This window comes from Rhinolophus ferrumequinum, chromosome 17, assembly GCF_004115265.2.
Source record: "Rhinolophus ferrumequinum isolate MPI-CBG mRhiFer1 chromosome 17, mRhiFer1_v1.p, whole genome shotgun sequence".
NCBI classification, from domain to species: domain Eukaryota; kingdom Metazoa; phylum Chordata; class Mammalia; order Chiroptera; family Rhinolophidae; genus Rhinolophus; species Rhinolophus ferrumequinum.
Window position 1 is genome coordinate 43,804,576 of NC_046300.1, and position 118,710 is coordinate 43,923,285.

The 118,710-nt window shown below is 44.0% G+C and overlaps 5 protein-coding genes, 1 non-coding gene and 1 pseudogene across 8 annotated transcripts; 2 read left to right on the forward strand and 5 right to left on the reverse strand.

Moving 5' to 3' along the window:
- Positions 1 to 3,040: 3,040 nt before the first annotated feature.
- Positions 3,041 to 28,842, reverse strand: TATDN2 (TatD DNase domain containing 2). Of its 2 annotated transcripts, none has more exons than XM_033132486.1 (8): positions 28,423 to 28,842; positions 27,883 to 28,293; positions 16,234 to 16,728; positions 10,771 to 11,655; positions 6,327 to 6,454; positions 4,633 to 4,816; positions 4,037 to 4,212; positions 3,041 to 3,889 (listed from the first exon to the last, which is right to left on the reverse strand). In XM_033132486.1, exons 2-7 carry the CDS (start codon positions 28,285 to 28,287, stop codon positions 4,072 to 4,074), a joined length of 2,238 nt encoding a protein of 745 aa, XP_032988377.1. In that variant the 5' UTR covers positions 28,288 to 28,293; positions 28,423 to 28,842; the 3' UTR covers positions 3,041 to 3,889; positions 4,037 to 4,071. The 2 variants fall into 2 exon arrangements, 1 of the variants encoding a protein (XP_032988377.1); XR_004425459.1 differs by lacking the exon at positions 3,041 to 3,889 and adding an exon at positions 4,337 to 4,434 and having other exon boundaries at positions 4,072 to 4,212.
- LOC117036701 (translation initiation factor IF-2-like) lies at positions 28,580 to 29,242 on the forward strand. The gene is made up of 2 exons (XM_033131776.1): positions 28,580 to 28,786; positions 28,830 to 29,242. Exons 1-2 carry the CDS (start codon positions 28,615 to 28,617, stop codon positions 29,240 to 29,242), a joined length of 585 nt encoding a protein of 194 aa, XP_032987667.1. The 5' UTR covers positions 28,580 to 28,614.
- A 3,294-nt stretch (positions 29,243 to 32,536) lies between these two features.
- Positions 32,537 to 83,785, reverse strand: IRAK2 (interleukin 1 receptor associated kinase 2). 2 transcript variants are annotated; one of them, XM_033133233.1, is made up of 13 exons: positions 83,634 to 83,785; positions 74,255 to 74,437; positions 59,265 to 59,411; positions 52,612 to 52,700; positions 50,789 to 50,983; positions 50,641 to 50,705; positions 48,211 to 48,325; positions 46,585 to 46,694; positions 44,861 to 45,056; positions 42,031 to 42,093; positions 38,185 to 38,385; positions 34,642 to 34,915; positions 32,537 to 33,652 (listed from the first exon to the last, which is right to left on the reverse strand). In XM_033133233.1, exons 1-13 carry the CDS (start codon positions 83,725 to 83,727, stop codon positions 33,540 to 33,542), a joined length of 1,845 nt encoding a protein of 614 aa, XP_032989124.1. In that variant the 5' UTR covers positions 83,728 to 83,785; the 3' UTR covers positions 32,537 to 33,539. The 2 variants fall into 2 exon arrangements, with proteins under 2 accessions (XP_032989124.1, XP_032989125.1); XM_033133234.1 differs by lacking the exon at positions 59,265 to 59,411.
- On the forward strand, positions 67,719 to 67,825 carry LOC117037344 (U6 spliceosomal RNA). The gene has a single exon (XR_004425494.1). It is a non-coding gene; the product is annotated as a U6 spliceosomal RNA (small nuclear RNA).
- Positions 83,786 to 89,918: 6,133 nt separating the features above from the next.
- VHL (von Hippel-Lindau tumor suppressor) lies at positions 89,919 to 96,938 on the reverse strand. Its single transcript, XM_033133033.1, has 3 exons — positions 96,526 to 96,938; positions 94,005 to 94,127; positions 89,919 to 92,631 (listed from the first exon to the last, which is right to left on the reverse strand). The coding sequence occupies exons 1-3, from the start codon at positions 96,863 to 96,865 to the stop codon at positions 92,435 to 92,437; spliced, it is 660 nt and encodes a 219-aa protein (XP_032988924.1). The 5' UTR covers positions 96,866 to 96,938; the 3' UTR covers positions 89,919 to 92,434.
- LOC117037080 (40S ribosomal protein S23-like) lies at positions 94,139 to 95,567 on the reverse strand (annotated as a pseudogene).
- A 9,685-nt stretch (positions 96,939 to 106,623) lies between the features above and the next one.
- Positions 106,624 to 115,102, reverse strand: BRK1 (BRICK1 subunit of SCAR/WAVE actin nucleating complex). The gene is made up of 3 exons (XM_033132869.1): positions 114,939 to 115,102; positions 107,798 to 107,880; positions 106,624 to 107,530 (listed from the first exon to the last, which is right to left on the reverse strand). Exons 1-3 carry the CDS (start codon positions 115,054 to 115,056, stop codon positions 107,504 to 107,506), a joined length of 228 nt encoding a protein of 75 aa, XP_032988760.1. The 5' UTR covers positions 115,057 to 115,102; the 3' UTR covers positions 106,624 to 107,503.
- Positions 115,103 to 118,710: the final 3,608 nt, after the last annotated feature.

Genomic DNA, 118,710 nt, shown 5'->3' on the forward strand with positions numbered 1-118,710 from the left:
GCTGCCCAGGAAACCAGCTTCTGACCTGGGGGAGCAGCAGCCACGGGTGGGGCTCAGAGGTGGAGCGTGCCAGGCCCCGGCAGGAATGCTGGTCACCTGATGCTTCTTCCCCCCAACAAAGACAGACTGACTCCTCTCTCAAAGGACACAAGCATTCTCTCCCACTTGCCTAGGTCATTCATTCAAGCAACAGACGTTAAGCACCCACTCTGGACCAGGAATTCTCACCTGGGGCTGACGGCATGGTGTGGTGCAAAGCTATGGGCTTCAGACTCAGACACAAATTTGAATACCAGCTGCATGATCCAGACCAAAACACTGAATTTCTCCGGCTCCTCAAATGTAGAACACCTACCTCCCTGGGTAACTATGGAAACTGAACAGTTATCTCCCACGAGGATAGCTGGCACATAGTAGGCATTCGATTCTAACAGCCATCATTTAATGCATCCCTGCCATGCACCAGGCACTGCTCTAAATGTGTGTATGTAATTAATGTAATTTCAGTTAATTCTCACAACAAGCCACTTAAAGAGGACTGAAGTGCAGAGAAATGAAGTAAGCGCTCACCTAGCCAGTACCCTGTCCACTCACACCCGGAGCTGTGCTGCTCAAGTGCACGCTTTTCATAGTCCACTGCCTCCCAGTGTTACTTCCCTTGCCCGACTACTGTGCGTCCAAGGGATTCCTGGTTTGTTTTTTATCTCCCTTCATAATACACTGGGTCAACGTGGGGTAGGGTGAAGACAATTTCAACAATGGGCAGAAATAAAACTTAGCAAAGGAAATGAGACACACTTAAAATGCAGCATTTCAAACACGGCCCTGTGCCAGCCTCGTCCTCCACGCACCACTAAAGGATACCACTAACTTAAGGTTCTCTGAAAGGGGTGTACTGACCCCCAGGGTGAGCAAGGTACCCACTGGAGAAAAAAATTCTCCTCATGAAAAACTTTCATTTTGCGTTTTATGATACACCTAGCACATCAGTAAGTAGCACATGTATTTAACTCATCATACACTTGAAGACATGTGCTCAGAAATTCTCTCGTGACAATGTGCAAACAGTAGAATGGAGACTCACGCTCAGCTACCTTCCTTAATCTGAATGCACTTCCAAACATCACTGACAAATGAGCATTTCAGGGCTCACAGAGGCCGGCTGGCCACCAAGCAACAGTTCTGCTGCTGCTGCCATCTTTGTTTGACCGAGTTTGTTTAATGACTGGATATTTCAGTGGCCATTTGCCATTATTTTACAAAAACGAGTGACACAAAAATGAGAGTACTGATAGCAAATGACTGCCACATTGCCCAAACTTCATACAGGAAAAAAAAAATGTGAACACCAGAAAAGCCAAGAGCAGCAGATTTTCAGCCACAAACAGACCGTCACTAAATGGACACAGTCAACTGGGAAGGAACTGAGCCAAAGTGAAGAAAGGTACTAAAAATGCAGTCAATGAGTGTCTCAAAGATGAGGCACCAACAGATCTCAAAGTTGTTGGGCATTCTCGGGAACAGAGCCTTCCTTCTCACGGGTGACTTTTAGCTTGCACACTGTGTTCAAGAATCCCTTAGCATAAAATCAGAGGCCTGACTGCAAGCACTTGAACAGTTTCCTCCGAAGTTTACCCAGAGGCATTTGAGGAGTTCTAAGTACTCGATTTTCCCTCCTCCTACTGCACTGCTCTGGGAAAAAAAGAAAAGAAGGTATCTATGTACTTTTCAAAGGCTAAGAAGCAGCAGTACATCTGAGTTTCCAGGCTGTAAAATGAAATTTAATGCTCAAAGGCAGCAGACTATTTAAGCAGCAGAACTATGTCTTATTTCCAGGGTAATTTTGCAGAGAGGCACATGTATATTCAAGAATGTCTCCAGACCTTTGGGACTCCCAGGTTATGAAACCAGCCAACAACTCACCCATTGTTCTCACTCTGAGAACTCTAAACAAATGTGGAGAGCACAGGAGATGGCTGCGGGTCCATCCTTTATTTTCAGAAACTGATGGCCAGAGGTCGGGTAATACAGAGGCATTCCGGCAGCACAGCAAAAACAATCACGTCAGCCATCCAAAATCAAAAACATGGCTAAGCAGCCTTCATGCCCCTGGCACGGAAATGATAACCCTACAAGCTGGAGCTAAAAGTCTGTAGCACCTCATGCTTCACCTTGGCAGGGGGACTGCACAGGCTCGGAGACATCCATTTAGTCATCATTTTAACCCTCTTAACGCAGGGCTAGCTGGTGTCCTGCACAGGCAGTACTGACTTACAGAGCTTGTGGTGAAGGAGAGGGACATGCTGCAGTTCATTTGGGTGACAATAAAGCACTCAATACTTAGCAGTCCCCGAACTCTTCTAAGCAGAACGAGCCCCCAATTCCCCACATTGCCAAATTCGAGGCACAGACAATACATAGTTAACCCATGGAAGGTCGACAGTGAATCAAGGCCTACTTCCCAGGCCAGCAACTTGTGTACAGGGGCAAGAAATACCAGATATAAAACATGGTAAGTCCACTCACTCCCTTTTAACTTACAAGGTTCCAATGCACCTTCCAAAAACACTAGAGAAATTCAGCGTAAGTGATGGACTTTACATTTAAGCTACTAGCCTCCAAGAAACACACACGGGACTCAGGGTGACCTATTTCACTGCAGGAGACTGGGGTAAAGGATCCTTTTGGACAAAGTGCAGAGTCCTCACTTAATCCTTGAACATTATAACCTTCCAGGGCCTGTAATGAATATATCTTTACAAGGCACCAGCAGGAAGAAGAACACGGCTCAAAACTTGACATGACCTAGCTGCTCAAAAGTCAAAGGAGAGGCTTTCACTTCCAACATGGAGAAAGGACACAGAGGAGGCAAAGGCAAGGGAGACCCCCCACACACAAGAGGGTGCCTGAGAGACTTACAGACACCAGCCCTGCTTGTTCTGCATGGGCAATTGAACATGGCTGAGTGGCCCCAGCAGAGCCCTGGAGAATTACGGTGGTCTACCTCTCCACCTGGGTTCATAAGCGCTGAAACAGGAGTATTCCTGGTCCAGTGTTCCAGAAGGGGGCAAAAATGGAACAAAGGCAACTGGGACCCCAACAGCAAACTAGCAGGTAGCTTCTGCTGCAAACTGGACCCTTATCCGTTTAACACACCTGAGCTGCAGCCCTGGGGGGACAGGGGGTGAGTGGGAACACCTTCTTTGGGGTCCTCTTATTCCACAAAGCCTCTTCCTTGTGTCCCCCAATCTGTCCAGACCTGCATCAGCCAGGATTCTCCCTGGACAACGAGCGCCCCTCTGTATCAATGGCAGTGGAACCAGGTAGACCAGCAGCTGAGGTCCTTCCACCTGTGCCGATGCAGAGCTGACACAGCAACAGCAACAGCCACGTTCAACAGTTATCCAGGGAAGGAAGAGGGGTGACTCCACTGATTGCACGAAAATAAACCTCTGAGATGGGTCTCCAGCAAAGGTCCCCAACAGGAGATTTCCCAGTAGTTCATTCATTCTTAGAACTGAGACCAGGAACCAAGTTACACACTGGCATGTGCTTAGACGAGTAGGAGGGTGACTTTATTCACAGACTGCTCAAAAACACAGGCTGCAGAGGACAGGGACCTGGTCTGGCAAACGCTGCACCCTCCTACCAATCTTTTTCTACTTCCCTGACTGCCCTGGAGCATTGCAGCTGGGAGGCAAACCCTACCCCTCACCCCACCCCACCCACCCAGTAGCCAGAAGCAGAAGCCTTATGATGAGGTTTCAAGGAAAACATCCTGCCTCCGGTCCTGGTTTTCTCCATTCCAATGGGCTCTCCAAACACGTCCTCGTCCTCGGACCGGGCAGAGCTGAAACCCAGCCCATGTTCTGTCAGGCCACTGGTCATCCTGGAGGGCAGAGAAGAGAAAAGAAGGTTCCAAACCAAGTTCACTCAAGACAAATCAGGCTTAATGCTCATGCTGGTCATTAAGATAATGCAGCAAAAAGACATTTTTGTCCTGGTTTTTAAAAAACATACATGTGAATTTTATGACCTTTTATGCGAGACTCCTGACTGCAGTCTCTCTGCTTAAAGATTGTAGAGGCGACTGGTGTTCTCACGCAGAGCAGCCAAGGTGCGGGAGAGCGGTTGATCTTTGACCCTGGCAATCTCTCGAACTGTATGCAAGGCCAGGCCCGGGTGGGCATACTGGCAAAGGCTTCTGGGAACCTGGAAGACATCAAGCATTCAGAACATCGCTGTGCCTTCTGTACACAGTCATTACACAGAGTTCCCTCCCCGGCCCTTCCCCAGTAAGGACCTCTTTGGGGCTGCCCTGTAGAGACCCCTTTACCTGCAGGTGCAGGGAGAGTCCTAGTCATGGGGGGCTCTGGGTGAGCAGGGTCCCACGCTTCCTTGGACTACCCTCTACAGGGTAGGGCTTTGCACTGCCTGGAAGAGAGTGGTTACCCTTCAGCTTCTCAGCCCCCTAGACTTTTGGTTCTGCAGAACAACAAGGAGACATCTACACAGCCAAGGGTGGGACCTGGAAGTCACTGGAGCTCTGGCCCTGCAAACCTTGTAAGGGTGATCACCCACCACCCCACCCTCTCTCCTCAGGGCCTCAACTCAGCCTGCAGACACCCCTACCTGTCGAGGCAGGAAGTAGGGGGCGTCGGTTTCTACGATGATCCTCTCCAGCGGGATCTGTTTCAGAGCGTCCCGGGCCTCCCAGGCGGAGGAGTACGTCAGGACCGCCGTGAAGCCCACAGACATGTTGGGAAAGTGCTTCAGCAGGGGCTCGATGACCGGGTAGCTGCCAGTGAAGCAATGCCTGGAAGGAGAGGTCCAGGTCAGCGTCTCTCAGAATCCACACTGCAGCCGACCCCCACGCCCTCTAGACATATTACCCCTTTTAAATCATTTTCTGTGGATACGTTTCCAGGAATAAAATGACTGACTCCAAGGGGAGGACTCCACAGTAAACACAGACGAGAGCTGGCTCTCACACAGTAAGACCCACCCTGACTCTTGGTGAGTGAGGCTCACCCATCACCCCACTACACCGCAGAACACCACACAGCCACTTGAAATAATCACCACAAAGAATATACAGCAATAGTACAGGGTAAGTCATGAGCATGGTAAGGTATGCTCATAACACGGAACGAGAAGCAGAACTAAAAACTGTGCCCCCTCTAAGATTACAAGCACAGTAGATAACAATATGTCCATGTAGTCAAATGAATTCCAAGGGGAAAAAAAATATCGGGGAGGAGGACTACAGGTGAATTTTCTTCTCTTAATGGCTGCTCATGTCCTAGTACAATATATATATTGTTAACCAATCTGAAAATTCCGGGCTTCCTCCAGCCACACCTCGTTGGACCATCTTAGCCCTGTCTACCTACCATTCATCAGTGTTCCTTTCAAGTCAGCCCAAAAGGAAGCAATGAAAAACCAACTCACCCACCCAGAAGGGCCCAGTGACTGGGACTCTTCCGTGCTGTGTGCTACCACAGTCAGGCCACAGGCTTCACTCTCTGCCTGGTCACCCAAAAGACATGGCCTAGAGGCCTGACCCCCTTCTGCCACCTGTCAAGACCTGATTTGGGCTCTAGACTCCGTTTTTTCAGTTAACACATCTCACCCATCACCCTGTGCTGGAAGAGCCAGCCCAGGCCCCACCTGCTGACCGCTTCCTGGCCAGGCTTAGCTAATGGCCCCTCTGGCTCTCCCAGCACCTTCTGCCCACCTCAGCTCCACACTCTCCAAGTCAGCAGATAACTTATCTGTCTCCCACAATCCTCCAGATTGCCCCCAAGTCAATGCCCAGGACGGGCACACGGTTGGAGATCAGAGAGTTTACCAAACTGAACTTAAGAACCCCTAGATACCATTCAGATAAAACACAGCCTGGACTTGAATGAGCTTTCAAATTCAAAACAGGACAATTTCTTTTCAGGTGCTCTGGAATGTTCTCTGTGTGCTAAGTCACTGGACCCCACAGGAGCCTCTCCCAAGATCAATACTGCTCATTTCTGAGAACTGAGACTCCATTCTAGCCTGCCCCCTGGGCCAGGGGTCACGAAAGGCCCTCTTCTTGCTCAATGGTGATTTAGAGTATTAGTCAAACCACATGAAGTTGCCATTTTGTAAGTAAAAAATGGTCAAATATCAGAAATTTCATATGGTTCACCCTAATATTTAATCTTTAGAAAAAAATCTACATAAATATGTACTATTAGCTATGTTCTCCTACTGAGTTTTCGTTTTCCCAAATCACATCCTAGACAGAGGGAGGTGTTCATTTCATCTGCCCACTGAAGCTCCAGCCTCCTAACCTATGGATCTTGTAGTCTGAGGGCACAAATCTCTTCATGATGCTCAGCAGATCTTCGTCAGCTTCTCGGCAGTGGATCACCAAGGGCTTCTTTAGAGACACGGCCAGCTGCAGCTGTCTCTCAAATACCTGGGAGAAGACAAAGTGACACCACTGGTAGGTTAGGGCCACTTCAGAAGTCTGTTACCTCCAGAACAGCCAGTCCAATGGGCAGCCCCACGTCTCCAACTCTGTGTTTTTATACTATAATGTACAATAATAGCTAAGGCTTACTGGGTCTTACTACTGAGCCAGGTAGACCTCAAAGCACTTCAGGTGCATTATAACCTGTAGTCCTCACAAGCACCCTGAGATGGGTACTGCTCTTAGCCCATCATGCAGTTGAAGAAACTGAGGCTCCAAGTGAGGTCAAGTAACATGGCCCTGGGAAGCTGTAGGGCCACCATTGAATTCCGAGCCCAGGCAGCCCACACAGCAACCACTACACGATGTCCATTTAGCGTTAAAGGGCCAAGGCGGGGCTCAGGAGTATAAAGTACAAGTTCAAGGTCCTTCTCATTGTCTCCACCTCTACTCCCAAGAGGTAATCACCTTCCACACCTTTTCCTAGGCAGAGTTGTGTGTGTGCGCGTGCACAGGCACCAAAATAAATGTATACACATTTTAAGAAAGGAAAAAACTGTACTAAAATTGTAATAATATATACCAATTACAAAAGATGAATGAATACAAGTCATGTTGACTTCTGCAATTACAAGAGGTGCTCAAAGTAGTTACCATCAGCGTCCAGACACTTCTGATTAAGGCTAACTACTGCTAGAGCAACGTTGACCAAAGTGTCTACTTGTATACGTTTTTTTGGCACCCTTGCTATATGCACAATGCCTGGCTTTCAGAAGGTGCTCAAATATTTGTTGAAAGAATAAATACTCCATGTATTTTCTCCATTCAACCACAATCAGATATTCTTTTAGGTGAATACCTACAGATACACTATATTTTGTCTTTTTTGTTTTAACTCTAGCTATTTTTAAATCTTCATTAGTAAAATACATGTATTGTTAAGTATTTAAATGAAAAAAAGTAGGGCTAGAACTTAATCTTCCCCCTAACAAGTTCAGGTTTAGAACAAAGAACAAAAATGTTAATTCATTATAAATTACCTCATCTTCATGTTTCCATGAGTAGTTTTTTCAATTGTGGAATATAATTCACGTTTGCATTTTTAATATCGTATAATAAGATGCTTTTTGTAATTTGAGTCAGGTGATATTCACTTGAGAATGATATTTTCAAGTCTAACACTCTGCTACCTCTTCTCAAAATAGCAGCACTGAGCCAATACCAATTCTGATGTAACTCTTGCTTAATCTCTGTTTTCAACTACAGGAAAATGACCGTAAGAACCAAAATCATAGAATGCTTGGTAAGGGCTTTAAAGACGGACTAGATGCAATATCTACAGCTGGATGGATCCCTCCCCAACACATCTGCCCTCCTTGGACCCCTACAGAGGCAGGAAGTTGCAGGAGATTCTACTTCCAACATGCAATTCCTGCTTCTAAAAAAAATTATTCCTTAGGGTAAACTACTACAGCCATAGGGTTTAAACAGTGTATTTTTCAAAGTATATTTAATGAAACAAGAATATTTCCACAAGTAAAAAAATCCATTCAAAACAATTACTTTCTTTTTTTTAATTTCCTAATTTCTTTTTTAAAAAGCACACAAACACACACATTTCCGATTCTACGACAGATGTTTGTAAGACTTGCCACCAATTATCGCTTGTGATTCTCTAAGGGACAATAGCATTAAAAATACAATGTTTTGTAAAACACATCTGAATTTCAAAAACGTTAAATGGGAGAATTGTTAGCAGGCTGGAACTTCTGGCTGTGTTGGAGCTATCTAGAGCAACGAACCGGAGTGAATGAAGTGCAGATGAATTATTTACCCAGCATAATTACTCCCTTCTGCCTGCATGAACTCGGGTTCCCCACTGATCCATTATTTCCAGGGACTGCAGAGTTCATCAGTCTCTCCTGTGGGTGGCCCCAGGCAGCTCTTGCATACTCATTACCTCAGTAATTAACTCCGGTCAAACACAAGTACAGACAGAAGTGGCCTGGCTCAGCAGGAGCAGTCTATTCACCCTGGCTTTGGAACTCCAGAAACCAAGAGTTCTGATAATCACACTGGCTGATGTGTGCAACTCACACAAACGATCCAGGACCTAACTCGTAGGAATGAAATAGGAAGGTCCCTGGTTAAATCAATAAACACACAGACAAGGAAAAGTTAACAGTGGTTTGCTCTGGGTAGCAGGATAACTAGTAATATTTTTTCTCAATTCTTTTGCTTTTCTCTATTTTCCAAGCCTTCTGTAAAATATTAGGTAACAGAAATCAAGCTCTCTTATAACAAGCCAGAGCTGGCACTCTCTCACTTGGCAAAATATGGTCCTTCTTCTATAGGTTTTTCTTCTTCCTTTCTCAGATAAAATATTCAGCAGGACACATCAAGAATGTGCCAACCACTCCGCTTTTAGGCCAATGTGACTCAACGCAGACATCCAACTAGTGCAGCCGCCCAAACTGAGATTTACTTCAAGAACACGGCTTCCACTTCCTCCATCCAGCCTAGGAGCATCTAGTGCTCTAAGAAAAAGCTTACCTTCCTCTCCTCTACGTGCAGTTCTGCCCTCCCCATGCCAGCAGTTTATTTCCTCTGAATTGCATTTTCCAGTCTTGAATCCCATCTCACCAAGCCACGTGATACTGCAAGATTCTTTTTATCACCCTATATTACAAATGCAAGTCTGGTTGTGTGGTGGCATGCCCTGGGGACAGACCTCTATATACAGATCTGATACCACGATGATTTAATAAAGAGAAAAGTTACTGTGAAATACTTAGCATACTTCCTGGCACACAGCAGGCATTCAGTAAACATCATCTATACAACTAAACATAATACTCCTCTGTCTCCTTCCAGTCACCTTACTGCACACATTCTCAAACTGTTCCTCTTTCTATACCACACCTGCCCTGAGCCATAGAAACCAGTTGGGAAAGCAGAATATTAAGTATTTGTCTTTCTTAAAAATCTATCGTTTCCTATGTCTTCAGATTTAGCCTTTTTTCCATTCATTTCTGGCTAAGTTACCACCTCAAACCAGAAATTGTAAGCTTCCTAGTGTCACTAGTAATGAAAAGGAACTCTGGATAGGCAAGACGTTGTTTGAATGTACAGGACACACCTAATTCTGAATAGAAACACTACTTATACTAACAATTTAATTAAGTCAAAAACTGAAAACATTCGCACAAATAAAAGCTCACCCACCTGTCTAAATGTAGATCCTCAGGTCAAAATCACTCTGTTCTGAACTTAGTAACCTTAATAAGTCCCAGCAAACTCATCTGTAAGAAGATCCTTTGGAAATATCTGCACACCTGACGCTGTTTCTTATGGAAATTAAATGTGAAGCCTGGCATGCTTACTGGCTCTCACGGACAATTGTATTCAAATCAAAATCTCCACCTCCTAAAGGTCTATAAAGGTCTGGAGCCTTCTGCTTCAGGAGACCATCACACCATCCCTGAATTTTCTTTGATCAAAGGAAAACAAAGAAACCATTACTCTGGAAGAGTGTTTCTCTTAATTCACAGTTCACCACACGCGCCAGTATCAATGGACACAGCCTCTGTGCACTATGGAGGCTGGTGACCACACCAAAGGGACAGCTGGTGTGCCGAACTGCCCAGGCGGGAACCCACACACATGCTTGCTGAGGCCTGGAGCCTGTGGGGCGTGTAGACCCAGACCTAACTAACAGGTATCAGCAGGAACACAACAGCACACAACAAAGTCGCCTGGCAATGCAGACAGGGATGAAGTGGGAGGGTAGTTCTCCCTGGCCTGCTCTTTTCTAAATCAGAAACTTCCATTAAAACACTACAACTACTCTTACCCTGCCAAATCTCCATGCTCGAAAGACACTGGGAGGGAAAAATATTAAGATGGTAATAGTCGTTATCTCTGGTGGAATGAGAAATTATCTTCTTTACACCTTTTTGTATTGCCCAAATACACTGCAATGGGCTTACTTAACTTTAAAATCAGAATAAAAATATATTATTTAATTAAACAAACACAACATTTGTTGCTTCCCAAGAAGGAAGGAAAACAAATGGTTTGACACTTATATCGTTAGTCATAAGAAGTCACGAAGTACCCTATCCCGCCGCTCTCACATAATAAAGCTGAAAGAAATAGCTGGTGAAGAATTTGAGAAATAACATCATGGTCTGAATATGAGCAATTAAATTTTTCGGGATTCTAAATTCTTTAGTTCCCAAAATAGAGCAACCCTTATTGTTCGATTACAATAACTAAAAGAGGAATGAAAACCGTAAGCGAGCTAAAGAGAACCTCATTACCTTGTGCTGTTCTGGGACAGGCGTGGTGCACTTATAAGAGTAATCCAAACCCATTTCCCCAAATGCCACAGCCTTGGGGTGCCTTAAAGCTTGCAAAAGATTTCTTTCTTGACTCTCACTGTAGTAACGTGCAAAATGAGGGTGACAGCCAAAAGCCCCCCAAACCAGATCCTCTTTCAACAGCTCCTCCCACAGGCAATCTGTCAGTGTCCTGGGATCACAGAAGTCAGAGATGCAGCCCTGAAATTCCTTAGGGAAGGAGCTGCTATAAATTTTTCTGAATTTGCTAAAGGTCCCTTTGAAAGACAACTTAGAATAGAGCATGTCCAAGTGACAATGGGTATCAATGAAACCCTCCTCTAGACTTGGCTCCCGATGGCTCCTTGGCAGGGAGCTAGATGTGTGTCCTTCACAAGAACGGGGTGGTATTTCCTCCTGGAATGCTCTTTTCTCCTTGACCTCCTCTTCTTCGAAGCTTCTGGAGAAACGAAATGAACGAGAACTCTGGGATCTGCCTTCCTCGGTCGCCTCCAAGTCTCTGGAGGCGTTTTGGGAGCTCACTGTAGAACTGGGGGAATAATCACTCAGGAGGCCCCTGCTGCCCCTCCCAGCCTGCAATGTGTCGCTGCTGCTGCTGCCCATAGAGGGGTAGCTAGAAGGCTTGGGACTGCTGGTCCAATAGCTAGCATAGTCACACCAAGGACTACTATACAAGTGGGCCGGGTACATGACATAGTCCGTGGGGAAGGCAGAAGGCTCTGGAACTGCTGAGAGTTTCAGTGAGACAGGCTCCTCCTGAGAGAATCTGACTGAGGAGACGTCATCCACATCGGACCAGTCGCTTCCGGAAGAGGTGTGTTCTATCACCACCTCCCTTTCTTTAGGCTGCAGAAGAGAAACAACAAAGGGTGAGCCTTCCTGTGTGAAGACAGCCTCCCATACTCGCTGCGCTGTACAACATAAACTCCGGCTTGTTTTTTGGCCCTGGTGAAAGCTTTGCACTGGCTCATTAGCTCACTTTGTCACCTGGTTTCCTTATAATTTCTAGAAAGTGAGCCAAGTTACAGCTGTGAATAGTCAAATCATGTTCAGGGAATAAACTCATATACCATCCTTAAAGGGGATCCTATACCTGCATTCCTTTCTAAATGACCCTTCTTTGAGAAAAACTACTCTCTAGAACATACTATGTTATTAGGGATTTTGGAAAAAAGCAGTGCCAGGCATCTCATCTCTAATAACATGTCTCTAATACATTCAAAATGCAAAAACCGCACTGTTGTGGCAGCTTTAAGATGTGTCCTCAACTTCCCTGACACTACTTCCCACTGAAATGTGGGATGTGTGACCCCTCCCCTCGAACCTGGGCCAACCTAGTGACACGGTAACCAACAGAATGCAGCAGTGAGATACTACGCAACTTCCACGGCGAGGCCAGACAGCCTTGTTACTCCCCCCGCTTCTTTCAGCTCGCCCCTCGGGGGGAAGCCACCCCATATAGGAAGTCACCACCCAGACCACAAACTGGAGGCCACATGCAGGCGCCAGCATCAACCGCGCCACGTGTGCTGAGCACCCTGGATGTCTAACTCTGTTGAGCTTTCCGACTGTAGTCCTCCTGACATCTAAATGGAACCACGTGAGAGACCCCCTCAAGCAAGTCCTGCCCAATGTAGACATTCCTGAATTCTTGACTCAAAATTGAGAGCAAAATAAAATGGTTCCTTGACATCACCAGGTACCACGGTCACTAGAACAACTGTGCACGGCGTTAAATCAAACTAGCACTGCTGAATCATAAATTCCACAGCCACCAATTTTTATTTTCTTCAGAGGTCTCCCACACACCCAGAACGGTGCCTGGTATATAGTTCGTGCTCATAAATATTTGTTGAATGAATTTGTAGAATGCATGGTACAATAGTTCCTGAAATTAGCTTCACATCAGAACCAGTAGGTAGGCCTTTTAAAAACACAGCTTTTTAAGGCCCACCTGGCCCTAAGATATTGTGATTCAGTAAGTCCAGAGCGGAGCCAAGAAATCTGTATCTAATTCTCCATGTAATTTTGACCATGTCAAAGGCACATGGGAAAAGGTTTAATGACATGTGAGAGTGGGAAAAAAATGGGAGAGTGGGAGAAAAAGTGATTTCAAAAATGCATGTGTAACAAAAATTAAAAAAGGGGAAAAATGCACATGTAACTAGAAATACATACCATAAGTCCCTGAAAGACTTTATATAGTCAAGCTGGCCAAGAAAAGGTTTTTGGATTTTCTTTTTGGGAAAGCAGGAGATGACCTATATTCAAGCCTGCCTTAGGTTGAAGCCCATATGGCAAAAGTTAGTTACATTTATTGAGGGCACTATACACTCAGCACTGAGCAAAGTGTTTTCATGTGTTAATTCAGGGTTCAGTAAACTGTGGCCCACAAGCCAAATCCATCGCACTGCCTGTTGGTATAAATAAAGTTTTATCAGAACAGTCAGGCAATTCACTTAAATATGGTTGCTTTCACGCTGCTACAGCAGAATTGAATAGTTAACAACAGAGGCCATATTGCCCATAAAGCCTAAAATATTTATTACTTATCCTTTATAGACAAAGTTTGCTGAACCTCTACAAACTTTCACATATCTGTGATAACATTTAACCATGTCTTTTTACACAGAGGAAGAAACTGGGGCTCCAAGAAGTTAAATGACTTTCTCATGATCATAGTTCAGGTAGCAGAACCAGGATTTGAATCCTATCTATCTGATCCCAACACTCATGTGCTTACCTACCATGTCATGCTGCCTCCAAACATATACTTAATAGAGACAATCTAAATGTTCATTCTGTCAAATAGAAATTTGGGTATGAAATAAGTTAGGGAAGGTCATTCACACAATGCAATTCTAAGCAGCCAAACAAGATGATGACCTACATTACACAGGAAACAGTCTTTTTGTATTTAGTGGAAAGAATAAGTTACAAACCCTACTGTTTTTGGGCTTTCCAGTTAAACATAGCATATGTGGCTTTTGTCCTTCCTGACAAAAAACCCTTTGAAAAATAGAGGAAATGGACTTGAAAGTACATAAACCTACAAAGAGAAAGCATATACCATGTTTCCCTGAAAATAAGACCTCGCCGGACGATCAGCTCCAATGCGTCTTTTGGAGCAAAAATTAATATAAGAACCCAGTCTTACTTTGCTATAAGACCGGGTCTTATATAAAATTTTATATTAATTTTTGCTGCACAAAACGCATTAGGGCTGATCGTCCGGTTAGGTCTTATTTTCAGGGAAACACGGTAGAATAAACAGCAAAGCAAATTAAACAAAATTTAGATGCTAGAAAGCAGAGAAATGAACAGTTATTGGATAAGCGGATTATAGATGGCCAAAAACCTAAAACCCAGAAACAGGCTGACTCACACTACAGGATCCCAGAAAAGACTCAGGAATTGGAGGTACCAGACTTCTCAAAATGAAGGTGAAGGTGAAGATGACAATTGGAGAATGAGTTAGAAGTCTGTGAAGTTAGATCCCCAGCTCCCTGCTCCCATCCTATTACAGGTGGGTCTGCCCTTTGCCCACCCAGCAAAAGACTAAGGTTCCCAGTTGGAAAAGTTAAACCAAGGAGCCTGTAGAATAATCAAGGACAACAGATGCATAGACAAGTGGAGGGACCATCACATGCTGAACAGTGAGAACCAGGCATCTCCCTCAACCTGACTCCCAGAACACCAGCAGCCTGATGTGTGCCTCGTAGGCAGAAGAACGGAGGGTTTCTCCCAGGGGACACTGGGCAGCCTCTGAGGGTCAAGCTACAGATCCAATCGGGAGCCCAAAACATTACCCAAAGCCACCACTCTACACTGAAGCCAGCATCTGATAAGCCCATCCATGCACTCAGAACTTCCAATCAGCTTTTTAATGCTTCATCTTTAAATATGAACAGATAGCCAAGACATCTGAGGAAAGCCCTACCACAAAAGATAGAAACCAAAATATTTAGGGGAAAAAACAAAAAACCAGAATGAAACTCAGAGAAAAAGTAGAAAAAGTAGTGTAGAAAGCAGATGATAATTTCAAAATAAATGTATAATTAATATTCTCAGAGAAACAAGAGAAGGTATTATAACCTCAAAACAAGAGTTGAAAGAAAGGAATATTTAAAACCTAAACCAGAGTTCTTAGAAATTAAGAACGTCAAAAATGAAACAAAAAAGTATTACCATTATATACACTCACCTTAAATACTCATAAAGAAAGCAGAGAAGAAAAAACAAACAAAACAAAACAAAAAAAAACTAGAAAAAAAGGAATCCTAAGAAAATAATTAAGGGAGATACACTTCCAAGGAAAAAAATGGGACAAATTACTTACTTTGGCAATATTGAGAATAATTTTGTGGCACTAGCAGTTTGAGGATGAATTAGTGATAGGTACACAGAAAACTATCCAATTGGGAGCCCAAAGTACTGATGAACCCAAAGGAAAACAAACTTCTACAAGAAAGAAAATGAACATGGTGATAACAAATCTGAAATAGATTTAATCAAAAATTGTAAGACAACAACACAGGGAGCTGCAGGAAGGGGAGGGAATGAATAGATTTATGGGTGTGGGTGCCACTGAAATGGAGAAAACTAAATTTTCATCTTTCTGAGTAGTAAGTCCACAGATGTCTACAACTGAAAAATTAATAAGCAAAATTACTTAGAAATATGGAAGAAAAAGCTCAGAGATGAAAGGGACTGCTTCTGAGGAGCAACAGTACAAGATGAGCAGAAATGAGGCCAGAGGAATGCTTCCCCACCCCCAATTAGAAGCTATATTACAAATGACTACTTTCCCTCCAATATCATTCTCTCCTTCTATAGCAACAGAAGTTTGTCTGGGAGTAAGTCAGCTCAGATGGAAATCCATTTTCTAGACTCTCTCGCAGATCCTTCTCAATAGATCTAAGCAGATACCGTGTGGACAACTTCTGAGCCAAGCTCTTAAAAGAGGAGTATACGTTTCTCTCCTCCCCTTCCTACTGGCGGGACTGTCAATGCAATGTGCTCTAGAATCCTGTCCGAGTAACCAGCTCAGACCACAAGATGGAGACTGCATTGAGCAGTAGAGCAGCAGGAAAGAAGGCCCAGGGTCCCTGACACTGGGGCGCCATCCCCCTTAAGTCAAACGTCTATTTTCTTTAAGCCACTGTTATTTTGGCCTTTGTACAGCAGACAAAGCCATATCCTAACAAACATATAAATCCTCAAAAAAAAAAGGAGAGCACTGAATTGAAGTTTCTTAATAACTCTGAAAGGTATGTTGAAAGTGAATCATCAATTTTTTCCTGGAGTCCTGGTTAAGTAAAGTACTGCTTCTAATGAGTACCACTTAGGATCAAACTAGAAAGACCAAATAGTACATTTCATCAAGAGAACTAAAAACCCCGGGACTGGCGTGAGCACACTCACCTTGTGGCTTTCGGAATGCGAGTCAGAGTCATCCAAAAACTCCAGGGGTGGAGAGCACGTGTCAATGACTGTCCTTCGCTCCACAAGAGGCTCCGTGCTGGGTTTCTCTTGAGGGTCTATCACCACTCTCCGGTCACAGAAACTGCTCCTCTCCAGCACAGCCTTCTCCTCCTTTACTCTGATCTCTGGGGTTGACTCTTTCTCTTTTGGAGGCACAGACACAGTTCCACTCCTGGTTGGTACTTCTCCACGGCTGGGATGCTCTCCCGTGCTTGCTTTTGCCCTCGGGGCAGCCTCTCCCTTCCTTTTCGGCATTGACTTTCCCAGGATGCCCTGGAGAGCCTTCAGATAGATCATTGTGGACCCTTGGTCTCGAAGTCTATCTCTCTTCTTTTTCTGAATTTTGTTTGGATCCTCAATTGTATCACTCTGACCCTCAGCTTCAGCTGCAAACTCAGAGTTCATGGAATTACGAGAACTATCTTTGGAATCAACCTGGAAGAAAAACCAAAGATCATGAAAGGGTGATTTCATACATGAAGCACTTGGCAAATGAGAAATCAGTGGGGGCTCCGCCAATCAAAGGGAAAGTATAGTGGCTAAGACACAGATTTTCTCTGGGTGGTGATTTCCATACCACCCATGGAAAAGTGCCAGTGCACGAGACGAACTACTGCCATTTCTTAATATTCACCTTCTCATGCTCATGAGATATCCTCATACAGAAGTGGAAGGAAAGAGCTGAGAGAGCAACAGTCTACTACTAACACTAAACTGCAAGCTCCTTGAGGGCGAGGACCATCACGTCCTTCAGAACACACACAGGCAAAACAGAAGATCAACATTTCAGTACTGGAGGGGACCCTCGAAACCAGCAACCCAATCCCATAGCTAAGAGTCACAGAAACCCAAGCGCCCGTGAGGAGCAGACACCGATCTCCTCACTCCTGAGGGTAGTGTGCTTCCCCGAAACACTATCGTGTTTCCCCGAAAATAAGACTGGGTCTTGTATTAAGGTTTGCTCCAAAAGACGCTTTAGAGCTTATGTTCAGGGGATGTCATCCTGAAAAATCATGCTAGGGCTTATTTTCCAGTTAGGTCTTATTTTCGGGGAAACACGGTATGTACCCTGAGCCTTCCTGAAGTTCTCTGCAAACTCCTTCGCCCAAGTCAAAATCTTGGCGTTGGAAGATGCCCCATCTCTCAGAGACTGCACCAGAGTCAATCAAGAGATCCTAACTACCTCCTGACCCCAAATCTCAACACAAATACAGGTGAAGTCTCAGCCCCTTTCTTCTTTGCCCCTCTGTACTCACTCATTCCAGGACTCCATAGGGAAGAGGCTAGACTATTTGCTCGCAATGTTAATTTGCTGTGAAACTAAGATCCAGTCTACTTCCAGCGTGGTTTAAGAATACTCCATAAAGCTTCCCCCAGAACCATCCCAAAAGCAGTGAACTCCACACACCCCCAGCTGTGACCTGGATTGACCACTATCCCAAGGCATTCTACAGCCCCTACAACTAGCACTTATAATTCGTTTATATTAAATTCCTCTCAAATGTACATATAATTAGAGAAAGAAACTCCACACTAAGCTCGCTACTGAGGAAAAGTACAGTCTACTCCAAGAGATGTCCATCAATAAGGGAGTGGTTAAAGAAACACGATACAGCTTTTAAAAAGAATGAGGAAGCTCTGATGTCCACACAACACAGTAAGAGTGAAAAGTAGCTAACAAGCACAGTGTAATCTCACATTTGAAATGACAAAACTGCCTTACACATACACATTTGCAAACAAAGTCTGAAAAACAAACTGTTTCTAATGAATATTTTTGGGGATCAAGGGGAAAGGAAAAGAGGTTTAAGCTCTTATTTTATATGCTTCTTGTATTATTTGAATTTTTTTCCCCAAGAAGCACACAGTATCTTTGTTTAAATAGTAAATCATTAAGCCTTTTGGGATATATATAAATCTAGATAGCAGTATAGGCACAATATTTTTTTCCTAGAAGTACTCAAATTGTTGACAGCTATTAACTTTGGGGAGATGGACAGAAAAGGTAGCTTTTACTTTTATTTTTAATATCTCTGAATTTTCTAACATGTTAAACATGTTGTTTTAATTGTGTTTCCGGTCAAGATAGCAGAGTAGGTCAACCCTGTGCTCGCCTCCTCCCACAACCACATCAAAATTACAACTAAACTATAGAATAACCATCATTGAGAATCGCCTGAAGTCTCGTTGAACAGAAGTCCTATAACTAAGGATATACAGAAGCCACTTCCAGACTGGTAGGAGGGATGGAGATGCAGAACAGGCTAGCCCCACATCCACATGTGCCAATTAAAAATCAGGAGGGATATCTCGGCTGTGGAGGTCCCCCCTGGGGAGTGAGGAGTCCCAGCCCCACACCAGGCTCCACAGCCCAGGATTCCAGTGCCAGGGAGATAAGTCCCCATAACTTCTGACTGTGAAATCCAGAGGTGATTATGGCTGAGTAAGGCAGAGGGCTACTGGAATCCCAGGTGTTCTCTCAAAGGCACATGCACGAACATACTCTCTGATGGACTCACTCACTCTGGGCTCCAGCACTGGGGAAGCAACTCGACACGTACCAGGGACATACAGGGAGGAAATGAATTGTCCAGCTTCAGGGCAAGGCTGGAGAGGCACCTTTCTCTAAGACAGAAATGCTAGCAGAAGCCACTGTTCCTTTGTTGAGCCCACCCCAACCCAGCCTGCACTAGCAGGCAGGCACCAAATCTGAGTTTCCATCAACCTAACATCCTTTGCCCCTCCTTGATGATTCCCGAAGACCCCACCCCACCCAACTTGTAGGCCCACCCAAGCTGCTTCCAGTATCTTTTCCATACAAACAGCCTGTCTTGGCTCATGCCGTGGACTTTCCTAAAATCTATCAAAGGTTCACAAACCCCAAACAAGCAGCATCTGGCCGTAGCATGCCCCAGACCTCTTCCTGAGCAGCCCCAAGCTGAGCACTAGCAGCTGCCAGCCTCAGTTCACAGCTTAGCCTCTCCCAGGCACCTCCAAGCCCAGTACTCATGGCAACCATCTGCAGATCATTTTGTAGCTCATACCAAGTGACCCCGGGAAGGGCACAGGCAACAGCTGACCCTGACCTGCACCAGAGCCCCTCCCAAGAGGCCCCAGAACCAACATACCTGGTAGCCAGCTTCAGACCACATCACAGCACCACCCAACTACCTCCACAAATGACACACCCAAAGGGCAGACTAGGCAGGCACCAGAGCACTGCTAAAGTGAGTCCTACTCCATAGTGTCAGCTCCTGCACAACAGCTCCCCCACTATGGTCATTGCCAGTCCTCACAACCAATCAGTCCGAAGATCAATCCCTCCTATTGATATGTCAACAGCAATCAAGGTTCAACTACAACAGGAGGACACACACCACCCACACAAGGGACACACCTGGAGCATCCAGCTCAGGTGACCAGGGAGACTGTGCCACAGGGCCCCATGGGACACCTACTACATAAGGCCACTCTACCAAGACTGGGAGACATAGCCACTCTACCTAATACATAGAAACAAACACAGGGAGCTAGCCAAAATGACGAGACAAAGAAACATGTCCCAAATGGAAGAACAGAACAATGCTCCAGAAAAAGAACTAAACAAAACGAGCCAAGCAAATCTACCAGATGCAGAGTTCAAAACACTGGTCATGTGATTTCAGGGAGAACGTCAACAGAGATAGAAAACATAAAAATAGAAATAGAGGGGCAGCCGGTTAGCTCAACTGGTTAGAGCACGGTGCTCTTAACAACAAGGTTGCCGGTCCGATCCCCACATGGGCCAGTGTGAGCTGCACCCTCCACAACTAGACTGAAACAACTACTTGACTTGGAGCTGATAGGTCCTGGAAAAACACACTTAAAATAAATGAAAGTTTAAAAAAAAAAAAAGGAGATAGGAAACACAAAAAAGAACTGGTCAGGAATGAAGAATACAATAACTGAAATGAAGAATACCTTAGAGAGAATCAACAGATTAGATGAAACAGAGAATTGAATCAGTGGTTTGGAATATAAAGTGGCAGAAAACACCCAATCAGAACAGCCAAAAGAAGAAAGAATTAAAAAGAAAATGAGGATAGTTTCAGGGGCCTCTGGGACAATATCAAGCATTAACAACATTTACATCATAAAGGTGCCATAAGGAGAAGAGATAATTACAAAAAACTTCCCTAACCGGTGAAGAAAGTAGACATACAAGCACAGGCAGCACAGAGAGTCCCAAATAAGATGAACTCAAGAAGGCCCACACCAACACACACCATAATTAAAATGCCAAAGGTTAATGACAAAGAGCATCTTAAAAGCCGCAAGAGAAATGCAGTTAAGTTACCTACCAGGGAGCTCCCATTCAGACTGATTTCTCAACAGAAACTTTGCAGGCCAGAAGGGATTGGCAGGAAATATTCAAAGTAATGAAAAGCAAGGACCTACAACCAAGATTACTCCACCCAGAAAAGCTATCATTTAGAATCGAAGGACAGATAAAGAGCTTACCAGACAAGAAAAGCTAAAGTAGGTCATCAACACCAAGCCAGTATTACAAGAAATGTTACAGGGACTTCTTTAAGAAGAAGGAAAAAAGGTAAAAAATGGGAATACTAAAATGGCAATAACTACATATCAAAATTTGCATTAAATGTAAATGGAATAAATGTTCCAATCAAAAGACATAGGTTGGCTAAATGGATAAGAAAACTAAACCCTTACATATGCTGCCTACAAAAGACGCACTTCAGATCAAAAGACACACACAGCCTGAAAGGAATGGAAAAAGATATTTAATGAAAACAGAAATGAAAAACAAGGTGGGGTAGCAATATTTATACCAGACAAAATAAGACTTTAAAACAAAGGCTACATATAACAAGAAACAAAGAAGGACCTAGTAATTCCACTTCTGGGTATTTATCCAAAGAAATCCAGAGCACTAACTCGAAAAGACATGCATCCATATGTTCATTTACAATAGCCAAGATATGAAAGCAACCTAAGTGTCCATCAACAGATGAATGGATAAAGAAGTGGTACATATAAACAGTGGAATATTACTTAGCCATAAAGATGAATGAAATCTTGCCTTCTTCAATAACATGGATGGACCCAGAGGATACTATGCTAAGTGAAATAAGTCAGACAAAGGAAGACAAATACTGTATGATTTCACTTATATGTGGAATCTAAAAAGCAAAATAAATGAACAAACAAAACAAACAGATACAGAGAACATTCTGATGGCTGCCAAATGGGAGGGCGTTTGGGGTTATAGATTAAGAAGCACAAATTGGTAGTTACAAAACAGTCATGGGGGTGTAAAGTACAGCATAGGGAATATAGTCAATAATATGGTAATAACTATGTACGGTGTCAGATGGGTACTAGATTTACCGGAGTGCTCACTTTGTAAGCTACATAAACATCTAATCCCTATATTGTACACCTGAAACTAATATATTATATGTTAACTGTCAATGAAAAAGAAAACATTTTTTAAAAATGTCTATAGGGATTATCTGGGAAAGGAGGTTATGGGCCATTTTTTTTCTTTATATCTTTCCATATTTAAGAAAGTCTAATAATAAATATTAAAAATCAACTTGAAGTTTCCCTGGGCCTGCCCTCCAGGACACAGCCACAACCTCCCAGCCCACTTCTCGCTACCCACTTCTCACTGCCACCAACCACCTGCCATCCTCGGCCCATCACACCCTGACACACTGTCACAGGCACATCCTATTTCCCCCTGCTTGCAATACCCTTGCTTCACTCGTTTTATGCTTTAAGGCCCAACATCCCTTCCTTGACTTCCCCACCTCTGCCTGTGGGCCAAGCTGCCCCTAGCTTGCTCCCCCAAGCCAGGTGTAAAATAACCCGGGACGCTGTGGTCTACAGCAAACTGAGGAGCTCCTGTACCTCTGAATGGCAACAGCTCCTCAACTCAAGCCACCAGCAGCCACTTGGGAGGACACACACAGAGATATAGATTCTGGTTTTTCAAGTAAAACCAGATTTTACTCAAATTGAATACATTTTTCATCCGGTCAGCAAGTTTGTTGAGCACTTACTACGCGCAGCAGGCACTGTCCTGGATCTGGGGGTTTAGCATTCAATAAAACATACATAGATGCCTGCTTCCTGGAGTTTATATTCTAGTTGGTGAGGGAAGGGAAAACCCGAGGAAAAGCAGTATATATGTTAGAGACTGAAAAGTGCCAGGGAGAAAAATAAAACAGGAAAGGAAGTAGAAAATGGGGAAGGTGAGGAGGTTACTCAAGTCTTGAGTTCAAGATGGACATCTGGACTGGAGGCATATATTTTTAATGTGAACTTTGTAAAATTTTACATTAAATACTGTGAGGACCTAGCAGGCTACACTAAGCCTAAGGACCACCAGTTTGCAAACCTGGCAAAGAAGGCCAGGACTGTACCTGTGGGGGGAAAAGGTTAAGAATATAATAACATACCTTTTATATTTTCATATGGACTTACAATTTACAGAACTGCCATAGCTGTCGCCCCTCTTTACAGAAAGGGACACGGCCACATGTACTGTAAGTGGCAGAACCTGGATTCAAATTCAAGTTCTCCCTAACATCCTGAAACCAAGGGAGAATAGCAAAAATATGAAAATTGAGAAACAGTATCAAAGGCTGAGATGCTAAAAACCATGAGGAACTAAGGCGAATCCAGATCACCACAGAAGGGTTTCAACAGTGGACAGGAGGCTATAAAGGTACAGATTAGACAGAAAGTACAAGAGCGGAAACAAACTGCCTGGCTTCAAAAAGGAGAGATTTCATTTTTCCTGGCAGTACTACCTGGTGAACTGTGCATCTCTGGGGGCAGAAGGGAAAGATCAAGTGGTGATGCCATCCCAGGTCTCATCCCCGCCAGCCTGAACAACTTCAATCGTTCCTAACCAGTTCCCTGCCTACTCCCTCCCTACAGTGAGCCAGGAGTTCTAAAATCTGGCAACGTCACACCTCTGCTTAAAACCCTTCAACGGCTCTCCATTTGCCTACAGAATACATCCCAAACTCCTGAGCATGGCATCAGAAGCCATTCCCAGGCTGGCCCTCATCCTGCCCTCCCCGCAGCATCTCCTACCTTTCTCCACACACCAGGTGTCTGGGGAATGAAGGAAGCTGCTGGAGAAGAAGGGAAGGAGGACGCACGGGAACCAGTAGTGTCCAAAGCTCTTCAGACCAGCCATATTTCCTGACACTTTTTGGACACACATTGTTCCTGTTGCCTGAAATGTCCTTTCCTCCTTGTCCCCCAGAACACAAATGACACCTCTTCTGTGAGGAATTGCCCTATGGTGTGTCACTCATTCCTGACCCTTAGTACTTCAAATATCGCTATTACAAACGCCACACACTGCACTGTGATTGACTTTTCAGTCTGTCAACCGCTGCCTTATTTGTTGCACATCTAGCCTCTAAACAAGACTTCCAGCCAAGCACGAGGGGAAGAAGCAGGAAACGGGATCACACGTGGAAGCCCTAGCATTCGAGAGTGAAGATCCATCATGATTTCTTATGTGTGGGCTGTCACCCTGCAGAGAGCTCCTCAAGGAGAGGCTCTTGCCTTCCTCATGTCTCCATCCCTCAGTTGGACGCTGGGCCAGGAGAGAACAGGGCTCCAGAGGGCAGCCGTGGAAAGAGCCCTGCTTTGAAGTCAGATCGATCTAGAGGACATCACCGTTCTGCTGTGTACAAGCTGCACGGCCTTGGTCAAGTTACTTAACCTTTCTGAGTCTCATTTTCCCAGTGCCTATGCATAGTAGGTGCTCAAATATTTGTTAACCGATATGTATATATTTGTTAACTGATATGTAAAGGTAATACTACCTATTTCACAAGACTCTGAGGGTTATATAAGAGTCAATAGGTTAAACATTGAGAATCATATTTGATCAAGATCTATCACATCATAAATGTTAAAATTATCCCTTCCACTCTTCCTTCCCTATACCATATTGAATGTAAAAATTTACATGTCATAAGAACGAAATATAAGGTAGGTGAAGGTGCTCATAATAGACACATTTAACCTTCTCTAGAAACAAAGATCATCACCCACCATTAGAATTTGAGAAAACCTCTTATACAATTGTCCTAGAGGTGATAATGAACAAACGCTGTGAGGCTGGCCAGCAGAGATCGCTAGTGATTCCAAAATGCCCAGTCTAGCTGTGGTCTGAATGCATCCCCCCCACAACCAAATTCATATGTTGAAATCTGATCCCAAGGTGATGGCATTAGGCAGAGCCTTTGGGAAGTGATTAGGTCATGAAAGTGAAGCCATTATAAATGGGATTAGTGTTCTTATAAAGAGGCCCCAAGAGAGCTCCCCTGACCCCTTCTGCCATGTGAGGACAAATGAGAAGTCTACAACCCCGAAGGGGGTCCTCACCTGACCATTCAGGCACCCTGATCTCAGACTTCCAGCCTCCAGAACTGTGAGAAATAAACTTCTGTTGTTTATAAGCTACCCAGTCTGTGGTATTTTGTCGCAGCAGCCACAATGAGCTAAGACAAATATCTGTCCCCTGAATATTCTGACGTGGCACAGAGCCCTCTGTCCTGAGGCAATGGGAAGGTGGGAGGGGTGACCACACACAAAGCCAAGTATGTGTCCCTTAAAGGTCACAGAGCAAACACAGAACGGGTGGATGCGTGGGTAGAAGAGTGATGAGGGAACAGTGGAAGGACCTAGGGGAGAACATACCATTTTTGTGAGTGCCCCCCAGCTGTGCTTGCTTACAGGACTTGGGACTTACTAGCCAAAGAAGTTCACACATGACTGCAGAGAAAGGGGGGAAGAAGTATAGACTGAGGGGAAGATAAGAGGCACTTTCTAATTCATCAAGATGAGTCAAGTACTGTACACCTTGTTTTCAAACAAACACACGCCAGGGAGAACCCTTCGCAGTGCTACAGATGGACAATTAGGATTGCAAATATCAACATCCTCACATTCTAACTTCATTCAACATGCGATGAGTGATCTTTCAAAAATGCAAATCTGCCTTCCTTCTGTATAAACTCTAATGGCTTAGAATAAAATCCAAATTTCCTTGGCTAATAAAACCCTGCAGCAATTTGTCCTTTTCCTAGCTCTCCAGACTCCATTCTGGCCTCTTTGCTCCACCATAATACATCATGAGATAGTCTCATGACTTTTCCAACCATGTGTGCTCCTTAGACGCCATTTCATGGCTCCAAAACCGGACAGAGTGCTTGGGACACAAGAACCCTTAAGAGCTCACTGACCCAAAGCAAGGCATTGGTGAACCTGAAGACATCTGAGACAAGCCTGGACTACCACTGCCCTATGGCTAGCCATTAAATTGATTTTGGCAGAACAAGGCCCCTTAGAGCTACAGGAGAGAAAGGTGGGTCCCTGCTAGGATTAGACACACCTGGCTTAGAGGCCACGCCCTAAAACTGGAGTTCCCGGTCTGCAAGACAGACAACCTGAGCCAGGAATGCAGCACACCTGAAAGACTAAGCAAGATTAATTTTCTACCCCTCCTACCATATTTCCCAGAAAATAAGACCTAGCCACACAGGTCAGCTCTAATGTCTCTTTTGATACAAGACCCGGTCTTACTTTATTATAATATAAAACCGGGTATGATATGATATGATATGGTATGACACCGGGTTTTATATTAACTTTTGCTCCAAAAAAAACCTTAGAGCTGACTGTCTGGCTAGTTCTTATTTTGGGGGAAACCTGGTAATACCAGGCTTCACTCTACCTGTAATTGTCATTGAAGTTAAATTTAATAAATTGGTATTTGTGGGGACAGAGCCAGGAGTGCAATTTCCATGCTCTCGCCCTCACGTGGAAAGGTGCTCACTTGGGTAGTAAATGGCCATCAACTGTGATTAGATGGCCATCAGCGGTAGCTAGTTGGCCATCAGCTGTAACCAGTGAGCCATTGGCTACTAATACAACTGCCGTGGCTACGCTGGCAGAAAATGGGGGCTAGCAAGAAGATGGCGGCTGAGCTAGCAAAAGCGATCGCAGAGAGAAGCAGACTATAGTGGTACGAGTCCCCCATCTATGGCTCCGTAGGTGTTCCTTTCTGGCCTAGCCATATCCTGCGTTCTTACGTGGGGAGTGGGACCAGAGACCCCGCCTGACACCCTGCATGACAATATTATTTTATGCTGTATCCAAATCCACTAACTTATATCAAGGATTAATGACAAGATTAAACGGCATGAGCAAAGTCCCATATTCACCTGATTTACATATGAGTAATATTCAGTATTCTTATGCCAAAGACAGCTTTTAAATTCACCATTACAAAAAATCCAGGTGCCCATCCATACAAGAGTTCTTCAAGGGCCGCACTGAAAACACCTGGGGCACTTCATCCAAGAGTTCCCTAGGTAACATCAACAGCCGAAAACAGCCTCATTTCTCAATTCCACATAGGAAACCACTGAGCAAAGACTTAAAGACAAACCCACTTTCCTTGGGACCTTGTTTTTATTACTTTTGTAAAATAACTTTTCTCCAGGGACAGCCCATCTTCCCCCAAATAAAGACTTTTTCTCCATTCCTCTACATGCAAACTCCTCCTCACCTTTTAAAGCCCAGAGCTCCAAAACCTACAATGCAAACTCTAAGAGGGCAGTGATCTTTGTTTTGTTGCTGAAGAATCCCAAGCAACTAAAACACAGTCTGGCACAAATTAGGCCCTCGATAAACATTTGTTCAAAACTTGATTGAAGGAGTGGATGAAGTTTCAACAGTATGGCCGGTGACATTAGCTAGTGGTCGCTCTACTCTAACAGGAAAACAGCAGACTACAAGAGACTGAATTGTATTTGCTCCTATTTACAAGACTCACGTTCAACACACACCCACACACACCTGGGAAAATTTTATTACTTTTTAAAAAAGAGGTTAATATAAAATGACTGAGTGAAGGAAACGTACCTCCTGTGAGGTACAAATACTTAGAAACCCTCCTGTGTGTTCCCAATGATGAAACAAAACGCTTTAACCTACAAAACAAGCCCCCGGCCCCACCAACCAGAACTCCAGTATGCTGGAAACCCTAACTTTGGTGATAAACCACACCCAGAACCAAATTTTATTCCCTGGTTCTGGGATTCAGAGTGGTTCAAAGTATAAGAACACAATTCCTTCAATTTACAACTAAAATACATCTGTGTCTCTTGAGCATGCAATCCCCTTCCTACTGCAGTGATTCTCCAACCTGGATGCACATTACAACTACCTGAGGAGCATTTAAACATGTGGAAGCCCAGACTACCTACACCCGAGCGCAATTAACTCAAGGTGGGAGGCACCCACAAGTATTTTAAAGCTTTCCAAGTAGTTCCCACGTGCAGCCAGGTTTGAAAACTACCTCTCTAAGGAACTTAAGCCCACCCCCTGACCAAGTGCTTCGTCGTCCATGTTAGCACAAAAGAGAGACCCCCGGGATCTTAAAGGAAATGATCGTTTTTAGCCTCTTTCCATCCAAATTCCCATTCCCAACGTCTCAAGCCACCTAGGAACGGGCTTCACCGGTGGCAAGGCGTTGCCGCCACCTACCTTAAGGCTGCAGGCTTCCTCCTCTAGAGAAGCCATTTCTTCTAGAGAGGGGTTGGCAGGGCGCAGAGATCCCCCTGAGGAAAGGAACGCCCGCGTGCTCCGAATCAGGCTGCCTTTGGAGGCAGCCCCGTCCACACCTGGGCCAGAGGAATGGGAGGAAGAGGAGGAAGAATTTCTGCGGCGGGATGAGTCCCAAGACAACCTTGGTGTACAGGCCACATCGTCCTCCTGCTGGGCTTTCAGGCGCTTGGGGCTGCTGGCCCCTCCAGAACGCGACGCAGAGCTAGGAGCTGACCGTCTGGAGGCGGCCACATCACTGGTCTCCCGGAGGCAGCTGCGCTTGCGGGAACACCCTTCCGAAGTGCTACTCCAGTGGTACTTGACCTTGCGCCTCTCCGACGCCATGGGCACCTGCAAGGTAAAGAGGCGGGCTGGAATTCAACACCACCCTTCCCAGCTACCCCTCCTCACACTCCCGCCATCTCGGGGTCCCCGGGGCGAGGGCAAGCCAGGTCAGAGCCAGGGGCTGGCCCTACTAACCTTTCCTCCTTCTTTCCACTGCCCATCACAGGTCTCTAGGTTTCAGAGATGCCAAAGCGCTTCGACTGTTTGCGATTCCAAAGCGCTTCTGAGAAGTCAGAACGCTGCAAGATTTACTAAAGGCTCCGGTTCGATTTCCACAACGTGCTTCCGCGATTAACGTGCTTCACTTTGCACAGCGCTACCTCGGAGATGTCAAAGCGCTTCCGGGACTACAAAGAGCTTCGATTTAGTTTGCAATGCAAAGCCCTTCAGAGATGTCAAAGCGCTTCAAAAGACTGGTGCTTTAAGGTCCACATATGGCGGCCGGACCCGCAGCCCTTCGGCGGGCGCGCGGCCCAGAGGCCCGGAACACCGATGGCGGGCCGCAGGGCCGGATCGGCGCGCGGCCCGCCCTGTTCCCGCGGCCCCGCCGACCAGCCCGGGCCGGAAGGGGCCCGAGCCGCCCCTCAGGAGCCGGCGGCGCCTGAGTCCGCCGCCTCAGGACACCACCCGGCCGCCCCTTGTGTCCCTGCGCCGCAGCCCAGACGTCGGTCCCACCTCCCCCACGGCCCGGACGTTCCGCCCCGGCCACCCGCTCGCAGCCCGCCCAGTCCTGCGGCCCCGGCCCGGACTCCGCCCGAGATCGCACCACACTGGCCTCCGCTGCGCCCGCCTCCCGGAACGAGCCCTGCGGCCCGCGGCCCGGCGTGCGGCGGGGGCGGGCCCTGAGCCGGATGAAGGACGCCCATTGCTCCAATCGGCGAGGGGCGAGACTCCGAGCAAGACGGAGCTCACCTGTTGGTCAGGAGGCTGGGAGGCAGGACCCTACGCCTTATGAAACTCGACCATTGGTCGAAAGAGAGGAGGGGCGGAGACATTCACGTGAGTCCAAAGAGCGCGAAGTTCAGGCAAGGCGCAGTTCCTGGGCCTGGCCTTCTGGGAGGTTTGGGGGCGTCCGCGCCCCGGGATCCGGGATCCCGCGCCCTTCTGTTCACCATTGCCGTTGCTGGACGCTTTCAGATCCGGATACGTTCACCGAACAACCACCAACCCATATACAGAGCAGGAAACCAAGAGACACACCCAGAAAGTGGCAGAATTGGATTTAGAAGTTAGAATCCACGAAAAAAAGAGAGACTACACAAAAATGTAAAATATCCCCCTGGCAAAAAAAAAAAAAAAATGAAAGTCAAAAGACAAGGTACAAACTTAGAAAAATATTTGCAACACATGAAAAAAGGCGGATGGCCTTGCTATGAAAAACTCTTGCAATGAGATAATTCAGTATTAAAATGGCAAAGAAAATGAACCAATGAGCAGAAATTATGAAAGCCTCTTTAACATATTAGAAAATGACCACCTCAGTCATTTAAAAAGTACAAGTAAAATTATGTTTTCACCCATTAGGTTGGCAATGATCAAAAACCATGATAATATTCTTTGTAACTAAGGATAATGGAAAAATGCACTCCCATCTGTGTCACCGATGGACATTCAAATTGGTACAACCTCCCTGGAAGGCAGCATTGTGTAGTAACAAGAATGAAAACAACCTCAATATGCAGTAAGGAAAGCTAGTTATATAACTACAGAATATACATTCAATGGAATATCAGGCAAAAAGAATGAAGTGATTCAAACGTACTGATGAAAAAGAATGGCCAAGAAAGATGTGGAAACACAGGATCCAGAACAGTGCGAATGAAATGTGTGTAGTAGTAATAATAATAACAATAACGACAACAATAATAGGAGTGGAGCTTCAAGATATTTTTAAAGGTCTGAGAATAACCATTGTGTATTTGTGTTCCTAACAGCTTTATGGATATAATTTACATACCATAAAGTTCACCCATATATATAGTTCAATGTTTTTTTAGTGTATAATTATTTTTTTAGTATATTTAGTATATAGAATTGTGCAACCATCACCATAACCATAATCTAATTTTAGAACATTTTCATCACCCCAAAATCTTGTGACCATTACAACTCCCTTCCTCAAACTCACCCCTTGCCCTACACAGACACACACACACCCTCTCCTACTTTCTGTCTCTATAGATTTGCCTGTTCTGTACATTTCATCAAAATGGAATCATACAATATATATTGGCTTTTACTTAGCAAAACTTTTTCAAGTTTCATCCATGTTACAGCATGTATCAGTACTTCATTCTTTTTATGGATAATTTTAATTAAATAAGTTTTATAAATAATATTCCAAAATATGGATATAACATATTCTGTTTATCCATTTATCTGATGGACATTTGAGTTGTTTCTACTTTTTGGCTCTTCTGCATATTACTACTATGAATAGTGGTGCACAAGTTTTGAATGGACATGGTTTAATTTCTCTTAGGTAGACATCAGTGGAATTGATGGGTCATAAGAAAACTATGTTTAACCTTTTGAGGAACTGCCAGACTGTTTTCCAAAGAACCTCACCATTTTACAATATCACCATCAAAGTATAAGGGTACCTATTTCTCCACATCCTTACCAACACTTGATGTCTTTTCTCTTCCAGCCATCTGAGCAGGTGTGAAGTGGTATTTCATAGTGGTTTTGATTTATATTTCCCTAATAACTAATGGTTACTTTGGTTCAGTCATCAGTTTAAATGGAGACTGCAACCAAGAAGTCAAGAGATGGCTGAAACTCAGAAGGGCCGCAGTGGAAGAATTAGGAAAGATCACCAAGAGTAAAGATGTGTCATTAAAGACCAAGGCTGAGGTCATCTCCACCCTTGTATTCCCAATTACTATGTACAGATGCAAAAATTGTACAGTGAAGAAAGCTAATAGGGGAAAAAAATTGATTCATTTGAAATATGGTGTTGGAGGAGAGCACTTTGGATACCCTGGACCACCAGAAAGATGAACAAGTGGGTCCCAAAGCAAATTAAGACTGAAATATTGCTGGAGGCAAAAATGACAAAACTGAAGCTGTCCTACTTTGGCCACATCATGGAAAAGACAATATTGCTGGGAAAAATAGAAAGCAGCAGGAACAGAGAAAGACCAAATACAAGATGGACTGATTCCATAAAGAAGCCATAGGCTAAATCTACATGCTGTGCAGGGCTGTCGAAGATAAGACATTGTGGACCTCACTCATTCATAGGGTCACCAGCAGCCGACTGCACAGCATGTGACGCACATGATGACTAATGGAGCTAAGCAACAAGATAAAAGTTTTTATCATCTCTGGAAGAATACCAAATTAGTAACAGTGGTTGCCTCTGGGGAGAAGAAATGAGAAACTAAATTCCAAATGATTAAAAGGCTTCCTTTCCACCATGTAATCTTTTGGATTTTTTGTCACGTGAATCTATTAAAAAAAAAAAATTCAGGCTGTCTGTCCCTCTGGGGATTCATGAAAAGGCACCGTGGTGCCAATGAATCCCTGGAATTCATATACAGTTAGTTGTATATGTATGTATTTACAATTTTCTGAGGGGAGAAGGTCCATAGCTTCCATCAAATTCTCAGTGAATCTCCAGAAATTTATGAAGCCCTAGTCTGGAAATGCATGTCTGGATAACCAGTACCCTATTGACATCTGCCCTCTATTGCTCAAACAGCTCTGGAAACACGCTGCTCACAATTGTAAGGTGCTTACCACATGCTAGGTCTTGCTTGGGGCACGTGACACACCCTTTCGTTGAATTCTCAATGCCACCAGAGCTTAATACAGGGGTGTCAGTACAGCTCACTGTCCACCTGGGCTGGAGCCCACCTGGCTTTGTTACAGATCAGTACAAAGCTGACCTTGCTGGGGGCTGTTGACTGCTTACAGCAGACAGGGTCTGCCCCTTGCCCTGACAACAAACCTACGAAACAGGTACTTTTTATTCTCCCCATTGTATAGATGAAGAAACAGAGGCTCAGAGTAACTCCCTAACTTGGCAGAAGATTACACAGCTATTAATAGCCAACGTTGACAGCCAGGGCCCAACCTCAGCCACCCCATGACACCCGCTCATGGATGCAGAATTTATTCTCCAAAGAAATTCATCCGGACACACAAAACTAATTACAAGATTTCTGTTGACTTTATCAATGTATTTTTATTTTACAAAAATAAAAAGGAAAAAATCACTATAGAATTATTTAAAATAAGGCACACTGAATTTAAAATAATATTTGTTTCACAAAAAGATCTGCAACATGACTTTTCAGAAATATACCCACTGCATAACCATTAGGTACATGGCAGAAATCTAAGTTTAATGTCTTTTTATTTATTTTATAAAACAGGACAAGTGCATTTTCAAAATACGGTACTTCTGTAGCCATGTCTCACCTGTTCTTCCCAACAGCGCAGGGAGGGAGAATGAATAGGTGTTACTTACAAGGAAACTGAGTTTCCAGAAATTAAATGATTGACTTAATTAGCAGCAGAATCAGATATGAAATCAGTTATTCTGATTCTATATTCAACCATAAATAACATATTCTCAAAATAAAAGCTCCAATAAAAATATTAGCATTAGTAGAATGGGAGGATAAAGGTGTACAGTGGACATTAAATAAATACCTGTGGGTTGCAAGATTTCCAACAGAGAAAGCAGAAAACCTACAGATCCCTTTGCCAGGTGCCTGGCATTTATAAAACTTGAGACCTTGGGAAGTGAGTCAAGAACTGCACTGGGACACAAGTTGAAAATCTTTCAGGTCATGGAATTTGCAGGCAGCTGTTGGCAAATATGACCCGGAGATCTTAACTTTGGAAGTGCTATCAGCATTCAGAATGCTCTGTCAGTTGGGGGCTGAGAACGAGTATCGGAGTGTTGGCATCTGTTGGAGTGGTTAACATCACATCCTCCCCGGAACCACGAAATTGCCCACATCCTGGGCCCATGTACCAGGGTTTCCATTTCAGTCTCATGAAACCCAGCTCTGACTAACAAATCCCAGAAAGGAAGAGGACTTCATAGATTTTGGTGTCTATAAAAGCTGAGGTCCCTTCTTCCTTTACTCTGGAATATGGAAGTTTCTCTCCCTCCCAAGAAAGCTGATGTTTGGTTTGTGTTTCCTGGGAGACCTTGGATTCTGCCTCAGACCTTTATCTTGACTTGACAGTAGTCTTTTTGATTGAAGACAGTGCTCCTCGCTGTGTTCTGGGCATCAGGGCCCAAAAAGCTCGATGCTGTCCAGTTTCTCCTCTTTGTAGAGCAGGATATTCTCCATCAGTTTCCTTTTGGCCTCGTTAATCTCGATTTTCCATGAAGTGTCTGTAGCTGATGTTCAATGGAAAATTTTAAAAAGCCACTTGAACAAAAGGCATTTGGAAACAGGTACTACTATTACAATTCTTAGAAAGTCAGACTTGGTCTCTGAATCTCACTTGAACCAGGTTTCTGAATCAGGCGCTGAGTGTAATGAGCATATTTATCACCTCTGCCTTTGGAGGGTAGCCCTGTCACCTGCCCCCACCTTTCAGAAAGAAGGGGGCTTCTATGATCCTCCCTATGGAAGTAGGGAAGGGGGCAGGGTGAACACTTACTCCCTCTTCCACATGGGAGGGGGAGCAATAGGAGTGGTCAGGCCCTGGGACACTCATTGAACCGCATTTACTAGAGAACAAGGACACTGCATTGAAAAGGCCTTCCAACTTTTTCTTTCAGACGGAAGCCTGGTATATTTGGACTGGAGAGGCAAATGTAGAAGGTATCTTTAGAAACAGGATGGCTTGTATGCTGTGAAGTGAGGATGGAGAGGTGGGCAGGGACAAATCAAACAGAGACTTGCCAGTCTGGAGGAAGTTCTGACTTGGTCCCTAAGTGTGACAGCAGCTACACAAAAGCTTTAAGCAAGGAGTGACATGAGTTGTTTTTAGAAACCACTCTGGTTGGCCCCTGGAGAAAGGACTGATGAGGGGCCAGAGTGGATCAGGGAGGACAAAGGGAGGTTGTGTAGTCATCCAGCAAGAGGACAGTGGCTCAGACGAGGGAGGGAGGTGGGGGCCATGCAGAGAAGCAGATGGAGCTGAGAGCGATTTAGGTCAATGGATAGGACTGGGTGATGGACTGGACACAGCGGGGGCCAATGGGAGAGGGAGCTGTCACAGATGACACCCCTACGTTTCTCTTTATGCAGTCAGCTGGTATGTGAACGGCTGCATAACCAAATGACTGCGTGAAGGAGGGAGATGGAAGGAATAAATGATGGGCTGAGTTAGGGATACACAAATGAGTGTGTATATGCACTCAGATCCCCACACACTTACCATCCTGGGGAGGTTCTGGACTGGTACAGGGCTCAGAGGAGGAGTCAGCCTGCATCCCGCCTTCTCCATCCTCTGTGGGGGCGAGCAAAGCAGCAGCCCCAGAGAGGGGTGCTGCCTTCATGGAGGAGGAGGTACTGAGGCTGGAATTGTCCACATCGTCTGTTTCTTCTGGAGTGTTGGAGGAAGAGCCTGTGCTCTCGGAAAGCCCACCCCAAGGGAGCGATGTCTCCTGACTTCTGAGCCGCTCTTCCACAGCAGCCACGGAGTCACACACCTAGGGAAGGAGAGAAACAAGAGCACTCACCAGGAATTCTTTCTGAAATGAAAAATCTAACAGGTCTCTCAGACCTCTGGAGAGACAGACACCAAAGAATTAAATGCTTGTTGCTTTGTCCGGAAGAACAGCATCCTACCTTTAAAAAGAACTGAACTTCCCTCCCCCCCAGCCCCCAACCCTAGCCATAGGCGGACCCATCACAGTATCGCATTCCTCAGACCAGCTTTGGGCACATGACCCAAGCAGGCCTTCTCTGGCATTTTTCCACCTAAAGCTTTTTGAGGAAAGATTCCCCTTTCCTTTCTATTGGCAGAGCCAGATTCCTCACCACACACAGAAAACCCATTTACAGTAGGTGAAAATGAAGTCCCAACACAGAGTAAAGCAGAGGCAAGGGATGGAGAGACAGCCACAGGCACAGACACAGATAGCTGCACTTTTGCTGACTGAGACCCTGCATCTAGCTCCTCTAGCAATGCCTGTCCTGTCCGCTGTTTGGTTAAATGAGCCAATACATTCGTTCATTCATTCACTCATTGATATTCTATCCCCATCTCTCTCTTCTCTTCTCTTCTCTTCTCTTCTCTTCTCTTCTCTTCTCTTCTCTTCTCTTCTCTTCTCTCTCTCTCGCTGTCTCTCTGTAAGAGTTTGAGTTGAGTTCTATCACTTTCAACTAGAAATGCCCTAAGTAATATAGATATTATCCTTAAGAGCTTCTCTGGTTAGGGAGGTTATCAAAATTAGAGGAAGGCAGGGAAGGAATATTTCTTCTTTATACACACACACACACACACACACACACACTCACATATAAAGGGCATCATACATACATACACTTAATAACAATAACAAATCTCATTTGCTCGGTGTCTTGCAATTTACACATTTGACACATGATGCACAATGATGTTTTAGTAGATAAGAAATTAAAAGATCAAAGAGGTTAAGTTCCCTGCCTAAGGCCACCCAGCTAGTGAGTAGCAGAGCTGACCACTGAACCCAGTCCTGTTTGTCTTAAAGTCCATGACACAGTTGATCTCTCTTCTTCCTAGATTGGCTATAAAATACTGGGAGCAAGGACCAGTCTTCGTTCCTCTTTATATACCTACGGTATTCTCTCCCCTTACTGTACACAGCCAATGCCTCTTCATCCTTCAAGGCTCAGTTCTAGTGTCACCTCTTGAGATAAATCTGTGCATGCCCAATAAATATTTGCCAAGCTTAAGACGATATTCCCTTCTAGCTACATGTGGCCATGTAACTAGGTTCTGGCATACGAGATGTGAGAAAAACTGATGTGCGCATGTCCGGATCACATGTTTAAAAGGAAGGGAGTGTGTTCTCCTCTTCCTTTTAACCCCTTTCAGTGGCTGCAATGCATCTGAGCTAGAGTAGCTCTCTTGGACTCTGAAATGGAAGCCACCTGGAAAGGACAGCAGAGCAACAACAGAGGAGCCTGGGTCCCCAATACGGTGGCACTGCCACATCAGCTCTGGACTGCCTATATTGAAACTGTGAGGTTAAGGAGAATAATCTGCTATCTCGTTTAAACCACTGTATTTTGGAGTCTCTTCATTATAGTAGCTTATCCCAGAGTATGTTAACTGATACACTGAACCAAAGAATGAAACGAATGAAGGAATAAATGCTTGAATGAAAGAACAAGTGGTTGAGGGAGAGAGAGGTTTTAGAATGTAAATCTGATTATGTCCTGCCCCTGCTTTAAATGCTCAGTGACTTCCTCAAAATCCTGACTGTGCCCGCACAGCCCTCCATTACTGGGCTCCTCCTTCCTCAGCAGCCTCATCACAAGGCTTTGCCCCGGGTACTTTGTGTTCCCGACACTTTGACCTTCCAACCCCTTGACCGTGCAAACATCTCTCTCAATGCAGGCCATTTGCATGAGCTGTTCCTTCTGCTTAGACAGTTCTTTGTCAGCTTACTTACCACTTCCTGGGAAAGTCCTCCTGCGTGACCCCGTCATACACTATCCCAGCACTGACCACACCGGCGATTACTGTGCAACATCTGTGAGGTCCAGGAAAGTGGAACTGGCCTGGCTTGTTTACATATATCCCCAGGGCCCAGCATACAAATGCTGAAGGAATGACTGGAGCCTGTGGCACTTGGGCATAGAATAGCCCAGGCTTAGAACAATGGCTTAGGTTGCAAGACAGGGGACAGTGGGCTGAACCAGAAGATCAGAGACCTCTGATAGAAATTCACTCTGTGGCCCCATCTTCTCCCGTCTGGACCTTTACTTCCCCATCTATACAATGGGAGGCTTGGACTACAGCAGTGGTATGTTGAAAGACTTTGTTCAGCTACCAAACCCTTTCCTCAAATAAAATACTGAGAACCAATATAATTATAAGAAGTGAAAGTGGTGTCTGGTTAAAATTATGGGTGGGGCCTATAGCGCCCCACAGCCCTCTTGCTGCCAAAAGCAACTCATGAGATACTTTCAAGGAGTCCCTCGCTGCCAGACACTTGAACATCACTCAGCTACATGATCTCTAAGAGTCCTCTTGGGCAGTAATTTTATCCTTAGAAAGACCTAGCAGTGGTCCCCAAATTTCTACCTATTACCACCTCTACATAACCTGTCCATAGGAAAATGTTTTGTCCTGTGGTGCTTGATTTCTGGGGTGTCTGCCTAGCCCCTCCTCTAGGACCTGGCCCTTTGCATCTTCAGGGGTTGACCCCCGGATTTCCAGGTTTATATACTGGACCCCCGCCCCCATCTTACCCAATTGGCCAATAGGTAGACACCTGACCCTAGCTAGACCAATCAGGTTCTCTCACTGAGATGTTGGAATTGGGACCTGGGGACTTGGTCTTTCAGTGAGGGTAGAGCTATAACTTGTAAAGGAATATGGCAACATCCCCTAACCAAGAAGATAAAGGAAAAGAAAAAGGGGGCCTACAGAGGAAAGAGGAGGAATAAGGCAAATTCAGAGAAAGCAGGGTTCTGTTAACATCGGAGGGCGTAATCCGGGGCCCCTGAGGCCAACAGCACACCTCCCTAGGGCTCCTGAGACACCCTTATCCATATACCGCCCTGTTTTGCTGACGTGAGCGCCAACACATTCAACGATTTGAAACCAAATACAACCCGGGTTTATGAGATCACTTCTTGGTGAAGGGATCGACCCTGAGTCTTAACCTAGTCCCTGGTAAAGCAGACCCATGCGACCCCCAGAAGTGAGGCCACGCTGACCCAGGACAGGGCTCTTCGCAGGGGAAAGGCTGAGAATCAAGCTCACCTCCGTCAAGCTGGTGTTCCGCCTCCGCAGGCAGAGGCAGGTGGCCGTGGCCAAGGCCTCGGCACAGTCCTCCGGCAGCCACCCTGCTCTCTTCTCTAAGTATTTCCGGCAGATCTCCTGGGCCATCACTTTCTCCATGCCCGTCTTCCGGGAGCAGAGCGAGGTGGTGCTGCTTGGAATTTCACTAAGCAGTAAATCCTTCTGTGGGAAGAAGAGTGAACACACCCGAGTGAGCTGTAAGGGTGTGGGACCCAAAAACACCTGACCCACCCACCTCCATGACTGCACCAGTGCTGCAAAAACTTCTCAGAAAACCAACAGGATTTCAAAAAAGAAATGCATGGATCCCAGAAACAAGCAAAACAGCCAAGAATTGGAAAATTGCTAAATTCTCAATATACGCAGGGCATTCCATAGTACACTCAAAAAATACCATAAGTGGCTTAACCTTTCTAGGCAGGCCTCAGTTGCTTCATCAGGAAAATGGGGATAATAAGACTAACAAAAAGATTAAATGACATAATACACCTAAAGCATAAAGTGTGATACTTGATACAGAGTAAACATTCAACAGTCTATTAGTAGTAATAATAGCTATCGTTTATATACTATATTACTACATGCTGAGAAATTTACTTATATTAATAATTAATTTTATTAACAATTACAAGGATAATCTCTTATGATATAAAATAAACATTTTAGGATGTAGAATTCTGACCCATGTATATTTAATTGGAGAAATTAGATCAGGAATCGCCAGGGGCTGAAAGTAGGGAAGGAGGACTGACTATAAAGGGGCCTAAGGAAATTTTCTGGAATGATAGAAGCTTTCCATATCTTGATTGGGCTGGTAGTTATATGACTGTCTACATTTGTCAAAACTCATACCATTCTGTACACCTCAAAAGTGTTAATTATACCTCAATAGAAATGCATATATATGTCCAGAATGAGACCCCCACACAAAGGTACCTAGCAGCTTTATTTGTAAAGGTCAAAACCTGGAAATACCCCCAAATGTCCATCAACAGATGACTGGACAAATGGTGGCATATCCATGCAATAGGACACCATTCAGTAACAAAAGAAATAAGCCACTGACACACACAGAGAGCATAGCCGTATCTCAGAATAGCGATGCTGAGTAGAAAAAGCCAGACAACAAGAGAACACACCCTGTATGACTTCATTTATATGAAATTCCAGAAGATGGAAACTTTTGTACAATAACAGAAAGCAGATCAATGGCTGCAGGGGATGGCAGGGGCAGGGAGGGATGTGGGGGAGGATTCAAAGGAGAAGAGGAAACTTCTGGGGTAGTGGGTATGTTCATTATCTTGGTTTGGTGATAATGCCACAGATACATACATGTCAAAATTTATCATATATATGCTTTATCCTCTTTATTTATAAATATTGATAAACTTATACTCATAAGTTTATTTATTTATAAATAACTTCATGGTATTTCATGGTGTGTACGATTATATTGTAATATCATTAACCATCTCTCAAATGACAGATATTTCACTTGTTTGTAGTGCTTCACTATCAATTAATTCACTTCACTACAACAAACTTCCTTGTTCATCTGTCTTTCCTCACTTGTGTATGTGTTTCCCTAGTGTACAAGTGAAACTACTGCATCAGAGGGTACACACATTTTAAATTTTGATGGAAACCACTCAATTCCCTCCAAAAACACTGTCGCCACAAACACTCCCCCGATCACAGAAGAGGGGTCTGCTTCCTCCTACCCTGGACCACACTAGGTGTCAGCAGCTTTCATTTCTCACTCGAACCTTAATTACATACACAATCTGAATTGTGTATGTACCACAACAGGAGATGATGAGAGAATTTTTTGGGTCTAGAGAGAAATATTTGGGTCTAGAAGAGAAAGAAACTAGATTTTTAAAAAATTATACCCTTCACATTTTCAGAAACCATTAGCATAAAGAACCTTGTAGCAAATTTCAAACAAGCGTCTCGAAAGCCTCCTTCTGTGACATTCACCCAGCGAGCCCCGGCAAACTGCTAGGGAATGCATCTCAAGAAGATGTTTCTTGTGTCAGGAGATGAGACACTGCCCCAAACCACTCAAACCACAACGGAGCTGCCTAAATCGTCTTCTTTGCAATATTTAGAGCTGGGTGCCCAAAAGTGGTGGAGCTTGGGGAGTTCAGCAGAGGGACAAGCTGTTTGGCCTTCAGCTCTCCACCCCAATACTCAGGGAATGCTTTTGGGACCCAGTCACAAAAAAAGCCAACTGCTCTAATGGCCTCAACAACAAGTCAGAAAAGGGGCTCCGCTCTCAAACTGCTGAAGAGGACCAGAGCTTGCACAGAATCTGGAAGTCTGCAGAAAACATGGGTTCAAATCCCATTGATCTCGCTGAAGGGCACAAGACAAGTTTCTTCACCTTGGCCTTAGTTTTCTCATCTGAAAAAAGGGAATGACGATAATAGTGGTTAGACTGCCATGAGAATTAGACAGTCAGGAGAGTGTCGGGATTGAGAATTCAGGATCTGCATGCAGTCCAGAAGACCTGACTCAGAATTGCAGCTCTAACACTTAGTGCAGCTAAGATCTCACGCAAATCTCCGAATCTGCTTTCCTCATCTATAGATGAACAATATAATGCCTCTATCAATCTTACTGGGATTTTGAGATGATTCAGAAAGATAATTTATGGAAAGTGCCAACAAGCTGTGTTATATTTTTGAAATGGCATTGCATACCGTGTTTCTCCGAAAATAAGACCTCGCTAGACAATCAGCTCTAATGCATCTTTTGGAGCAAAAATTAATATAAGACCTGGTCTTATTTTACTATAAGACCGGGTATAATATAATATAATATAATATAATATAATATAATATAATATAATATAATAATATAATACTGGGTCTTAGATAAGCTAGGTCTTATTTTGGGGGAAACACAGTATATGATAGTTCTTTGAACCTATCAAAAGTGGAAGTTATTGGATTTATTATAAAGCCTATTTAAAAGGACTGAAATTGGGGCCGGCCCGGTGGCCGACCCGGTGGCTCAGGTGGTTAGAGCTCCATGCTCCTAACTCCGAAGGCTGCTGGTTCGATTCCCACATGGGCCAGTGGGCTCTCAACCACAAGGTTGCCAGTTCAATTCCTCGAGTCCCCCAAGGAATGGTGGGCAGAGCCCCCTGCAACTAAGATTGAACACGGCACCTTGAGCTGAGCTGCCGCTGAGCTTCGGGATGGCTCAGTTGGTGGAAGCGCGTCCTCTCAACCACAAGGTTGCTGGTTCAACTCCCGCAAGGGATGGTGGGCTGTGCCTCCTGCAACTAGCAATGGCAACGGCAACTGGACTTGGAGCTGAGCTGCGCCCTCCACAACTAAGACTGAAAGGACAACAACTTGAAGCTGAACGGCAGGCACCCTCCACAACTAAGATTGAAAGGACAACAACTTGACTTGGAAAAAAAGTCCTGCAAGTACACACTGTTCCCCAATAAAGCCCTGTCCCCCTTCCCCAATAAAATCTTAAAAAAAAAAAAAGAAAGGACTGAAATTAACTTTTACCAATTTTAGGACAAACCCTATTTGACTGCCTGATGTGTAGAGAGAGAAAAACGAGTTTTCCCTAAACATTCTAAATTCTACTATCATGAAAAAGTAATTGTTGGCTGGCAGGTGGGGTGGGAGATTAAAGATACTTTGCACAGACGCAAATTAAACCCTAGACTGAGGCCTCATTACCATCTGTAAAATAGGTACAGTGAAGGTCCCTCCCCTGCTGACGCATCACAGCTGTGAGACCCAAATGTAGCACCCAGCCAGAAGTGACTGGTTCCCTTACCAGGTAAACTGGGCTTCGGTCGTTGTCCATCGCAGGGATGCCAGTGAGAACCTCGGCTAACACCTGGAGAGAACATGGAGTTAGCACAGTTCAGGCACTGGTGTACAAGGTCAGGCAAGAGATTCTGGCCAAGAGAGAAGCTTCTTCTAAGTAACGGAGTCCGAGCTCCGGGCATGGCTCTGCCATTTTCCAGTACAGACACTTGCTCAAAATCTAGAACATGAGACTATCACCATACTTCCTCCAACTACCTATACCACTCAGCTGGAGTAGAAGTTTTGATTAATTGATAGCAAGGTAGGGAGGCTGGAAAACTAAATGAGTGTGTAATACCATCAGCTTTATATATATACATACACACACACACTTACACACACACATATACATTCATATGTATATATATACACATATACTACATGCATATACATGCACATATACATATAATATATACACGTATATAAATGTATATATACATTGCATATGTATACACACATATATCTCTATATATACATATATCTATATACACACATACATACACACGCATCCGATATTTTAAAGATAATTTCATTTTAAAAACCCATCAGAAAAGGCAAGCAAACACTGCTATGTCAATCTCAGGAAAGAAGGAATCCATTTGTAAATATTTATTCTATACAGAAAATCTCAGCAACATCAATAGCATGTTTCATCCATAGACCTTCATTAACATCATTTGTTCGTTAATTTATCTGCTCACAAAAGGAGCACAGACCTGAGTCAGTGTAAGCCACCACAAAATTGAGAAGTCATGATATGTGTCTTAGTAAATGGGAAATCTGCTTTGAACAGGAATTCTTCGCAGAGATAATAGCATGGAGGTTAAGGGTTTCTATAGTCAGACAGGCCTGGGTTAAAATTCTGACTCTGTTCCTTATATGTGCAAGTGTTCTTTGGGCAAGTAACTAAAAGGTGAGCCTGTGTCCTCATCTGGTAAATGGGGAACTAGTGGTTGTGAATATAAAGAGTAAGTACCCCACCCTTAGTGTCAAATCTCTCTCCTACAGCCTCTCCAGAAGCAACTCATAATAGGTTCACATTTACTGCCAAGAATTCCTCACTCCCAGAGGAAGGACTCCGAGGGTTAATAACAGACTGGCAGTGACCAGGAAGGGGCAGCAGAGGGCACTCCTGCAGAAAGTGGACAGGAGCCAATTGAAGAGGGACTGACTCCCCATCAGCTCCTGCCAGAAAAGGAGGGAAGATAAAGGGAAAATGAATAAACAAACATTTCCTGTGCCTCTTCCACACAATAGGCTCCGTGCAGGGCCTTTTACAGAGGTCCTTTAGTGCTCACCAAAAAAAAAAAAAAAAAAAAAAAAAAAAAAACATTGAGAAATGCAGGGTTCCCCATATGAGGAATCAAAATTCAAAATCATATTGTCAGTTGGTGGTAGGGCTGAGAAAATGAGTGCAGGGAGCCAGTGGGCACTGAATGAATGAATGAATGAATGAGAAAGCCAATTGTTACACCAAGAGCTGAGTTAAAATGTCAAGAGTAAACAGAAATCAGGAGTTTGGGTATGAAGGTGGGAATAATAAAAATAACCACTATAATAATAATCTTGATATGTGCTGGATACTGTGCTAACCAGTTTATGTATATTATCTTATCAATCTCCACATGTATCATTACCCCCATTTTACAGAGGACAAAACTGAGGCCCAGAGTTATAGGTGATGTACCCTAGGTCATTTGGCTGAAAGTAACTGAGCTGGGACTCAAATCCATGCTCTTAAGCTCTGCACTACAGTGTCTGGCAATCTGCACGTTCAGTCCCAACAGGTCTTAAAAGAGCAGGAGCCTGGGCGAGCCCTGCTGAGCTTCGCTGAGCCACTCAGTGGGGCTGATGGGGCCAAGGAAACCAGCAGGGTCAATGGGCTGGGAGACAGAGGAAAGCGGAATCTGACATGTGGCGATTGGGCTAAGGGCAGAAGGTGGCTTAGGGGGAGGGCACTAGTTGGGGAGGTAGATAGAAGACTGTGGTTAGAGAGAGGAAGTACAGAGTTCTCAAACCTATTTGGCCACGAACCTTTAAACACACCAAGCCTGTAGAGATCTCAAGGAATTGGTGTGCTGTAAAAACATACATTGGAGACCGCTACCCTCAGACCATGAGCTCCTGGGGGTGGGATTGTGTTTGAATTATATTTGCAGTCCACACAAATTCTACACACTGTAATGACAGGCAGGATGGTGGTGAGGAGGGAGGTTGGATGAATAGATGGATACTGAATGGATGGGTGGCTATTGGATGGATGGATGGATGGATGGATGGATGTTGAATGGTTGGATAGATGACTGGAAAGATGGATGGACAGATGGACAAAACAGATAGATGAACAAAGACAAATACAACTGGATAAATAGATGGATGGCTGGATGGGAATCAGGAGACTATCTATAGCCCACTAGAATCTGGACACTCATGAGTGCCTTTACTTGGAGGATTGGCAAATTTTTTCTGTAAAAAATTTTTCTGTAAATTTTTTCAGGCTAGATAGTAAATATTTCCGGCTTTGTCAGCCACAAACCAAGTCTCTGTCACATAGTCTTCATTGTTTTTAAATTATTATCATTCAATCTTTTATAAATGTAAAAACTATTCTTACTTCTAGGCCATACAAAATAGGCCATAGGCCAGTTTTGGCCCGTGGGCCATAGTTTGCCAACCCTTACTGTACTTTGATGGAACATATCTATGAGCCTCTATGATAGCCTGCGCTTACAAAGGAGCTGTGGGAAGGACAAATGAATGTAGGCCCAAGTCTAAGCAGAGAAAGAAGGTCTTACTATTCCACAGCTGAAGATGTCCACTCGCTTTGTCAGCTGTCCCACTCTGATGAAATCTTCTGGCAGATATGCAGCTGAGGCTTGGAAAAGGTGGGTCCTCATCACAGTGTATTTTGATTTTTTGTTGACAGGACACATGTGAGCCATTGGATGGGCCAGCATGGGGGTCAAGTTTTGGTCTAGCAAAACATTGGAGCTGTGGAAAACAAAGCAGAAAGAAACTTCTCATTTGGGGCTGGACAAGAAGAGGTTGCCATGGAGACCTTTTTGGAAAATAACTTAGCAAGTTAGGGTCACTGAAGACCCTCAACATGGAGTTTCTGAGCCAATCCTGAGAGGAGAGCCCACTCCCACCAGCAAATGGGGAGGAGCTAAGATTAATCCTGCTGCCTCAGGAACGGCATTTGATGTGACCAAAGAGAGGCAGCTATCCTGATCCCCACGGACGTCCACCCTGGTCAACCGCAGCTGGCCAAGCCCATAAGTTGTGCCGGCTCTGTCCCTTCTAACGCTGTTGTGCCCCCGAGCTCTGGCCCAGCTGACTCAAGTCTAAATGCCAGCATCCTCTGGCACTGAACCTCCCCAGATCGTGGGGAATAAGAGCAATAAAAATATTCTTGGACCTAATCATCTAAACCATGGGAGTGAACTCTCAAAAAGTACTGCAAAGTGGTAGGAGGGACAAAAACACTAAGCTACGTGTGTAAAAATATTCAATGTAGAACTAATACCTCACAGTTTTTTTTCTTTAAGTATATACCAACTCTAATGTCCACTATTAGAAGTGTGTAAATAAATTATGGGCAATCCCTGCAATGGAAGACTAAGAAGTCACCAAACATGATGACATGCAATGTGGGGAAATGTTTACCATGTTTAAATGAAGAGGGGGAGAGAATGTAATTGGTAACCAGGTGCCCATGCTACCTTAGAGCTAAGAATTCTGTGTGGGCAGGGGCGAAAAAAGAAAGAGAAAAATGGAAGCCGGCTAGAGTCAAGGCAGTTAGCCAGACCGACCTCTCGTCCTTTCATTTCCTTTCTTGCTATTACAGTTGTTTGTGCAATCAAATAAAAATCAGGGGAGAGGAAAGAGAAAAGGCTTCCCCTTGCCAAATAGAGAGAAGACCTTGGGGAAGTATGGGTCCCACGGTTTTGAGCTCCATTTTGCCAAATTCTCTGATATTTTCTGGACTCTCTCCCCACGCTGCCAGTCCCCAGACAAAGATCTCTTGCTGTTGGATGTTTGGGAGCATGATATCTGGGGTGCATGTTATTCTGCAGGGAGCCTCCCTGACTCAAGTTGCTTTCACTAACAGGTACACGAGTGTATGTGTGTGTGTGGAGGGGGAGACAGTGGGGAGCAGGTCTCTGAGAAGACCCTGAGCACAGAGCTCAAAATCCCAGGGGGCTTGGCAGATGTGGCCCAAACTCCAAGGACCAGGTGCAGACCAGCTGGGTGGGAAGTAAATACATCAGGGTCGTGGGGTGCTTGCTGGTAACACACCAGCTCAGAAAGACAAATGTGGTGACAGGCAGGCAGGTCACGCTGACAGCAAGCAGAGACACAACCCAGAAATACTTCTTTCTGAGAGTATAACAAAAAAAGAAAGAGACTCAAGGGAGATGAGCTGGAGAGAAAAGGCAAAAAGCGAGACAGAGGAAGAGGAAGGGGACCCAGGAACGTGTGCTGCCTCATCCCTGCAGCCTGAGCCCACCTCTCTCACCTCTTGATGTTGCTGTGGATGATATCCAGGCTGTGAAGGTGCCCCACGGCACGAAGCAGCCCTGAGAAGATGCTGATGCGCTGGGGCCAGAGGAGGGGGTCCAAGCCATCCTAAGAGAAAGAAAGAACTTCTTAAAACCCCATGGCAGGGTCTTGGGCTCCTGTCTCTCCAGCTCCTCATATCCTCTGCAACAGGGCTCGGCCAGGACAGTGTACTGGCAGGGTGCCAGTTTTGACACCAGACAGATCTAGGTGTACATCCTAGCTCAGAGAGGCATTTGCTGTGTGACTTTGGAAAAGACACTCAACATCTCTGAGTCTTGGTTTCTTCAGCTATAAAATGGAAATGTGAACCCCTATGCTTTAGGGTTGTAAGGATTCAAAGGAGCGTATGGTAGGCCCGTAGCACAGTGCCAGCCACACATTGGGTATTCGATAAACAGCAGCTATTTTAGTGGCAGCTACTATAGTGGCAGCTCTAGAATTTTTCTCTAGGAGGGGCTGATGTGGAGAGGAGCTAGGGAGCTTGTATTGACACACTAGGGACGTGCGCCTTACACCCATTTTATGTGTGTTTGGAGAGACTTCACAGGGGCTGATGGGGATTGTGGCAGAGCACGGCTAAAGTCCCCCCACTTCCCCAGGTGCTGCCACTATTTTCTAAGACTGAATTTCCAGACTAAATCACCACTTAGTTTTCAAGTTATGTCTTAGGTCCCACACGCTCTAAGAACTGGCCTTGTTAATAGATTTCTTCTCAAAAACTCTGAAATTTGAAGCTACATGAATATAGTTTAAACCACTGCCCTGACACTTATCAGCTGTCTTCCTCTGAGCAAGCCACTTTGCCTCTCTGCGCCAGAGACTACTCTTTTGGAAAATGGAGAAAACCTCTTGGGCTGTGGCAAAGCCTGGAGGAGACATGTGTAAAGCCCTTGCACATAGTGAGAGCTCAGCAAAGCAAACATGAATAACTGCTTTGTCTGGTTCCACCCAAAAAAGCCATAATTCTGTTGTGGAGTAACTTTTTTTTCCCTCTGTTTGAGGATTTTATGAAAGGATGTTTGTTTTAAAAATTATAATTTTAATAGGTATTATAGTCACATGGTATAATATGTAAAAGGTACAAAAGGATATGTAGTAAAAGTTTCCCTCCCGTCCTGTGCCACAGCTATCTAGTTCTCCTCCCCAAACGCAGCCAAAGTACCAGTTTTTTGTATTTTTCCAGAGGTATATTCCATAAATACACAAGCAAATACACATATATTAGAATAGCATTTTTAAATAAAATTTTGCCTCCACTTTCCCACACTCTGTATCTCTTAATGCTTTTCCTTGTCCTATTGCACTGGCTAGCACCCCCAGAAAGATGTTGAATAAAATTAGTGCTATGGGACCCTTTGTCTTGATCTTGACTTAAATGAAATGCCTCTTGTCAAATAAATTTGTTATAGGTTTTTACCTGAAGATGTTTAGCCAGATCTTATATATTCTGACCCAACTTTTCTTCTTGAAGGGCCTCTCTGGATAGCCCCTCTCCCCTCTGGTCATCTATAAGTCCTTAACCCTTGATTCTCCAACTGGTTGCTTCCTGGTCCTGCTCTCTGACCATGACCCAGCCCCTTACCTGACCCTGGAGTCTGTCTTGTAAAGAACCATTTGCCATGTAGGGGTAGATCAAGCTATAAAACTGTTTTCCAGTGCAGAAGCCCAGCAGAGGTAAGACGTTGGGGTGGCAGCATCTGAAATCAGGCATCGGTGCAGGGGTGAGGAGTCAGACAGAAAGAGTCATCAAAGGCTGCTCTACTTCCTTACCTCCCACCCCTCTTCTGCCCTCTCCACCACCCTGAGGGCCCAGCACCAGCGTAGAAAGATGAAAATTGCCTGCCTTCAAGGAGCTGGAAGTCAAGTTGCTTGAACTTATCCTGCTTCACTCCTCTGAAGCATGACACCTTAACCACTCCATTTTCTGGGGTGGTTGAGATTTAGAGATTAAGGAACTTGCCCAAGGTTACAACTAACAAGCAGTGAAGCCAGGATCAGTAGGTCTTTTCACTCCCAGAACTGGAGTTCCTCCCCGAAATCCCCTTCTGCTGGGCTCTAAGTCACCCGTCCCTCCTGACTCTCCTCCTACCTCTCTGACCACTCTTGGCCTTTTTCACCAAGACCCTCCTCCTTTACCTCCCTCTGAAACCTGAGTCTCCCCAGCTAGGCTCATCATCTTGACTTACAAGCTGCTCCGCCAGGTGTCTCCCACATCCATGAGGGATGCTCTCAAATCTCATCTCCAGCCCCAGTGCTCTAGATGAGCAGCCTAGACTCAACAAGTCCCACACCCGCTTCCCCCGCCATAGTTACTGTCACAGTGAAGGGTACCACCATCCATCCAGTTTCCTAGAAACCTCTTTACCTCCCCCATCTAATTAGTCACCATTCATTGTCACAAATAGCCTGCCAAACATCCCTTTCCTTCCCCCCTCCTCTGCTTTGGGTCAGACCCTGATGGACTCTCCCCAGGACTGTTGTAACGGCCTACCGCCGGACCTCTCTGCCCTCCTCCACTCCCCCCAGACCATCCTACTTCACACTTTTCATATCATTAGAGTTATTTACACTTCACTTTCCCCACCAGACTTCTGAAGGCAGGGGCTCTGTATTCTTCACATTCTGCACTTCCTAGAGCCAAGTTAAGGCCTTGACAACTCACATTTGCCAAATCAATGAATGAAGGAATGACTGCCAACTCCAAGAAGGCACTACGCCAAGGTGGAAAGGTATTAGACTTCTACTTTTCACTAAATGTGTATGTGTATATACGTATGTGTATGTATGTGTGCATTCATACATAAGTATGAATAAAGATGAAAGAATATACCAAAATATTAGTACAAAATATTAATTTGGAGATATTATGAAAAATAGGTGATTTTTATTTTTTTATTTGTAATTTTCTTTATTTCTTAAAATACTCTACAACTATCATGCATTACGTGCCCAACGCTGTATGTTGGCAGAGTTTCTCAGACAATGACTTGCAAAGGTTGAATGACAGCTGGTGTCAAGCATATGACAGGTGCCCAATATGCATTTGTTAAGTTCATCAGTCAGTGATGGCAGAACCAGGACAAGTCCACAGGTCTCCAAACAGTCCTTCCCCTTTTCTTTTCCAGTCCCCACCCAGCTCTGTGACAGGGAGGCTCACTTCACTTTTCCAGCCTCAGTTTCCCCATCTATAAAATGAGCAGGTCTGAGGATGGCTTTTGAAGGTTCTTATTGCTCAAGATCAGAGGCCAGCAAAATTTCTCTGTAAAAGCTAGACAGTAAATATTTTAGACTTCGCAGGCCATATGGTCTCTGTTGCAATTACACAACTGTGCACTATCACACAAAAGCAGCCACAGATAATACAGAAATAAATAAGCGTGGCTGTGTTCCAATAAAACTTTATTGAGGACACTGAAATTTGAATTTCTTATACTTTTCATGTGTCCTGAAATATTCTTTTTCTTTTTCTTTTTTTTCAAACCATTCTTAGCTCTCAGGTCATATAAACACAGGCAGGGCCAGATTAAGCCTGAGGGTCATTTGCCAGAGCCTGCTCTAGAGCACTAGGATTTTAAAATGGATTTGCCCTTAGAGTTGGTATCGGTAAGTGTCTGCCCATCTTAAAAAATGGCATAGGAAAAAAATGGGATAGAAACGGATTTCTTTCCTCCAGGATGAAAGCAGTTGAACCAAGTGAACCAAGGTTCTTTTATAATTCTAATCTATGCATATAGTCGCTATATAGAAAAAGCATGGACTGTGCAGCCAGATCAATCCAGGTTTCAATTCCAGCTGTAAGTTTAAATTCCACTTACTAGCTCTGTGATGTTGGACAAGACACTTAACTTCTCTGTGCCTCAATTTGACCATAGGTAAAAAATCCTCCTTCTTGTGAGGATTAAATGGGTTTATACATACAGAGTGCTTAAACATGCTTGTCACATAGGAAGCTCTCCATAAGGGTTAGCTGTCATCATTATTAAACAAAGTATTTTCCTAAGGGGAGGCTTACCTATGATAAATTTGTGTCTCTGCCTGGAAGAATTTTTCAACTGATCCTGGACCTGAGCAGGGCATCTGTGGGAAAAGACATTGAAAGGTGAAAATCCAGCTTCACCCATGCAGCCTCCACCCCCTACTAGAAACCAAGAAGTGCTCACTTCTCTGAGCTTCTTGATGACAAATGGTGTGCCCTGCCTTTGCCCTCTGTAGATGTCAGCAAAGGTCCCCTCGCTGATTTTGTGGGTTTCGTTGAAGTTATCGGTTGCCTGAACCACGTCCACCTCACTCCAGAAAAGGCTGTCTCCAGCCAGGCTCGGAAGTGTTTCCTGCTTAGGAGTAGAGGTGCTGCAATCCTGGGGATTCAGAGAGAAGAGACAGAGATTCATACTGAATTAATATGGAACATGCTATTCCCCTACTACCGCAGGAAATCTTAGAAGAGCAGAGCTGAAGCGATGGCCGGGATCACCTCAACCAGTGAGGAGGAATGGTAAAAAGAGCAGGAGCAGGGCCAGATCAAATCCCAGCTCCACCCCAAGCTGGCTCTGTGACCCTGGACAACTTACTGAACTTTAACATCCTCATCGGCAAAAATGAAGACAACAATTGTACCCTGGAGGGTAATTTTGAAGATGAACTAAAATGTGAGTATTCCTGGCAAATGGTTGATATTTGCTTTTTTTCAGTTTAGAAAGGTGAGCACCAAGGGTGTGTTCCTGGTCCTATACGTGCTACACATGCTGGGTGGGAAGCAGGACATAGGGTCACAACGAAACGCGATTCTGTAATCCGAGCTCCGGAGACTGCTTGCATGTGTAAGCCTATGAAAAGCAGCTCTGTTTCATTAACATCTCTTCTTAAAAATAGGTGTACACACACCTAAGTTTGTGAAAGTTACATATGCTCTAATAAACAGATTTAGAAAATTGGGGGGGATTCCCTTAGTCCCATTATCTACTTAACTGTTAGTAAAGTTTAGTGTATTTCTTACCACCTAGATATGTAAGGAGGTATTTAACAAATTGAAATCATGACACACACGTAGTTTTGATATCTGGTGTTTTCATTAATATGATACCATAGTCACTCTCCCAAGCTATTAAGTCCTCTTGGAGAATGATTAATTTTCAAAGGTAATTAAAACCCTGTGGAAGTGACAGTCTCCTTTATGGGAGTGCTTCATTAACCAGACCCACGCAGAGCTAGCTTCTTCACCAGGCACCCTGCCCACAACACTTTTAGGGGTCCATAAAACTGTTTTAAAATCAGAAGAACAAAAATGAACTTTTAGAGTGGAAGAAGATGTTTTAATTTTTAATCTAGCTTGAATTACATTCATCTTTATATCAACACAATCGTAAAATATAATTTTAATTTTCTTTTAAATGAAGGAAAGGGCCCATGAAGGCACAAATGCCTAAGACCCACAAAAGTCATATGTGGCCCTAGACCCAAGTCACTGAAAAGTCAGGATAACTCAGACATATTTTCAGTTGAAAAAGGTTGGAGGGGAGGCGGTTTGTAAGCCAATGACAGCCACAACCAATTTATTTTGAGGGGAAGGAAGATGCCAGTTATCTCTCATTTAAACACAAATAATGGAAAAGCTCATCAAAAAAAGAGTATTCACGGGGGCGTCGGATGGCTCAGTTGGTTAGAGGGGAGCTTTTGGTAACAAGGTTGCAGGTTCAATTTCCGCATGGGATGGTGCACCCCCTGCAACTAAGATTGAAAACGGCGACTGGACTTGGAGCTGAGCTGCGCCCTCCACAACTAGATTGAAGGATAACGACTTGGAGCTGATGGGCCCTGGAGAAACACACTGTTTCCCAATATTCCCCAATAAAAAGACTATTCACTAAAGTGCACCAGTCTTCCACCCCCCGACCCCCGCCACCCAGCCTCAGCTTTATTGATGACCAGTACTTACAGTTTTAGAAGCTCAGAGTAATTTGAAATCACTAGTGGATGGAGGATTTACCTTTGAATCAGATGAAGCAGGAAGGCTGGTTTTTAAGGCAGGAGGGGCATCTTCAGGAGGCAGGAGGTTGGTTCTGGCTGAAACGGGCCCTGGAAAGGAGAGACTGTGGGTCAGGAAGTGGCCGGTTGGAGGTAGGCAGGAAGAGCCCGGTCAGTCCCCAGACCAAGCCAGTCCACAAACCAGACCATTCCACAAACACTTATTGTCCATAATGACAGCTGCCATATCCTGATACCCCCAGGCACCACCCAACACACTTCTCATGCCATTACCTAAATGAATCCTTATGACAGCCCTAGGGATTGGTCCTATAAATTATCCCCATTTGGTCAGTAGAACAACAGAGTTACTAGAGGTGGCCACCTGCCCAGGGCCACACAGTAAGTGGCAGTACCAGCCTTCAAATTGAATGCATCTGTGTGACATCCAACCCCTACATTGTCCCACTTCCCTTGCAAGGAGCAGAGAAAAACTCAGAGGAAAATTAGCTATGAAGCCTGCCTTCCAGAAACCTCCACCATGGTAGGAATGGCAATAACCAGCCTCTGAGGTCAGAGGCAGGAGAGGCCGGCCAGAGGGGCTGGGATATCCAGGAAGGTTTCACAGAGTGGAAAGAGCATTTGAGCTGGGCTTGAAAGATGGGGAAACGTTTCCAACAAGTAGATATGAGGTAGGAGGGCACCAGCCCATGGAGAGGTATGACAGTGGGAAAGCATCATGCCAGAGACTGTTCTAAATGCCTCACTTGGGGCTGGCCCGGTGGCTCAGGCAGTTGGAGTTCCGTGGCTTCTAACACTGAAGGCTGCCGGTTCAATTCCCACATGGGCCAGTGCCAGATGGCTCAGTTGGTTGGAACGCAGGCTCTCAACCACAAGGTTGCCGGTTCGACTCCTTGACTCCCTCAAGGGATTGGGGACTGTGCCCCCCGCAACTAAGATTGAACATGGCACCTTGATCTGAGCTGCTTTTGAGCTCCCAGATGGCTCAGCTAGTAGGAGTCCATCCTCTCAACCACACGTTGCTGGTTCGACTCCTCGACTCCCACAAGGGATGGTGGGCTGCGCCCTCTGCAACTAACAGCGGCAATTGGACCTGGAGCTGAGCTGCGCCCTCCACAATTACGATTGAAAGGACAACAACTTGACTTGGAAAAGTCCCAGAAGTACACACTGTTCCCCAATAAAGTCCTGTTCCCTTTCCCCAATGAAATCTTTTAAAAAAAAAATTAAATAAATAAATAAATAAATAAATAAATAAATAAATAAATAAAAATAAATAAATGCCTCACTTAACCCTCATTTAACCTCCACCACAGTCCTAGGAGGTAGGTACCACTATCCCCTACTTGTTACAGAGGGTGAAACTGAGGCCTCTGAGTAATTGGGGGCCGGCCTTTCCAAGGGAAGCTGACCTCAGGGTTGCTGGCCACATTCACCAGCTTCCCGTACGTATTTCTGGTTTACGACATCAGGAAAGGAGTGATTAATCTGGAACTTCGGCTACACACAATAAAATAAAATTCAGAAGGCTGAAAATAATACCAGGGTGAATCAGCCCTGCTAAACTATTGATCCAGGCAGCTGATAAAACAAAAGTCACCTGATACTAAACCTGAGGCTCTTTCGTCCGACACGGTGCCCGACAGGAGGGCATCCTAAACCTCTCTCCCTGGGTCTGCTCCCGCTCCTAGAGTTGTTAGGAGATTTTTGTTTTTGTTTTTCACATTTTTCAGCATTAGGTATATTTGAAAGAACTAAATTTGAGAAGGTACCACGTTTGCACAGCCACAGTGTATCAGAGAACCTGAGCATGGGGCACTAAACACACACACACACACAGGTGCACACACATGTGCTCTCAGTCCATCCGTGCACTCGAACTGTAAACTGAGCTTTGGGGTAAGAGCTATAGCTCAGACACTGGAAGTAAACTTTTGCCGAACAAACAAATTATTTAATAAATCCAGAATGAAAAATAGAATAAATAAAATCAGCAACGTGCCACAGACCAGCTGCTGGCAGCATAACTGACCCAGAGCCCTGCTGCTCACGCAGGTCCATGCCCACGTCTGCACCCAGGCCACGCTTCCCACAGGTTGCCTCCCCACCCCCCACAGGGAATGCGTGCAGAGGGGAGCCTCAGGGGAGAGCCAGGACTCTGATGGGGACCCGGTCTTTCCAAGGACACCCACTGAGCCTGCCTTTGACTGTAGGCAGGCACTACCCTCCCACCCAGTGGATCTTTCCTTCCCTGGGGTCCAAAGGTGCCCCCAGCCTTGCCTAGCTCTCTCCCCATTTTCTCTCAGGCATTTGTCCTGTGAAAATCCTTGCATGTTCATCGTGGCTTCTGGAGTACAGGCCCCCACTGGCCCACGGGTGCAGGGACCCCACCTTGCAGAAAGATGTCCTGCCACTGCCGCCCCTGTGATGAAACGTCTGCCCCTGTCCTGCCTTCTCTTGACCTTGGCCCAAAACCCTGGGCCTATGTCCCCCAAACTGCGGTCACGTTCATACACCTCCTAGATGTTGGCCATGTCTCTGTGCTGCCTCACTATGAGTTACTTGATGTTTTTCTTTCAATCCACTTTAACTCACATAAGTATGCATTTGGCCTTGAAATCCCTATGTTTCTGTACATGTGATGTATATTTTTTCTAACGTCCATGTTCTCATGTACCACTGGGGACACAGGCTCCACACTCCGAGAACACTGCTCCAGGCCAACTTGATCTCCCTCCTGCTTCCTTCCTCGAGTGGTGTGCCGTCCCCGCTCCCTGGCCGAGTGCTGGCATCAGAGCAGGGATGCACAATGGCCCCTGTCCTCTCCAAGGTCACTGCTGACCTCACACAGCCAGGACTTATGATCTGACTGGATGCTTGGGGTTCATTCTGGAGGCTGTACCAGGTCCCTTGGGTTGGGGGGAATCACTGAAGTCTACTCTTGTGACAAATGAAAGTTAGTAGTTGGAGGAGTGGCTGAGTCTATTTATTCCTGTGGTTTGGGAAAAAAATAAAAGGAATGGGATTTGGGCCACTACTGCAAGGCTGATACATCAGATAACAACGAGCCCTTGCTTTGCCAATGCTCATGGAAGAACTGGGTCAGGGAAGACACTGGGCTCCGTGAGGGTCATTTCCAAAACACCAAGAGTTAATTAACCCTTCGAGTGCCCAAACTACTTAAAAAAAAAAAAATTCCCATGGATTTCTTTCTAGAATATCTGCTTTCCCAAGCAGAATACCTCCAATCTCGCTCTGCTGTGTTGCGTCACTGGGGCCTGAGCACAGAACGCGCGGTGGTGCTGCGTCTCATTTGGGGTTTCCTGTACCTGCCTAGAGGCTGGCAGTGGATCTGCCTCTGCAGCTTCCCAGTCTCCTTTCTGTTCATCAGACACAACTGGGCTCAAGTCCTGGCTCCATCTTTACTAACAATTTGACCTTGGATGAGTTGTGTTTCATTTCTTTGGCTTTCTCACATGCAAAAAAAAACCAAGAATAGTCCATTCCTTAAAGAGCTCTTGTCCAGATCAAAAGAGATGACAGTTATAAAGCACAAAGCTCAGTCTCTGGTACACATGGAGTACCAAGGCTGGTAAAACTGTGTAGAATAAGAGTAAACAGGTTCTGACTGACAGCCCCAGGGCCTCTCCCATAGCTAAGGCTCTGTACAGTTATTTCAGCTACTCAGAAGCCTTTTATCTGAATTCTGGCTTTGAGAATCTGTTTAATGAGGCGCTCAGAGCCTGTCCGTGGCTCACGTGCTCACGTATTTTCCTCCTCTATGTCTCTCCCCAACTTCCTTCCCACCCACTGCAAGGGGGTCAGTATGTACATACAGGGATTACGACGTGAGCTCTGGGCAACCCACCTGAGCTGAATCCTGGCCCCACCACTCGTTCAGCCAGGAAGCTCTGGCAGGTCATGCTTCCTTCCCTAGCTGTCAAAGTGGGTATCACAAGCCCCCGCCTCTCTGGTTGTCAGGGTGACTTGTGAGGCCCTGACTAGGAGCTCCTGGCCCAGTGTGTCCTGCACGCAGGTAGCCGCTGTTCCCACCTCAGCCACCACTGCTCCCACATTCTCCACTCCTACAAGATAATCAATCAGCTTGAACTCTGGGGCCCAGTGGAAGCTTGGCGGTTTTCCCAAGAGAAGACAGGCTTTGGGTTATTTGATGAAATTAATGACTACTCTCTTACGTTCAATTTAGAGAAGACAACCGACTTCCTGTTTCTGTCTACAGATTGTATTTATCATCTCAACTTGCCAAGGCACATGAGCTTCTAAGGGCCATTCAAGAAAATGAATGGAACCAGAAGGTGGGTGGAGGTGGAAGAAGGGGAGAAAAAAAAAAAAGAAAGTGAACGATATATTCACTTTGTGAGGGGTGTAAATGTCTAAAAAAAAGAAGGGAAGACTAAGTCCCCTTTCTTTGAGTACAGGCTGGACTTAATGACATCCTTCTAATGATTAGAATGAGGCAGAAGAGCTATAGGACTTCAGAGACTGGGTCATAAAAGACAGGGTAATTTATTATGTAGCAATAGATAACCAATGCACTGGTATAAATTTATTTCCAACTTAGCCTTTGTATAAACTTTCTTTTTTTATTAGGTTTTAGCTGCTTCTATTTCTTTCTTCATATAGCAAATTATATTATCAGAACATCAGTGTAATCCTGTCCTTATGTTTTTTTCAATATTGATGCCATTTTTTTATGTCATCACTGTTGTTCCTGAATTTATAGAGACAAATTATTCTTTTAAGTAAGATAATGACTATAGTTTTAAATGTGTATAATTTATCATGCTAAAATATTTTCTTCTGTTACTATCTTTCTAAGATGTCATGTGTAACAAAATGAATACATATTAATTTTGAAAAGTTACTTTTAGAATCTACAATAATGTTATAAAATATTAGACAGTAGAATCTCTAAAGTAAGACAAAATCTTATTTCAATCTTGAGTTTCATATTTAACCTTTGCTTCTATTTTAATTAAATAATACAATCCATTAAAAAAGAAAAAGAAAAAGAAAGAAAGTGAACAGTACAAAGGCTGGCAGAGACATACGATGCTTGTTTTTGCAGTCACTTAGTTAAGGAACATCAGAAGAAGTTGCTACACCTGTAACCTCCTCCATCCTGACCAGCACGCGCCTAGAATTTCCCTATTTTATTATTGTGTTTCCTGTTGGCCATCAACCAGTGTCACGTTTGCTTTAGGACTATTTCCCCTTATCTTTAATTGCTGATCAAAGTTCTGCATTTTTGTTCTTTAGCTACAGGAAATAATTCGGACTTTTTGAGCTAGAATTAATTTTCCAGACTCAACCTATATGGGGTATCTGGAATGTTCCTAACATCAGCTAACATTGAATGAGCACTTGTACATGGTGGCAGCCCTGAGGTGTATGATTCCTTACCACAAAGTGACGACATATGTTTTATCATGATGCCCATTTTATAGATGAAGAAACTGAGGCACAGAAAGGCTAAGGAATTCTGCTAAAAAGTGGCAGAGGTGGGATTCCAATGCAGGTCTGTCTAATGCAAAGCCTGTGCGTGCTCTCCTCAGCCCACGCTGACCTTGGCTTCAGGATATACACTGCTGAACTGAGAGTTTGTGGATTTGGGATCCTTGGCTCACCACTCAGGAGGCTGCAAGAGAGTGGAAGGGAGGCTCCAGGGGAGAGGTGGTGAGAATGGAGATGTGGGCATGAGTGGCAATTCCCCTTGGAGAAGTCATCTGCTGGTTGAGTCCTTCCAACATTTGACAAACTGTCCCTGCGCCCATTCCTGGCCACGAGGGGATGGAGACAAATCTAAAGTGGTCTGAAAGGCTTTGGAATAGTGGAGAGTGCAGGGATTAGGGACACAGCGTTCAAATCACACTGCTCAGATGCTATTTCCTACTCAGGTGACCTTGAGCAAATCATTTTCCCATTTGGTGCATCGGGTGCCATAGAACAAAGCAGCATATCTGTGACTGGCAAAGAGAAGGACGATGGGAGGCAGGGAGCACCCCTCAGCACCCCTGGGTGCTGGCTATGAGCGCCAGGCCCGGGACAAACCACAGGCCTGTGGAGAGCAGACAGAAAGGTCATCAGGCTCCCAGCGCCGAGCCTGCAGTGGGGACTTGGGAAACCACAGGTAAAATACCTGGGCCCGTTCTATGATCCTGGGAGGCTGTTCAGCCTCTCTGGGCTTCAGTTTTCTCATTTGTGGAATGGGGATAATCACAATCCCTAACTCATACAGCTAACTGAGGATTAAATAAGTCAGCATCTTTGCAGTGCTTAGGTCAGTGTCTGGCACACAGAAAGCCTTCATTCACTGAGTTATTTCTTCCTTTCTATAAAAACAGTATCACATGATACATATTATTTTATGACTTTTTTCACTTTTTAACTCAGCACTTTTTAATTGTAAGCATGTTTCCATGTATGTATATACATCCAAATCACTGTTAACAGTACTGTTATGTTAATAATGTTAACAGTGTTATTGTCACGACCTTCTGTCATTAACTTTACCACTCCCACTGTTGTTTCTAACTTTTTGCTATTATATGCTGAGCTGAATATCCTTATAGATACATCATTTCCTTAAATAAATTTCCTTTAAATAGAAAAATGAAATTTAATTAAAAATACCTGGGCCCAGAACGGTAGCTGGCCTCTCAAGCTGCTCCTTTGTCTGTTCATCCTTGGTGTTTTTTACAGAAGCTGCCAAGGGCCTTCCTGGCTTTACAGCATCTGGGAAGTCTGGGATGGAAGACTTGATTTCAGGAACTGGTTTCCCTGAAACAAGGTGGAAAGAAAGTTATCATTCAGCGTCCAGACGCTGGGTCTAGAAGCCAGAGACCTAGAGACCTGAGCTCTAGTCCGGGCTCTGCTTTGAATTCGCAGTGTGCCCTGGAGAGTTCTTTCCCTCTGTGGGCCTTGGTCTCCCCATCTGTAAAATGTAGTGGTTGGACGTGACAATCGCCTGTGATCAGTCCAGCTCTGACATTCTGAGTCAGACACACTTGGCGTCTTAACCTACTAGCTGTGTGACCTTACACAAGTCACCTTCCTTCTCAGAGCTGGTTTCTTCACATCTAAAAGGGGATGATAATCATGAAAACATCTACTTGTCAGTTTATAGGCTGTTGGGAGGGGAGATATGAGAGCACAGACAGGAAAGAGCCCATAAGTGATACATTTCCCTGAACATGTGGGGCAATGAGAGACGTCCATCCTGCTAAGTCCCTAGTGGCACCCCTAAATATAGAAGTGCTGGCAGTCCTACAGCTTCCCCTTCCACAAGCAGTGGAAACATATGTGTCCTTCCCCATTTTATAGATAGGAACCCTGAAAACAGTAGCTATGTCAACTGAGTGGCAACTGTGCCAGACCCAGGTCCAGCTTGGCATACATGAAAGCCTCACAAGGACTTTTCATTTCATCCCTGTTAGCGATGGGGAAACTGAGGCCTGAGCAGGTTACATGATTTGCCCAAGATCACAAAGCTTGAGCAGGCAGGACTGGCCAAAAAAGCCTGGGTGAAGGTCACCTGCCTTCACGAGAGTGATCACTTCCCCTTTGCATGGATTTGTAAAACCCCAAAGGTGTTTCACAAACACCTACTCCACTTCTCGCTTCTCGGCGACAGCTCTGTGTGAAGCAGCTTCCTCCACCTCGTGTCATCGCTCTGCCGTCTCCAGCTCCGAGTTCTCCTCCCCAGGCCACATCTTACCAAAATACAGACCTGGCATCGGCAGTTCCCTGCTGAAAGCCTTTCTGACTTCCCATTGTCCAGATAAACAGCACCCGCTTCACCTGACTTTTTATATCCCCCTCTTGCCTCCCAGATCAAATCCAAATTCTATAGTCCTGCATTCAAGGCCCTGCACCCTCTGGTGGTTGGAGGTGGACCCATATTTGAAAACCAAAACAGTGGGGGCACTGAAATCCTGGGGAAGGCCACCAACCTGCAAACTCCTACACGTGCATCACGTGGAGCTGGGACAAACTGTCTCTAGCCTTTGAGTCACAGTAGCATTCATCCCAACAGGTAAACTGTCTCTTTGCAAACAAAACTGAGCATTACAATGGGGCCGACCCTTTCAAACTCAAGCTCTGGGACTTGAACAGTATTAATAATGCCTAATAAACCACAGTTGTATGGCACTATGCGGATTATTTGATGTTCACGACAATCTCAGGTGGTTAACAAGTATCTGTATTTCATTTTTGAACACCCTGAGGCTCCCGGAGACGAAATGATTTGTCCTTGAGTCAAACAGCTGGTAAGATTTAAACCTGGGGCTGCTTTCACTGTCCCCACCATCTGGCGAGGGCAGATAGCACTGCCCCTGGGCCCCACCTGCAGAAAAGCAGGAAAACAGGGGGGGAACCTGTGAAGAAAGGCTAGAGGGAATGCAAAGAAGTAACAAGGAGGCTGAATGGGGGACAACAGGTGACTTTCGCCTTTACTGCCACTGGTATATTATTCTCTTAAATAAAACTGTCTTATAAAAGAAGCGGCAGAGCTTAACTGTTTAGAGTTCAGGGTCTGGATGGAAACCAGCTCTTTTACTTCCCAGCTGTGTTTACTCTGGATGACTTTCATGAGAACTAAGGGAGACCGAGCAAGAAAACTGCTCTGCTCAAAACACAGGGGCTCATTATTGCTGCTGTTCTGTTTTTAAAATACTGGTTAACAGCCACCTATTAAGTATAAAGAGAATAGGATGAGAGTCATTGTTTTCATTTAACACAACTCTTTGTGTTGTTTATACTTTGAATGTTTATACTTTCTTTTTTAGTTTTATTATATTTTTTTAATGATGGTAAAATACACGTAACATAAAATTTACCAATTAATCATTTTTCAGTGCACAGTTCAGTGGCACTAAAGATATTCACACCGTTGTACAACCATCACCACCATCCACCTCCAGAGCTTTTTACAGTTTCCCAAAGCGAAACTCTGTCTCCATTAAACAAGAACGACCCATTCACACTCCCTCCGGCCCTTGGCAATCACCAGCCTACTTTCTGTCTCTATGAATTTGACTACTCATTTACATTTTTTAACTTGTGTGTTTTTTACACTTTAATGGTAACTAAAAAGATGTTATGTGTATATGCATTGACATGGAAAGGTGTTCATATACTGAGAGACAAAAAAAGGACATAGGCGTATGTTACTAGTTTTTTGTAAAGTATGTGTAAAAGTATAGAAGACGTCTATATATGAAGAGAAAACGAACCTGAAGAATATACACAAAATGTTAACTGATTATCTCTGGGTGGTGTGATTATCAGTGATTTTATATTGTGGGCTGAGCAAGGGGGGTTGTTTTTCAGTTTATTCACACTGCAGAATTTTTCAACAATGATAGTACATTCATTGCACAATAAAGTATGTTTCTTAAGGGAAAAAAATCAGTAAGCAAGACAGCTAAACTAATAACTAGGACTGAGTCTTCCCAAGTCGAGAGAATAAGGAGCCGTTTGCCTAATGGTAAATCCATTAGTAAGGAAGCGGTCACTAGATTCAGATCTAACTCACTTCTGGCTTTTGCCACCAGCTATCTCAGATGTATACTTGATATTCAGCAAGGAAGGAAACTGAGACTCCAGGAGGTGAGGAGACATGCCTGAGAAAGAAAGTGAAAGAAAGGGGCATTGAGGCAGGAAGGCGGAGTCCCTTTCCAGGACCACGGTGGGGAGGCAGGGCTCCAGGCAGGATGCACCCCCCACAGTGTGGTCCCCGGAGAACTCTGACTTCATCTCTTCCCAGTGGGGTCCTCAGGCACCACAGAAGGGTGTTCGTGGACACACTGTTCCTCAACAGCAGCCCTGCAAGCAGGGCTCACGGATCATACATCTTTGCTTTAGGAAACACGGCCGCCGTCCACAGGCGGGGGCAAGCGCACAGTCCCTCGGAAAAAATGAGAACCGAACCATCGCCAGTGGTGAATGCTGATTCACGAGTGGATCCGGACCACAGATGCCTGCTCCCCGAGTGTACAGACGTGTACTCTGTGCCCCTGCCCCCAGAAGAAGGGACCACCCCATGCCACTCACTGCTCTCATCTTCTCTGCCCTCCCTTCCCTGGCTCAGGAGATGGCCTCTTTCCTGGCACCCTCCCCCCACAAACTGCCTAGGATGGGAACCTATGATCTTTACAGGGCCACGTCAGTGATATCCTCATGACATCTGGGTATGAGGCAAAAAGGCAGAGGTTGCTCCTCTAGGAGAGGCCAGCCACAGCCTAGCCCCGCTCCCCTAGCCAGGCCTGCTAGCAAATGGGAACCCAGACTGCCATTTCCTGCAGAGCCAGGCCACAACGGTAAAACTGCTCCCAGTTGCACGGCTTCCTACAAGTCGCAACTGCACCCCGAACTGCCTGTGACCCCCAAAGAAGAAGCACCTTACTACTCCTGTTTGAGGCCTGGCTGAGCCTCAGTTTCTTCATAAGTCAAATGGGGGTGAGGGTGGCCATCCCAGCCTGACCTAACTTCAGTGTCCTACTCCTGGTGACCCTTTTGTTTCCCTTTCTGCACAGATCTTTGCTTCTCTGCAGAGACATTTGGCAGGAACATTTGTGGCCGACCTCTATGGCCTCCACCCATAGGGAACATAAAAGGATTCATTACATTTTCATCCTAAGGAGATTCTGGTTTTTCTCTTTGTTTTTCTTCTTCTTTCTCAGTGACCCACAGCTGGCACCATGGGTCACGTGCAAGTATGTGGACACACGTGTGGAGGGAAGAACTGTCTTACAGCACTGGTGGGGGCCACACAGCCTGTGACTAAGCCGGTAAGCACCTTTCGGGCTGACACCCACCCTCCCACCTAGTCATACTTCAAGGGCCACACCCAGCCACAGAGCTCAGCTGACAGCCCAGGCGGGCAGTGACAATTTAATGAGAAGTTTTGGTTTCCTGTGAAACCCCCGTCTTAGCATGCTGTGGGTTTTCAGATGTCTTTTAGAAGCAGACAATAAATAAGATGTTTAAACATCTTCATTTCTACTCTTGAGTCGCTGACGCCTGATCTGAGTTGGAAGGCACAGAGCAGGCTTTTTCTTGCTTCTTTTCCCAGCATCAAAACCAGAAGAGGGAGAAATTATGGTTTCTCGGTCCTTCGTGCCTGGAAACCTGGTAGCTGAGCAGATATATAACACCCATCTATCAGGCTGGTATACTAGAGTGCCGTGGAAATAAACACAGAACATTGAGGGCAGGACGGGGTAAAAGAGGCCAACGTGTTCATAACAAAAGGTGGCGACGAGCTTTAAATCTCCTCGGAGTTTCCTGCCTGCCAAGGCTGGTTATATCATGTCTATGACCGAAGCATCGGAGCAGCCTCAGGCTTCCAGGACAATAACTCTTTCCCCGGGGATTATAGTCTCAAAAAGATTCTACACATAAAGTTGATTCTGCAATATCATGAAATCCAAAAATATAAATTGCGATCAAACAATAGAACCGAGAATAAGTGTGGGGAAGCTTCCATATCCAGATCCAGCCTCTAAAATTCCTAGCTGTGTCCAAGGCAAATTTCTTAACCCCCTGAGTATCATCTGTGTCTTCTGTGGAGTCGGAATAATTATTAAATATAGGACTATAAAAATATAGGATTATCCCAGGATTCAGAGGGACAAGATACGTAAAGCAGCTGGCCAAAGGCCAGGGTACAAATTGTGCAAAAGGTCATCCTCTGTCCTCTGTCTTCTCTCCCTGTCCAAAAGGTACAGGGGAAAAAAAGAAACTTTTACTCCCCAAATTAGGGTCTCTGAAGGATGCATTTGGAATGGAAGACTGTTTTCAACATTTTAAACCCTCTAATGGAAACGGTGACTTTCAGTGGGCAGTGGCCTGATCTAAAAGGCACAGTAAATATGGGGCAGCATAACACAGGAAGTCGGCTAAAGAGGCGGGACCTGCTTCTGCCTGCCTTTGCCAATGGCAGCTGGCCTGGTCACACACAGGAGGGCAGACTGCTTGGGGTGCCTCTCCCTGCTGGGACCCCCCGGGATGGGGAGTGGGTGCCAGTGATGGAAGTAACAGCTTTGATGGCTGTGGGCACTGACAGGTTGACGTATCAGTTCTCAGACCGATGAAATCAGAGTCTGAATGTTTTTTAAAGTTCCTTAGGTGAATTTGAGAACTACTGGCTTAACCCAGAGTGATGAGGGTTGAGTTTCAGGCACCAAAGGGGCAGAGGTAGGGGAGACGAAGTATTTCTCTGTGCCCCTTTCCCCAGTTCACAGTGGGTGACGGGCCTGTCTTCTTTTCCTCTCTGCTTTGTATTTCAGGTGGTCCCATCCTCTAAGGAGCATGAACCACTTATGCTGTGCAGTCAAATGAATTCACAGCACTCCATCGTGCTTCCAACCAGTTATGCGTGCCGCAGCCAGGCGCACTGGCAAGATAACCTGTCTAGTCTCACCTGACACATGAGACGAGGAGCTGTACCCCCACCACAGAGAGGTGCCACAAGGATGAAACAAGGAAGTGCTCAACAATTAGAAGCTATTAGTATTACTCACCATGGCTATTACCACCATCCCTAACTCTAGGAAGGGCTTTGTCCTAAGTGCTTTCCCACATGCACGGCCGATTTCACTCAGACAACAGCTCTAGGGAAAAGGTCCAACTGCTATCTCTGCTCAATACCTCAATAAAGTGGCACCTAGAAGAGTTATTTATATTTTGTTTATTTACGTCCCACTTCCTTCAGGTGAAAGGCTTATGCATGTTGGGCCCTTGGCAGAGAGGCCTGGGGTCTTCTCCCCAGTGGCCTGGGAACATTTAACACGGTGGCAAAGCCAAGAGTCACACACTTGAGCAGAGGAAACTCTAGCTGCTGACAAGGTCTTTCTTCCATGAGCACACTCTGGAAATCCCCACCACCACCCTTCACAGTTCTCAAGTTAAACAAGGATGTGATATTTATACATTTGTTTTTATTCTTCAGCTGACTCAGGTGGCTGAAATGGATGAAAGTGATTCAACCATAACTAAATGCAACAAGGGGAAGTGATTCCGCCATAACTAAAGGAACCCTGGTGCTGGTTGGCCATACATAGCTTTCTGAGCCCTCTCTTTTCCTTTCTCCCTTTCCCCTGGGCTCGACCCTCCTGGGCATCCAAAATCCACACCCCAACACAGACACCCCACTCAAAATTCCCAATTCAAGCTACACATGAAATTAGGCAAATCTGAGGGCGTGACCTTCTCCTAATTGCTTCCCTCTCTGGCTCTCCACTGGACCTGTTCTTCAACAGCTACTAAAATGACTCATCCTTCTTCATTCATCCATCCACTGTGTTAGGGACAGAGGATGCCATCTGTTATCAAAACTGACATGATCCTCACATTAAGCTAGCTAAATACAAGCTATCCAACTATAAACTGGGATGAGCTCTATGCAAAAAACAAACTTGAGGGGAAAGGAGTACCTAACAGACCTAGTTATATAGGGTGGTCAGGGAAGTCTTCTGTGGATAGGTACCAGTTAAGCACAGACCCAAAAGATAAGAAAAATTCATTATGGAAAGAATGCAAGGTAAAAAAAAAAAAGAATGCAAGGGAGTTGGGGAGGGACCAGCATTCTAAGGAGAGGGAATGGCATATACAAAGGTCCTGAGGCAGAAAACAGTTTGATGTATCTCCTCAAATGAAGGATGACCCTAGTGGCTGAGTTGAATGAATGAGGGGGAAAGTGGCAGAGATAAGGTGAAAGAGCTGGCCAACGGTTAGACCATGTGAGACCTCATAGACTATGGTTAGGTAGAACTTAATCATAAACCCCCTTGAACTGAAGTAACCTGTAGCAGAGACAGTGCTTACCAAATAGTCATTTACTCTTTCTTGTACCCCAGTCTCCCTTGCAATTAGGTTGAGGCCACGTGACTAGTTCTGGCCAATGGATTTTAAGTGGAAATGCTATCGTCACTTCTGGACAAAGCAATTAAGAGCTTGTGAGCCTCTTCCATCCCTCTCTTCCCTTGCCACTCTGACCTTGGAACCCATGCATTCCAGAGGACATAGCTGGCAACAAGAATGCAGGAGTCAGCATTGGACTTTGAGAAAACAATCTTTGTTGTGTTGAACAAGTGAGTTTTCAGGGTTTATTTATTTGTGACTGCAACATAACCTAGCCTGTCCTGATCAGTGGATAATCTCAATATGCGCCTAAAACTTAGACCCAGAGAAGCCCAGTTACAATGGCTTAGCACAGAGCAAGAACCCAACAAGTGACAGTTTCTTTGCCTCTGTCTCTCACCCTCCCTCTCTAAAAAGATGGGGACTGGTTTAGATGTACTTCACATACCCCTCTGTTCATTTTCACACTACTCCTAAGAAACCCATGGTGATTAAAGCTTCACTTTTTTTTTTTTTAAAGCTTCACTTTTTTTAATGGAATAACTAATGTGTGGAAAGAAAGTCAGGTGACCTGTGCTGGGCCACACAGCAATAACTTTAAAAAAAAAAATCCTCACCATCTCTTATGTTTTGAACCTTTCCAGTTTACAAGAAAAGTAGACAGGGCAATGTCTATACCTATTTTTCAGAGGGGACAAATGAGACTTGATGCCATCTAGGGACCTACCCCAGAAGGGGTTAAGGTCAAGTAGACCTGAGTTCCCATCCTGGCCCATTACTTAGCAATATATTGCTTGGGGCATGTTACTGACCGTGTTTCCCCAAAAATAAGACCTAGCTGGAACATCAGCTCTGATGTGTCTTTTGGAGCAAAAATTAATATAAGACCCGGTATTTAATATATATTATACTATATTGTACTGTAGTATGTATTATATTATATTATTATATTATTATATTATTATATTATATTATATTATATTATATTATATTATATTATATCATAACCTGGTCTTATATTGTAGTAAAATAAGACCGGGCCTTATATTAATTTTTGCTCCAAAGACGCATTAGAGCTGATGGTCCAGCGAGGTCTTATTTTCAGGGACACACGGTAATCTCTGAGCCTCAGTATCCTCATTTATAAAATGGGGATAACAAGATTTGTGAGATAAAATGCTGCCTGGCACATATTTAGGTGCTAAATGCAAGTTATAACTTGTGCTTGCTTCGGCAGCACATATACTAAAATTGGAACGATGCAGAGAAGATTAGCATGGCCCCTGCACAAGCACGACACGCAAATTCATGGAGCGTTCCATATTTTTTGTCTCTAGGTGGTGAACACATAATACAATATATAGATGATGTATTATAGAATTGTACACTTGAAACCTATGTAGTTTTGTTGATCACTGTCACCCCAATAAATTTTAATTAAAAAAAAAAGAAAAGGAAAGTTATAACTAGAACCCAGACACACTGACTCCTGACCTGGGGGGGTATTGGCCCAACACAGTGCCACCTCCATTGTCAAGTCCCCAGGGGCCCTCGGGTCTGATTTCTACCCATGTTTTATTATTCCCTGGTGGTTGGAAAGGGACAGATGTTGGGAAACCTTCTGAGAGAGCAAACACACGAGCACTGTCTGGCCGTTACAGCAGCTCAGCCTCTTCAGGAGAGGAAGAGTTCATTCTCTTCTTTTTCACTTTAGGCAGCAGCCAAAAATTCCCCCCACCACTACCCAACAAAAATCCAGCTCCAGGAAGGAAATGACTTTGGATAAGATGTCAAACTAAAAGTTAGAAATTGTCGAGATTGCATAACCAAGAAGAAACTACACAAAAATTGTGCAACCACCCAGGAGAATGGTAGGCAGCCGATGGGAAAATAAACCTTGGTCACTTCCCAAATCCCTTCAGATTCTAGAAGCTTCTTGCTCTCCTATTCAGTTGACACCTGGAATCACCCAGGCCCCCATTCCACACGGCGGCCAGAATAGTGCGATATTGCCCAAGTACCAGCCCTCCAAAACCTTCCCTTCACTCCTGGTGAAAGCAAACTCGTGACCACAGCCTGTGCCACCGTGGATGGCCTGGCCCTGCCCTCTTCTTAGTCTCAGCCCACCACCTCCCACTGCCCTCTGGCTGAGGCCTCCAGGGCCTCTCTTGGGTCCTCAAACATTGCTCCTCCCACCAGCAAGCCTTTGCATATTCTGTCCCCCCCCCCCCCCCGCCTAGAAATGGCCGTGTGGTCCCTTCCCTCAGTTGTCCCACACATCCTTCAAATGGAGGTTCCAGTTTCACTTCCTCGGGAAAGCTTCCCCTGATGAAATCAAATGTTCCCCTCTTCCCTCTCCTCCCTACCTTCCCACCCTACCTACACTTCTCCTTGGAGTACTCACACTACGGTTGGTTATGCATATCTGTGTCATCATCCTATGAATATTTGTCTCCCCTGCTACACTGCAAGTTCCTTGGGGTCTGAGACCTAGATTTCCATTGTGGTGTCCCCAGGGCCTAGTACATAGCAGGCACGTGATAAAGATCTCTTTCGTTCATTATCGAGTCTCTTGTCCAGCTCTGTGTATCTAACTCCCTATGGAGAGGAACGAGGGGGAGTTTCACCTCACAGGTAGGCACACCTGTGAGGTTTCTGGCCTCCATCCTCACAGCTAGAGCCATCTGTTGCCCACCATCGAAAAGTCAGCTCCTCGGCCTGCCTTTGGTGGCATTCACCTAGCTCCAGAGCTCAGCAGTGATTGTAGCCCAACCACCACTGGCGAGGAGCCACAGCTCTGACACTTTGGCCTCTCCCTTGGTTCTTGCTCCTAATTCCCTAAGATGATGGCACATAGGCTCTGGAGCCTGGCTCAGAGGCCCCTCTTGAACCTGGTAGTCTGTAAAAGTCCCTCTTAGAATTAGGACTCTCATGTTTTAAGCCCCAGGGTGATGGTAAGCCCTAGCCCCTGGGGTCAGACTCTTCTGATGCTGAATGCTGCCCTGACTATATAAATGCTGCCCCTCATCCCCCAGACTCTCCATCATGAGTCTCCCCTGAACTGCCTAGCAATTTCACCATGGTCACTTTTTCACTAGAGCAGTGATTCCCACAGTGTGCTAGTTCCATGGGAATATCAGTAAGTATCAAATGAAAAGGGGATTCCATGGTCAAATATAAATGGAAAACACTGGCCTAGATAGGTTTCTTTGCTACAGGACTTATCGGAATCCTGTATATGCTGGTGTACACTGCGAATCTCTAAAGGTGGCACTGATAAAGCATAAAGGATTTCCCAAGTTTGGTTATTCATGAACCCTTCGTTTGTAGGAGGGTATCTTGCTGGAATACTCTCCTGAGACATATGGTTTGGGAAATGCTATTCTAGACTATGACTCGCCCTGCAGATGCCCTACACACACAGTACTTTCCTCATTACATCAAAGCATCTTTCAATCAGGATACAAAGGCAGCATTTCCCTTCCTCTTCTGACCAGAGATCGGGGCTTCATCCAAGACCTAGCTCTTCCCTGCGGGCTCGGGAGAGCCTGGAGATGTGACAACATCCATGCAGGACTACTTCACAAGTGGTCTTTGCCAGAAGTTGAGAGGTGAAAGTGGAGAGGAAAAAGTAAGAAAGGGCAAGAAAATGGGCGTCTTTGTCTTACAGAGAGGAGCATCAAGAGACATTGCTTAGAGCTGATGGAAAAAGAACTAGAAAAGTAAGGATATTCATTAAAAGTTGCAAAAGCAATTGTAGAGGAACTAAAAATTGAGATATAAATGTACTGGGAGGAAGGGAGAGGGGAGGTGTGTACAAAACAAAAGCTCTTCTAGGAAGTTAGTGGATATTTAAATTACTAAATATAAAAATATAAGATAGTACTAATGTGGTAAAGAACATTCATTCTCCATTTTCCTACATTAAGGAAACTTCAGCTAATTATACGGTTGCCTGACTAAACACTACACTTCCTGGACTCCTTTGCAGCTAAGCATGGTCATGTGACTAAATTCTAACCAATAGAATTTAGTGAAGTGATAAGTGCATCTTCCAGGCTGGACTGTGGAAATGGCAGTAGGAGCAGGAGCAAGTATCTCGAACAAGATAGAAGCCACATACATGTTAGAGACAGCCAAATGATAAGACAGAAAAAGCCTAAATCCCTGACACTGAATCCATCACACCATCCCTGAATCGCCAACATATACGTCACTAATTGAAAGAAACCATCTCTTAGTTTAAGCCACTATTACTGGCCTTTCTTATAGCAGCCAAAACAATATAATAACTAATACAGAATTTGGGATCCAGGAGTAGAGCTCCAGGCAGCAAGGATCCAGATATTGCAGCCTGGAAGGCTAGTCACTCTTTGTATACCAAAGCAGTAAGTTGGTAAAACCATCACCTGTGACACTCAGAAGGCAGTCCACGTACTAAGAACACAAGTAATTACAGGGAGAAATTGAAAATGTTCTGAATGTTGGTGTGTGTGGCTTCTTTTTCAGGAAGATTCAATAAAAGAGAGATGAACTCCAGCGGAACTAGACCACGTACAAGCAGAGTTGCAAAGGAAGACTCTCTCAGCCTGTAGTTGACAATCTAAAGTGAGCAAGAACCCCCATTTTAGGGTCCCTGAAGAGACAGTGTTGGCAGGAGATAAGACTGTGACCCCAACTTTTCTAATCACCATATTCACCTTTCCCAGTTCCACCAATGAACCTCAGAAGGGGTTCTCTGCCAACAGAGAACCCAAAGGCAAAAGTCGAATTAAGAGTGCTTCCTGGGGCAACCAGGTGGCTCAGGTGGTTGGAGCACTGTGCTCATAACACCAAGCTCGCCAGTTCGATTCCACATGGGCCAGTGAGCTGCACCCTCTACGACTGGATTAAGAACATGGCTTGACCTGGAGATGAGCCGCCATGAGCAGCCAGCATGAGCCACTGTGAGCAGCTGGCTGGCAGCCTACTGGCTCAGCTGATTAGAGCACAATGCTCATAATACCAAGATCGCTGATTCGATTCAGAGTTGGGGGGCGGGGGGAAAAGAGGGAGTAAGGGGAAAAAGAAAAAAGGAAAAAAAGTGTGCTTCCTGCCCATCCGATTTATTGTTTCAGGTGGCCTCAAGTGAGATAGCAGGTAAGCACGTTAAATTAGGAGAAGAGACAACACAGACCGAGCACACAGACCACTAAATGAAAGATCAAACATTCCAGACTTATGTCTACGCTGGATCATAACTGATTAGAAGGCAAGAGACCAGAAACTTCTAGCTTTTTCATAGAATTGTACTGTATTGCCAAATTGTAGGCTGGTATGACAACAGCTTGTAATTATTGGACCCCTCACCTCCCCTCAGGCCTCTAAACCCACACCAGCAGGAAATGGGCAGTGTAAGCCATGTAGCCTTTTCTCCAGTTCCCACTTCACGTGAGGCCACAGAGAATAATGAACAGGGTAGCTCCCCAGAATGCCTACATCACCCCACCCCACCCCCAAGACAGAGCCAGAAGTTAGAGAACTAGGAGTTAGAACAGTGGTTCTTAAACCTTCATCTGCATCAGAATCTTTGGAATCAGGCCCCACTCCATGAGTTTCTGAATCAGGAAATTAGGTGAGGCCCAAGAATTTGCATTTCTAACAAGTTCCCTTGTGATGCTGAGGCATAGAAATCAAGGAAACACACTCTGAGAATCACTGGCTTACAGAGAACAGGGGGATGCCAGGTGGACCAAAGAAAGGACTTACTCTACTAGCCAAGGGACCTTTCACAATTCCTGTCAGTCAAATTTGTCAACTGCTATAGACAAGTAACTACAGCGTCATCGTGTTTCTGATTTCAAATGGGAGTTTTGATTGTGACTTCCTGTTCATATTCCACCAGTGAGTTTTGGGCTATGTTGGGGGAAGGGGAGCAAGTAACTTCTCTCTGGTGGAGAGGTACTGGATCATCAGAGGCTCATACAGAAAACTATGCATCACCCACAGATCCTGGGCCTTGCGCTAAAGGAAGAAACTGACTAGGACTCCAGGCCTGTCTCCCTTGGGGAAAGGGTAAGCATGTTTATGTGTGGGAAGACAGGTATATATGGATATTTGGGTAACCCAAAGGAGAGGACTGTAGAAAGACTGCTGTCCCTCCAATATTTATTCCCTCCTCTTCTAGAGTAATAGAAACTTTAGCTATTCACATAACCTCCTAGCTAAACATTACATTTCCCAGCCTCCCTTGCAACTAGGTGTGATCACGTTACTAGGTCCTGGCCAATGGCTTGTGAAGGGAAGTTAGGTACAGCTTCCAGGGCACACTGTTCTTGCTGGCTGGAATATGCATGTGGGGACATAGGGTAGCCATCTCAGGTGTGAGTCAGCAGCCAGGTGTCCAAGACGGCAGAGCCATGAAAAAGAAAGGACCTGGTCCCCCATACCCTGGGCAGCTTGGACTGTCACAGAAGAGAGAAATGAATGTTTGTCTTATTTAAGTCATGTAGTCTGCCCTTAGCAACAGCAGTGAACCTGGAATGCTAATACAGGAGACTACCACGAAAAGACTAAAAGAATAAAAAGGGGTGGACACTGGCAAGCAGATTTGCTGGAGGAAGGAACGGGTAGTGGGTAGTAAGTCTTCTGTACTAATTTGTTCTAATTCTTCTAACATTTAATGTTTGACAAATTGAATAACAATGGTCCTCGCAATTAAGGCCAAAAAAATGTCAAGGAACAAAGACCCAACAGACCTAGCTCTTCACACAATCAGACCAGCAGCCACCCACAGTACATGATTTCAAGGGACTGGATGCACACGTGGTCTTCCAATGGCTCCACATATGACCTTTCAGTTGAAGTTCAACCTTCAGAAGGCCTCTGTTAAATACAAATAATATTACCTGGAGACTAAGTCTCTGGGGAAGCCACCTTATGTCTACAACTTTTGGTGTGTTTGGTTGGTAAGCAGTGTTTCACTCAAATCTATTCTTAAATTGGTGAGCAGAAGTCAGGTTCTCAAAAATGGCGGCAGGCAGCTGACCAAGATCATAAACAATCTTCAACAAGTACATGCAAAATAAGGTTTAACTAAAGTGACAATTGGGAACGGAAACTGGCTTTGACAGTTGGAATACAGAAACTTAAAATGCTCCCTACACGCCCCCTACATTCAGCTTCACCTCCAAAAAGTAACACAGATTGATAGCATAAAAAAAAAAAAAAAACAAGATACAGAAAGGGGAAGTGTCTTGCTGAGGACTCAAAGCAACAGTACAAACACAACCAGGCTCTCGAAACAAAAGAACGGGCAGGGATTTGTGGATGTGGAAACAGGCTTTAATCTCTCCATCTCAGATAGTTTTAATGAACAAGGGGAAGGGGAAAAGAAAGGAGGTTGGGGAAGAAAGGTAGACTCACAGCCCTGAGAGGCTGAGGCAGCTGGAACCGGAAAGCGGGGATCTGTGTAAAGTTCTAAGAAGAAGAGAGGCTGACAGGCAAAAACGTCACTGCTTCCTGGAAGCCCACGCGCTGCATTCTGGATGTTCCCATGAGAAAAGCTAAGAAGGAGGGTTCTGGATCCAGATGGCCTGGGTGTGCCCTCCACCCCCACGCATGACCACAAGTAACCTCCATTACTAATTTCTTAGTTGGATGATAAACCCTTTCATTCAAAGTTTGTTTCAGATTAAAGAGGTGTTAAGGCCCGAGAGTGCAGCTCCTGCTGAAACACACATGGGCGCTGGCCACGCAGGGCCGCCTTGGTTACTCACAGTTCAGGATGATCTGGGCGGCACGGTACAGCTCCAGGCGGCACAGGAGGTCCAGCAGCTGCTGCACGGTGGCCTGTCGCATGCCCCACCACCACAGCAGCTCCCGGGTAATGCTCACGCCCTGCACCCGCTCCATTGACTTGATTTTCCGCAGCTGGGTCAGGTCTGTGATCACATAGGAGGCTGGAAGGCGAGTGAGAGCATCTGCTTAGCATTGGGAAGGCAGTCCCTCCATGAGAGTGTCAGCTAGCCAGCTGGCTTTGTCCGTGACATCTTCCCCACCTTCCCCCTACCATCCCTGAACTTCCATTATCAGCTGGGGTCCCCAGACAGCCCAAGTTAAAATGCTGAGTCCATTTCATACCCATGGGACCAGCACATTAACACTTGAACGTAAAGATCGACTTGGCTGTCACACAGGCTTAGGAGAAAGACTACTGGAGGAGAGCGTCAGTGGCCTTGAGCTTTAGCTGCTTATTTGCTCTGGGCAAGTCACTTCTCCAGGGGAGCCTGGTTCCTCGACTATAACAGTGGAGTAACAACTTTGCCTGCCTCCCCTTCTAGAATAGCAACCCCATGTAGACAAGGAGTTTGATGTGTTGTGTTCACTGTTAGATCCCCAGAAGAGAGAACAGTGCCTGGCAGAGAGGGGGCAGAGCCAGGACCACGGGTGAGGCAAAAGAGGTGCCCAGGGGGCAAAATTTAAGGAGGCACTCACTCTTAGGGCTTATCCTGCACTTGTAGCATCTGAAGAGTAAGTGCCTCCTTAAATTTTGCCCTGAGCATCTCATTCTCCTCACCCCTAAGTCCCAACTGTGGCCGGGAAACTCAAATGAATGAATGAATGAATGAACCAACCCACCCACTCATGACCACCATCCTCACAGAACTATTATAAAGATCAAGAAAGCCTGTGGATATAAAAGCACTTTGCCAACTCTGAAGCACTGTACACAATTTACAGGAGGCTACCATTGGTAATACTAAAAATAAGGCATTGCTTCTCCATTTTTTCTTATAAAATTAATGGTTGTTCACTAAAGAAAACTTGGAAAATGCAAGAAAGAAAAAAACAAGTTGCACAGCATCCCACTACGATACTTTCCCTTCCCAAACACACACACACACACACACACACACACACACACACACACACGGTTCTGGATGCATTTGTCACCAGACTATAAGATTTTGCACCCTGCTCTTATTTATTACCATCTACCAAAAGCATTTCCGAGTTGTAACAAGCTCCTCATAAATGGCTTTTAGTGACTCTGGGTGGTGAACACACAATGTAATTTATAGATGATGTGATATAGAATTGCACACCTGAAATCTATGTAATTTTAATAACAATTGTCACCCCAATAAATTTAAATAAAAATAAATAAATAAATAAAATAAATGGCTTTTAGAATGGTCACATAGTATCCCACTGAGTTTATTGAAATGAGAAAGACATTTTTTAAAAAACTAGGAATAAAATAATCACACTCCAGTTCTAGGATTTCAGAAATCACGGAGTAGGAATCTATATGAACATCAAGTCATTCATTCATTCAACAGAATATGATTCAGCACCAGGTCTGTGGCAAGCTCTAGAGACCTTAAGTAAACCAGAAGCCCATGGAGCTTTTCTATTTGAAAACTACAAACCTAAGTGAACTGAGTGAGGAAGGGGAGGCAAGAAAGGAAGCCCAGGACAACAAAACGACAGGCCTTGAATGCCAGGCTAGGAGTTTGAACTGGCTCCTAAGAGCCATGGATATCATGTTAGACCTCAGAGCCAGGGGGTGGTGGGGTCGGGGTCAGACGGGGACACGATCATGTTGCACAATCCCCTCTCCTCTGAGGGAATGGGGGAGGTGGTGACAGCTTCCTGAAGAGAGAAAGCCTCTAGGAGAAGTGCCCTGTGAGGATGGAAAGTTCCTTGAGTTGCAATGTTAGTCACTGGAAACCCCAGGCGAGACTCCAGGTCAGTGGAAAGTGATGTCAGCAGGTCAGGGCCTGCTTCCAACAGCAGAGAGAAAAGAGTGGAGGGAAGCTGTCGACTGCACCTCCCACTCTTGCAGGCAGCATGATGCCAAGGGCTGCCCCCAGTGCCCCATGGCTATGGGAACTCAGCCATGGCCCTTAGCCTCTGTGGGTTGCATTTCCTCACAGGCAACGCAGGAGAAATAGGAATTAAACTCTAAGGTGCCGTGTAATTTGGACATCTTAACTCTGAAAGTGACATAAGTTAAGGTACTGACCTTGCAGCATTTAACTAGACCTTTAAAACAAGGTCAAAACAAGATAGAGGTCCTGGGGCAATTAGGCTCTGCCAAGGCCCTGCTACGTCCACAGCTCTTTTCTCCACACACACGTAATACCTGGTCATTACAGAACACTGGGAAAACAGGAGAAAATCAAAGTCCCTATGACATTCCACTTGAAAGACCTCAAGAAAGCACTGGTTATACTTTTGTTTCTAATCTTCCAGACTTTTCTATAGATAGAAAAATGTGCGCTTATGTCAGCAGGACAGGCCCAGATGGTCCAGGTGCTGACTTTGGATTCAGAGGCTTGGGTTCAAATGCTACCTCTACTATTTACCTGCCATGTGCTTGGGGAAGGCCCTTCACCTCTCCCTATGCCTCAGTTTCCTCATCTGCAAACAGCACCTGTCTTGGAGGTCATTGCGAGGATTAGATTAGTTATGGCTATAGAAGCACTTGGAGTAGTGCTCAGCACATAGTAAATGTGATGTGACTGTTAGCTGTAATTGTTAAACCACCTACACTTTATGAAAACCCTGTTTTTATCCCTGCTGGTTAACACCATGTGGAGACCATCCTTCCAGGTCTGAGTTCCTGAATCCTGCAGGAGTCCACCTGGTGCAGTAGAAAAGCTGGCCCATCTTCAAAGTCCTCTGGAGCAGACCTGGCACAGCCTCCTGAAATGACCCACCCTAGGGTCAAATGCCCCTCGTCTGGACTAACCAGACTCCTCCCAGGTTGAGGGAAGGGGAAAACACTAAGGACCTTCCCCACTATCGTGTCCCCTAAGCCTCTCAGCAACTCATCCCATTTTACAGATGAGGAAACCAAAGACTCAGAGAGAGGTAGTCTCTTGACTGAAGTCACACAGTTGGGCAGGGACAAAGCAGGGCTGTGTACAAAGGCTGTCACATGCATGAGTGAGCAAGATGAGGAGCAGTTCAACAAAGGAACGTCTGCCCTTGGATCCCTCAAAATCCGCCTGGGGTCGGGGGTGAAGCTGCAAGAAGCCAGTTTTCCCCCCAAGGGCAAACATGGATACAGCTGCAAACATAGGGAAATGAACAGGAGGCAGCCACGTCATCTGCCAAGAAATCCAAGAATTGTCAAATCCAAAGAGCACGCATAATTGTGGCTATGTGATTTTCTGAGTCACTTTAAGGATTTTCTCACCCCCCCTGCCCACTCTCAGGACCACAATCAGCCCCAATGGACTATCTTTTCTACACTGACTTGCAGAAGCCAAGATTCTTTAGGACTGCAAGGACAATTGCAATCACTGGTTCTGCTGCAGAGGAAACCAGAGAGTGCTGTGACAGGGCGAGGACCGGCTAACTGGGAGGCATGGCAGGCTCCCCACCCCGTGACTCCTGACCCAACATGGAGAGCTGCTGACCACAGTCCCAAAGCCATCTCTGTGGGGTAAGAAATGGTCATACACCATGTTCTCACCATTCCTACATCCTTCAGCTCATCATTCATTCATGTGGTCACTGATATCTGCCCACAGCCAGGTGCTGTCCTAGGCTCTGGGAATAGAAGAATGAACTAGATGGGTGAGGTGCCTTCATGGTGCTTACATTCTATGAGGAGAGACAGTCAGAAACACACAAGGAACAAGGAAATGCCAAAGCTCTTCAGAGGAATGAAGGAAATAAAACTGGGGGATGGGATAGAGAATAATAGGGCAGGGTGGACCTCTCAAACAAGGTGACATATGAACAGATACCTGAAGGACTATGTCCCCACCAAAGATGTCAGTGTCCTAAATATCCAAACCTGTGAATGTGGCACCTGCAAAGGGACTTTGCAGGTGGGATTAAGTTAAGGATTTGAGATGAGATTATCCTGGATTATCTGAGTGGGCCCAATATAATCACAAGGGTCCTTGTTCGAGGGAGGCAAGAGTGCCAGATTCAGAGAAGATATGACTGATAGAAGCAGAGGTCAGAGAGAGAGATCTCAAGATGCTACACTATTGGCTTTGAAGATGAAGGATGGGGCCACAAGCCATGGGATGCAGGCAGCCTCTAGAAGCTAGTAAAGGCAAGGAAATGGATTCTGCGCTAGATCCCCCTGAAGGAATGCAGCCCTACCAGCACCTTGATTTTTAGGACTTCTAACCTCCAGAATTGTAACATAATAAATCTGTGCTGTTTTTAAGCCATTACATTTACAGTAATTTGTTACAGTAGCAAGAAGAAACTAATACAGACTAGAAAGCCAGTCATGGGGAACACAGGGGGCAGAATGTCCCAAGCAGAGGGAACAGCAAGTGCAATGGCCCTGAGTCTGGACCAAGGAGGCCAGTGTGTTTGGAGCAAAAGGATGTGGACGGAGAGGAGGTCGGAGCCAGTGGGGCCAGATTGTATCAGACCAGGCCAGCCTGGTGAGGAGTTTGGATTACATCCTCAATCACAGTGCGAAGCCTCTGAGAATTTTGAGCAATTCTGGTGTCTCCAGGGCCTAAAAAGTCAGAGGTATTCCCCAAAGAGGATTTACAAAGGGACAACATGCACAAGTAAAGATGCTCAACATCATTAGTCATTAAGGAAACGCAAATCAAAACCACAATGAGCTTTTCATGAAGATGGCGAGAAGGAAGCCCCTGACTCTGTCAAAGCCAAAGACAAAACAAACAAGGCTTTGAAGACAAAGAAAACAGTGTGGAAAGGCGTCCACAGCCACATAAAAAAGATCTGCACGTCACCCACCTTCCGAAGGCCCAAGACACTGCGGCACCGAAGGCAGCCCAAGTATTCTCGGAAGAGCGCGCCCAGGAGAAACAAGCTTGACCACTACACCATCGTCACATCCCCCTAACTTCCGAGTCAGCCATGAAGAAGACGGAAGACAACAATACACTGTGCTCATTGTGAATGTCAAGGCCAACAGCACCAGATCAAACAGGCTGTGAAGAGGCTCTAGGACATTGATACAGCCAAGGTCAGCACCCTGATCAGGCCTGATGGAGAAAAGAAGGCATGTATGTGTTCGATTGGCTCCTGACTATGCTGCTTTGGATGTTGCCAACAAAATTGGGATTATCTAAACTGAGTCCAGTTGGCTGATTCTAAACATAAAACTATTTCACTGTTTAAAAAAAGAAATGAGCCGCAGTGCAGCCTCTAGCTCACCAAGCTCCAGCAGAAGTTGAAGGGAAGTAAGTAAGGAGGTCTCTAGACCACGGCTCATACAAAGCAGACTGCCGGCAAATCCATCCCTGGTAAGGCACCTAGGAAACAACTGGCTACAAAAGCGGCTTACAAGAGTGTGCCCTCTACAGGAGGGGTAAAGAAACCTCATCATGACAGGCCTGGTACCAGTGGCGCTCTGTGAAATTAGACGTTATCAGAAATCCACTGAACTTCTGATTTGCAAACTTCCCTTCTAGCATCTGGTATGAGAAATTGCTCAGGATTTCAAAACAGATCTGCGCTTCCAGAGTGCAGCTATAGGTACTTTACAAGAGGCAAGTAAGGCCTATCTGGTGGGCCTTTTTGAAGACGCCAACCTACAAGTGTGTGCCACCGATGCCAAACGTTTAACAATTAGGCCAAAAGACAACCAGCTAGCACATACATACGTGAAGAACGTGCTTAAGAATCCACTATAATGGGAAACATCTCATTCTTAAAAAAAATTTTTTTTCTCTTCTTCCTGTTATTGGTAGTTCTGAATGTTAGATAGTTTTCCCCACAGGGTTAAAACATACCTAACTAAGTACATGATTGCAAGTGGAAAAAAAGGGGACAGAAATCAGGAATTGGCAGTTTTTCCATTTTCATTTGTGTGTGAATTTTTAATATAAATGCAGGGACATAAAGAATTAATGCAAGTCAAAATGTTTCAGTGAACAAGTTTCAGCAGTTCAACTTTATAACAATTAAAAGTAAACCTGTTAAAATTTTCTGGATAATGCCAGCGTTTGGATTTTTAAAAAAATAAGTAAATTTCTTATTGATAGCAACTAAATGGTGTTTGTAGCATTTTTATCATATAGTAGATTCCATCCATTCACTATACTTTTTTGAATTGTCCTACATTCAAGTATCTGTTTTTAATGTTGTCTGTTTTCTGTGCTGTTCTTGTAAGTTTGCTATTAAAATTAAACTATTTTAAAAAACCACAATGAGATACCAGATCACACCTGCTCCGATGGCTAGAATAAAAAGGACAGACAATAACAAGTGTTGGGGAGGATGTAGAGACACTAGAAACTAGAACCTTCATGTGGGAATGGAAAATGGCACAGCCACTTTGGAAAACAGTACGGCAGTTCCCTCCAAATGTTAACCATAGAGTAACTATATGACTCAGTAATTCCACTCCTCTAGGTATCGACCCAAGGGAAATGAAAACATGTCCAACACAAAAACTTGTACACGAATATGAACAGGAGTATTATTCATAACAGCCAAAAAGTGGAAAGAACCCAAACGTCCATCAGCTGATCACTGGGTAAATAAAATGCAGTACATCCGTACCATGGAATATTATTCAGTAATAAAAATTAAGCACTGATCATGCTACCTCATGATGAATCTTGAAAACATGGTACATGAAAGAAGTCTGTCACAAAGGACCACATATTGTATGATTGCATTTATATAAAATGTCCACATTAAGAATGCCTAAAGCAGGGGGAAATGGGAGGTATGCGTGGGAGTGTGGGGTGATGGTTAAGGGGCACAGGGTTTCTTTTGGGGGTAATTAAAATGTTCTAAGGTTGATTATAGAGATGAATGTACAACTGCATATACTAAATGCCACTGAATTGTAGAGTTTAAATAGGTGAATTGTATAGTATGTGAATTATATCTCAATAAAGCTGTTTTTTAAAAAAAGTCATAAGTGTGCCTCCTAAATTAACATCTTAGGAACCAAAGTTGTTCTGGCATTTACAATTCAGGCCAACATGAAAAAAAGAGACATGGGTCTCTTACACAGAGTTTGTCCACTGCCCAGGAAACATTCAAAGTAGTTAAATCACAGATCATCCAAGCAAAGGGATACAGTGCAGTCTAGAAAATCAAGTAGTAACAGACCCTCTCAGAGGTGCTCTGACATATTACCAGTGACAGCCTCTAAGGAGAGGAGCAGGGAGGCTGAGGACGAGGACCAGGAAAGGTATTTACCTTCCTCTATCATAGGTATATTATTTACATCGTTTAACCTAGTGCATGTGTTACTTTTACCACTAAAAATAGTTAATAAAAATACACACTGAAAATAAATCCACGTTGCTAAAGAATATTACTTGGCAAGGAGAAATAATTTTGTTATGTCTAAGTGAAAAAAGCAGGCTATTAGAATGCACAAAAATGATACGGTTTTTGAAAAATCTATACACATAAATAAAAATGTTTAGGAAAAAAAGGCTAGAAGGTATAAAACACCTAGCAATGTGCTGGCACATGGCAAGAAGCCAATAAATGTTAGCTACTGTTGTTTTTATTATTGACACCCAAATATTAAAAATGGCTATCCCTGAGTGGTGGGATTTGAGCTGTCTTTGTTTATTTCCCACAGTATTTTGCAGTCAGCTTTTATTATTTTTGTCACTGGTTTCAAACAGGGTTTCTGAACTGCAGAACTACTGACACTTGGGCTGGGTAATTCTTTACAGAAGGGGCTGTCCTGCGCATTGTAGGAAGTTTAGCAACATTCCTGGCCTCTACTCATGGCCTCCCTCAAGCTGTGACGACCAAAAATGTCTCCAGACACTGCAAATGTCCCCTAGGGGGCAAAATCGCCCCTGGTTGAGAACCACTAAGTTAAAATACATACTATTTGCTCAAAGTGAATGGATAACACATACGTGTTCATTTTATTGTTCTCTCAACTGTACATATATATTATACACTCTTGTATAAGTGGTATATGCCATAATTTAAATTTTAAAGAAAAGATAGATAGTATTTTAAAAATGGGGCATGAGTTACACTGACTTAAAACATAAAACTAAGCATGATCGTTGTTAACACTTCCTTATTATTTACAAGAATCTCTCACACTTAGGTATTGGATGCTTTTTGTACAATTTTCATTCCTCGCAACAACCTCCAGTTTACAGATTAAGAAGCTGAGGCTCAGAGAGGTTAAGTAGCTCGCCCCAGATCACCAGCTGGGCGGACCTGTGAGGCAGACCTCTGCTTGGGAACTTGAGGACCACTGGCTGTGGCGCAGACTCCCCCTAGATGCCATACACTCTCAGCCAACCATCAGGCTCAAACAAACAAAACAGTTACGGCTGGGTGGCTCAGGCAGTTAGAGATCCATGCGCCTAACTCCGAAGGCTGCCGGTTGGATTCCCACATGGTCCAGTGGGCTCTCAACCACAAGGTTGCCGGTTCCACTCCCGCAAAGGATGGTGGGCTGTGCCCCCTGCAACTAACAACGGCAACTGGACCTGGAGCTGAGCTGCGCCCTCCACAACTAAGACTGAAAGGACAACAACTTGAAGCTGAATGGCACCCTCCACAACTAAGATTGAAAAGACAACAACTTGACTTGGGAAAAAAAAAAGTCCTGGAAGCACACACTGTTCCCCAATAAAGTCCTGTTCCCCTTCCCCGATAAAATCTAAAAGAAAAACAAAAAACAAAAACAAAACACACTAAGGAATTATTAATACAATGTCTTGGTTCAACGCGCTGGTTTCAAATCCCACTTTTCAAATCCAAGTGACTCCACCTCTCTAAATCCGTTTCTTCCTCTGTAAAATGAGGTTAATGAAATATGCACTTTAGAGGCTGTGGGGACTAAACGAGATCATCTGGGCCAAGTGCTTACATCAGAGCCCGGCGCACAGCAGCACACTGATAGCTTCCGGTAACTGCTGATAGCAATTATAAGCTTTACGGTAAACAGCAAAGTCGAGATGATCATTACTTAGTGACACACTGAGTGACAACAGCAATCTTCAAAGATCTCACAATGCCTTCCAGATGATCGCACTGAAGTCCAGCGAGGGGGACAGTGGCCCGCCTGTGGTCACACAGCGCAGCCCGGGTCCACATGGCAGCACGCAGAGCCCCTCGGATCACCACCCACTTAAAGAGAGACTAGAAGGGGGCTTGGAGGACGGCCCCGGGAGGGTTCACTTGGGGTCCACTCACCAAAATGCATCCAGTCCCATTCGCTGAGCGTGTCCATGTTGCGGCACAAGTCGTCCAGCACCCAGGAGGGCAGCTGGTAGATGTAGCAGGACATGACGGAACGGCGAGGGCCAGCGGAGAGGTACGCGGACGACTGAGCCAGCAGCGGCCGGACCTGATTTCTGTACCCGCGATCGGACCCCTCCCACCCTGCCCCGCCTCCAGGGAAGTGGGCGGGTTGGCGCTGAGCACCACTGCCCCCCACTGGCCATGTGCGGCGCGACGCCACCTGGTCGGCTGGACTTGAGCCGCTGCGAAAACAAAAGGGTCAGAGCAGGGAGGGGAAACCGAGACCCAGAGGGGAGAACGACTACGTTTAAGGCCACACGAGAATTCCGTGGCAGTCCCAGGATGCCTTCTGACTTCACTTCCAGTGCTTTTGGCGCTCCGCCACATATAATTCTTTCAACAAGTATTCTATTAATTATCTACTCTATGCCAGTCACTGTTCTAGATATTGGAGATACGTAAGTGGAGAAAACCTTTTATAAGTCCTTGCTTTCATGGGACTTACAATCGAGATGGAGGTGGTGGGAGGAAACTAACAATAACTATTAATAATATAAAACCTGAATAAGTTACATTGTATGTTAAAAGGTAATAATAAGTGCTATTGCCAAAAAAAAAAAAAAAAAAAAGGAAAGTTGGTTAAGGGGAATTAGGAATTCAGAGCCAGGAAGGGGAGGATTGTCAAGATAGACTTTATCATAATAATGGCTGATGTTTATTGAGCAGTTGCTATGTGCCAGGCACTGCTCTGGGATCTGGGGATACCCTTGAACAAAATCCTGGCCCTAGAGGGATACAGACAATAAGCAATAAAAATGCTAAATAAGTAAATAATTTAGCATTATAGAAGATGATAGGTAACATCAGAGAATAAAAGTAGAGTATGATGAAAGAGAGTGGGGGGTGGCTAATTGCATATTCATTATCTTAGGTGATAAATATTACTAGCGGAAAGCAGAATATGGTAAGAGGGACTGGGGGGGCAAATTGAATTATTAAATAGGGTGGAAGGAGACCTTATAATGGCTAGTATTTATTGAACAAACTTCACCTGGGTTATTTCACTTATTCCTCACAATGACCCCATACGGTAGTTGTGGCTATTACCCCCATTCTACAGAGGAAGGAAACTGAGGCACGGAGAGGTTAAATAACTTGCTTAAACTCATACAGGTACAAAGTGGCTGAGCTGAGATTTGAACTCTAGCAGTCTGACCACTGGTGTCAAACTGACTCTTTATTATAATAACTACCATTTATCTACACCTACAGCGTGCTTTGCATAAAGCATTTTATGTAATTCTCATAAGCCTATGCTATAGATATTAGTATCCCATTTTTACACAGAAGGAAATAAGTTCCAAGAGGTTAGGCAACATCATCGTGGCCAGATAAGCAACTAGAGTACCACTTAGTGGCTGTAAACATCAGCTATGGAGTATGGCTGCTGAAGAAGGAAACTGAAATAAAAGTGAGAAATCCTGGGGCCAACTCCCAGTCCTGCCAAAAACAGGCTTTGTGACCCTGAAAAACCCATTTCACTTCCAAGCCTTGCTTTACACATCTGTAAAATGGGATTAATCATTCCCACTGTTTAGAGTTGTAAGCGAGGGAAATGGATGAAATCAATTTATACAGCACATGTAGAACAGCTACTCCAGGGTCTTTCTTGCACCTGAATGTACCTGAAAAATAGCAACTGCCATTGATAATATTGAAAAGTGCACGAGGGAGAGTGCTCCACTGCTGGTGAGGTACTGTACTCCTCCAGTACATAGATAGTTTTCCCTTAAGTTAAGGACATCAAACTCGTTTAAAAAAGAAAAGAGCACCCACTGGCCTTAGAATCCTATTAGGTATGAGTCCAAATTCCGCTCTCTATGTCTGGCTCTTTATTCTTGAGCAAGATAAATTTGTATTACATTTTTTGTAATGCAGGTATCCTTTTGAAGGATTGCTGTGAAGCTTGAACTGACCCCAAAATCCTTGGCATAAACTGTAAAGTACTGAGCCTAGTAAAGGATTGCTTTTATGTGAGGCCAGGTCCTTAATGTTGGAAGTGGGGCATGTTTCAGTGTTCTGAAATTTCTTTTCAGGGGAAGTCCCATGTTTCAGCAGTGGTTGAAGTTGGAATTTTAGGTGGAGAAGCTCCAGGGACGGTCTGAGTGGGAAAGCACCTACATCCAGGGCAAAGAAGACTAAGGGCCCTCTTCTTTTCCTCTTTTTCTCTATTTGCAAAGTGCTCCACCTGCTTCTCCCTCTTTTCTACAAGCACAGAGCATGTGTCTAGCACTCCTCTCTTAGTGTCATCGGGCCGCTTCTGCTTGATGAGGCTTTAAGACAACAGAAGGTTTGCATTCAACTTTGGCCAGTCAGAGACAGACAAGCCCTGGCAGCTTCTCTCTCTGCTACCTCCTTGGGCTCTTGGCAAGTTTCCTTCTCTCCCCATCCTCAAGACTGGGGATATGAGTCCTAGGATTTTCTCCTCCAGACAGGCTTGAATAGTTCAGGTGCCCATCTTCATCCCCATTCTTTAGGATAACTTCTGCAAAGTAAGGTCTTTGCTATTACTAATTAATAGAGTTGCCACTCACTACCAAGTACCAGACATTTAGCATACATCATCTGGGACCCTCACAACACAACTACCCTGCAAGGTAAGTTTATCGTTCCCATTCTACAGATGAGCAAACTGAGGCTCAAATCAATTATAACCTGGTCAAGCCAAATTGGCCAAATGACCACCCCAAATCTGGATTCACCCCAAATCTGACTCCAAAGGAAGTGCTCTTTCTGCTCTATTATGCTGCCTCACAATGAAAATTTTCCTACAATCCTGCACAGTTCATTTCTTCTCCTAATTAACTATTTCCAAGGCCAACACCCTCCCTAACAAGATCAGTTAGAAACAGTTATTGAGACTGAATGTAATTAGTTACATAATTAATTCCCTTGAAATGACGATCAGTGATTTGCCATCCCCACTGCCATTAGAAATGTCTGGGGAGATTTAAAACACTATACACGCCCAGCCCTATCTGCAAAGATCCATACTCACTTGTCCTGGGGTGGGGTTCAAACACTGGCATTTTAAACAGCTTCCAAGGGGAGCATTTGAGATCTTTATCCCTGGCATATGTCATAAGTTTGACTCAAATAAACTTATAAAAATTTAAAAAACAAATCAAAAGAACTTCCAGGTAATTATAATTATGTGCAGGGAGAGTTGAGAAACAGTATGACATCAGGAAGTTGGGATGTGAAGAAAGAGTAATGAAGAGGAAATAATAATAAAGCTTCTCTATAGATTTTGCACACGTTTTTTCTTGTCTAATAAAAATACCTTTATTGGTTTTTCTGATAGTGCATGATCATTGTCCAAAAAAAGAGAAGGAGTGAATCAAGGGGAAAAACCCACCCTAGTCTTTCCTTCTTCTATGTAGGAAAGAACCCAGTTCTCCCTTCTGTGTATTTCTCCTGCCACTCTACCCTTCTTTACTTCTTAACTTCTTATGGACTAGTAATAAAATAATAAAATTGACATAAGACTACATTAACAAAAGAAAAATCAATTTAATATGTGCACACAAAAAAAATCACATTATGATTCTCAGCTCATAAAATGAAGTTTAAAGAAATGATCAAACTGGGTACTTTTTATATTATTCAGACAGTGAAACAATAAATGTGTGAGAAATTGACAGAATAAAAAAAGTTAGTGATCATTAGAAAGGAATCTAACAAGGTCTGGATATTCATTAATGAGGAATTTAAACAAAGTAGTAAGTTAAAAAAAAAAAAGAGGCAGTAAGATTTGATTATACAGACTTTTAGGCTCTGAGTTAATCCTAGCAAGGGGACATCTTCCAGTTGTGGTGAGGACACTTTCACAGGGGACATTTATTTCTTGCGTTCAAGAAGATAAGGGAGGGTCCAAGTGCCCTTCTGACACGGGCTGCTGGTCGAGTAACTTGAATTCAAAGTAATCAATATGCCATTGTGGGATATTTTGGGGCAGCCTGTCTTGGGCCCCCAGCACTCCTTTACTTTTACACAGAATACTTTACTTATGACACTTCCGGTCACCAAATGTGTGGGGGTTTTTCTCCACACACACACCATTCTCTGACACCAGCTGGGTATCCTACAATTTAACTCAATTCTGACACTGTCGACCTGGAGATAGCGTCAGATCACACAGGTTAGAAGATTCCCCACAAGATTGTTCCCACCCCACTTCAGGCTCCAATCGCAAGTAGTAGGTTCCTCAGGTTACCCACAATTTCTGTCCCATTTGGCTACAAATCGGAGGTTCCCACCACCTCCTCCTCAGGTTTAATTTGCTAAGATTACCTCACAGAACTCAGGGAAACACGTTTACCAGTTTTTAAAACAATATGATAAAGTATGGAGATAAACAGCCAGATGAAGACATACATAGAGCAAGGTCTGGGATGGTCCCCAGCACACTTTGGAGGTGGGGTGTGTCACCCTCCTGGTGTGAATGTGTTCACCCACGTGGAAGCTCTCTGAACCCTGTGCTATTGGGGTTTTTAGGGAAGCTTCCTCACGTAGGCATAATCAATTATTCATCCATAGCAGGCCTGTCCCCTCTCTGGACAAGTAGGAGTGGGGTGGAACTGAAAATTCCAAGCTTCCAATCTTGGCTTGGTCTTTCCAATGACCAGCCCCCATCCAGGAGCCACCCAGTCCCCTCACTGGAACGAAAGATGCTCGTGGTGCTCTCATGACTTAGGAATTTGCAAGCGTTTTAGAAGTCCTGTGCCAGCAACCAGGGGTGGAGACCAATACTCTAGATTCTATTATCTCAGAGAGAGGGAGCAGGGACAGAGAGGAAGAGACTACGAGGGAAGGAGGGAGGATGGGAGGGAGGGAGGGAACAAGAGAGAGAGAGAGAGAGAGAGAGAGAGAGAGAGAGAGAGAGAGAGAGAGAGAGAGAGAGAGAGAAACACCTTCCCATAGTCTCATCCTCTGGGTCTTCCTCTGGGTCTCAGCTCTCTGAACATCTGTGGGACCAGCCTGTTCTCTAGGACTCTTAACTTCACCCAACTGGAACAAAACAATCTTTTGTTTTCTACCTAAAGACTAGGGAGAGAGCATGTTGTTATTCGTTTGTATGTTAAGCTGATGGATAATGCGCTGAGGTTTCATGTTCCAAATTCTGAAACAAGTTTTGTGGGTTTTTCTCTCTGTTACATACCCAGTGCTGTTGCCCAATCCTCTTGATTACCATCACAAATATATCTAATTTTTCTGTGCTCTGCCAATGGATTGCTGGCTATATGTGGTGAAGGGAGGGAGCCCCCAGGAAAATATTTTGTTGGGGCAAGGAGTTTCGATGTTCCAACAGAAAAGGGAATTACTGAAGGGGTACCAGGCAGCCCCGTGACTAGCACAGAGCAGGACCAAGGTGCCAAGAATGCTAAGACACAGATATCTGGCACGAAAGTATCTGAAAAGCTCACATTTGATGGTGTTCCGGTCAAAAGTGCAAAACACTGATACCTATTTCATGTCCTTAGTGCATTCATTTCTAGCCCAGTGTCCTCTCCTTTTACCACCTTCTCAACATAAACACTGGTGAAATATTAACCATGTACTTTTGGTTCTTTTTTTACTTTATTTTTGTAGAGTTTTAGGTTCACAGTCTAATTGAGAGGAAGGTACAGGGACTTCCCACATACCTCCTGCCCCCACACGGTCTCCCTGTGATCATATCCCCCGCCAGCGGCGCGTTTGTTAGGATTGATGAACCTGCATTGACACATCCTACTTTACCGTAGGGTTCACTCTTGGTGGTGTACATCCTATGGGTTTGGACAAATTCATGTCACAGATAGGACAGTGTAGTGTAGTAGTAATTAGTGTAGTGTACTATGTGACACTACATCACACAGAATCATTTCACCGCCCTCAAAAATCCTGTTCTGCCTATTCATCCCTCTCTCCCTCGAAACCCTAGCAACCACTAATCTTTTTACTCCATAATTTTGCCTTTTCCAGAATGTCTAGTTGGAATCATGTAGTATGTCACCTTTTCAGATTGGCTTCTTTCACTTAGTAATACGCATTTGAGTCCCTCCATGTCTTTTCATGGTTCACAGCTCATTTCTTTTTAGTGCTAAGTAATATTCCATTGGATGTATCCCAGTTTATTTATCCATCACCTACTGAAGGACATCTTGGTTGCTTCCAAGTTTTGGCAACTATGAATAAAGCTGCTATAAATATCCATGTGCCGGGTTTTAGACGTTTTCAACTCCTTTGAGTAAATACCAAGGAGCACAATTGGTGGATCCTCTGGTAAGAGCACATTTAGTAAGAAAACTGCCAAACTGCCTTCCAAAGTGGCTGTGCCATTTTGCATTCCCACCAGCAGGAAATGAGAGTGCCTGTTGCTCTGTATCGTCAGCATGTGGTGTTCAGTGTTCCAGATTTTGGCTTTCCTAATAGGTGCCTTGTGGTATTTCACTGTTCTTTTTATGTTCATTTCCCCAATAGCGTATGATGTGAATGAAGCATTTTTTCATATGCTTAGTTGCTCTCTGTGTATCTTCTTCAGTGAGATGTCTGTTTAGTTCTGTTTTCATGAAAACACAAAAAAACTTTGTTCCCAATGTGAATACTTTACTTCTTAATACTTTTCTGTAGTGCTTATATTTTTTTTTTAGTGATATTTCATTTAGGAGAAAAATAAAGCTAAAAGAAACTTTTTTTTTTTTTTAAATCCAGGGTTGGAAAGAGGATTGAGAATGAAGCTAGTTGGTTGTGTCTGCTACCCCCCTCCCCACCTTAAGCCTTTAAACAAACGCAGCTTTCACAAGTCTCCAAGAGAGAAGAGCATGGTTAAAATAACACTACACACACCCTACCTATTTCCTTTACTCAGCACCTTTTAATGTATTAAAGAACAGCTTTTTTTTTTTTAACTCAAAATAGGAAACATCAGTCTCCTATGGGCAATACATTTAATACATTCATAAGACTTCAAATGAAAAACGTATTATTCATGCTACAGGTCTTCAATCTTCCTTGGACAACACAAAACACACTACTCAAACTGCATGTTTTAACAAGAGGAACGTGAAATCTCATTTTGACACAAAGACAGGTTAAAAAAATAAAACCAATGTTGAACTAATCCAGCACCAGCAGACTTCCTTAAATCCCCATCCTATCCCACCCTTGAACAGCTGCCTTCTGAACTCAACAATTCAACAAAAAAATTAGATATTCAGAGGTGTGTCACTGAATGAGTCCTACAACATGCTTTTAAAAACAAACAAACAAACAAAAAACACCACACTTATTTGCAGAATGTTGGAAAAGGGAAGTAATATTGAGTGAAACGTAAAAGCATAGTGGGAAAACTATAGGGCATTTGTTTCACTTCACTGTGATTTCAGAGCACAGGAATTTCTGCTCAAAGGTTAGCATAAGGAACTAAAGATGCCAAGAAATATCCAAACATTTACAAAAGGAAGCCTGTTTATAATACCATGGAAAAATATTAAGTTATAAAGTTAAATGAGAAAGAATACAAAACTGTATGTATAATGTGATTTCAACTATGTAAAAATAAACCAAAAGTTGCCCTTTAAAAAAGGTTAAAACTTCAAAATGTTCAGTTAGTGGTTGTATTTAAGTTGTGTACCCACAGTGATCATTTTCTTCCTTTTACTTTTCTGTCTTCTCCAAAATTTTCTCTACTGGATTTTTTAAACTATTAGTTACAAACAAAGGATGCCTGACAGAAGTATTCCACTGTGTGTGAGGAGTAACTTCCCAGAAGTTAGAGGGCTTCAGCCTCTCCTCCAGGCGGGTGCAAAGTTTCACCAGATCCTGCCTGATGGAAAATGCTGAACCAAACAGAAATGTCATACATTTACAAAAAGAAACAAATGCCCACACTTGGCAAAAACCTATATACAGTACAGTAGTAGCTCCTTAACACTAGAATTAAACAAGAGGACAGCTATTTTCTCCTATTTTCTGTGCACAAGTCAAGTTTCAAATAAGCTATCATCACAGTAACTTTAGAAAGGTAATCCTGGTTTATAAACAGAAATAAAACAGCACTGTAACAATAGTGAACAGAAACAAGTGCAAAACTTAGAAAATTATAAAAAGTGCTTTCTATAAAAATGATTCCTTTTAAAACATTTACTGTATACACTTTAAGGTCCCCCCTGACACCCCCCCCAAAGAGCAAACATTTTCTACCAAAGTATCCATTGGTTTGTTCATTCAACAAACACTGATGAAGGCTCATAATGTGCGAGGCACTGGGGTCTCAAAGAGGAAACAGATCTGTCCCTGCTTCAAGGACACTTGGTCTTCTCCAAATGGGAGGCAGACACATCACCAACCACAATACAGCAATTTAAAGCAGACACCACTGCTTACTTATAATCAAAGAATATGCTACCATTCTCATTGAATTACTTACACAAAAGTCCTTACACAGAAACTTTCTTGACTTACTAAGAGGCAAAAATGCAACTACTTTCCCTTGATAAATACTTCTAGAACGGGCGGGCCTTAAATTACATTTGTGATACTTGCCCCTAAACATCACAATACCGAGTGAAGTCAGTTCACTTTCTTTTAAGCAATGGAACATTTTTCACTCCAAGAATGAGACAATTTGAAACTGAAAATAAGTGACCAGTCCTATATCTAGATCAAGACTGGTCAATTCCATCAAAAGCTGAGACTCAGGAGTACAAATTTCAATTAAAATCTTCAGTCTCCTCTTCCATCCGTTGATTTTCAATATGCTCCTGTGTCAGCCGCTCCAGGTCTTTCCTCACATTCGGGTGGTCTTCCAGATCTTCATAGAGTGATCTCACGATGTCCAGTCTCCTGTAATTCTCAGGCTTAACTAGGCTTCGGACAACCTGAAGGCATCGCTCTTTCAGGGTGTACACTGTACAAGGGCAGAAAACCAAAATCTTCAGCAGCAGACTCAGGCAGGACTTGGGACAAGGGATGAGCAAGAGGCTTTGCCAACTCTGGCAATTACATTTACTACAGATGGACCTTACTTTGAGCAAAGAAAATGAGTACATGTGTTGCGGCAGAGTATAACATGATGGCCCCAATGGACGTCTCGTGGTATTTATGACCTTGAGTAGTAACTTCCCCTTGAAAGTGGGCTGGACCTGTGACGTGCTTTAATTTAATAACTGAATGTAGGTGAAGTGACACGGTGGCAATTCTGGGCCTAAGTCTTAAGAAAGCCTGGCCACTTCAGTTTTTATTCTCTCAGAAGTCCTGAGTTACTTTGCAGAAGAGACCACACAAGGAGGAACAGGCACTGAGACTACCTGGGAGGGAGGCCCAGCCCTCAGCCAACCTGCCAGCAGAAGGCAGCCACACCAACAACTCCCAGAGAGCAGAATGACCACGTAGCTGAGCTAAGCCCAGGCTGCAGCATTATGAACAAATCAAACTAGGGTAGTTGTCACACGGCAATAGATAACCAAAACAGTGGATAGTTGGATTTTGGGGGAACTTAATCCAATTTTATACTCACTGGGGAACTTATTCCTTAAGGGTACCCCATGAGGTAAAATTTATTCCATCTAACTTATCAATGGTCATTTTTGTCTACACACTTCCTTAAAACAGGGTCTATACACACATATTAGTTTAAACCTTATGAAGCTGCAGCTTTTTGGGTGTTTTTTTTAACCCACAAGAACATCAGTTTCTTAGGGTTCAACCTAATAAAATGACTTGAGTTTTAAACAAATGGTAAACTAAGAGGTTAATGTTCTATTCGGTGATTTTTTTTTAACCCCTAATTGGTACTGTAAGCTTCACTGGGTTAAATAACATTAAAAATATATATACTAGAAGTCATATAAATAAGCCATGATATTTCATTCTCTACATTTTGTTCTTCCTCTGAGACTCCAGGGTGTAATTCTGCTCTAAGGTCAGAGAAACAAAATGCATTCACAATTCAACAATCAGAGATTTTAGCCCATCTCTGACAAGCCCAAAGAGCTTTTGAGACACCACGGCATCTTTGCTCAATACAGGGCCCACAAATATTAGGTTGGTGCAAAAGTAATTGCGGCTTTTGCAATTCTTTTTAAACTTTAAGCCACAATTACTTTTGTAGCAACCTAATACATTACTTCCATTTTATTTATGGTGGAGAATAGGACTCAGAAAGCTTTAATACCTTACCTAACATCAGGCAAAAATCAGTAAGGGCTTGGATCTCACAAGTGGCCTATCCTCTACTGAGTACAACATCCTTATGTTTTTAAAAGGATGGAACATCAGTACCTGGCAGTGTGATGTTGGCAAAAATTGGCTGTCCATCAACATTGAGAGATGGCACAAACAGTTCAGTTTGGTTAACCAGAAGCCCATCGTATGTCCCTGCATCTCGGAAGAGCCAAAGGTGACCTGTTAAGACAAGCAGAGGCTGTTAAGTAGCCACACACCTATTTCCTCCACGTCCCTGGACTGACATTGAAATACTTGCCATTCTGCTTAAATATCATACAAAGCTCTTCCAGTAATATTATCTTATTCAATCCTCACAATAGATCTAGATCCATTTACAGATGACAGAATAGATCTGAAAAAGCCAAGTGACCTGCTCAAGGCAACAGGGCCAGTAAGCAGAAGAGCATGTACTTGAGGCTCCAAATCCCACCCCTTTCTGCCACCATGGAAGAAAGGCAAAGTATATGACTTGCAAGTCACACAAAACACTGCAAACTAAAAGAGGTCACCAATTCCTCAAATCTGAGCTTCTCAAAAACAAGATAGAGCAAAAACATGTTGAGAGAAAGAAGCTAGACAGAAAGGGTACATTCTACAGGAACAGAGGAAACTAATCTATGATGTGAAAAATCAGACGAGCGGTTATCTCTAGGAGGGAGGGGACTGAGTGGAAACGGGCAGGAGGGAACTTTCTGGGGTGATAGAAATGTTTGAATCTATTAAATAATCTAGGTGTTGTTGCATTTGTCAAAACACATCGAACCCTAAGATCTGTGCATCATTATACTACATGTAAATTATACCCAAATTTAAGAAACAAATACATCATATTTAAAAAAAAAAAAAAAAAAGGGAAGGAGGGAGGAAGGAGGCAAACCCCCAGGCCTAAGATGTTGAAGGAGAGAGGAAGTGTCTCAGATAAGTAGAGCATGTGTTTCTGGGGCATAAACTTTCTTGAAGATTTAGTAGGGAAATTTAAGAAACATAAACTGGTAATTTTTTTATTGTGGGAAAATATACATGAAATTGACCATTTAAACCATTTTAAGTGTACAGTTCAGGAACAGTACATACACATGGTGATTTTTTTTTTTTTTTGGCCTATGAAGATTTATTACTATTGTGTTTTCACCATCAAAAACTTAACATCTCAGTCTTTCCTTCTTGCCTTTGTATAAGGCCAAAAGAGAGACACTGGCTACTTTGGCAACCTTAAAGCAGACTCCAGGAACGTCACCAACAGCATGACCTTTGCCACCAAATCCAGCAACCAGAACTTCATCATCTTCCTCAATAAAATTCAAACAGCCACCATCGGGTACAAAGGCTGTGATGTGTTTTGCCATTCTTGATCAGCTAGACCCTGACACACTTCCCGATGGCAGAATTGAGCTGTGTGACTTCAACCCCTACTTTTTCCAGCACAATTCCCTTTGCATGGGAAGTGCCTCCAGAAGGGTTGGCCTTCAGGACTGTGCCCAAATGGGCTTTCTTGTACTGTGTATCATGCCACTTCTGATCTCATCAGTGACTCGGAAGCTTCCGAGCAGTACGAAGACTGAAGACTGTGACACTTGCCCATCCTGCCGGCACCACAGGCCTGAGCAAAAAGCCACATGGTCATTTTTTAGAAAAATTTTACCTTAAATCATGCACTGATAAATTTTGGAGAAGAACACAAAATTCACACTATTTTCTAGATAAAGTAGGAGATTAGAGAAATGATCTCCGGGTGACCTTTTCAGAATGTAAATCTGGCAATGTCATTTCCCCATTAGAAAACTTTCAATGGCCCCCATGTTCCTAGGGGTAAACAATCACCTTTAGGGCTTCCTCTTCCATTATTGCACCCCTTCTCCTCCTCCTACCTGCAAAGCTCCAGGTGTTAGCCCATGCGGATCCCGCCGCCCAGAACTCTTTTCCTGGGTTTGTTGGCTCCCATTCACCCTACAGGACCCCTTTCTTCCCTGGGAAGCTCTCCCTAGTTGAAACCACACGTGTGCACACACACCCCCTTCCCTGAGCAGGAGCGGCTCCCAGTGCCAAAGCTCCGCAGCCCGCTGGGCTCCGTTCCTATCGCAGCAATTGTGACACTGGCTTGTTCTCATCTCTTTATGCGTTCGTCCGTGTCCCCACCGGACTGTGTTCTCCCACGTGGACCTGGCCCACTGGGGACATCGGAGAACGTGATAGTATCCCATGCACGGACTGAACCAATGGGCATTAGGGATGGAGCACTTCTTTTAGGGGTAACTACACGTGGAAGAGGTGGTGGGGGGAAAGCTACCCGCAAAAGCAAAACGATTCAGTCTTAGAAAGGAGAATGCTCTGCCGCGAACAGCGTCGATTTGGATCTGTCACTCCCTCTCCGGGGCCTCACGTCCTCATGACTAAATGGGAATCGTAACGACCACAGCAGCTGCCTCCCCAGATGGTGGAGGGATGTGTTGAGTTCGTGCCACGGCGACGGCTGCGATCGGGCCTAGGGCGCTGGGCAGCGAGCGGGGCACAGCTCGGCAGCGGCGGGCAGGCGCCCAGGCGCGCGGCGACGACAGGGGCGGCGCGGCCTGCCTACCTCGGTAGCTGTGGATGCGGCGGCCCGTGCCCGGCGGCAGCGTGGGGTAGGGCTGCGGCTCGCCGTCGAAGTTGAGCCACACCGGCAGCACGACGCGCGGGCTGCGGTTGCAGAAAATGACCTGGGACGGCTCGCGTGAGTTCACCGAGCGCAGCACCGGCAGCGGCCGCCCGGCCTCCATCTCCTCCTCGGGGCCCGGCTCCTCCGGGTCCGACTCTTCAGGGCCGGACTCGTCCGCCGCCGCCTCTTCCCGGCCGTACTCTTCGGGGCCAGACTCCTCAGCACCCAGCTCTTCCGCGCCCTCCTCGGCCTCCTCCACGTCCCCTGCCTTCCGGGGCATTACCTCACGGAGCCTGGACAGCCCGGGTCTCGACGCCGGCGGGTCCTAGGGCCGCACGGGGCGGGGCGTGCGTGCGTGCGTGCGTGCGCGCCCCCGACAGACGAACGTGCCGTTCGCGCGCGCGCTCGGTCGGGGAAGGAGCACAGCGCACCCTCGAAGGGGTCGGGTTGTCTGTGCTCCCGCGCGGACGGGTCCTCCGGCTACACGGGCCCAACCTCACGGAGGCGGTGGGTGGCGCTAGGACCCCCGGCGCCCGGCTTATTCCTAGAAATTGGGTTTTTCCCCTTCTGTCAGCTTTTTTTTTTTTTCTTTATGTTATAAACTCCGCTGATTCTCAAGCCAGTAGGGGCAAGATTGGTCCTTGTTGGGCCAAATGCTCCTGACTAGGACGGAATCACTTGTCAGTCTCCCCTCCTGTAAGTGCTTGACACAGCGTTTCTGTAGCTTCATTCATTCCCTTAAGACCTTCATGTGTTTTTGCCCTATTTTCCCTACTATCTGCAGTGTTATTTATTTAATCATTTTCTCAGTCAAGTTTGTTGTGTCTCATTTTGGATCACAAAATTCAAATTTTGTACAGAAGAGCATAATAAAGTAAAAAATTTCCCTCGAAGCCCAGTTCTCCTAGCCACCCAGAAAAAGTCCCTGGAGGCAAGTATCACCAGTATTTTTGTACTTCCTTTCAAAGATACTCTATGCATACGAAAATAATTAAACAGGTTTGGGAAGAAATTTGGTATCACTACCATCAATGGAAATTCATGATCCTTTGCTGTAGAGTGAGTGGAACTAAATTCAAAGAAAACAAAACAACAGTTATTATATTTTATCTATAGTCTATCTAGGCTCTGAGCCTACTCTTGGTTCAAAAGGCTCAGCCAAGTGTTAGACGTTAGATGCCAAATGTTAGTTGTCAGACCGACTTTGTCCTGGACATACATAATAGAAAAATTAAAGGAAACTGAAAAGTGAATAATTTTTCACACTGTAGTCTGTGTGCCCTCCAAAAATTCACACCTACATGAGTGTGAAGTTCTCATTCCAGGTTTAGCTTTAGATATGTGATCTTGGGTAAAACTTTAAATTCTCTGAGCTTCTAATTGCCCATCTTTGAAATTGGCATTTTGGATTAAGTGGAAAAGTGTTCAATGCCTAGCACATAGTAAGCACCCAACAAATAGCAGTAGTTATTATAAGATGAGTTAAATGTACTATCTCTGCCCTCAAAATGCTCTTGGGCTACTGGGCAAGCATACAGGACATGTTAGAGTAGTGTGATATTGATTGTAAAAGAGCAGGTGGAAGGTAACTGGCTGGACCTGAAAAGAATCAGATAAGTCTTCCCAGGAAGAGTTATATCTGAGATGGACTTTGAATAAAGATTGAGAGTTTTCCCTTCCTATCTGCCAGCATACAAATATCCAACCTGGATGTCAAATCAGGGTTCATGTCCCCCAGGAGACAGGGCAGACCCCACAGTAGGCACTGATTCCCTAATCCAGTTTGCTTCTCATTGGTGTTATACCCACTGCCTCCAAGCCCAGAACTCCTACCACTTACTGGAAACTCACCTGGTAGACCAGGCAAAAGAGGGCCAAATGTTTGTCTACAGACTAGCACTACAGCCCCACATTTAAAAGAAGTGGCAGAGAGAAGGGAGCAAACTGACTTTTTAATTTGTTTTTAGCTACACCCTTGGTTCTCAATCAAACCTGCAGAGGGTTAGATTTGATTTTCACCCACCTAAGCAAATTCTTTTCAGTTTCTTCAACTGCCTCACAAAGATTGATACAAACTCCACAAACCATATCGGAAAATGGCAACCCCATTAAAGTGAGGGAAAGCTTATTTAGTATATGGAAATGAAATAAAAGGGAGAAAGAGCCATCAAATTGTATGTGCAGTGTAATGTCATTTATCTAAAATATACGAGATCAGACAATTAAGTTCCCAAACTCATCCTAGAAAAAGTGCTATATATTTCATTGCTGAATATCACTACGGTCACCTTCAAAATACTCCCTTTGGGAAGCTATGCACCGATGCCAGTGCCTAGTCTACCCTTCAAAGCAATTCTGGAACTCTTTTTCTGGAATGGCCATCAGAGCTGTCGTCGTATTACCCTTGATGTCCTGAATGTCATCAAAATGTCTTCCTTTCAATATTTCCTTTATCTTCGGGTAAAGAAAAAAGTCATTGGGGGCCAGATCAGGTGAGTAGGGAGGGTGTTCCAATACAGTTATTTGTTTACTGGCTGAAAACTCCCTCACAGACAGTGCCTTGTGAGCTGGTGCGTTGTCGTGATGCAAGAGCCATGAATTGTTAGCGAAACTTCAGGTCGTCTAACTGTTTCATGCAGCCTTTTCAGCACTTCCAAATAGTAAATTTGGTTAACTGTTTGTCAGTTTATACAAATTCATAATGAATAATCCCTCTGATATCAAAAAAAACAGGTTAGCAACATCGTTGCAACAAGTTCGGGAACTTAATTGTCAGTCTTCATATGCAGTTATTCCCCCCACTGCCCACTGCCATTTTCTGGAATGTAGTTTTATTACCTTTATAATTAAACTAAATCGGTTCTCCCCCCCCAGTTTTATTGAGATAGAATTGACCTAAATCAATTCTTGAAAGCCATAGATGACTGGTGAGGAGGGAAAAACAATCAGATCTACATGTGCAGAAAACTATGGTGAAGATTTAAGAAATGAGACATTTATTTCTGGGAGATTAAAAGTACAAAGTATAACCACTCATTTCTTCATTCATTCTACAAATATTTATTGCGGGCCTACTATGTGCTGGTACTGTGCTAAGTGTTAAGAATATTGCAGAGAACAGTCATGGACCCTGCCTTCACAGCACTTCAATAGAAGGGTAACACAAAATCAATCACAGAAATAAAAACAAACTTGCAATTGACTAGGGCAACAAAGGAGAAACAAGGTGCTATGGAAGGCTGGAGGTTTGATGATCAAGGAAGATGGTACACAATTGCGTAATTAAATGTTCAGTGATGTGCGATAGACTCTAAGTGAACAATCAGCATAGAAATAGCAGGATTCAGAGGGTTTCATTTTAGTCAAAGATTAATTTCAAGGAGAAAGAAAAAAATGTTATCAAGTGCCAGGCTCTGTACTAAGCATTCTACAGTGCATTAAAGCTATGCCATTTTACAGCTAAGGAAACTGAAGGGTATATAAGGTGTGAAAAGGGTGGTCAGAGGAGCGTGCTGGATCAGAGAAGTTCATCATCTGATACCTTGCAGGAAAATGGCACGAGTGAATCTGAGGAATGGGACACGTCTGCAAAGGAACCGACACTCTGAGCCTAGTTACTTTGCCGTGGGCTCTCCCTGGCAGTGCCTTATATAGATAAGGCATATCCTGATGGCCTCCAGCAGGATTACATGAACAGCAGTCATGCTGGACTTCCAGCGATAATGAACATCAACAACATCAAAACATTTGTGGAGAACCCCAAGGAAGGACAGGAATTCCTGTTAAATCAAATTACAATGGCTCAGAACCAGCATAATTCACAGGGTTCATGCAAACATATCCTTTTGTACTCCCAAGCTAGTGAGTGAATCATACTCCTTTGATATTATAGAAATGCCTACATCCCTAAAATCAGAGCAGTTGTTTAAACAGGGGCCATAAAAGTGATATTGCATCATTATAAATAATGTGTATAAAGATCATTTAAAAGCAAGGGAAACATGTTTAGGATATACTAAACAAAACTACAAACTGTATTGTCTTACAGTACACTTTCCACTATGCAAAAACAAACAGAGGAACAGAAGAAAATGCACCGTTGTTTTTAAGTGACTAGTTTTTTGTTGTTGTTATTTTATTGGGGAAGGGGAACAGGACTTTATTGGGGAACAGTGTGTACTTCCAGGACTTTTTTCCAAGTCAAGTTGTTGTCCTTTTAGTCTTAGTTGTGGAGGGCGCAGCTCAGCTCCAGGTCCAGTTGCCGTTGCTAGCTGCAGGGGGCGCAGCCCACCATCTCTTGCGGGAGTTGAACCTGCAACCTTGTGGTTGAGAGCCCACTGGCCCAAGTGGGAATCGAACCAGCAGCCTTTGGAGTTAGGAGCACGGAGCTCCAACTGCCTGAGCCACCGGGCTGGCCCCACCATAATGTTTTAAGACAACTTGTGATTTGTCCCCCCCTTCTACTTTTCCATCTTTTCTAAATTTTCTTTTAGGACAATATATTTTGTCTTGTTTATATTTTGACCAATTAAAAATATGAAGAAGTAGGAGAAGGCGGGAGGAGAGAGGTTCCCTGGGCCTCGTGGGGGGATGGGGAAAAAATATGAAGAAGTAAAACAATAAAGCAAACACTGATGATCTCATCATATAAAATTAACATGTTGTCGTATTTACTTCTCTTAAAAAAAAATAAGGCAAAAATCCCCTTTAACTTCCACCCTGGCCCCATTTCCCTCCATCCTCCCCAGAGGGAACAACTGTCATGAGTTTGATGTGACAGATGTGTTATCTATCCAGGACATTCATTTTCTTCTAAGTTTATTTTACACTTACATATAGTTATTCACGGGTAATCATCACTACAATCAAAATACAGAATATTCTATCACCCCCAAAACTCTTTTGTGGTCAAACCCTGCCCCCCAGGCTTATTATGCTTTGGCAACCATTGATCGATCTGTCTGTCCTATGTCTGTATAGTTTTATCTTTTCCAGACTGTCATACAATGCATTCATATAGTATGTAGCCTTTTGGGTCTGGCTTTTCACTTAACATAATACACTTGAGACTCATTCATGTTGTAGGATGTAACAGCTTATTCCTTTTCATTGCTGAGTGGTGTTACACGGTATTACACTATAACTCACCACCTGGAGGACACTGACTTTTTTCCAGTTTTTAGCTATTATAACTATAAACATTTACATACAGGTTTTTTTTGTGTGTAAATGTAAGTTTTCATTTCTCTTAGGTGAAAATCACCTAGGGGTGAGATACCTGGGTCATATGGTTAAGTATATGTTTAACTTCAGGAGAAACTGCTGAACTGTTTTCCCAGTGGCTATATTGTTGCATTCCCACCAAAAATGTATGAGTGTCCAGCTGCTCCACATTCTTGCTTGCCCTTAGTATTGTCAAATTTGTTTTTGTTCCTTTAAAAAAAAATTGTCCATTCTAATAGACCATATAATGGTATCTTGAAGTTGTATTTTTTATTTCCCGGCAACTAACATGCAACATAGTTTCATGAATTTGCCATCCTTTTGTCTTCAGTGTCATTTCAGGTATTTTGTCCATTTATTAGGTTTTCTTATTGCTAAATTTTAATAGTTCTTTATATATTTATCCAGCCTATCTTTTAATGCTTTTTCAACACTAGTGTACACCCATATCTGTATCTAGTGATGTATTTTATAATGGTAAAAACAATTTAAATAATCGTAAACCAAAACAAAAAAACTTGATTTCTACATACAATTTTGGCCTATGGTATCTTTCCTATTTAATAAATTTGATACTGCATTGGTCATGTATGTTCTTTGTGTTTTCCTGAAGTTTTCTGCAACTATCATTTTGGTGTCCTTTGGGTTGCTTGGGGAAAATACACTAAATAATGATTATACTGTAAGCTCCAAGAGTAGGAGCCATGTGTCTGTTTCTCACCATTTTATCTCAGTGCCTCACACATAGTAGACATACAATGTATTTAATGCTAATGAACAACTTCCTAGGCAAAGCCAAACTGAATTACTTATCATTTATTAAACTGGAACATCTTAACACTTAAAAAATTATATTAACAAAATTGGTTTCCCCTTATGACGCACTTATTTTCCATGTTTACTCTTAAAGTCACACTGGGATTGTCACATTGAATGAATTCAGATTTGAGGGTACATCTCAATTCAAAAATGTTTTATGATGAATATATAGAAATTCTTTGTACTAGTCTTCCAACTTTTCTACAAGTCTGAAAACTGCTTTACAAAAAAATTATTTTTGAAAAAATGTTATGGTTGAGGAATATGGATCGAAGCCCAAAGATGCCAAAGGAAACTCTGCCCCAAAATTTTTCAAATGCGTATGGTGATATCAATGGATGCTATGTAGCTACATGACAATTGCCCTTTTGCTCTCTCAAGTTGTCAGAGACCCAGGGAGAGGCTAACAAAGGAAACAGAAAACCAACATGGCACAGAAAACCAACTTGGGAGACCCTGAATGGCTCTGGCTCTGCACCAGGAACAAGGAGACCTGGGTTTTTGTGTTGGCTTTGCCACCACGTAACTGGATGGGCACGTCACACATCTGGGTTTGTTTCTTCACTTTTCAACAGGCAGGAGTGGCCTAGATTGTCTCTAAAATTCTTTCTCACCTTAAAGTTCTGTTAGTTAAGTTCCAGCTAATCCTAACCTTTGGACAACCTAGAGTACAAGCTAGCTTTTCTTCAGGAAGTAAATGTGAGAGCCCTAATCCAATCTGATTTTTGTAATATAAGCTCCTTGACAGCTACACTGCCTTTAGCAATCAGCTATACTGTTGTAGTTACTAATGGCACCAGCTGTCTCCAAACTGTCAGAGTGTTTTCTAACTCACATTCTCCAGAGGCAAGTGGGGGCAGACCTTTTTTTGCAGGCAACAGTATGAAACTGAATGAGTACCAATGCTGGAAAGGAGCCTAGAAATGAAGAGGCTTTCTATCCACTTAGTGTGGCCTACGGTAAGATGTTTGTGAACATGGGTTTAGCCTCCTGAAATAAAGGTGGAAAGTTCAAAATATTGAGTGATTTTGAACTTTTTAAGTGAATGAAGTGAATTTTAAACAAGAGCAAGATGACAGAACTTGGTACATTTCTAATACTAAAAAAAAAAAAAAACCAGTTCCCTATTTCTTCCTGCTTCTGAAACCCAGTATGAGCTTACTTTTAATAGATTGAAAACTGTTTTATTATCAAGAGATTTATAGTCTATTTATGCCTAATAGATTTGCTGGTTCAAATCCCTTACTCTAGTTTTTCAATAAACATATGAATTAAATTACAGGTTGAAAACAACTGCAAGTGTAAGGGAGTGAGGAGGTTCCCTTGAAGGCTCTCATGGACAGCAGACAGATTTTTCATTATTTAGTTCATTGCCCACTCAGGTTAGAAAATAGGGAAGTCCTTCATAATTATCCTTCTTCAGAAATTAAGATTTAATGAGGAAAGAAAGAGAAGCACAATGTAGATAACTTCCCTACAACATGGGAAGCAGAAAAAATTCAATCTAATTTTTCATTATGGTGAGGCAACTGAGAACAATTTGGAATCAGATAATCTGGGTATAATACTTAGCCTCTCTGAAACCCCGTCTCCTTTGAAACCAAAACAACTATCCTGTCAACACCTTGGTTATAAGGAAACATTGTTAAAAAAAGATTAAACATAGGTTAAAATGTAAAATATAACTATCATCCTCAGTCAGAGTGAAGTGTTAGTACTGGCAGACCTCGATCAGACATACTGTTGGCTCGGTTCCAGACCACCACACCCAACTGAGTATTGCAATAGAGTTGTAATCTTTTTGCTGGTGGAGGGTCTTGCCTTCAATTTGTAAAAAATGCAACATCTGTGACGCTCAATAAAACCAAGTAGGCCTGTGATCAGAACCCTAGCTGCGCAAGTTGAAGTGACACATTGGGAATGAAATATATGGCGGCTTAGCATAACACTATTTATGGACTGCAATGACCTGTGAGCAGAGTAAAATCCCAATTTCTGGAGCCTGACCAAGTAAGGTCTTTTAGAAGGAGGATATAACTACTTTTGGCTCCAGAAGCATCTCTAACCCAGAGACAGCTGCAGGAAGTGCTGGAGTTGATTACATTCCTTAGGCCAAGACTTCCAGAAAACACAACGCACTGTTAAACCTTCAAAGAAAGGAAGCTGGAAGAAGTGAAACTAGACAATACAGATATCCAACGCAGTGTTTGCCAGGTACAGCAAGGAAAACCCATGAAGCCTTCATTACAAAAGGAAGAATGGTGAGTAGGCATTTAAGCCCAACATAGATGTGTGTGGTAATTTTAAAAGTATCTAATATGAGTATAGTCAAACAGCACTGGACTAGGTTTGAGAAAATAAGTTTTAGATCTGGTTATACCACATTCCGAAGTAGAATGGTCAGAGCAATCTGAGTCAGGTAGGTAGGTATAGGTTCAAATCTTAGCACCTTCATTTAAATCATATGACTTTGGACAAGTTCCAGCCTCTCTAAACCTGTTTTAATCCTATTACATGGAGATAAGAATGCCTACTTCTTTGGATTTGAGGATCAAATGAAATAAAAGTACATAAAGCACTTAGCACATCTAGCATATGGTAACATTCAGTAAGTTGTAGATAATACTGGATATATATCCTTGAGTGCGTCAGAGCCTCATTTTATAAAGGGGTGAGAACACAGGAAAGCACTCTGATACCTTACAGCGCCAGGAAAGATGGAGGAGTTACTACTAAAGGAGGATGAGTTAGTTTACTTGTCTCCCATACCAAATGTTACCAGTTGCTTTCCTTACACCAGCAACTATTTTAGAAATCTTACTTTGACATTAATATCTATACGATTAATATCTATGGAACCACAAAAAAATTATCTAACATTTTCAGATGTAATCTCATTGAAGGAAGGGCTTTTTCTGTAATTGTGGTTTATGGGGCAGCAGGTTAGCTCAGTTGGTTAGAGCATGATGCTTGTAACACCTGGGTTGACGGTTCGATGCCCACATGGGCCAGTGTGAGCTGCGCCCTCCACAACTAGATTGAAACAATTACTTGACTTAAAGCTGATGGGTCCTGGAAAAACACACTTAAAATAAAAAATAATAATCAAAATAATTGCGGTTTAGAAGGTTAAAAATAATTGCAAAACCTGCAAATTACTTTTGCATCAATATAACGTATTACTATCACTTTTGCCCCTATTATATCTCACGTTATAGTCCTTACAGAGTAGGAACACAATTATCTGCAGAGTACCAGATAACCTAAAATTTAAACTTTAGAAGTACTTACTTTTTTATCCTGAGGATAGGGGAGATATTATGAATAATGAACTTAAATGAGCTCAATAATGTTCAAAAAACAGCCCTTACTAAAGGATGTCAGTTTTGTTTCCATTGTAAAATCCCATTTTTTAAGTGAAGGTACTATTTTAAATGGTCTTTCAAAGGTTTAAGCAGCGGTTTTAAAAGTGCCAAGCAGCGTGAGCTCTACAAGTCAGTTCAACTGGTATTTACTGACTACGTGCCTTCTCCAAGTCACCCATCCGGCCAATACACGGACAGACATACGATACAGATGCTAAACTGGAGAACAATTCACAAACCCAGAGCTGAAGTGTAGTGTTAGCAAGATAAGATGGGAGGGGCTGAGAAAAGGAAAAGGGCGGCACTGACTGAAAAAGTAAAGTCCTGGAGAACTTTCTGGATTTGGCTTGAGCTACACTTGGAAAGGCAAACAGAATTTGAATAGTGGGAAATTAGTGTATACGGAGCACAGTGACTTCTATGTGACTTACAAGCCTTTAGAAGTAGGTTGGCACAAGTTTATAGCAAGCTTTGGATGCTAGAATGAAAAGTTTTAGACTCTTCTGTTCAAACGATTTTCTTTATAAAAGAAGTAGACATTTAGCTGTACCTTATAAAACCTGGATATAAATCCCTGGATTGTGGTTAGATTGTGTGAATGCTGTGATTTCAATAGACTATAAGCATCACGCCTGATTCAACACACTGTATCTTTTATTGAAGCATAAGGTACCTACACAGTAAGTACTTGGTAAATGTCTGCTGAATGACCGAATGATTCCCAGGATGAATTAGTCAGCTCAAAGTCCAAACATGGGGGCTCCAGCTGGTAAGCCACCTAGGCTTTGATCAAACAGCTACCCCTGAAAGTTTTATGTTAGAACAATAATCCCACACGTCAGCTTTCTGTAAAATAGGTGAACCCCGTCTCTAGCTCCTCTCCCCACCACAATCACAGCAGTCAGATAAAGTTGAGGAGTTTATTAGGGAAATGTGAGAGGCAAAGACACCCCAAGTGACAGAAAGAAAATTCTGAAAATGTCCCTTCAAGCCAAGTGGGGGCCTGGCCTTGACCTCCCCAAAAGGACAAAAAACTGGTGGGTTAGCAACCACATTCTCTGGCAGCCACCTTGCCAGGGCATGTGTGTCTCCGAGCCCCCAACAAAGGTGTTGAGGAGACAGAGACTGTTTGTAGATTCAATGCAGAGGCTAGGAGAGCTATGAGGAAAGTCTGAGAGAGAAAGAGAGGGGTGGGGAGGACCTTCACGAAGAGTCCCAGGCTTTTGGCTCCGAGTGCCTCAAACACATTGACAAGTAGTTCTACAAAATGTTACTGAAAAGGTAAAATGCCTAATGTTTTCAAGAGTTCCCCTGGAACTTCTCCCCACATGCCACATCACACTGCCAGATGTACATGGCAGAGCCCAAAGGCCACATTGTTGAAGAAAGAAAAACAAGAATAAGCCCCTTTGCTCTTTAAGAAGAGAGGAAGGAGCTGAAGGCTGCTGGGGCCTTTCCCACGTAGGCCTGTGTTCTGTAAAGCAACTTCCCAGCAGCAGCCTGGCACAGTTCTAGGTGAGGGTCTCACCTTTTGTCACCTGTTGAAGCAAAACTGAAAATTAGATAAATTCAAAAGGATTGTAGGGTCTTAAAAATCTTATTTTAGATCCTAGGTAGTAGCGAGTGGTAGAAAATAAGACACCTTTGGAGTCTCAGACACATGGTTCAAATCCAGGCCAGGTACTTAAGTTCTCTAAGCCTGTTTCTGCTTCTAGGTTTGTTTCAGCGATAAGTGAGAACGTGCATTCTCTCTTGCACAGCTACTGCCCAGCCTCATGAGGAAGCATCTTGCCTGCCATACTCACCCGTGCTTCAATGTACTCTATTCTCCGTTCAAGAGCTGTCAATTTCTCATTTAATGTTGCGAGTCTTGAGCGACAAGACATATCTGGTAAAAGGAGACTGATGTTCAGGATTATTGTCATCCAGACACACACAGATACACAAAGACACACATCCACCACCACCACCACCCCAAGCTAAAGAAGAGGAATGATGTATCATGCAGAGTACAAATGGGTTGGGGGGACAAAGCACGGGAGTGCAGAGGACAAGGTGAGAAGTATCTTAGGAGCACAGCTGCTTAGAGTGGATCTGTTGAACTTCCTACCAAATAATGGCCCCCAAAGATGTGGCCTCCTAATCCCTGGAACCTGGGAATATGTATTTTACAAGACAAAAGGGACTTTACAGATACAATTAAATTTAAGAACCTTGAGATCCTGGATTATCTAGATGGGCTCAACCCAATGACAAATCCATAAACACAGACAAGAAAGGAAGAGGAAAAGCAGAAGAGATTTGCAGTGTGAGAGGGACTCAACTTGCCATTGTTGGCTTTCAAGATGGAGGAAGGGAACCATGAGCTAAGGGTTGCAAGTGACCTTTAGAAGCTGGGAACAGCCCTCAGCAGACAGCCAGAAAGGACACAGAGATCTCAGTCCTACAGCTGCAAGAAAGTGAAGTCTGCCAACAAGCCAATAAGCAAGGGAACAGATCCTCTCCTAGAGCCTCCAGAAAGGCAGGCACACTGCTGACCCGCTGTTAGCCCAGTGAGCCAGTGCTGGACCGCTGAGCTGCACAACCATCAAATAACCCATTTCTGTGGTTTCAGCTGCCACGCTTGTGATAATCTGTTATGGCAACAACAGAATACTAATACACCAAAGGTGTACAGATGGCCATCCGCTAATAGGCAAACTAAGAGTTTCAAGAGAAGGAAAATGACAAGAGGAAGAAAATAATCTCAATAGGGAAGCAAAGCAGAGGCCAAGAATGCAGGAGACTAAGGGAAGGCGGAAAGGCGTCAGCGTTTCCGAGCTCAGGGAAGCCACAGCACTACTGCGGCTCTAGGTGGGCACTTAGGTTTCATTCATATCTGCACAGCCTTTCAGAATGAGGGAAAACTCGGAGAACATTAAATACCTTGTGGAGCCCACATTCCATCTGCAAAATTCCTTTTCTGCCTGTACCTGTTCCAATCTTCTTTCACCACCTCACCCAAAATGAAACCTAGATTTCCCCTAAAATACCTTTTCCTCTGCAAACTTCTCTAACACAAACTACTTGCCTATTCTTTCTCCAACTATTCTCAATATACAGGAGAAAATGGTTTCTAGCCATGCTAATTATTTCCTATCATTCCTCCAACACTGTTGTTCAGTCATCTCTCAATAATCTTCACTTTTTAAGTTTAAAATAGCCACTCTCTGCGACACCCTCCCACTCAATGACTTAACACTTAGCTCACAACCTTCCTTTTCATCTCTTCCCTGGCTGTTATGCAAAAGTACTTCGGTACCCATTTTGAGACAAATCTTCCTACACCCTGATCTTGCCTCAATTTTCATTTCATCATATCCAAGTCTTACTCTACTCATCTTGCCTGTCTAAACATTCTTCTTTAAGGTTCGGTTTAAACTGGACCTCTGAGGGGTCTTTGCCAGATGGATACATTCGCTCCCTTCTGTATTTACCTAAACATTTATGGTTGAATTTCTGATTTGTAAGTTATTTATGCACTTAGTCATAGGTTATCACTTCTCCCTTTGGATAAAGATTTAACAAACAAAAATGTTCACCACTATTACTTAGGAATGCTTTGACAAAGCATGGCATATATTTGAGACTACTGAAACAGCCATTAAAATGACATTTGAAGAATAATCGCATGAGAACATGTTCATGCAACCACATGTTTATGCACTTGTAATTTATTATTTACATGTCTGTTTCCCCAGTAGAATGAGTTAATCAAAAGCAGATACTGTCTCTTATTAATCTTTGTAACCTTAGTGTCTTGCCTGGCACTCAAATATTTACTGAAAAAAATGATGGATTCTGGCATATTAATGCAACAACAGCTTGATTTTCGTGTAACTCCACTAATTTTACAAGTGGGGAAATTAAGGCATAGATTAAGTTAAGGGCCCATCGGGGGTCACTGATGGGACAGAACAGTAGCAGAACTGAGTTCAAAACCCAGCTCCTTCATGCTCTCGTCTGGTACCCCTCCCATCACACTGTCCCACTGCACATGGCTACCACCCTTCTGAGACTCTGGGGCTGTCATTTATTCCCCACATCTCTTAAAATTTGCTTACAGCCCAATTCCTTCACTTTCCAGTTCATTTTTTTCTTTTTATTTCCATACGAGGTCCTTTCCCACTAATCCATCTTCACTACTACTCTTTACTTTTTTAAAATAGCTTTATTGATACATACTTTATATGCATACCATAAAGTTCACCTGTTTAAAATATATAATTCAATGGTTTTTAGAATATTTACAGAATTGTGCGGCCATCACCATAATCTAATTTTAGAACATTTTCATGATCCCTAACAGAAACCTTTATCTGTCAGTATTAGTAATCATTCCCCATTCGGCCTCCTCTCAGCCCCCGGCAACCACTAATCGTTCTGTCTCTATGGATTTGCCTATTCTGGACATTCTTCCTTCTTCCTTTTAATCTTGTTTGTCTGCTAGTCTTGTTTGTCTGCGTCTTTTAATGCCCAGGTGTAGCCCAGGTGTCACCTCAGCGCTCCTTTTCCTGGATACACTGCCACTGCGAGGACTGGCCAACGGGACCAAATCTCTTTCGCTTTTGTTTGTAGAGCCTCAAAGGTACACCATGTATGCTATTGAGTAACAGCACGAATGTTATCACTGACAACCTGTCATTTCCCATAGAAAGAGCCAAAATTATCCAGAGGGGCAGGGTGGCAAGAGGGAAGGTTTCTTCCGGATGGCTGTTCTGTTCTAGCTGTGGCAATCTGGTAATGAATCAGAATCCAAGAACACAATGCTACTGGCCTACATGGAGAATGTGGAGAAATACAAAATGTTGAACTCCGGACACTTTGCTGACATTTCAGATCCCACTAAAGACATACTGGTTCAAACAAAGCACTGGGAAAACACTCAGCAGCTAGACAAATCTAAAACCAGAGTGCATTTATGTGTTCATTATCACCAGACTTTAACTGAAAATGCCACTTGTCCTCGTCCCCCCTATAAGCAAGGGATGAGTCCCAAGCCCCCAGGGGAAACCATAAACCCTATACATACTATGTTTTTTCCTATACAGACATACCTATGCTCAAGTTTAATTTAAAAATTCGGCATAGTAAGACGAACAATAATAATAAAATAGGACAGTAAGATACTGTAATAAAAGTTACGTACGTGAATGTCGTCTCTCTCAAAATATCTTATTGTACTTCTTTGTGATAATGTGATGAGATGAAGTGAGGTGAATGACACAACACAGGTACTGTGATGTGGCATCAGGCTACTACTGACCTTCCGATGATACGCAACAAGCACTTTATGGTTTCTCTTTGGCATAGCCGAAATGCCCGCATCACTACTCTTGTGCTTTGGGGACATTATTAAGTAAAATAAGGATACTTGAACACAAGCATACAACACTGCGGTGTGGATATGGTAACCCAGGCAGCTACTAAGTGATTAAGGCGCGGGTTATATATACAGCATGGATATGCTGGACAAAGGGATGAAAAACGTCCTGGGTGGGACGGAGCAGATAGCAAGAGATTTTATTACACTGCTCAGAACAGCACACAATTTAAAACTTATAAGTTATTGATTTCTGGAATGCTCCATTTAATATGTTCAAACCACAGGTGACTGCGAGTAACTGAAACTGGAAAACAAAATAGCGGATGAGGGGAGACAACTATGTACATCACCACTGCTGACGGATGCCAGTTAGCAGACAGCTCCTTCTCGGAGCGCTCACGCACATCACCTTAGTCCACAAAAATCAACTGTCTTTCTCTTGAATTGTTTGTGCAGGTAAGTTTTACTTCTTCAATAAAATGTAACTTAATCCTTTATCATCGCATCTGACACACAGCTGGGTCACAACAAGTATGCTATATTTGTTGGCTAAGTATAAAAAATAGTCACATTCTCTATTTTTCATTACATTTCTCTGCACATAGTTTTAATCAGGGAAAAAAGGGTATAAAAATAAAAAGCTATCATCTGTGGCAATTCATTTTTAGAAACTTCACCAATTCCAACTACAGAACAGGCCTAGTATTAGGAAGTTCTCACTGCATTATGATCTGCATGTCCTCAGGTTCAGATGGTGCTCCAACACTCAAAGAGAAAACCACACAGAGATTGCAACTCTTCTCACCAGCTGGAATCAAAGGGTAAATAAAAACTGTTCAAGAATGTCATTAGCTGTCTCAGAAAAACAGATCCCTCTCCAAACCTCATGGCCTATAGACTCTGTGGTTGGGTGAGGACTGTAGGATTGCTGCCATTTTCAGAGTTCCAGATGCCTCCTCAAAGTAAATTCCTATTCAATCTTTGCACCACCAAATCATATCACAAACTCAACACAAGCCCACAGATATACATCAGCACGAAGGAGTCACACTAAGGGCTTAGAATGGGAAAGTACGTCCCTCACTCGTTCATCCTGGGTCATTCAATGCCAAGACAATACACTCAAAGTGTACCCTTATGATTCATCCAGTTTCTCAGCCTGAAGATCTTTGTCTAATTCTTATATCATGATATTGTCAGTCTTCACAAGCTTTATACCTGCTAAATCATATTGCTTTAACTTGTAATCTTGCTTCATAATTCTGTTCTTACTTGTAATTAATTGTTCTTTTATTTAACAGGACTAAATTCACACTGTAAAATCTTCAAAAACCACCTTCCATGTTTCCCCGAAAATAAGACCTAACCGAAAAACAAGCCCTAGCATGATTTTTCAGGAGGATATCCCCTAAACACAAGCCCTAATGCGTCTTTTGGAGCAAAACTTAATATAAGACCCGGTCTTATTTTCGGGGAACCGCGGTAGTAATTACTCCAAACATCAGGCCATTATCATTATTACTTTAGGGAGAATAATAGCCTAAGCTAAGGGAAGTCATTTCTTCCCTTTCCTAAAGACTGGAATTCTGTGTATCTATTTCCACAGCCTAGGACTTGCTGGAAATCTTGAACAAAAAGAAGTCTTTATTCTCTATCTGATCACAAAATGTGACGCACATACATTTGATAAGATCTTAGAGCAGGCATTCTCTTGCTAATAAAGGAAGAAAAGAGACATTTCTCCTCTGCAAATCCTAAGCTCAAATTCTTCAATTTTCAGTCAGTTCCAAAAGACTCACCCATTATACACATTTAGTGGGTGTGAGATGATAAGATTTATGTCAAAGATAAAGGTATGTGAATTAAAAGTTTATTAATATTAATATAATTCAGTGCTCACAAATGAAGATATTACATTACCAAATCCAAATTTGGGGGACTGAGATACTAGATTACTTTAAAATTTTAAAAAAGAGCCCCAGCTTGACTTGTTATTTTAGATGCTTTATTGACTGAATTGACATTCTTAGTACTTTGCTTGGCTATTGTGTGTACTGATCAGATACTAACTCCTACCAGATAAATGAAGTCTTTTAATTCTGATTTTTAAAGTTAAAACTCTCCACATCAGTGATTTTTCCTATTATTTTCCACTGCCTCTCCAGACTAAGCCAAAGCTGTGATCCTGTCATCATTCCATTCTTTCCCTAGCATGCAATATTTTGGTTTCTTTTATCTGGCCTTTCCACTGAGAGAATGTTATGAGTAAAGAATTCTGTGAAGAACCCCCAATAATACTTTAGCTCTCCGAGAAAGCAGGAGAAACCAATTATGAAAACTAACATTTAAAGAGTTTGCACAGAATTTTAAAAGACCACCTGAGTAGAAAGGTACTTCTCCCAATAATACTACCTTCACCCCCATTTCCTGGTAAGGAAATCCACCGCACCAAGACACATCAAAATTACAGTCCTATACATCTTCTATGTAAATACATTAATACAAAAACGATGTTCTGCTTTGTTCTGAAGTTACTATTTCGTCTTCAATACAGAAAGTCTTTGAATGCAGGAAATAGGTTCTTATTCTGTGTCCCCCCAAAGTGCCTCAGTTTTGCACTAAGATCTAGTTTCTCTTGCTGATGCTTTTTGACAAAATTCTGTCAAATGCTTTTTGGCAATGTTCGGTCCTTAGAACTTATCAGTCCTCTAGCTAGAAAATAAATACGTTTAAAAATCTTTTTTCCATCATTTTCCCTACGAAATCTTAATTGCTGAAATGTTGCTGAATTAGTGGAAGAGAAGCACACGAGTTGGAAAAATATCACTAGATGTCATCTCTACACCTTGTGATTACGTAAGAAAGTCTACCCAGTGCCGAGTTCTCTTAAAGAAACACTTGAAGAACACCTGCCATGACTAGGAAAGATTTTGCTAGAAGCAGACAGGACTGCCAGCTAGATATTAGCAATACGGAGATTTCCAATGGCCCTACACGATCTGGACCTTACTTCTGACCTCGTCTACCACTCTCATCACAGCAAACACGGAAGACAAGAAGGGAGGGGCAGGAGAGTGGCTGAAGGGGCGACTGAAAAGCATGGCACTGAAGGGTTTTGATTTGATCCTGAAGGAGATGGGGGACCATCAAGAGTCTTTTTAAACAGGGCAGGGCCACGGCCACGGAAGCGTTCTGGAAGGCGCCTTCTGAATGCAAAGTGGGAACTGGAAGGAAACCGTAGCACAAAGGAAGCAGGGAGACTACTGAAGAGAAGAAAAGCCGCAGAAGGTGGATGGAGCTGCCTGACGAGTCTGGAAAAAGGGAAGACTCGTTTTGTTAATGGGTCCGGGGTAATGGCACTGAAGCGAAGAGCTCAGGCTAGAGCAGGACAACCCTACAGGAACTGCCCAGCGCAGCCTGAGGGTGAGGGCGGGAGGAGGAAGGTGGGGCCTGAAGGAGGAAGCGAAAAGCAGCAGGAGCCGGGGACTCCCAGGGAGAACCCCTTCAAAGCGTCTCGGCGCCCCCGCCAAACTGCCTCAGAGGCCTCCCTCTATCCCACCTCCCCCTGCTCGCCCTCTGACCGAAGGAGTTGAGAAAGTCCGCGATTTTCTTGATGCTGCTGGTGATGACCTCAATGTACTCCCGGTTCGCCCAGTCCTGGTGAATCTCCCGCTGCACTGGATCCTCTTGTCCCGCCATGGCTGCCGCTTAATGAAGAGCGACTGCGCAAGCGCCCCGACCCTCCAGGCCGCCCGTGCGCTTGCGCCGCCAGGCCACCCCCAGCCCTGGGCACCCACGAATCAACGGGCATTGTGATGCGCCTGCGCAATGTCACGTCCTCGCCTGCGTTTTTGCCCTGCTCCCACGCCTCTGAAAAGTCGCCTTAACTCTGCTGGGGAGAGTGGAGTACGCATGTGCCAGGAGCCTGTCCCCCCCACCATAAACCAGGTCACTGGCGCTTAGGGTAGTTAGAGGCGCGTGGTCCCGCGTCACCCTCTCACTCAGCTGCTCCAAACAGGTTGCGGTCTGTGTCAGCAGTAAGTTGGGCATAACTGATTAAACCACATTAAATACAAGTCATTTTCAAAATGCCTTTCAACAGCACAGCATGATGGTCCACCTGGATTTGTCAAATGAATACGTATTTTTTTTAATAATAATATCCAGTGGTGGAGAGGCTGAGGGGAAATTAGTAGACTCGTAAATAGCTGGTCACATTGTAAACTTGGCACAATCCCTTCAGAAGGAAATTTGTAAATCGATAAACGAGAGCTGTAAAAATATTCGGACTCTGACCTAATCATTTCATTAAGAAAATCATTGAAAAAGGAAAAAACAACACTTTAAGCTCAAAGGTGCTCTTTGTAACATTATCTATTAAAAAAAAACAAAAGACAACGAAATTCTAAATTTCCATAGTTGAGGAATGAATAAACAATGGTATAGCCATTTACAGCAATATTATGCAGTCATTTAAATGCTAACTATGAACACTATGGCAACATAACACATGAGAAGTTGAAGGGAAAAACAAAAAATTTTTGCAACTGCACAAAAATTATGACTGCTTGAGGATAAGAACGATATACCAAAAACGTCAATATTTGGAATTATGGACAATTTTATTTTTAGGGGAATATTTGCAATCTGATTTGTGCAGTAAAGCCTTTTACTTTAAAAGTGTGGTGAAACAGTCATTACTTCTAGCAGTAGTTGGAGGAAAAACCATTACTAACAGTCCTTTACTCAGAATATTTTACAACGTATAAAACTGCTTTTATTAGTTATTACCTCACTGGACCCTCACAAACCCTATGGAAGTCAGGAAGAGGTTTCTCATTTTACAGATGAGAAAACTGAAGTTCAAGGTCACACAGCCAATTAAGTGGTGGACCTTCACCAGCTAATTCCAGATTCCAATATCTTTCACTGTACCAATCTGAAAACAGTTTAAAGTCTACCTGAACTCTTGTACATATTCATATAATGATTTTTAAATAATACATATTGACTAAATATAGAACCCCAGGCATCCAGAAGGCTCCTCTGGGCCATTCAAGACCCTGCGTCCCACGTGATGCTGTTGAAGTCAGTATTTTGCTCACTTGTCAGAGAAGTCAGATCTGCAGGGCATCTCAGTTTTAAATCATAAATCTACCATAGAGGAGTCACTTCACCCCTCTTAGCATTGGTAATACAAAAATAACAACATGGATGGGTTAGAATTGTTGGGAGAATTATGTGAGAAAGGATAAATAAAACACTAAGTCTGATCATGAGTAAATGCTTTGTGAAGAATCAGGCACTAAGAGACAGTGCCTGACTCTTCATAAAGCACTTACTATCAGTTTACATGTATTTTTATGCAGAAAGCAGAAAATTAAATACATATATCTATACAATTAAAAAAATGATTGGGGCCAGCCCAGTGGCTCAGGCGGTTAGAGCTCCATGCTCCTAACTCCGAAGGCTGTCAGTTGGTTTCTCACATGGGCCAGTGGGCTCTCAACCACAAGGTTGCCAGTTCAATTCCTTGACTCCCTCAAGGGATGGTGGGCAGCGCCCCCTGCAGCTAAGATTGAACACGGCACCTTGAGCTGAGCTTCCTCTCAGATGGCTCGGTTGGAGTGCATCTCCTCAACCAAAAGGTTGCCGGTTTGACTCCCGCAAGGGATGGTGGGTTGTGGCCCCTGCAACTAGCAACCGCAACTGGACCTGGAGCTGAGCTGTGCCCTCCACATCTAAGACTGAAAGGACAACAACTTGACTTGGAAAAAAGGCCTGGAAGTACACATTGTTTCCCAATATTCCCAATAAAGTCCTGTTCCCCTTAAAAAGGAAAAGAAAAAGGAAAAGGACAGCTTTAAGAAAGAAAAAAAAAAGATTAAAAAAAAATACAGAACTATTCCATCACCACAAAGAGTTCCTTCTGCTACTCCTTTGTAGTCACACCTACCTCCTCCCTTCCACCGTCCCTGTACCCTGGCAACCACTGATCTGCTTGCGGGCTGCTTTGAAAGTATCAGCTTGGCTTTCAGCACAGCCAATGTGGCTGTTGCCGTGAAAATCCTAGAACAATGCAACCAGAATGCTGAGCACTGCATGAAGCAAACCAAGGTGATATTGTAGGTCATCAGTCACATGTAGTATGGAAGATTTTCCCGATGTGCATGGTAGCCATGGAGCTAGGTAGAGTATCAGACTCCGTGGTGATGGCAAATGGTACCTCTGAGACTACATCCCTTAGAACTGGGCAGACTACACAGGAGACTGTGGTGCAGATTGTCATAACAGCATGTAGCCCTCTCTATCCAACAATTTTTAATCATACAATTTTGCTTTGGGGACTTTTATTTAAAAAAACACAACTATGCAACGAAAACTACTGCTTTCTTTGCTTTTTAAATAACAGGTGTCTTTCAAGAGGAAAATTTAAAACTTAACCAAAAAAAATTGTAATTCAAAATCATTTTAGTCTCTTCCACGAGTCATCATTCTCTGCCCCTCTTTCCAGTTTGACTTCTCCTCCAAACTCTCCACTTAACCTCTCTTTCCACAGGGACACACACACAAACACGCACACAGGGCATCTGATAATTCTTGACAATTTCCTTAAGGCTATCTGTACTTTCAAACCAGGATCTCAGCCGGTCCCCCAGTTTCCCCCCTTGAGTTTCATGCAAAGGACCAAAGGGTGACAGTGCTTATTTATGCTGTGTTCTACAGTTCGCAAAGTGCCCTTGCACTTTGTATAAGGGAAGGATAGGTGGGCCCTTCATTAATTCCTTCCCGGAGTCCTTACAGCACACTGCCAAGTACTGAGATAACCAGGCAACAGGGGTCAGCTGGGTAGATCTGTCTGTCCTTAGCCTGAGTGATGCTTACAAAGTTGTCAGATCATTCACACTGTGGTGAAAGGGTCAGTTTTTCAGCTTTGTGAGAATGTGCCAGCAGCATCATCTTTTTTTTTTTTTTTTTTTTTTTTTTTTTTTTTTTTAAGATTTTATTGGGGAAGGGGAACAGTGTATTTTTCCAGGATTTTTTCCCAGTTGTTGTCCTTTCAATCTTTGTTGTGGAGGGTGCAGCTCAGCTCCAGGTCCAGTTGCCGTTGCTAGTTGCAGGGGGTGCAGCCCATCATCCCTTGTGGGAGTCGAACCAGCAACCTTGTGGTTGAGAGGACACGCTCCAACCAACTGAGCCATCCTGGAGCTCAGTGGCAGCTCAGCTCAAGGTGCCATGTTCAATCATTAGTTGCAGGGGGTGCAGCCCACCATCACTTGCGGGAAATCGAACCTGGCAACCTTGTGGTTGGGAGCCCACTGGTCCATGTGGGAATCGAACCGGCAGCCTTCG

What these genes read in the sequence shown, in the direction of transcription:
- TATDN2 (XM_033132486.1), bottom strand. Translation starts at nt 28,287, where the DNA reads ATGGCGTCGGAGAGGCGCAAGGTCAAGTACCACTGGAGTAGCACTTCG. An exon ending in CTGTCCCAGAACAGCACAAG is followed by an intron (nt 6,455 to 10,770) that starts GTAATGAGGTTC and finishes GTCTTCTCCCAG; the next exon opens with GTATTTGAGAGACAGCTGCA. An exon ending in TCAGACTACAAGATCCATAG is followed by an intron (nt 4,817 to 6,326) that starts GTTAGGAGGCTG and finishes CTCTCCTTCCAG; the next exon opens with GCATTGCTTCACTGGCAGCT.
- LOC117036701 (XM_033131776.1), top strand. Translation starts at nt 28,615, where the DNA reads ATGTCAAAGCGCTTCCGGGACTACAAAGAGCTTCGATTTAGTTTGCAA. An exon ending in GCCCGGAACACCGATGGCGG is followed by an intron (nt 28,787 to 28,829) that starts GCCGCAGGGCCG and finishes CTGTTCCCGCGG; the next exon opens with CCCCGCCGACCAGCCCGGGC.
- IRAK2 (XM_033133233.1), bottom strand. Translation starts at nt 83,727, where the DNA reads ATGTCCTGCTACATCTACCAGCTGCCCTCCTGGGTGCTGGACGACTTG. An exon ending in AAGACAGACTCCAGGGTCAG is followed by an intron (nt 46,695 to 48,210) that starts GTAAGGGGCTGG and finishes TCTTTCTCTTAG; the next exon opens with GATGGCTTGGACCCCCTCCT. An exon ending in ACATCTTCAGCTGTGGAATA is followed by an intron (nt 42,094 to 44,860) that starts GTAAGACCTTCT and finishes TGTTCTCTCCAG; the next exon opens with GTGTTAGCCGAGGTTCTCAC.
- VHL (XM_033133033.1), bottom strand. Translation starts at nt 96,865, where the DNA reads ATGCCCCGGAAGGCAGGGGACGTGGAGGAGGCCGAGGAGGGCGCGGAA. An exon ending in CCGCATCCACAGCTACCGAG is followed by an intron (nt 94,128 to 96,525) that starts GTAGGCAGGCCG and finishes TTGTCTTAACAG; the next exon opens with GTCACCTTTGGCTCTTCCGA. An exon ending in TGCCAACATCACACTGCCAG is followed by an intron (nt 92,632 to 94,004) that starts GTACTGATGTTC and finishes GCCCTTGTACAG; the next exon opens with TGTACACCCTGAAAGAGCGA.
- BRK1 (XM_033132869.1), bottom strand. Translation starts at nt 115,056, where the DNA reads ATGGCGGGACAAGAGGATCCAGTGCAGCGGGAGATTCACCAGGACTGG. An exon ending in GGACTTTCTCAACTCCTTCG is followed by an intron (nt 107,881 to 114,938) that starts GTCAGAGGGCGA and finishes TCCTTTTACCAG; the next exon opens with ATATGTCTTGTCGCTCAAGA. An exon ending in TAGAGTACATTGAAGCACGG is followed by an intron (nt 107,531 to 107,797) that starts GTGAGTATGGCA and finishes TTGCTTCAACAG; the next exon opens with GTGACAAAAGGTGAGACCCT.